This window comes from Oncorhynchus gorbuscha, linkage group LG10, assembly GCF_021184085.1.
Source record: "Oncorhynchus gorbuscha isolate QuinsamMale2020 ecotype Even-year linkage group LG10, OgorEven_v1.0, whole genome shotgun sequence".
Classification (NCBI taxonomy): domain Eukaryota; kingdom Metazoa; phylum Chordata; class Actinopteri; order Salmoniformes; family Salmonidae; genus Oncorhynchus; species Oncorhynchus gorbuscha.
In genome coordinates this window covers 8,305,707-8,449,561 of record NC_060182.1, presented here as the reverse complement: position 1 = coordinate 8,449,561, position 143,855 = coordinate 8,305,707, and the positions used below count along the sequence as shown (strand labels likewise).

General features: G+C 43.4%; 8 protein-coding genes across 10 annotated transcripts in view; 6 read left to right on the top strand and 2 right to left on the bottom strand.

Moving 5' to 3' along the window:
- LOC124045500 (myelin transcription factor 1-like) overlaps positions 1-42,918 on the bottom strand; it is a 167,327-nt gene extending 124,409 nt beyond the window's left edge. For both annotated transcript variants that reach the window (XM_046364831.1, XM_046364832.1), the window contains exons 1-2: positions 42,567-42,918; positions 40,639-40,748 (exon numbers count right to left, since the gene is read on the bottom strand). In XM_046364831.1, coding sequence (XP_046220787.1) covers positions 40,639-40,738 — 100 coding nt within the window. In that variant the 5' untranslated portion in view covers positions 40,739-40,748; positions 42,567-42,918. The remainder of the gene's footprint in view (positions 1-40,638; positions 40,749-42,566) is intronic.
- Positions 42,919-51,483: 8,565 nt separating this feature from the next.
- Positions 51,484-61,660, top strand: LOC124045509 (TBC1 domain family member 22B-like). Its single transcript, XM_046364844.1, has 12 exons — positions 51,484-51,758; positions 54,270-54,631; positions 54,823-54,990; positions 55,102-55,172; positions 56,119-56,247; positions 57,534-57,599; positions 57,768-57,882; positions 59,503-59,609; positions 59,774-59,849; positions 60,025-60,152; positions 60,650-60,745; positions 61,016-61,660. Exons 1-12 carry the CDS (start codon positions 51,703-51,705, stop codon positions 61,142-61,144), a joined length of 1,503 nt encoding a protein of 500 aa, XP_046220800.1. The 5' UTR covers positions 51,484-51,702; the 3' UTR covers positions 61,145-61,660.
- Positions 61,661-65,838: 4,178 nt separating this feature from the next.
- LOC124045506 (zinc finger protein 667-like) lies at positions 65,839-73,565 on the top strand. The gene is made up of 2 exons (XM_046364841.1): positions 65,839-66,000; positions 70,518-73,565. The coding sequence occupies exon 2, from the start codon at positions 70,533-70,535 to the stop codon at positions 72,078-72,080; it is 1,548 nt and encodes a 515-aa protein (XP_046220797.1). The 5' UTR covers positions 65,839-66,000; positions 70,518-70,532; the 3' UTR covers positions 72,081-73,565.
- A 539-nt stretch (positions 73,566-74,104) lies between these two features.
- Positions 74,105-80,185, top strand: snrpg (small nuclear ribonucleoprotein polypeptide G). Its single transcript, XM_046364830.1, has 4 exons — positions 74,105-74,233; positions 75,650-75,672; positions 79,731-79,855; positions 79,997-80,185. The coding sequence occupies exons 1-4, from the start codon at positions 74,202-74,204 to the stop codon at positions 80,045-80,047; spliced, it is 231 nt and encodes a 76-aa protein (XP_046220786.1). The 5' UTR covers positions 74,105-74,201; the 3' UTR covers positions 80,048-80,185.
- A 262-nt stretch (positions 80,186-80,447) lies between these two features.
- LOC124045498 (pyridoxal phosphate homeostasis protein-like) lies at positions 80,448-92,150 on the top strand. The gene is made up of 8 exons (XM_046364829.1): positions 80,448-81,042; positions 83,901-84,008; positions 88,303-88,338; positions 88,434-88,509; positions 88,689-88,829; positions 90,770-90,912; positions 91,014-91,112; positions 91,279-92,150. Exons 1-8 carry the CDS (start codon positions 80,953-80,955, stop codon positions 91,432-91,434), a joined length of 849 nt encoding a protein of 282 aa, XP_046220785.1. The 5' UTR covers positions 80,448-80,952; the 3' UTR covers positions 91,435-92,150.
- Positions 92,151-94,053: 1,903 nt separating this feature from the next.
- Positions 94,054-96,749, bottom strand: tmed4 (transmembrane p24 trafficking protein 4). Its single transcript, XM_046364828.1, has 5 exons — positions 96,529-96,749; positions 96,133-96,233; positions 95,692-95,817; positions 95,089-95,235; positions 94,054-94,434 (listed from the first exon to the last, which is right to left on the bottom strand). Exons 1-5 carry the CDS (start codon positions 96,665-96,667, stop codon positions 94,285-94,287), a joined length of 663 nt encoding a protein of 220 aa, XP_046220784.1. The 5' UTR covers positions 96,668-96,749; the 3' UTR covers positions 94,054-94,284.
- Positions 96,750-97,144: 395 nt separating this feature from the next.
- Positions 97,145-114,442, top strand: si:ch211-207e14.4 (interleukin-17 receptor D). 2 transcript variants are annotated; one of them, XM_046364826.1, is made up of 17 exons: positions 97,145-97,411; positions 97,543-97,626; positions 97,760-97,859; positions 98,187-98,277; positions 98,356-98,432; positions 100,920-101,727; positions 103,013-103,097; positions 106,513-106,671; positions 108,208-108,326; positions 108,606-108,729; positions 109,092-109,130; positions 109,251-109,411; positions 109,528-109,602; positions 109,726-109,792; positions 111,652-111,792; positions 111,924-112,093; positions 112,565-114,442. In XM_046364826.1, exons 6-17 carry the CDS (start codon positions 101,488-101,490, stop codon positions 113,099-113,101), a joined length of 1,917 nt encoding a protein of 638 aa, XP_046220782.1. In that variant the 5' UTR covers positions 97,145-97,411; positions 97,543-97,626; positions 97,760-97,859; positions 98,187-98,277; positions 98,356-98,432; positions 100,920-101,487; the 3' UTR covers positions 113,102-114,442. The 2 variants fall into 2 exon arrangements, with proteins under 2 accessions (XP_046220782.1, XP_046220783.1); XM_046364827.1 differs by having other exon boundaries at positions 97,145-97,429.
- Positions 114,443-115,237: 795 nt separating this feature from the next.
- Positions 115,238-136,779, top strand: LOC124045495 (SRSF protein kinase 1-like). Its single transcript, XM_046364824.1, has 15 exons — positions 115,238-115,340; positions 116,037-116,091; positions 119,133-119,269; positions 119,820-119,928; positions 120,137-120,224; positions 120,400-120,594; positions 120,965-121,130; positions 121,483-121,508; positions 121,650-121,893; positions 122,198-122,680; positions 123,319-123,419; positions 123,680-123,787; positions 124,373-124,442; positions 133,929-134,021; positions 134,324-136,779. Exons 1-15 carry the CDS (start codon positions 115,328-115,330, stop codon positions 134,509-134,511), a joined length of 2,076 nt encoding a protein of 691 aa, XP_046220780.1. The 5' UTR covers positions 115,238-115,327; the 3' UTR covers positions 134,512-136,779.
- Positions 136,780-143,855: the final 7,076 nt, after the last annotated feature.

Genomic DNA, 143,855 nt, shown 5'->3' with positions numbered 1-143,855 from the left:
AAACTGTCATCTCAGATTAAGAGTAAACCGTCCAGCTGTACCCAAACCAGAGTCCACTCACTCTCCTCAATAAGAGGTCTAAAAGCCGAAACATTTCAAATATATGTATTTCTCACTGACTATATTTAATATACGAACGGATACACCTATGTTGTTTTTGTGTGAATAACGTTAGTTTTGTGGATGTATTAGTTTGAGTGTTACGGAGTGGATGACACAAGGCTGGGAAAGCACGTGGAGTCTGCACGAGAGGACAGAATCAACGGTGCAAATTAATTTGGAGGGGCGAAATGAGAGCCGGCACTCGGCTACAGCCCGATTTCACAGCCACATCATTACGGTGAAGCAGCAACCCCCGCCCTCCCAGCCCTCGCCCTAATGCAGGGAGAGAGACGGCCAAGGTCACTCGCCCTGCGGCCTAATGGGAGATGACAGGTGAGAAGAGACGCTCCAGACTTTGCCCATTAAACTAACATTTTTTTAGGGTATGCATACACTTACTCTCTCACGCAAACACACACACACACACACACACACACACACACACACACACACACACACACACACACACACACACACACACACACACACACACACACACACACACACACACACACACACACACACACACACACACACACACACACACACACACATCCACTCATGACCTTCATGTACTTTGTCTAGGCATGAGCAGGTGTTGGAGATGTGCAGAGGGGTTGAGGGGATATAGCCTATGTGGATGTAGTGTCCAATTTGTCTATGTTTTAAGTGTCAAATAAATGAATGTGTGTTACTCTACAGATCTCCACATATCAGAGAATATCTGACAACTGGCTTCAAGCTTCAACTACTGATCAAGGGAATATGAATGAGGCATTGGTATTTCTGAAACAAAAGAGAAATAAACTGAGCGGACAAAGCATTGCCCTTAGAACAGCCTCAATTCGTTGGGGGCATGGACTCTACAATGTGTCAAAAGCTTTCAACAGGGATGCTGTCCCATGTTGACTCCAATGCTTCCCACAGTTGTGTCAAGTTGGCTGGATGAGTTTTGAGTGGTGGACCATTCTTGATACACACGGGAAAGTGTTGAGTGTGAAAAACACATAAACGTTGCAGTTCTTGAAGCACACAAACCGGTGAGCTTGGCACCTACTACCATACCCTGCTTAAAGGCACTTAAATATTTTGTGTTTCTCATTCACCCTTTGAATGGTACGCTTACACAATCCATGTCTCAATGGTGTCAAGGCATTAAAATCCTTCTTTAACCCGTCTCCTCCTCTTCATCTACACTAATTGAAGCGGATTTAACAGTGACAACAATAAGGGATCATAGATTTTCACCTGGTCAGTCTGTGTCATGGAAAGAGCAGGTGTTCCTAATGTTTTGTACACTCCATGTATATCGCCAATACACATTACTCTAATACACATTTTTTTTACAAAGAGTATTTGTTTGCTTTGCTATTTGATTACAAGGTATACCCATAAATAGCATAGACGACAGAATCAATTATGTTTGATTATCTATAACCTTGACCTGTAGAGAAAACAGAGCATTTAACATAACTATAGAAAACACCTGACAACCCTGCTCATGATGTTTCCTCACACACACACACTTTTTGAGGCCAGCCTAGAGGCTACGAGGAGGCAGTGAGGTCGATAATAGTCGTTCTGACACCGTTAAGACGTCATTTCTCAGAAACATAAATATCTTGCAGATGAAAGAAGAGCAAATAGCAGATCTTCTTTCCTCTCAAACTCGTCATTTAACTGAGCTTCCTGATCACTAACAGAATACAAGGGATGGTTTCTCTCAGCCTTCTCTCTCTCTCTCTCTCTCTCTCTCTCTCTCTCTCTCTCTCTCTCTCTCAGCTCTCTCTCTCTCCCTCGCTCAGCCTTCTCTCTCTCATCTCTCTCTCTCTCTCTCTCTCTCTCTCTCTCTCTCTCTCTCTCTCTCTATTTCTATTTCTCTCTCTCTCTCTCAGCTATCTCTCTCTCTGTGTCTCTCTCTCTCTCTCTCTCTCTCTCTCTCTCTCTCTCTCCCCCTCTCTAAGCTCTCTCTCTCTCCCCCCCCTCTCTCAGCTCTCTCTCTCTCCCTCGCTCAGCCTTCTCTCTCTCTCTCTCTCTCTCTCTCTCTCTCTGTTCATACAATAACAATACCTAGCACAGGAGGTTGGTGGCACTTTAATTTGGGGAGGACGGGGGCTCGTGGTAATGACTAGAGCGGAAATCAACCACATGGCTTCCATTCCATTCGCTCCGTTCTAGCCGTTACAATGAGCCGTCCTGCCGTCAACAGCCTCCACTGATACCCAGTAGGAAGTTTGCCCGGGGTCTTGACCATAATGAACTGGCTCTGCTCTACAACACGTTCTGTAACCCGGACACGCGGTTCAGAGACACGTTTCATTGGTATGTCATTATCTCCCGGACGGTCGGGGATGTTGCGTGCTGAATCAACAGCGGACGGGTTATCCCTTCGTATCAACCACATGATCTATCACATGATCTATCACATGATAGATCTATCACATGATCTATCACATGATCTATCACATGATCTATCACATGATCTATCACATGATCTATCACATGATCTATCACATGATCTATCACATGATCTATCACATGATCTATCACAAACTCTCTTTTTTTTGTGTCAGTCACAACATTTAACATGTTGTATTTCTAACGGGTGTTGATTTTTTTTTAGCGAAACGTAGAACTGACATTAACATGATAATTTTATTTTTTAATTTTACCTTTATTTTACTAGGCAAGTCAGTTAAGAACAAATTCTTATTTTCAATGACGGCCTAGGAACAGTGGGTTAACTGCCTGTTCAGGGGCAGAACGACAGATTTGTACCTTGTCAGCTCGGGGGTTTGAACTTGCAACCTTCCGGGTTACTAGTCCAACGCTCTAACCACTAGGCTACCCTGCCGCCCCTAATACGCAGTGTGCTAAATATCAATTATGAATGTTGTTCAAATGGCTACAACTGATTTTTTTCTTTGAAAACAACAACTATGCATGTCATGGAACATCACGCTACTATTCGTGTTAATGTCTCAGTCATTGTGCTGTTTGTGTTCAAACCTGTACATTGATCAGGACACAGTCTTCATTCAGCATCCTGACACTGTGAGAATTTGTGTTCTGTTCCGAGTGGCTTACTTTTAGAATTTCACAGAGTACAAATTACAATAACAAGTTATTAAATCACAATCATATTATAGCATGCGTGCATTTATATTTATATGTGTGCGTGTGTGTGTGTGTGTGTGTGTGTGTGTGTGTGTGTGTGTGTGTGTGTGTGTGTGTGTGTGTGTGTGTGTGTGTGTGTGTGTGTGTGTGTGTGTGTGTGTGTGTGTGTGTGTGTGTGTGTGTGTGTGTGTGTGTGTGTGTGTGTGTGTGTGTGTGTGTGTGTGTGTGTGTGTGTGTGTGTGTGTGTGTGTGTGTCGCTCTCAGATGGATTCGCCCTGGAAATCAACTTAATCATATCATTGAGAGATTATAATGGCTGTAGCATGCTCCTCAACCGACTAACAATCCCATTAACAAGGCTGTTGCTCTCTAAATACAAACTCTACATTCATCAAGTGATAATTTTGAGCAGAACATTTGATTGAAATCCTTGATGCAACACAGACAAGCATGCTATAGCAATATCAACAGATGTTCGATTGGCCCGAGACATGAAAACAAAGTGAAATGGAATGTATTAGTCTGAGATATAGTTCTACAGATGCTGTGTGAGGTCACGAACCACGGGATGACTCTCAGATCCAAAATGACTCACAGTTTCCTGTTTAAACAGTATATTTTAAGCTATTGTTATACTTAGTCCTGACTGTGGTATAAATGGCCATTTGACAGGCTTGAGTACTTCTTTCTTGCCCTCCAGCCTCTGTATCCCTCGTTCTTCCTCTCTCTCTTTATCTGTCTCTTCTCCACACATCAGTCTGCATCAGTTGTCCAGATGTCCTGAGCTTCATCATCTTCACATCCCTGACACCCTGCATCCCCTCCCCACCTATCTATGCTTGAATTCTAATCTACACCGGCTCTTTCAAGGCCAAAACGGCCAATGATGGAGCGCGGCTAGGGGGGTAAGGGGAGAGGGTAATAATAGGGGAGGGAGATGAAGGTTGGGGTTTTCAATTCCCATAATTTTTGGAAGGGTTATGGTAATTTTCTAATGTTATCCAAAATTAAATATGATTTAATGTAGATATGTTTTAAGTGTGTGAATGATTGTCTAACAAGAAGTTAAGACTGATCATTGATGTGCATGAAAAGAAAACAGGCAAATAATAATTGTAATTTTTATTGAACCTTTTTTTAACCAGACAAGTCAGGTAAGAACAAGTCCTATTAACAATGATGGCCTACCCCGGGCCAAACCCTACCCCGGGCCAAACCCTACCCCGGGCCAAACCCTACCCCGGGCCAAACCCTACCCCGGGAAAAAAGCCTACCCCGAGCCAAACCCTACCCCGGGCCAAACCCTACCCCGGGCCAAACCCTACCCCGGGCCTAACCCTACCCCGGGCCAAACCCTACCCCGGGCCAAACCCTACCCCGGGAAAAAAGCCTACCCCGAGCCAAACCCTACCCCGGGCCAAACCCTACCCCGGGCCAAACCCTACCCCGGGCCAAACCCTACCCCGGGCCAAACCCTACCCCGAGCCAAACCCTACCCCGGGCCAAACCCTACCCCGGGCCAAACCCTACCCCGGGCCAAACCCTACCCCGGGCCAAACCCTACCCCGAGCCAAACCCTACCCCGGGCCAAACCCTACCACGGGCCAAACCCTACCCCGGGCCAAACCCTACCCCGGGCCAAACCCTACCCCGAGCCAAACCCTACCCCGTGCCAAACCCTACCCCGGGCCAAACCCTACCCCGGGCCAAACCCTATCTATCTAATCTATCTATCCATTTATGTCTCTGTGTGCCTCCAGTATCCCACCACCTAAACTGATCAGCAACAGCACTTCCTGCTGTCTCCAGCCAGTCGATTTGAGAAGCCATATCAATTGTGCATCAAACACCAGATTGCTTTGACATTCTGCCTGACATTCAGGTAGCATAGCAACAAGACAACACAGTTATGAGCCTGGTGTGAGAATATAGATGCTTTTGAAAAGGTTGACATGTGAAGCTGCGGCTTGCCTCTTCTTTTCAACCGAGCTCAAGAATCTCATTTGAAATTTAAAGCACCTTTTTTTTTTGTATCTGAAAATATCTTTACAAGCTGTTTATAAACACATCCCAAAGGGAGAGAGTTACTATAGTTTCAGTCTAAGGTGACACACTACTGCTGCTTTCTTAGCTGAATGTAAATGACCATGGCAAGTATAATCAAACGGATTGCCAAATAGAAAGAGCACATAAAACATGAGCTGGTCAGAAGGGGTTATGTAAAGGCAGTTTTTCGACCGCCGAGCTAAATTCATAATTCATAAAGATGAAAGATGAATTCCACATGAGGGCATTCCTTCTTTGATTGGCACTCTCCATTAAAAATGCAATCCCAAAGAGACCATTTTTTTCCCCCCTTAACTCTTTCAAATATTACCAATACTACTCGCAGAACCACTTAGTCTATCTAATATTACTAACCAATTTGATTTAATTGTATTTATTAGGAACCCCATTAGCTGTTACACTCATGCAACTACTACTCTTCCTGGAGTTCAACACAAAACATAAAACATGACATAACGCAGAACATTAATAGACAAGAACAGCCCAAGGATCTCAACCATAATAATACAATACTAATAAAACTCTTACATCCACTAGGATCACTAGTACGCACACACACTCCAAAATAGCTGAATCCAGATCTTGTATCCACTAAACATGAAGTCATCAAAGTGGACTCTTGTTGTTCACTAATAAAACTAACAGTAACACTAAAAGCCCCAGTCGCCACAGAAACATGGCAGAAGGCAACTCTAGACTTTATCATTTACTGAATGATGCAATTAGCAACCATGGCTGTGCAGCTGTGGCCTGGCTGATTGTGTTTGAGCCGCGTCGAGTGGGCCTCTCTCTCTCTCTCTCTCTCTCTCTCTCTCTCTCTCTCTCTCTCTCTCTCTCTCTCTCTCTCTCTCTCTCTCTCTCTCTGGACATCCCCTGAGATGGAGGCAGAGATTCGAGACATAGAAAAAGCTCTGAAACAGAATAAAGACAACAACAAAAAACCTCCAAAGGATAAGGGTTGTTTGTTACATTGAAACAGAGACACAAAGTTTGTTTCTTGTTGTTTCTGTGTTTTATGACATGGGTCGGTTGTTATCTCATAATTGCAGATAGGAATTAAAAGGGACTCTTGACATGGATGGCCACATATCTTCTCCCCCTCCACTGTGACCCTCACCTCCCTCCACCGTGACCCTCACCCCCCTCCACCGTGACCCTCACCCCCCCCCCCACCACACTCCGCCTGCTCTCGCCCTAGAGATGCGACACCCCAACCTCTGAATGCCAACACTGTCAACACTGAACAGCAACACAGAGGTAAACCTATTAAAGCTCCTGAAAGCCCTCCTGTCTAAAGACAACAGCTAGCCCCCCCCCCCCCCCCCCCCCACTAGGCCCCTCACCAGTCCCCCCCCCCCACACACACACACACACACACACACACTAGGCCCCTTTCACCAGGCCCCCTCAGCGCACAGTTGGAGCAGCTAAAGTTTACAACAATGGCCGTGTGTAATTAGTGGAGCACTTATCAGTGACATTATGCTGTAGAGACGGAGGGGCAGAGACAAAGAGACAGGGCCCCGGAGCACTAACACAACCATATCTGTTCAGAGCCAATAAACAGGCAGAGCAGTACAGTGAGGGTGAGCAATGAGCTGGAGGGGAGAAAGCCAAGGAACTCCAGTAATGAGATGGGAGGGAGGGAAGTTTACTGCAATACAGCAGTCACAGATTCTTATTTAAGAATGTCATTAATGATTCACACTAACTTTATCTACTGTACATAAAGCATTCACTAGAACTGTATAGATTTGATCAAACAGTGTTATCAAATGTTACATTTTATGGGTGAGCTATGTATATACACTCGCGGACCTGGACCATACCGGTACCCCCCCCCCCCCCAAAATATAAATATCCCAATACTGATATTGTCCCAGGCCTAACACACAATATACATTGAGTTAATGTAAACACCAATAAACAGTCATTTATCCCAACAAATAAGTCTTACTAGAAAGTTATGCTAGGTTTGATCCTTATCATAGGATAATGTGGCATTCTCTAGCAGAGGGCTGTATCCACTTAAACTGCTTACATTTGACCATACATCACTGTATAGCTGAGTATGTCAAGAGGCAAGAGCAGGCAGTTAGTTTAAGTCTTTTCTCTAGGGTATAGCATAATAATAATAATATAATATCCATAATATCCATAATAATATATAATAGCCATTTAGCATATATTTTTATTCAAATAGACTTTTGCTCATGTATGCATACAGTTTAAGGGTGGCCCCAGGAATCAAACCCAGAATCCTGGCATTGCGAGCATCAAGCTTGTCACTAAGCTAAGGACCCTGGGACGGAACACCTCCCTCTGCAACTGGATCCTGGACTTCCTGATGGGCCGACCCCCCAGGTGGTGAGAGTAGGCAACAACACCTCCACTTCGCTGATCCTCAACACAGGGGCCCCTCAGGGGTGCGTGCTCAGCCCCCTCTTGTACTCCCTGTTCACCCATGTATTTGGCCACACACGACTTCAACTCCATCATCAAGTTTGCTGACGACACAACAGTGGTAGGCCTGGGTCAAGAGCTTCAAGTTCCTCGGTGTCCACATCACTGAGGGCTTAACACGGTCCCTCTCACACCAGAACTGTAGTCAACCGAGACATGGACTGTTCTCCATGCTCCCCGTCCAGGAGGCGGTACCGGTGCATCAAGACCAACAGACCCCCCAAACAACTTCTATCCCCTGGCCATAAGACTTAAATGGCTTAACAACTATTGCTCTCTCCCATAGACTATCCACACGGACTCTATGTCCATCCACAGGTCACTACTCACTCAGACACAACCTAAGCTGCTGCTAAAATAATTATTGATTAGCTGTATTACTCCATCACGCTGCTGTCCATTGATTATTGATTTCCATTACCATTAAGGTCTACCTGTAAAGTCTACAACTGTTGTATTTGGCACATGTATATATAATATATGCCATTTAGCAGACGCTTTTATCCAAAGCGACTTACAGTCATGTGTGCATACATTCTACGTATGGGTGGTCCCGGGGATCAAACCCACTACCCTGGCGTTACAAGCGCCATGCTCTACCAACAGAGCTACAGAAGGACCAATTACTTTGTTTCTCATCTGTTCCTGAATTTCTTTGGATCGCGGCATATCTTGCTTTTTGAGGTCTTTTGGCCTACTTCACTTTGTCAGACAGGTTCTATTTGATTTGATTAGTATATGACCATAAGTATTAATATAGTCCTACTACCAGACACTTTCACCCTGTTTACAGGTATATCCTACTACCATTGAATTTACAGGTATGTTGAATAAGGTACCTGACCTACCATTGAATAAGGTACTGGTACTGACCTGTATATACAACCAGTCCAGTGCCCCTGCATGTTGAATAAGGTACCGGTACTGACCTGTATATACAACCACTCCAGTGCCCCTGCATGTTGAATAAGGTACAGGTACTGACCTGTATATACAACCAGTCCAGTACCCCTGCATGTTGAATAAGGTACTGGTACTGACCTGTATATACAACCAGTCCAGTGCCCCTGCATGTTGAATAAGGTACTGAGACTGACCTGTATATACACTGCTCAAAAAAATAAAGGGAACACTAAAATAACATCCTAGATCTGAATGAATGAAATAATCTTATTAAATACTTTTTTCTTTACATAGTTGAATGTGCTGACAACAAAATCACACAAAAATTATCAATGCAAATCAAATTTATCAACCAATGGAGGTCTGGATTTGGACTCTCAAAATTAAAGTGGAAAACCACACTACAGGCGGATCCAACTTTGATGTAATGTCCTTAAAACAAGTCAAAATGAGACTCAGTAGTGTGTGTGGCCTCCACGTGCCTGTATGACCTAATGGCAGTCGGGCTACCTCTGGCGAGCACAACTGTTCTCTGGCAAATGCCAAACGTCCTGCACGGTGTTGGGCTGTAAGCACAACCCCCACCTGTGGACGTCGGCCCCTCATACCACCCTCAGGGAGTCTGTTTCTGACAGTTTGAGCAGACACATGCACATTTGTGGCCTGCTGGAGGTCATTTTTCAGGGCTCTGGCAGTGCTCCTCCTGCTCCTCCTTGCACAAAGGCGGAGGTAGCGGTCCTGCTGCTGGGTTGTTGCCCTCCTACGGCCTCCTCCACGTCTCCTGATGTACTGGCCTGTCTCCTGGTAGCGCCTCCATGCTCTGGACACTACGCTGACAGACACTGCAAACCTTCTTGCCACAGCTCGCATTGATGTGCCATCGTGGATGAGCTGCACTACCTGAGCCACTTGCGTGGGTTGTAGACTCCATCTCATGCTACCACTAGAGTGAAAGCACCGCCAGCATTCAAAAGTGACCAAAACATCAGCCAGGAAGCATAGGAACTGAAAAGTGGTCTGTGGTCACCACCTGCAGAATCACTCCTTTATTGGGGGTATCTTGTTAATTGCCTATAATTTCCACCTGTTGTCTATTCCATTTGCACGACAGCATGTGAAATTCATTGTCAATCAGTGTTGCTTCCTAAGTGGACAGTTTGATTTCACAGAAGTGTGATTGACTTGGAGTTACATTGTGTTGTTTAAGTGTTCCCTTTATTTTTTTGATCAGTGTACTTTTATTCACGTGTTTCTTTAACTCCTCGTAGTTCTTGTGTGTTTTTTATTCTTACTTTAATTATTTTTTCTACTTTCTATTACTATCTATATTGGTATCGGTGTATTGTTGGGAAACAGCTCTGACTGTAAGAATTTCACTGTACTGTTTTACACCTGTTGTATCCTGTGGCAAATAACTGTTTAAACTTTACACCACTAACTTTAAGCATCAGCTATCTGAGCAGCTCAGTGATCGCTGCAGCTGTACACAGCCCATCTGTAAACAGCCCATCCAATCTACCTACCTCATCCCCATACTGTTTTTTAAATGTACTTTTCTGCTCTTTTGCACACCAGTATTTCTACCTGCACATCATCATCTGCACATCTATCACTCCAGTGTTAATTTGCGAAATTGTAATTACTTCGCTACTATGGCCTATTTATTGCCTTACCTCCTCACACCATTATTCTAACCAAGAGGCATGGCTATCTCCCTCCCTGATATGATATTCTAACCAAGAGGCATGGCTATCTCCTCAATGACATGTTATTCTAACCAAGAGGCATGGCTATCTCCTCAATGACATGTTATTCTAACCAAGAGGCATGGCTATCTCCTCAATGACGTGTTATTCTAACCAAGAGGCATGGCTATCTCCTCAATGACATGTTATTCTAACCAAGAGGCATGGCTATCTCCTCAATGACATGATACTCAAACCAAGAGGCATGGCTATCTCCCTCCTTGATATGATGATCCATACTTTAACTTTGGAGAATTGTTAACTGATTGTTTGCTTGAAACAGGAAGTACTATAATTAATGGTTTCCCATCTGTAATGAAGTACTGTAATTAATGGCAACCCATCTGTAATGAAGTACTGTAAATAATGGAACTCCATCTGTAATGAAGTACGGTAATTAATGGCACTCCATCTGTAATGAAGTACTGTAAATAATGGATCCCATCTGTAATGAAGTACGGTAATTAATGGCACTCTGATCTACATCCCAGTCACCAAACTTTTGATTCCCCTGTGTTCTCCCATCCTCCCATCCACCCAGGCCCTGTGTCCAGACAGACTGCACAGAACAGACCTCTCTCCCTACTCCTCCCCCTCTCCCCCATCGCTCTCTAATCTGATCTAATTACAGACGTCACTCCTGGTCCAATCAGCAGGCAGGCTGTGATTAGCCCTATAACATATGGCATGGCAGTGAAACCCTGGGTTAGCCAGACCACTATCCAGATGTAGGATTTTAATTTGATCACCCTGTTGTTGCAGGAAATCTTCTGCACTGGAGGACATGCAAACTTGTAGTGTATTTAATTTAAAAGTCTTCTGAAGTTTGTAATTTCTACTTTAAAATGACAGACTTGATTTGTACTAGCTAAAAAGGTATCAACCCCACCAAAAATGTCCATGAACTATGATCCACACAATAATTCACGGTTCCTTTTGCGGCAAGATTATTTTCCTGCTCTGAGAAGCAGGTCAAATTAAGATCTCGCATCTGTACCTCACAGGGGAAATATATCCACGACATATTGTAGGGTGAGGCTGGAAACTTGGAACGAGGAGTGCTGCGTTGTGTTGCTTTGGTGCGTTGGTAACGATACAGATTACGGAACAAGAAACCAAAATGGAGAGGTGACTGACTGTAAGTCTTAACAGTCCCCAAGGAGAGACAGATACTAACCAAAGGAAAATAAAAAAGATCCGCTAGTAAACCAACACACAAACCTGAGGAGGCAGGGTAGCCTAGTGGTTAGAGCGTTGGACTAGTAACCAAAAGGTTGCAAGTTCAAATCCCAGAGCTGACAAAGTACAAATCTGTTATTCTGCCCCTGAACAGGCAGTTAACCCACTGTTCCTAGGCCGTCATTGAAAATAAGAATTTGTTCTTAACTGACTTGCCTATTTAAAAAAATGTGAATATAGACACGTAGAGTGAAAGGTGCTGTTCTACAGTAATACCACTAGACTCTTCTTCATTTGGTTGGAAACAGTGTAGTACAGTAATACCACTAGACTCGTCTTCATTTGGTTGGAAACAGTGTAGTACAGTAATACCACTAGACTCGTCTTCATTTGGTTGGAAACAGTGTAGTACAGTAATACCACTAGACTCGTCTTCATTTGGTTGGAAACAGTGTAGTACAGTAATACCACTAGACTCGTCTTCATTTGGTTGGAAACAGTGTAGTACAGTAATACCACTAGACTCGTCTTCATTTGGTTGGAAACAGTGTAGTACAGTAATACCACTAGACTCGTCTTCATTTGGTTGGAAACAGTGTAGTACAGTAATACCACTAGACTCGTCTTCATTTGGTTGGAAACAGTGTAGTACAGTAATACCACTAGACTCGTCTTCATTTGGTTGGAAACAGTGTAGTACAGTAATACCACTAGACTCGTCTTCATTTGGTTGGAAACAGTGTAGTACAGTAATACCACTAGACTCGTCTTCATTTGGTTGGAAACAGTGTAGTACAGTAATACCACTAGACTCGTCTTCATTTGGTTGGAAACAGTGTAGTACAGTAATACCACTAGACTCGTCTTCATTTGGTTGGAAACAGTGTAGTACAGTAATACCACTAGACTCGTCTTCATTTGGTTGGAAACAGTGTAGTACAGTAATACCACTAGACTCGTCTTCATTTGGTTGGAAACAGTGTAGTACAGTAATACCACTAGACTCGTCTTCATTTGGTTGGAAACAGTGTAGTACAGTAATACCACTAGACTCGTCTTCATTTGGTTGGAAACAGTGTAGTACATTAATACCACTAGACTCGTCTTCATTTGGTTGGAAACAGTGTAGTACAGTAATACCACTAGACTCGTCTTCATTTGGTTGGAAACAGTGTAGTACAGTAATACCACTAGACTCGTCTTCATTTGGTTGGAAACAGTGTAGTACAGTAATACCACTAGACTCGTCTTCATTTGGTTGGAAACAGTGTAGTACAGTAATACCACTAGACTCGTCTTCATTTGGTTGGAAACAGTGTAGTACAGTAATACCACTAGACTCGTCTTCATTTGGTTGGAAACAGTGTAGTACAGTAATACCACTAGACTCGTCTTCATTTGGTTGGAAACAGTGTAATACCACTAGACTCGTCTTCATTTGGTTGGAAACAGTGTAGTACAGTAATACCACTAGACTCGTCTTCATTTGGTTGGAAACAGTGTAGTACAGTAATACCACTAGACTCGTCTTCATTTGGTTGGAAACAGTGTAGTACAGTAATACCACTAGACTCGTCTTCATTTGGTTGGAAACAGTGTTTAATACCACTAGACTCGTTGGAAACAGTGTAGTACAGTAATACCACTAGACTCGTCTTCATTTGGTTGGAAACAGTGTAGTACAGTAATACCACTAGACAGTAATACCACTAGACTCGTCTTCATTTGGTTGGAAACAGTGTAGTACAGTAATACCACTAGACTCGTCTTCATTTGGTTGGATCTGGTTATTGACGGGTTGAAAGTGGTGGAGTGAAACAGATCTACTGCTACCTACTGCTGCCATTAGAGAGATGGGAGGAAGCATTTACAGTAAACACTAACAATTACACACACACCCTGTATGTACTCTTTATACATTAGAAACATCACTTACACACATGCTGTTCCCTGTACTCTCTATACATTAGAAACATCAATTACACACACACCCTGTACTCTTTATACATTAGAAACATCAATTACACACATGCTGTTCCGTGTACTCTCTATACATTAGAAACATCAATATCACAGACACAAAGAGCACTGAAAATACATCGGCCGTCTATAGACATCAACACATAAAGATAGTGATGGTTCCACCATTGCACAGCATGCACGCACACACACACAGGCAGACACGCACACACACACACACACACACACACACACACACACACACACACACACACACACACACACACACACACACACACACACACACACACACACACACACACACACACACACACACACACACACACACTCAAACAAAGCGCCTTTCCAAAATGAAGATGAAAGCCGTCTCATTTAAAACCCACTCCTCGTAGCCTCTTCAGAGATGAGATCACAATGGTGAGTGGAGGCCAAGGAAACTCTTCACCATGATGAGACCCTGGTGCTATCTGCATCCCTGGTGCTATCTACATCCCTGGTGCTATCTACATCCCTGGTGCTATCTTCATCCCTGGTGCTATCTGCATCCCTGGTGCTATCTACATCCCTGGTGCTATCTACATCCCTGGTGCTATCTGCATCCCTGGTGCTATCTACATCCCTGGTGCTATCTACATCCCTATCTACATCCCTGGTGCTATCTGCATCCCTGGTGCTATCTACATCCCTGGTGCATCTACATCCCTGGTGCTATCTACATCCCTGGTGCTATCTTCATCCCTGGTGCTATCTGCATCCCTGGTGCTATCTTCATCCCCGGTGCTATCTGCATCATCCCATCCCCGGTGCTATCTGCATCCCTGGTGCTCCATCCCTGGTGCTATCTGCATCCCCCTGGTGCTATCTGCATCCCTGGTGCTATCTTCATCCCCGGTGCTATCTACATCCCCGGTGCTATCTACATCCCCGGTGCTATCTGCATCCCTGGTGCTATCTGCATCCCTGGTGCTATCTACATCCCTGGTGCTATCTACATCCATGGTGCTATCTTCATCCCTGGTGCTATCTACATCCCTGGTGCTATCTACATCCCTGGTGCTATCTGCATCCCTGGTGCTATCTACATCCCTGGTGCTATCTGCATCCCTGGTGCTATCTGCATCCCTGGTGCTATCTACATCCCTGGTGCTATCTACATCCCTGGTGCTATCTACATCCCTGGTGCTATCTGCATCCCTGGTGCTATCTACATCCCTGGTGCTATCTACATCCCTGGTGCTATCTTCATCCCTGGTGCTATCTGCATCCCTGGTTCTATCTACATCCCCGGTGCTATCTGCATCCCTGGTGCTATCTACATCCCCGGTGCTATCTACATCCCTGGTGCTATCTGCATCCCTGGTGCTATCTACATCCCCGGTGCTATCTACATCCCTGGTGCTATCTACATCCCTGGTGCTATCTACATCCCTACACCAGGAAAACCTTCCCTACACCAGGGAAACCTTCCCTACACCAGGGAAACCTCAGTGCAAACCTCAGCAATGTTCCAACATCTAGTGGAAAGCCTTCCCAGAAGAGTGGAGGCTATTATGGCAACAGTGGAAGGGGGGGGGACAATCTCCATATTAAATATTTTGGAAAGAGATGTTTGACGAGCAAGTGTCCACATACTTTTGGTCATATAGTGTATATGGTGATAATGGTATTCCTGTATTCCTGACTCCCCTGCTTCTTTCTCTTTCTCTCATCCTCTTTGCCATCCTTTTGAAAAGGAAGGCACTACATTTAAATTACATAGGCAGTTTACAGTAAGAGTACACTGGGGAAATAGAAGGAGAGAGGGAAAGAGAAAAGATGAGGATGTGAAACAGATTTCTAGTAGATTGAAGGGGAGAGGAGAGAGAGAACGAGAGAGAGAGAAAGAGAGAGGGAGAGAGAGAGAGGGAGAGAGAAAGAGAGAGAGGCAGCGAGGGGGAGAGAGAGAAAGGGGGAGAGATGGTGAGAGGGAGAGAGAGAAAGAGAGAGAGAGAGAAAGTGAGAGAGACGGCAAGAGGGAGAGAGAGAAAGGGAGAAAGAAAGAGGGAGAGAAAGGGAGAGAGAAAGGGAGAGGGAGCGAGAGTGAGAGAAGGAGAGAGAGATAGAGGGTGAGAGAGAGCGAGAGAAAGAGAGAGAGGGGGAAAGGAAGAGAGAAAGAGAGAGAGAGAGAGAGAGAGAGAGAGAGAGAGAGAGAGAGAGAGAGAGAGAGAGAGAGAGAGAGAGAGAGAGAGAGAGAGAGAGAGAGAGAGAGAGAGAGAGAGAGAGAGAAAGCTCATTGTAATGCTCCTGTCCTTGATCTCTGAGTTCTATGTTGTTCTGTTGGGAGGAGAATATACATTTTTCATCATTTTGTTGGTGTGGGTTGCTTTTGTCCAAGTAAGGGCAATGGAAGTCAGAGGGCATTAGTTTCAGAGTGAGATGCCTTGTGAGCCACTCCTTATATGTGAAACATAAGCCGAGGCAATCCCAGAGTGCTCTTTGTCATCTCTGCAGCGGACGGAGGGCTAGTGCATGCAAATGGCCGCCCAACGCTACCCCTCCCTCCCTTTGTCCCACACTGCATTCACTTTATCTCTCAGTCAGAGGAGAGGTGCACTGTGTCATGTCTTTGGCTATGCCGGATTAAGTGATATGATATGCTATTCTATATAATAATTTCTCCGTAATTAATATTACCTGATTGAGCTAATCATGTAAATGTAATTAACTAGAGAGTCGTGGCATCACGTAAGAATATTTATAGAGCTGTTATCTTCCAAATAAACTTTTAAAGACCTAGTAATATTTTACATCAATAGCAATCAATATTAATCGTCCTCTTAATTCAGTCTCATCTGAAAGTTGTAAATTCTTGGTTATCTGCACAAACCCTGGCTAACAAGTTGAGTCAGCAATACAAAATTGGGTTTAATTATTTATTTACTAAATACCTAACTAATCATACAGAATTACACATACATATAATTAAATCATAACTTGATTACAAATTACGTCATAAAGGAAAACGTCCCTAACGGGCGGAACAGATTTGGCAGCTGGTTACACAAAAGAAAAGGGCTAGGTTTGAGTGAAAGAGCGGGAAGACTGAGGAACAAAGGGCGAAGCTGTGCTATCGTAAAGACAGTATCTTATGCATTCTAAATTACCGCCCATTTGGAAAAGGAAAATACAATAAATATATACTCTCAGCTGCGCTTCGGTAGGTTGGTGCTAGATGGAAGGCCGTGTTGCCAAACCGAGTCCTTTGAAGAATGTCTCTGGGTGTCAATTGGATAAGTTGTAGTAACGTCGTTGTGTGGTAGATGGGATACTCTGTCTGTTCCTTCCTAACCTGCATTTGCAGCTGCTGTTGCTAACTCAACGGCTAGGAGGTATCACTTCTGTAGTGAATAAGAGTTCAAAGTTCATACCATTCGCAACCAAATTGAATTTTTTTATAGCCCATGTCCCTTCACAGGGGCGAGCCACTGATTGAGCAGAGCCCTAACCTTATAAAAACCCAAATCTCACATTTTAGAAGCTAAAATCACATTTCATCCCACCACGAATAATTTCATATTCAAACATTTAAATTGAACAACAATTCCATATGAACCGATAACTCTGATGTGTAGACTTTCCACTGTAGAGTTTATGTCATCTTATCATTGATGAGAATGTCTCAGATGACAACCGAACTGACATCATATTCATTAAGTACCACCGCATATGTTCAATTGGTCAGATTACCAGAATATAGTTCATTTCCCCTTAACTGACTTGCCTAGTTAAATAAAGGTAAAATAAAAAATATAAAAAATAAAATAAATAATGTGATGAAATGATAATGTGATAAAGTGATAATGTGATAAAGTGATAATCTCGTCGACAAACTGTTTTTAAACTAAGCGTTCTCTCATGGAGCAGCTCGTGGTGTTGAACCGGGAGGAGTTCCTCTTAGCCTCAGAGTGGAGACACAGCTGCCTCTCTGTCTCAAGAGGGCCTTCTTCTGAGACACTGCGGCGTCCCGTCCACCCCCCTACCAACACTACTGGGACACAGACACACCATTATGCCTGTAAGCAGAATGGCAGGGATAAACACAAACACGCACACACACACACACACACACACACACACACACACACACACACACACACACACACACACACACACACACACACACACACACACACACACACACACACACACACACACACACACACACACACACACACACACACACACACACACACTAGCCCACAAGCGCATTAAAAAAACATCCTTTTTTTATGAATGGAAGAGCGGAAACAGGGAGTACAAGAGCCAAGTTTGTTTAGACGTCTCTGTGCGTTTCTGTGTCACTGATGGACAGAAACAAACGAGACATACAGTGAATAATTAATGATGCCAGTACACTGTCATTATGTAATGACGAGGCTCTTCTAATCTCTCCAACCTTTGTTGTTCCTCTTTATAACAGAGATGAAAGTGTCCGAAATTTTTTCCATCTGGCACATCGGTAAGAAGATAGAATGCTACATCCTGATCAAATCAAGTCCAAGTTTTAATCTTTGTGTACATAGTTTTGCAGATGTTATCGCAGGTACAGCGAAATGCTTATGTTTCTGGCTCCAACAGTGTAGCAATATCTAGCAATACAAGAACAATACACACATCATTCACAAGTCAAAAGAAAAAGACAGAGGGGGGGAGAGAAAGAAAGAACATGAAACCTGAAGGTCAGAACAGACAATTAACTTTCATCAACATGAAATACACACCGAAATAGCTGTTACTTGTGATTACAACACAAAAAGCCTCCCCATTGAACCATGGGCCATTTTTCTTTCAGACATTCCAGGTTTAATCTCTTCATGTGTTGGATCGACCTCTTCTAAAAGGACAGGAGAAAGCCATCCCCACACAGGGGACCATGATCCAGGGTTTAGGGCCCCACACAGGGGACCATGCTCCAGGGTTTAGGGCCCCACACAGGGGACCATGCTCCAGGGTTTAGGGCCCCACACAGGGGACCATGCTCCAGGGTTTAGGGCCCCACACAGGGGACCATGCTCCAGGGTTTAGGGCCCCACACAGGGGACCATGCTCCAGGGTTTAGGGCCTCACACAGGGGACCATGCTCCAGGGTTTAGGGCCCCACACAGGGGACCATGCTCCAGGGTTTAGGGCCCCACACAGGGGACCATGCTCCAGGGTTTAGGGCCCCACACAGGGGACCATGCTCCAGGGTTTAGGGCCCCACACAGGGGACCATGCTCCAGGGTTTAGGGCCTCACACAGGGGACCATGCTCCAGTGTTTAGGGCCCCACACAGGGGACCATGCTCCAGGGTTTAGGGCCCCACACAGGGGACCATGCTCCAGGGCTTAGGGCCACACACAGGGGACCATGCTCCAGGGTTTAGGGCCCCACACAGGGGCCCATGCTCCAGGGTTTAGGGCCCCACACAGGGGACCATGCTCCAGGGTTTAGGGCCCCACACAGGGGACCATGCTCCAGGCTCTTTAGGGCCCCACACAGGGGACCATGCTCCAGGGTTTAGGGCCCCACACAGGGGACCATGCTCCAGGGTTTAGGGCCCCACACAGGGGCCCATGCTCCAGGGTTTAGGGCCCCACACAGGGGACCATGCTCCAGGGTTTAGGGCCCCACACAGGGGACCATGCTCCAGGGTTTTTAGGGCCCCACACAGGGGACCATGCTCCAGGGTTTAGGGCCCCACACAGGGGACCATGCTCCAGGGTTTAGGGCCCCACACAGGGGCCAATGCTCCAGGGTTTAGGGCCCCACACAGGGGACCATGCTCCAGGGTTTAGGGCCCCACACAGGGGACCATGCTCCAGGGTTTAGGGCCCCACACAGGGGACCATGCTCCAGGGTTTTTAGGGCCCCACACAGGGGACCATGCTCCAGGGTTTAGGGCCCCACACAGGGGACCATGCTCCAGGGTTTAGGGCCCCACACAGGGGACCATGCTCCAGGGTTTAGGGCCCCACACAGGGGACCATGCTCCAGGGTTTAGGTCCCCACCACCCCGCATGTCTGGGTGCCGACCATGGGTAGACTAAAGCTCCTGGAGGACTTGGTGGGGGGGGGGGGGCTGCTCTGCCCTGCTGTACAGTATGTGGGTCACTCTGTGCTCCTTCTGCCCCTGTCTGTCTGTCTGTCTGAACCCACACTGCCTGGGGTTAATGAGGGATGACTCTCTCTCTCTCAAAGCAGTCAGCGGAGTATAAAGAGGACACACGGTCCTATAGGAGGAAACAGAAAGAGCAGACAGAAAAACACACACAAGCAGAAATACACAGCATTCAAAAGATTATACACACACCAGAAAGTCCTTTCTATCCCCCCCTCCCCCAAAAAAATGTCATTAGTACACCAATGTACATTACAGAACAGACAACTATTGTGCTTGGCGTATTGAGCAGTTAGAAGCTCACAACACACTAGCACTCCATTTAAAACAGCCTCGCAGGTCTCTGTGCTTGACGTGAATATCACACAGAAAATACTCTACCTGTGCAGAGCACATGTCCCTTTACCCCCCCCTGTCCCTTTACCCCCTGTCCCTTTACCCCCCCCCTGTCCCTTTACCCCCCCCCCCCCCCCCCCTGTCCCTTTACCCCCCCCCCCGTCTCCAAAGTGTCCTTTTCAGGTTGTAGTATAAAAAATAAAAATAAATTGTATACATCTTCTGTCGTTGTTGTTCTGAACCCACTGCACACAAGTCGTTGAATTCTCATCTATGCTCAGAACCCCAAAATTGCGGGTCTTGATTGTTGACCAATGACCAATCAGCAGCATTTGCGTGCGAAGGGGGCCAATCATATTCAGATTAGTGACCAGAAAGAACAATAGGATGCCTGGAGATTTGATGGATCATTTTCCTATTTTAGACCTAGTTTGATTGGCTACTGGCTATATGTCTAAAGATAGCTGTAACATCGCACTGCCTTCAATCCTATGGGATGTAGATGTAACATATTCTGGCTAATTTATTAGGATATTTGTGTGGAAGAACAGGGCTATCCAACTGGCAACGAGCACTCTGCAGGCAGGCTGCCCTCCAAACTGATAGCGCTTCCATCCAATCCTGCAACTTCCACTACAAATAGTTGAATTAGCTTGCTCTGGACTCCAGAGAAATGATACGATAGGCCTATATCCCTAGTTGATATTGGCTGCTAACATGAATGACTTTCAGCTCCAAATGCTGGTGCAAAACACAATTTATTTCAGTAGCCTATCTTGCATTTTGACAATGCATCACCGTTTATTGCTGTAATGACAGGCTACATTTGCACAGCGATTGTGCTCGCATGTTCGGGGTTGCAGGTTTTGGATCACTCGTTTTAAGGCGTCGGAGGTTAAAATGTTTTGGAAACCACTAGGATACTTAATCATGGTAACAAATCGAGTTGGCTTGGATATACAGTGAGCTCCATAGGTATTGGGACAGATTATTATTGATTATTATACATATTTTTGTTGTCTCTGTACTCCAGAACTTTGGATTTGAAATTATACAATGACTATGAGGTTAAAGGGCACACTGGCAGCTTTAATTTTGTATTTTCATCCATATCGTTTAGAGATGACCGTCACGACTTTCGCCGAAGTTGGTGCCTCTCCTTGTTCGGGCGGCGTTCGGCGGTCGTCGTCACAGGCGTTCACGCTGCCACCGATCCACGTTTCTTTTTCCATTTGTCATGTCTTGATTGTACACACCTGGTTCCTATTACGGTGCTATTATTTCCCTATTTAACCCTCTGGTTCTCATTATGTTTTATGTTTTGTGCTTGTTTGTTCCTGGTTTTGTGTTAGTTAGTCTTTTGTGTTCGGGTTTGTTATCCCTGTGTGGATTTATTGGCTGATTATTTTTGAGAGTTAAGTACGTTATTTTAACGTTATCCGTCCACACATCTGCACAACTGACACTTGACACTTTCCGTACAAGGTTCCCCCCTTTTTAAGGGACCAAAAGTATTGGGACAAATTCAAAATGTGAATAATGATGAGTGAGAAAGTTACAGAAGCACAAATATCATACCCCCAAGACATGCTAATCTCTCACCATGACAATAACAGGGGAGGTTAGCATTTTATATCATACCCCCAAGACATGCTAATCTCTCACCATTACAATAACAGGGGAGGTTAGCATTTTATATCATAACTCCAAGACATGCTAATCTCTTATCATGACAATAACAGGGGAGGTTAGCATTTTATATCATACCACCAAGACATGCTAATCTCTCATCATGACAATAACAGGGGAGGTTAGCATTTTATATCATACCCCCAAGACATGCTAATCTCTCACCAAGACATGCTTTTAATCATAACTCCAAGACATGCTAATCTCTTATCATGACAATAACAGGGGAGGTTAGCATTTTATATCATACCACCAAGACATGCTAATCTCTCATCATGACAATAACAGGGAGGTTAGCTTTTAATCATACCCCAAGACATGCTAATCTCTCATGACAATAACAGGGGAGGTTAGCATTTTATATCATACCCCCAAGACATGCTAATCTCTCACCATGACAATAACAGGGGAGGTTAGCATTTTATATCATACCCCCACGACATGCTAATCTCTCACCATGACAATAACAGGGGAGGTTAGCATTTTATATCATACCCCCAAGACATGCTAATCTCTCACCATGACAATAACAGGGGAGGTTAGCATTTTATATCATACCCCCACGACATGCTAATCTCTCACCATGACAATAACAGGGGAGGTTAGCATTTTATATCATGACATGCTAATCTCTCAGACAATAACAGGGAGGTTAGCATTTTATATCATACCCCCAAGACATGCTAATCTCTCATCATGACAATAACAGGGGAGGTTAGCATTTTATATCATACCCCCAAGACATGCTAATCTCTCATCATGACAATAACAGGGGAGGTTAGCATTTTGGGGGGTGGGGTATGATAATTGTGCTCCTCAAATTTTCTCACTCATCATTATTCGCGACTCATTCAGGATTATCCGTAATCATGGTAGCATCTACAGTAGTGCAGAAGTATTTAGAAACATATTATATTCTGATTTACAATAAAAGTGACTACAAAACGACACAATACATTATTTACCATTAATTTCTATTCGGTAGAAAATATTCTGAAACACAACCAAAACAAACAGCAAATAGCAAGTTTCTCGGGTCACAAGCTTGGTGTAATCATTGCATGCTAGGAATATGGGAACAAATACAAAACTTTCGTATACTTTAATACAAATACAGAATTATTCCCAATACGTTTGATCCCCTAAAAAATGGGGGGACTATGTTCAATAAGTGCTGTTATTTCTAAACGGTTCACCCGATACGGATGAAAATACCCTCAAAGTAAAGCTGACAGAATGCACGTTAACTTCATAGTCATTGTATCATTTTAAGGCTAAAAACAACAAAACATTTGTCACTGTCCCAATACTTTTCGAGCTCACTGTACGAACGGTAGGCTACAGTATTTCTTATCTTCTATTTTGAGTGGAATGGTGTTGGTCGTAGTTACTAAGTGCAGCATTTATTGCAGGTCTTGTAACAATGAGCTCAATGAGTCTGTCTTTTTTTGTATGACCACATACCACCCCCCCCCCAACCCCAAAAAAGGTCTGTGCATATGATTCCTAAAAACAGGGCCTTGTGGAACTGCCAAGTAGAGTTCAGGAGTCTTCAGCAGGTCCAATGTGTTTCATCTACTGATAAATACTACTGGGTCTGAGTGTTCATAGTGTATCTTGACAGGGACTGTGTGTGGGTGTGTGAAAGAATACTAGGATACTGTATGTTTGCGTATGCGTGCATGCTTGTGCACATGTGTGTGTATTGTGTGAGATTCCTTGCCAATAGTGTCACTTGTATGATAGTATATGGGCCGTTGCTCAGACAAACAGGAAGTATTCAGACAAACAAGAAGTATTCAGACAAACAGGAAGTATTCAGACAAACAGGAAGTATTCAGACAAACAGCAGAATGCATTCAGACAAACAGGATATATTCAGACACACAGGATGTATTCAGACAAACAGGAAGTATTCAGACAAACAAACAGGAAGTATTCAGACAAACAAATAGGAAGTATTCAGACAAACAGTAGAATATATTCAGACAAACTGGATGTATTCAGACAAACAGCAGAATGTATTCAGACAAACGGGATGTATTCAGACAAACTGGATGTATTCAGACACACAGAATGTATTCAGACAAACAGGAAGTATTCAGACAAACAAATAGGAAGTATTCAGACAAACAGTAGAATGTATTCAGACACACAGGATGTATTCAGACAAACAGGAAGTATTCAGACAAACAAACAGGAAGTATTCAGACAAACAAATAGGAAGTATTCAGACAAACAGTAGAATATATTCAGACAAACTGGATGTATTCAGACAAACAGCAGAATGTATTCAGACAAACAGAATATATTCAGACAAACAGGATGTATTTAGACACACAGAATGTATTCAGACACACAGGATGTATTCAGACAAACAGGATGTATTCAGACAAACAGGATGTATTCAGACAAACAGGATGTTTTCAGACAAATAGGATGTATGCAGACTGTCACGCCCTGACCTTAGATATCTCTGTTTTTCTATATATTTTGGTTAGGTCAGGGTGTGACTAGGGTGGGTACTCTAGTTTTTGAATGTCTAGTGTTTTTGTTTGTCTAGGGGTTTTTGTATGTCTATATTTGCCTGATATGGTTCCCAATCAGAGACAGCTGTTAATCGTTGTCTCTGATTGGGGATCATATTTAGGTAGCCATATTCCTCATTTGTGATGTGGGATGTTTAGTTGCCTGTCTGCACTAATTTGTATAGCTTCACGTTTCGTTCGTTGGTTTTGTTGATTTTGTTGTTTTTGTTAAGTGTTTCATTCATTAAAAGAGAATGTACGCATCACACGCTGCGCCTTGGTCTCACTCATACGACGATCGTGACACAGACAAACAGGATGTATTCAGTGTAGCAGAAGAATCCTGAAGTCTCACACGGAGAAAGGAGGGGGAGGGGCCTAACCAGACGGAGGGTCAAACACTAGCCACAGGCAAGAACAAAAAAACATTTCCTTCTGTTAAAGAAAGGGTGATGCTCCTTTCCAACTGATGATAATAGGAATATAGACAATGGCAAAGGTGATTTGATAAAACACCAAGATGGTTTACACGGAAAAGTCTACAGACACACAAGGAAAAATACACACAAAACATAATGAAACCTCTTTTCCGGAACTTGACATATGGTGCACACAATTTCCTTCTCAATTTCAGATCCAACTCCCACTGACATCCTCGTGTGCCGGGCAAATTGCCACTCACCCCCTCCCTCCCTTCCATTCACTCTTTCTGAAAGTCATCTGCTCGCTAAGCAGTAAGCAACATCTCGGCCCGCTCGCCGAAATGAGAGCGTACAAATGATTTGTGGCACGGCCGTCCCGATGGCAGCCGAGGAGAGGGGGGAGAGAGAAGAGGGAGATAATGTTTCTGCACCAGCCCATGATGATCATTTTCACAGCAAAATTGTTTCGGCATTGGCAAGTCCCACAATGCTCTGCAAGTAAAGAAGGGAAGTGAAAGAGGGTGCAAATGAGTGGGGGGAGAGAGAGAGGGGGAAAGGGGTGGTGAGAGAGAGAGAGAGAGAGAGAGAGAGAGAGAGAGAGAGGGAGAGGGGATGGAGGGAGAGAGAGAGAGAGGGGAAGTGGATGGAAGGGGATGGAGAGAGAGGGGAGAGGAGAGAGAGGGGATGGAGAGAGATAGAGGGGGAAGGGGATGGAGAGAGATAGGGGGGAAGGGGATGGAGAGAGAGAGAGAGAGAGGGATGGAGAGAGAGAAGGGGGGATGGATGGAGCGAGAGAGAGAGAGAGAGAAGGGGATGGAGAGAGAGAGGGGGAAGGGGATGGAGAGAGATAGAGGGGGAGGAGAGAGAGAGAGAGAGAGAGATGGAGAGAGAGAGAGATGGAGAGAGAGAGAGAGAGGAGAGAGAGGAAGGGGATGGAGGGAGAGGGGGAAGGGGATGGAGAGAGAGAGAGAGAGAGAGAGAAGGGGATGGAGAGAGATAGAGGGGGAAGGGGATGGAGAGAGAGGGGGAAGGGGATGGAGAGAGAGAGAGAGAGAGGGGAAGGGGATGGAGAGAGAGGGGGAAGGGGATGGAGAGAGAGAGAGAGAGAGAGAGAGGGAGAGAGGGGGGATGGAGAGAGAGGGGGGAAGGGGATGGAGAGAGAGAAAGGGGATGGAGAGAGAGAGAGAGAGGGGGATGGAAAGAGAGGGGGTGGGGATGGAGAGAGAGAAGGGGATGGAGAGAGAGAGAGAGAGAGAGAGAGAGAGAGAGAGAGAGGGGGATGGAAAGAGAGGGGTGGGGAGAGATAGAGGGGGAAGGGGATGGAGAGAGAGGGGGAAGGGGATGGAGAGAGAGAAGGGGATGGAGAGAGAGGGGGAAGGGGATGGAGAGAGAGAGAGAGAGGGGGATGGAGAGAGAGAGAGAGGGGGGTGGAAAGAGAGGAGGTGGGGAGAGAGAGGGGGAAGGGGATGGAGAGAGAGTGGGGATGGAGAGAGAGAAAGAGGGGGAAGATGATGGATAGAGAGAGGGGGATGGAGAAAGAGAAGTAGAGAAAGAGCACAGTGACCTTTTTCTGATCCAATCTCACTGATGAATCCTAATGAAGGATTTAATAAAATCACAGTTTACAATCTGCCTCTGCATCAAAGCGTGCAATCCAATTCAAAACAGTCCCATCTACATTTCCAATATCATCTCCAGCCCCCCCCCCACCCCCACCCCCACCCTCCACCCCCCACCCTCCACCCCCTCACAACCTGCAAAATAAACAAGTGGCTGTATGAGGCGGAGGTTCTCAAAATTGGCCTGACTGGATAGAGAGCGCCTGGCCCATTTGTTCCAGCTGCAGCCTAATGTCACAACTCGTCACATTCATTTGGTCTTTAATGAGTGTGCAGTCAACAAGGTACATACACGAGTAGAACACACTCACACACACTCCTAATCACACCCACCCACACACACACACACACACACACACTCCTAATCACACCCACACACACACACACACACACACACTCCTAATCACACACACACACACACACTCCTAATCACACCCACACACACACCACACACACACACACACACACACTCCTAATCACACACACACACACACACACACACACACACACACACACACACACACACACACACACACACACACACACACACACACACACACACACACACACACACACACACACACACACTCTCACACACACAGTGACCTTGACTTAATAAAGTTTACCTTACAGGTGGTAGTGACAGGTTATAGTGACAGGTGATAGTGACAGGTAATAGTGATGTAGTGACAGGTGATAGTGACAGGTGATAGTGACAGGTGATAGTGATGTAGTGACAGGTGATAGTGACAGGTGATAGTGACAGGTAGTAGTGACAGGTGGTAGTGACAGGCGGTAATGACAGGCGATAGTGACAGGTGGTAATGACAGGTGATAGTGACAGGTAGTAGCGGCAGGTGACAGTGACAGGTGATAGTGATGTAGTGACAGGTGATAGTGGCAGGTAGTAGTGACAGGCGATAGTGACAGGTGATAGTGACAGGTGATAGTGACAGGTGATAGTGACAGGTAGTACTGACGGGTAGTAGTGACAGTTGATAGTGACAGGTTATAGTGACGTAGTGACAGGTGGTAGTGACAGGTGATAGTGACAGGTGGTAGTGACAGGTGATAGTAACAGGTGGTAGTGACAGGTGATAGTGACATAGTGACATAGTGACAGGTGGTAGTGACAGGTGGTAATGACAGGTGATAGTGACGTTGTGACAGGTGGTAGTGACAGGTGATAGTGACATTGTGACAGGTGGTAGTGACATAGTGACAGGTGGTAGTGACAGGAGGTAATAACAGGTGATAGTGACGTAGTGACAGGTGATAGTGACAGGTGGTAATGACAGGTGATAGTGACAGGTAGTAGTGACAGGTAGTAGTGACAGGTGGTAGTGACAGGTGATAGTGGCAGATGGTAATGACAGGTGATAGTGATGTAGTGACAGGTGGTAATGACAGGTGATAGTGACATAGTCTGCTAAATTACTTAAATGTAAATGTAAATGTAGTGACAGGTGATAGTGACAGGTGATAGTGACAGGTGATAGTGACAGGTGATAATAACAGGTGATAGTGACGTAGTGACCGGTGGTAGTGACAGGTAGTAATGACAGGTGATAGTGACGTAGTGACAGGTGATAGTGACAGGTGATAGTGACATAGTGTTAGGTGGTAATGACAGGTGATAGTGACGTAGTGACAGGTGGTAGTGACAGGTGATAGTGATGTAGTGACAGGTGGTAGTGACAGGTGGTAGTGACAGGTGATAGTGACAGGTGATAGTGATGTAGTGACAGGTGGTAGTGGCAGGTGGTAGTGACAGGTGATAGTGATGTAGTGACAGGTGATAGTGATGTAGTGACAGGTGGTAGTGACAGGTGATAGTGACAGGTGATAGTGATGTAGTGACAGGTGGTAGTGACAGGTGGTAGTGACAGGTGATAGTGATGTAGTGACAGGTGGTAGTGACAGGTGGTAGTGACAGGTGATAGTGACAGGTGATAGTGACAGGTGGTAGTGACAGGTAGTAGTGACAGGTGGTAGAGACAGGTAGTAGTGACAGGTGATAGTGACAGGTGATAGTGACGTAGTGGCAGGTGTTAGTGACAGGTGGTAATTACAGGTGATAGTGACATAGTGACAGGTAGTAGTGACAGGTGGTAGTGACAGGTGATAGTGATAGGTGATAGTGACGTAATGACAGGTGATAGTGACGTAGTGACAGATGGTAGTGACATGTAGTAATGACAGGTGATAGTGACTTAGTGACAGGTGGTAGTGACAGGTGATAGTGACAGGTGGTAATGACATAGTGACAGGTGGTAGTGACGTAGTGACAGGTGGTAGTGACAGGAGGTAATGACAGGTGATAGTGACAGGTAGTAGTGACAGGTAGTAGTGACAGGTGGTAGTGACAGGTGATAGTGGCAGATGGTAATGACAGGTGATAGTGATGTAGTGACAGGTGGTAATGACAGGTGATAGTGACATAGTCTGCTAAATTACTTAAATGTAAATGTAAATGTAGTGACAGGTGATAGTGACAGGTGATAGTGACAGGTGATAGTGACAGGTGATAATAACAGGTGATAGTGACGTAGTGACCGGTGGTAGTGACAGCTAGTAATGACAGGTGATAGTGACGTAGTGACAGGTGATAGTGACAGGTGATAGTGACATAGTGTTAGGTGGTAATGACAGGTGATAGTGACGTAGTGACAGGTGGTAGTGACAGGTGATAGTGATGTAGTGACAGGTGGTAGTGACAGGTGGTAGTGACAGGTGATAGTGACAGGTGATAGTGATGTAGTGACAGGTGGTAGTGACAGGTGGTAGTGACAGGTGATAGTGATGTAGTGACAGGTGATAGTGATGTAGTGACAGGTGGTAGTGACAGGTGATAGTGACAGGTGATAGTGATGTAGTGACAGGTGGTAGTGACAGGTGGTAGTGACAGGTGATAGTGATGTAGTGACAGGTGGTAGTGACAGGTGGTAGTGACAGGTGATAGTGACAGGTGATAGTGACAGGTGGTAGTGACAGGTAGTAGTGACAGGTGGTAGAGACAGGTAGTAGTGACAGGTGATAGTGACAGGTGATAGTGACGTAGTGGCAGGTGTTAGTGACAGGTGGTAATTACAGGTGATAGTGACATAGTGACAGGTAGTAGTGACAGGTGGTAGTGACAGGTGATAGTGATAGGTGATAGTGACGTAATGACAGGTGATAGTGACGTAGTGACAGATGGTAGTGACATGTAGTAATGACAGGTGATAGTGACTTAGTGACAGGTGGTAGTGACAGGTGATAGTGACAGGTGGTAATGACATAGTGACAGGTGGTAGTGACGTAGTGACAGGTGATAGTGACGTAGTGACAGGTGGTAGTGACAGGTAGTAGAGACAGGCGATAGTGACAGGTGATAGTGACAGGTGATAGTGACAGGTGATAGTGACAGGCAGTACTGACAGGCAGTACTGACAGGTAGTAGTGACAGGTGATAGTGACAGGTTATAGTGACGTAGTGACAGGTGGTAGTGACAGGTGATAGTGACAGATGATAGTGACAGGTGGTAATGACAGGTGATAGTGACGTTGTGACAGGTGGTAGTGACAGGTGATAGTGACAGGTGATAGTGACATTGAGACAGGTGGTAGTGACGTAGTGACAGGTGGTAGTGACAGGAGGTAATGACAGGTGATAGTGACGTTGTTACAGGTGGTAGTGACAGGTGATAGTGACATGTGATAGTGACATAGTGACAGGAGGTAGCGACAGGTGGTAGTGACAGGTGATAGTGACAGGTGGTAGTGACAGGTGGTAATGAAAGGTGATAGTGACGTAGTGGCAGGTGGTAGTGACAGGTGATAGTGACAGGTGATAGTGACAGGTGGTAGTGACAGGTGATAGTGACAGGTGGTAGTGACAGGTGGTAGTGACAGGTGATAGTGACAAGTGATAGTAACGGGTGGTAGTGACGTAGTGACAGGTGATAGTGACGTAGTGACAGGTGGTAGTGACAGGAGGTAATGACAGGTGATAGTGACGTAGTGACAGGTGGTAGTGACAGGTGATAGTGACAGGTGATAGTGACATAGTGACATAGTGACAGGTGGTAGTGACAGGTGGTAATGAAAGGTGATAGTGACGTAGTGGCAGGTGGTAGTGACAGGTGGTAATGTCAGGTGACAGTGAGAGGTAGTAGTGACAGGTGATAGTGACATAGTGTTAGGTGGTAGTGACAGGTGATAGTGACAGGTGGTAATGACAGGTGATAGTGACGTAGTGACAGGTGGTAGTGACAGGTGATAGTGACGTAGTGACAGGTGGTAGTAACAGGTGGTAGTGACAGGTGATAGTGACAGGTGATAGTGACGTAGTGACAAGTGGTAGTGACAGGTAGTAGTGACAGGTGGTAGTGACAGGTGATAGTGACAGGTGGTAGTGACATATGATAGTGACAGGTGGTAGTGACAGGTGATAGTGACAGGTGATAGTGACGTAGTGACAGGTGTTAGTGACAGGTGGTAATGACAGGTGATAGTGACGTAGTGACAGGTGGTAGTGACAGGTAGTAATGACAGGTGGTAGTGACTTAGTGACAGGTGGTAGTGACAGGTGGTAGTGACAGGTGGTAGTGACAGGTGATAGTGACAGGTGATAGTGACGTAGTGACAGGTGTTAGTGACAGGTGGTAATGACAGGTGATAGTGACATAGTGACAGGTAGTAGTGACAGGTGGTAGTGACAGGTGATAGTGATAGGTGATGGTGACGTAGTGACACTTGGTAGTGACATAGTGACAGGTGGTAATGACAGGTAATAGTGACAGGTGGTAGTGACAGGTAGTAATGACAGGTGGTAGTGAATTAGTGACAGGTGGTAGTGACAGGTGGTAGTGACAGGTGATAGTGACGTAGTGACAGGTGGTAGTGACAGGTGACAGTGACAGGTGATAGTGACGTAGTGACAGGTGGTAGTGACGTAGTGTCAGGTGGTAATAACAGGTGATAGTGACAGGTGGTAATGACGTAGTGACATAGTGACAGGTGGTAGTGACAGGTGGTAATGAAAGGTGATAGTGACGTAGTGGCAGGTGGTAGTGACAGGTGGTAATGACAGGTGACAGTGACAGGTAGTAGTGACAGGTGATCATGACAGGTGATAGTGACAGGTGGTAGTGACAGGTGATAGTGACAAGTGATAGTAACGGGTGGTAGTGACGTAGTGACAGGTGATAGTGACGTAGTGACAGGTGGTAGTGACAGGAGGTAATGACAGGTGATAGTGATGTAGTGACAGGTGGTAGTGACAGGTGATAGTGACAGGTGATAGTGACATAGTGACAGGTGGTAGCGACAGGTGGTAGTGACAGGTGATAGTGACAGGTGATAGTGACATAGTGACAGGTGGTAGTGACAGGTGGTAATGACAGGTGACAGTGACAGGTAGTAGTGACAGGTGATCATGACAGGTGATAGTGACAGGTGATAGTGACGTAGTGGCAGGTGGTAGTGACAGGTGGTAATGACAGGTGATAGTGACAGGTAGTAGTGACAGGTAGTAGTGACAGGTGGTAGTGACAGGTGATAGTGGCAGGTGGTAATGACAGGTGATAGTGACAGGTGATAGTGACAGGTGATAATAACAGGTGATAGTGATGTAGTGACCGGTGGTAGTGACAGGTAGTAATGACAGGTGATAGTGACGTAGTGACAGGTGATAGTGACATAGTGTTAGATTGGTAGTGACAGGTGGTACTGACAGGTGGTAGTGACAGGTGATAGTGACAGGTGATAGTGACGTAGTGACAGGTGATAGTGACGTAGTGACAGGTGGTAGCGACAGGTGGTAGTGACAGGTGATAGTGACGTAGTGACAGGTGATAGTGACGTAGTGACAGGTGGTAGTGACAGGTGGTAGTGACAGGTGATAGTGACAGGTGGTAGTGACAGGTGATAGTGACAGGTGGTAGTGACAGGTGATAGTGACAGGTGATAGTGACAGGTGGTAGTGACAGGTGGTAGTGACAGGTGATAGTGACGTAGTGACAGGTGGTAGTGACAGGTGATAGTGACAGGTGATAGTGACAGGTGATAGTGACAGGTGGTAGTGACAGGTGGTAGTGACAGGTGGTAGTGACGTAGTGACAGGTGGTAGTGACGTAGTGACAGGTGGTAGTGACAGGTGATAGTGACAGGTGATAGTGACAGGTGGTAGTGACAGGTGGTAGTGACAGGTGGTACTGACAGGTGGTAGTGACAGGTTATTCATTCCATCTATATCAACGTTGTACACTACTTAACCTGGTTCTAACATAACACATAACTGTTTCAAAATCGAACAACATTATTAAGTCTATATGAAGCCAAATACATATGTTTCTCATAAATACACAGGTCATATGTGGACATCTGATCTGCATGTCCTTGGTCAGATGAATATCCATATGATATAAGTAGATGAGGAGATTTAAATATATCGTAGTTAGATGAGGAGATTTAAATATATATCGTAGATAGATGAGGAGATTTAGGTGATGTAGGTGGAGGAGGAGATTTAAATATATATCGTAGGTAGATGAGAAGGTTTAAATATATATCGTAGATAGATGAGGAGATTTAAATATATATCGTAGATAGATGAGGAGATTTAAATATATATCGTAGGTAGATGAGAAGGTTTAAATATATCGTAAGTATAGGAGGAGGTTTAAATATATCGTAAGTATAGGAGGAGGTTTAAATATATCGTAAGTATAGGAGGAGGTTTAAATATATCGTAAGTATAGGAGGAGGTTTAAATATATCGTAGATAGATGAGGAGGTTTAAATATATATCATAGATGGATGAGGAGGTTAAAATATATCGTAAGTATAGGAGGAGGTTTAAATATATCGTAAGTATAGGAGGTTTAAATCTATATCGTAAGTATAGGAGGAGGTTTAAATATATCGTAAGTATAGGAGGAGGATTAAATCTATATCGTAAGTATAGGAGGAGGTTTAAACATATCGTAAGTATAGGAGGAGGTTTAAATATATCGTAAGTATAGGAGGAGGTTTAAATATATCGTAAGTATAGGAGGAGGTTTAAATCTATATCGTAAGTATAGGAGGAGGTTTAAATATATATCGTAAGTATAGGAGGAGGTTTAAATATATCGTAAGTATAGGAGGAGGTTTAAATATATCGTAAGTATAGGAGGAGGTTTAAATCTATATCGTAAATATAGGAGGAGGTTTAAATATATCATAAGTATAGGAGGAGGTTTAAATATATATCGTAAGTATAGGAGGAGGTTTAAATATATCGTAAGTATAGGAGGAGGTTTAAATATATCGTAAGTATAGGAGGAGGTTTAAATCTATATCGTAAATATAGGAGGAGGTTTAAATATATCGTAAGTATAGGAGGAGGTTTAAATCTATATCGTAAGTATAGGAGGAGGTTTAAATATATCGTAAGTATAGGAGGAGGTTTAAATATATCGTAAGTATAGGAAGAGGTTTAAATATATAATTCATAGTGTTAGTTAAACCAGGAGAGAATTCAGAATGCAGCGTCGTGAAGACCTACAAATACTGTCGGTTTGTAATATCCCTCTCTTCAAAGACGAACACAAACGTGTTCATTCTTTGCAACAGGGACATCTGCTGGTGAAAGAGCACATGGAAACAAAGCACATGGCAACCAACAAATTAAAAATATATATATATATTTTAATGCAATAGATTTTCAAGCGCACTCTCAATGAATGAATCTTGGACAAACTGATTAGTGTTGCTTGTCATTATTTACACAGTGAATACATGGAAAGTAAAGGGAGTGAAATAACATTTTAAAGCATAAACCAACTCAAATAATAAACATGTTTATAGTAATAATATATTAGACAACAAACCAATAGTAATGACTACAGGTCATTTTATATACTTTAATTATTAGACAGAGCTATGGATGCAAGGACTGACTATTATGCTGCAATAGTGTGTGTCAGAGGGCGTGGGTCAGTTAAAGCTGGAGTATTTCTCCTGTCTTATCCGGTGTCCTGTGGGAATTTAAGTATTCTCTCACTCTCTCTCTCTCTCTCTCTCTCTCTCTCTCTCTCTCTCTCTCTCTCTCTCTCTCTCTCTCTCTCTCTCTCTCTCTCTCTCTCTCTCTCTCTCTCCCTCTTCTCTCGGAGGACCGGAGCCCTAGGACCATGCCTCAGGACTACCTGAGCTGATGACTCCTTGCTGTCCCCAGTCCACCTGGTCGTGCTGCTGCTCCCATTTCAACTGTTCTGCCCGCGGCTATGGAACCCTGACCTGTTCACCGGATGGGCTGTTTTCGACTCTCTCTCTCTACCACAGCTGTTGTCTCTAACTCTGAATGATCGGCTATGAAAAGCCAACTGACATTTACTCCTGAGGTGCTGACCTGTTGCACCCTCTACAACCACTGTCAATATTATTATTTGACCCTGCTGGTAATCTATGAACATTTGAACATCTTGGCCATGTACTCTTATAATCTCCTCCCGGCACAGCCAGAAGAGGACTGGCCACCCCTCATAGCCTGGTTCCTCTCTAGGTTTCTTCCTAGGTTCTGGCCTTTCCAGGGAGTTTTTCCTAGCCACCATGCTTCTACACCTGCATTGTTTTCTGCTTGGGGTTTTAGGCTGGGTTTCTGTATAAGGACTTTGTGACATCGGCTGATATAAAAAGGGCTTTATAAATACATTGGATTGATTGACCATCCATGATATCAACACTAGACAGAGCTATGGACACAAGGGCTGACCATCCATGATATCAACACTAGACAGAGCTATGGACAAAGGGCTGACCATTCATGATATCAACACTAGACAGAGCCATGGACACAAGGGCTGACCATCCATGATATCAACACTAGACAGAGCCATGGACACAAGGCCTGACCATCCATGATATCAACACTAGACAGAGCTATGGACAAAGGGCTGACCATTCATGATATCAACACTAGACAGAGCCATGGACACAAGGGCTGACCATTCATGATATCAACATTATCATTTTAACCATGTTTTGAGGCCATACGGTGTTCATTGAAATGTATAATGTTTACAAACATTGAAGTAAAACAAGCTTATATTTTGTGATATGATGGGGGTTTGACAGTTAAACTAAGCCTATGAGACATTTATATTGTAATTCTTCAAGAATCAATAGGTAAAATACTGTATCGTTCATTTATTAGTCCAAAAATGTATGTAGCAACTGCAGATGGCCCCTTTAAGATGGTTTGTGTTTCAAGGTTTGCTTAATATCACATTGTTGTTCACTGCATATTGTGTATATTTGTTCACTGTATATCACTGGATATTGTGTACTCTGGAAGTTAATTCCTCTGTCCATATTGTATAGATCTAAGGTTGCTTTAGGACCCATTGATAGGAAACAAGATAACTAAAGCCAGACTGCTGTAACTCTGAAAGTCTGTCATTTCTCACACTGATTATATTAAAAATGGTAATTACTTAGGCCCATATCAACTACATGTGTAAGTGAGAATGTGTGTGCCAGCATAACAATCAACATGAACCCAAGTGTGTTTTGAGGTGTGTGCGTGTGTGCGTGTGTGTGTGTGTGTGTGTGTGTGTGTGTGTGTGTGTGTGTGTGTGTGTGTGTGTGTGTGTGTGTGTGTGTGTGTGTGTGTGTGTGTGTGTGTGTGTGTGTGTGTGTGTGTGTGTGTGTGTGTGTGTGTGTGTGTGTGTGTGTGTGTGTGTGTGTGTGTGTGTGTGTGTGTGTGTGCGTGCGTGCGTGTGTGGTGAGTGAGTGTGTATTCATCCATAGAAGAGTTGTACAGAGTGTGGAATGACAGCTGTGCTACAAATCAGATCCCGTTTACTAGTGACAGAGTCATTACAGCCTGCTCATCTCATAAAGCACAATGCACATAGTCAACTACCAGCCCCCATCCACTCCCATAACTCAGTCTGCTGGACACACACACACACACACACACACACACACACACACACACACACACACACACACACACACACACACACACACACACACACACACACACACACACACACACACACACACACACACACACACACACCCAAAGCTATACCGAGTGTATCGATGGGATTGTGTGTGTGTGTGTGTGTGTGTGTGTGTGTGTGTGTGTGTGTGTGTGTGTGTGTGTGTGTGTGTGTGTGTGTGTGTGTGTGTGTGTGTGTGTGTGTGTGTGTGTGTGTGTGTGTGTGTGTGTGTGTGTGTGTGTGTGTGTGTGTGTGTGTGTCAGTGGGTGCCTGTTTGCTTGTAGATGCATGACAAGTAGGTCACAAACCATAGCAGTAACAATGGATATTTGTTAAAAGCAGAGAAGCAGTAAATATTTTCACGCCTCGAGTCATTTATAGTTTACGATAAGTGCAAACCACAAAAACACACTGCTTTCCATTCCCTTTTCGTGACACTTCAACTAAGGCTTCTCCTCTCAATTAATAATTCCTGTCCTCTTCCTCTCAGTTCTCATAGTACATACTGATAGGGGACTATACAACATACTCTACACTACAGGGTAAACAACCTTCCATTCTGTCTGTCCTAACCCTGTGTGTCATAATAACCAGGACAGTACATACAGTGGCTTGCGAAAGTATTCACCCCCCTTGGCATTTTTTCGTATTTTGTTGCCTTACAACCTGTAATTAAATTTGATTTTTGGGTGGTTTGTATCATTTGATTTACACACCATGCCTACCACATTGAAGATGCAAAATATTTTTTATTGTGATACGAACATGAAATAAGACAACAACAAAAAAACGGAAAACTTTGTAGAGCCACCTTTTGCAGCAATTACATCTGCAAGTCTCTTGGGGTATGTCTCTATAAGCTTGTCACATCTAGCCACTGGGATTTTTGCCCATTATTCAAAACAAAACTGCTCCTTCAAGCTGGATGGGTTCCACTGATGTACAGAAATCTTTAAGTCATACCACAGATTCTCAATTGGATTGAGGTCTGGGCTTTGACTAGACCATTCCAAGACATTTAAATGTTTCCCCTTAAACCCCCTGAGTGTTGCTTTAGCAGCATGCTTAGGGTAATTGTCCTGCTGGAAGGTGAACCTCCGTCCCAGTCTCAAATCTCTGGAAGACTGAAACAGGTTTCCCTCAATAATTTCCCTGTATTTAGCGACATCCATCATTCCTTCAATTCTGACCAATTTCCCAGTCCCTGCCAATGAAAAACATCCCACAGCATCATGCTGCCACCAACATGCTTCACTGTGGGGATGGTGTTTTCGGGGTGATGAGAGGTGTTGGGTTTGCACCAGACATAGCATTTTCCTTGATGGCCAAAAAGCTACATTTTAGTCTCATCTGACCAGAATACATTATTCCATATGGGGAGTCTCCCACATGCCTTTTGGCGAACACCAAACATGTTTGCTTATTTTTTTCAGGCCACTCTTCCGTTTAACCCAGCTCTGTGGAGTGTACGGCTTAAAGTGGTCCTATAGACAGATACTCTAATAATTTCACTTCACCAATTTTGATTATTTTGTGTATGTCCATTACATGAAATCCAAATAAAAATCTATTTAAATTACAGGTTGTAATGCAACAAAAATAGGAAAACACGAAAGGGGGTGAATACTTTTACAAGGCACTGTAGAGTACAATACCACAGGGGGACCTGAGCCTTGGTCATCATCGACCCTCCGCCAACACACACACACGCACGCACGCACGCACGCACACACACACGCACGCACGCACACACACACACACACACACGCACGCTCGCACGCACACACACGCACGCACGCACTCGCACGCACACACACACACACACACACGCACACGCACACGCACGCACGCACACACGCACGCACGCGCACACACACACACACACACACACACACACACACACACACACACACACACACACACACACACACACACACACACATTGATTTATGCAGCGTGAGAGAGAATGCCATCCAAGGGCACTGAGTTGCGAAGCACCACTCACTACCTTCAACCTGATCTGGAGTCAGTCAGACACCTAAAGTCACCAACACAGTGAACTCACAGCTGGAGCTGACCAGGGGAATTCACCTCGCTATATGTAACAGTAGTTTTGGGATACCATCTTATCTATACGTAATTTATTTTCAGCCCAAATGGAAACGGAACAAGCAAACACGCGTCAGCAGCACACAATATGTTCTCTCTCTCTAATACCAGTAATGATGTTATTCATGACTGTAGGCAAAAAGGCCTCTGAGATGATCCTGTCCTCTTTAGTCATCTTGTCCTTTAGATTCATCCTGTCCTTTAGATTCATCCTGTCCTTTACAGTCATCCTGTCCTTTAGAGTCATCCTGTCCTTTACAGTCATCCTGTCCTCTTTAGTCATCCTGTCCTCTATAGTCATCCTGTCCTTTAGAGTCATCCTGTCCTCTAGAGTCATCCTGTCCTCTTTAGTCATCCTGTCCTTTAGAGTCATCCTGTCCTTTAGAGTCATCCTGTCCTTTAGATTCATCCTGTCCTTTAGATTCATCCTGTCCTTTAGAGTCATCCTGTTCTCTAGTCATCCTGTCCTCTATGTCCTCTATAGTCATCCTGTCCTTTAGATTCATCCTGTCCTCTATAGTCATCCTGTCCTTTAGATTCACCCTGTCCTTTAGAGTCATCCTGTCCTCTATAGTCATCCTGTTCTCTATAGTCATCCTGTCCTTTAGATTCATCCTGTCCTTTAGATTCATCCTGTCCTTTAGAGTCATCCTGTTCTCTATAGTCATCCTGTCCTCTATAGTCATCCTGTCCTTTAGATTCACCCTGTCCTTTAGAGTCATCCTGTCCTCTTTAGTCATCCTGTCCTTTAGATTCATCCTGTCCTTTAGAGTCATCCTGTCCTCTTAGATTCATCCTGTCCTCTATAGTCATCCTGTCCTTTAGATTCATCCTGTCCTTTAGAGTCATCCTGTCCTCTATTAGTCATACCTGTCCCTGTCCTTTAGTCATCCTGTCCTTTAGAGTCATCCTGTTCTCTAGTCATCCTGTCCTCTATGTCCTCTATAGTCATCCTGTCCTTTAGATTCATCCTGTCCTTTAGATTCATCCTGTCCTTTAGAGTCATCCTGTTCTCTAGTCATCCTGTCCTCTATGTTCTCTATAGTTATCCTGTCCTTTAGATTCATCCTGTCCTCTATAGTCATCCTGTCCTTTAGATTCACCCTGTCCTTTAGAGTCATCCTGTCCTTTATAGTCATCCTGTCCTTTAGATTCATCCTGTCCTCTAGTCATCCTGTCCTTTAGATTCATCCTGTCCTTTAGAGTCATCCTGTCCTCTAGAGTCCTTTATCCTGTCATCTCTATATAGTCATCCTGTCCTCATCCTGTCCTCTATAGTCCTCTCCTTTAGATTCATCCTGTCCTCTATAGTCATCCTGTCCTTTAGAGTCATCCTGTCCTCTATAGTCATCCTGTCCTTTAGATTCATCCTGTCCTTTAGAGTCATCCTGTCCTCTATAGTCATCCTGTCCTTTATTCATCCTGTCCTTTAGAGTCATCCTGTCCTTTATAGTCATCCTGTCCTTTTAGTCATCCTGTCCTTTAGATTCATCCTGTCCTCTATAGTCATCCTGTCCTCTATAGTCATCCTGTCCTCATCCTGTCCTTTAGAGTCATCCTGTCCTCTTTAGTCATCCTGTCCTTTAGAGTCATCCTGTCCTTTAGAGTCATCCTGTCCTTTAGAGTCATCCTGTCCTCTAGAGTCATCCTGTCCTCTTTAGTCATCCTGTCCTTTAGATTCATCCTGTCCTTTAGATTCATCCTGTCCTTTAGATTCATCCTGTCCTTTAGATTCATCCTGTCCTTTAGTCATCCTGTCCTTTAGAGTCATCCTGTCCTTTATAGTCATCCTGTCCTGTCAAATCTTGTACATTTAAAACAATTTTAAAAGTTATTTAGGAGACGCTCTAATCCAGAGCAATTAGGGTTAGGTGCATTGCTCGAAGGCATTGCTCAGATTTTTCACCTTGTCGGCTACTGGAATCAAACCAGCGATCTTTCAATTACTGGCCCAATGCTCCTAACTGCTAGGCTACCTGCCAGCCTATACCAGTGTCATACTGTAAACACATAAAAGGCAATGTCTTATATAAATAATGTTAGAGAATAGGAAAATTGGACAGATGAGTCAACTAATTTCCACCCACAGAAATAATACTTATATTTGACACACACACATACAAGAAGTGGTCAATACTGTAATATTGAAGAGTTTAATTATATATATATTTTTTACATTTGGGGTTTTAGCTCTTCATCAGGAGAAACCTATTACCTTACAATCCTTATTGTTGGGTATGTTTACAGTACATCAGCACAAGGATCCTACCTTTCTCTGAGAATTCACAGACCTCCATGACCTTGGCTGAGTCTCTCTGTAGTGTTACAGCTGCCACCATAACCTCTAAATCAGACCACTGACCCGGCATCACCGACCTCCTGATGAGAAGACACGCAAAGTTACGCTGCCTCTTCAATAAACAGTATCTTAAATAAGACTTATCCTATCCTAGGTAAACCCCACCTCTTTAAGGAATACCTAGGATAGGATAAGTAATCCCTCTCACCCCCCCTTTAAGATTTAGATGCACTATTGTAAAGTGACTGTTCCACTGGATGCCATAAGGTGAATGCACCAATTTATAAGTCGCTCTGGATAAGAGCGTCTGCTGAAATGACTTAAATGTAATGATGTAAATGTAGTCTTCTCGGCACTATCCCCCTGCCACACGACAAAGAAACTGCACTTTTATTTTACGACTAGCACTAACTTTTGCTTATGACTTCTTTATTGAGGAGAAATGTCCTTACTACGACTGTGATCTGTGGTTGTCTCACCCAGCTAGCTTAAGATGAATGCACGAACTGTACAAGGTTCTGGATAAGAGCGTCTGCTAAATGACTATAAATGAACAAATGTAACCATTTAACTGTACTGTTCACAACACCCAACACTGCCACTAATGTGAGTTCTCTGTTTAAAAACAAAGCTTTCACTTTCTCATACCAACAAAATAACCTGAAAACATCTGACAGTGCCCCCTTCGCCCCAAAAAAATACATTACACTTACAGTAAATCTTGTTGAAGTTTAGCATTAAATGTTAACCGAATGATGTGTCTGTAACTAGATTTCTTTTTTAAAATGTAACCTTTTGATAAAAAGCTTACCTCAGCTGCAAAAAGGAGTTAAAAAGTGATTTCCTCACTCTTTCTTTACAGTAAACTATTGCTTACAACATGCAGTGTAGTGGCCTAACAGGACAGAAGAAGAAAACGTTCCTATTTCCTGAAAGAATGCTGTCGGAGTGGTTTTGTTGCTACTTAACTATTCATGAAGAAAAAGTCTCAATGCTTTTCTTTCAGAGGGGAGCGCGAGAGTAAAACAAGGGGGTCACACAAACCCAAATATGTCTGGGGGCTGTAAAGCTCTCCTCAAAGAAAAAAATATATACAGAATGCACCTCTTTATGGAAGACCAAACACTCCACTTAAACAAATCCCATCGCAAGTCCCAGGGTTTGTCCAAAGTCCACAACCCTGGCTGAACTACACAATACAATGTGCCATTTAGCAACAGCTGGTACTGTATAGATTTAGTCTCTAAACCGCAAAATACAATTTGAAAGAACACATCTTGGTTGTGATTCTGTGACATTTATGTAACTTTGAAATGCTTACAAAGGCCTGATTGTTCATATTATATTATACACGTCGGCCTAAATATGTTCTCATAATATGGTAAAATGTCACAGACCTTAAAAAATAATAAGCATGAGTAATATGTCCTCATATTCTCCCAAGACCGTTATAACACATATTCCTGTATCCCTCTGAAGTTCAAACTGACTTCGTGTGGAGCCTCATTCTGCCTCAGGCATCATTAACAGTCTCTCATTTCAGAAAACAGAGTTACTTATTGTCATGTCTTGTGACATTCTTCCCAACCATGTTTTTGTTAATCAAGTTAACCCATGCCAAAAGAAAAGAGGGAAAGAGATCACAAGACCTGTTTGAGAGAGAGAGAAAAAAAAAAAGTTTCTGAAAGTTTTCTAAAAGTTGACCCTGTTCATTTACATTGAGAGTAGGCTACTGAGTCAGGCAGAGGCACAGTCAAGAACGAAGTTAGTCTGAGAAGGATACATAAATTACCCTAAAACACACATGACAAACACATTACACTACTCTTCTCACTGTGTCCGATAAATAACCAGTTATTACAGAAAACATAATACAGTAGGTAGTAAAAACAGTCTACCTGCATTTTGCCAGTTGAAGCCCGTCAACAGAAGAAAGGAAAGAAGAGGAAGATTGCAGTGATTTCCCTAAGCAACCAGACAGAGGAGTCTACCTGACATTTCCCTAAGCAAACAGACGGAGGAGTCTACCTGACATTCAAATATAAGGTGATGTCGAAAGACCAGCTTATTTATGTATGCACAATTCTCATTTCCCTACATTTACATATAAAAGAGCATTGTAATTTACATGTTTTGTGAAAGCCATTGAGAAACATCATGCTGTATTAAAGGAAATGGAATTAACAATAGCCTAATAACTGTGAGTAACACTAATCTACACACTATTTACTTTCACTGGCTTACACTGCTATGATCTCAGAGCAAACAAAATGAAGTGTGTGACGACTGAGCTACCCAAGCCAAAACAAAATCTACAAACGATTTGCCATATCAACAATCTACAGTAAATATAGTGGTTCATCCGGTTTCTAGAAAGCTCACAGCTACTCACCATCAGTAAATGTCTGCCCTCTTGTGGTAATAAGAACACAATGCAGAACCTGGAAATGGGGAACCAGGTCAATAAATGAGTGTGTTTTTTGCTTTGTAATAATCAAAGTCAATGCAACTGATGCTCAGTGTTTCCCCTATATTCATTTAGCAGCGGAGTCCCACTGCTGTAGAATAATATCATGTAATTTATTTTTTAGATAATACAGTACTAGTCAAAAGTTTGGACACCGTTTTATTTATTTTTCATTTTACTATTTTCTATGTTGTAGAATAATAGTGAAGACATCAAAACTATGAAATAACACATATGGAATCATGTAGTAACTTTTTTTTAAAGTGTTAAACACATCAAAATATATTTTGGATTTTATATTCTTCAGAGGTAGACACCCTTTGCCTTGATGACGGCGTTGCACACTCTTGGCATTCTCTCAACCAGCTTCATGAGGTAGCCACCTGGGAGACATTTCAAATAACAGGTGTGTCTTGTTAAAAGTTCCTATGTGGAATTTCTTTCCTTCTTAATGCGTTTGAGCCAATCAGTTGTGTTGTGTTAAGGTAGTGTTGATATACAGAAGATAGTCCTATTTGGTATAAGACCAAGTCTATATTATGACAAGAACAGCTCAAATAAGCAAAGAGAAACGACAGTCCATCATTACTTTAAAACGTCAAGGTCAGTCAATCGGGAAAATCTCAAGAACTTTGAAAGTTTCTTCAAAAACATCAAGCGTTATGATGAAACTGGCTCTCATGAGGACCACCACAGGAAAGGAAGACCCAGAAGTACCTCTGCTGCAGAGGATAAATACATTAGAGTTACCAGCCTCAGAAATTGCAGCCCAAATAAATTCTTCACAGAGTTCAAATAACAGACACATCTCAACATCAACTGTTCAGAGGAGACTGCGTGAATCAGGCCTTCATGGTCAAATTGCTGCAAAGAAACCATCACTAAACAACACCATGATAAGAAGATACTTGCTTGGGCCAAGAAACACAAGCAATGGACATTAGACAGGTGGAAATCTGTCCTTTTGTCTGATGAGTCCAAATTTGAGATTTTTGGTTCCAACCACCGTGAGACGCAGAGTAGGTGAATGGATGATCTCCGCATGTGTGGTTCCCACCGTGAAGCATGGAGGAGGAGGTGTGTTGGTGTGGGGTTGCTTGGCTGGTGACATTGTCTGTGATTTATTAAGAATTCAAGGCACACTTAACCAGCATGGCTTCCACAGTATTCTGCAGGGATACACCATTCCATCTGGTTTGCACAAAGTGGGACTATCATTTGTTTTTCAACAGGACAATGACCCAACACACTTCCAGGCTGTGTAAGGGCTATATGACCAAGAAGGAGAGTGGAGTGCTGCATCAGATGATGTGGCCTCCTCAATCACTGGACTGCAGTCGAAGGAAAATCTGCCAACAAGTGCTCAGTACATGTGAGAACTTCTTAAAGACTGTTGGAAAAGCATTCCAGGTAAAGCTGGTTGAGAGAATGCCAATAGTGTGCAAAGCTGTCATCAAGGCAGACGGTGGCTACTTTGAAGAATCTCAAATATAAAATATATTGTTTCCTACATGATTCCATATGTGTCATATTTTTGATGTCTTCACTGTTATTCTAGAATGTAGAAAAAAAGTCAAAAACAAAGAAAAACCCTGGAATGAGTAGGTGTGTCCAAACTGTTGACTGGCACTGTATATATTTGTGCCAAGACACACTTTTAAATGGATAGTCGTTGGCTCAATGACAGCTAGCATGTCATTGCGCTATCACTAGTAACAATGCACCCCCCTACCCCACCCTAGCTGGCACAGCTAAAAAGGCATCAAATCTGTGTGTTTTTTTTACCCTTGCCCCCACTGCTGAAAAAACTTCTAGGGGAAAGACTGATGCTGTTTTGTTTCTGTTTGGAAAAATAACACCGTCCCTTACAAAGTAATAACCATTTAGCATAAAGCATCATCTCATTAGTGATATATCTAGATGCAATAGCCTTGTATATCTATCAATTTCACAATCTAACTTACCAAATCTGACCAAAAACAAATCTGATAAACCTTTTTAGACTTCAGCAGAATGTGGCAATGTATGATGTAATCACTTCCGTGTGAGCTATATCTGATCTACACCTACACAGTGGGCCTAGCAGATTAGCAGATCATAGAGTCATTAGCCTACTCTTTACAGGTTATAATCCCAAACTGTGTACAGTATGAATGGATGGTAAGACCTATGGACAGATTCAAACATGATGTTGTCAAAAAATGCATTGTTGATAACTGGCCGAGGGTAGGCCTCAGTAGGCTTGCTCGTTTAATATTATTATACAGTAATAATAACATAGCCAAATGTTTGTTTCCCCCTTTATCTAAACTGTTGCATGTTTAAGCAGTAAGGCCCGAGGAGGCGTGGTATATGGCCAATATACCACGTCTAATGGATGTTCTTATGCGTGACGCAACGCATAAGTGCCTGGATCTTAGCCGTGGTATATTGGCCATGTACTATAAACCCCCCGAGGCACCTTATTGCTATTATAAACTGGCTACCAATGTAATTAGAGCAGTAAAAAATACATGTTTTGTCATACCCGTGGTATACGTGTCATGTTTGTCATTCATTGTCATGTCTTGTCCCTGTGCTCCCCATGCTATTCGTTTCCCTCTGCTGGTCTTGTTTGGTTCTTTCCCCTCCTTCTATCCCTCTCTCTCCCCCTCCCTCTCTCACTCTCTCGCTCTCTCTTCTCTCTGTCGTTCCGTTCCTGCTCCCAGCTGTTCCTATTCCCCTAATCATCACTTAGTCTTCCCACACCTGTTCCCGATCCTTTCCCCTGATTAGAGTCCCTATTTATTCCTTTGTGATCCGTTCCTGTCCCGTCGGTTCCTTGTATTGTATTCACCATGCTGTGATTGCGTTTCGCCCTGTCCTGTCGTGTTTTTGCCGTGATTGTGTATCACCCTGTCCTGTCGTGTTTTGTGCCTTCATCAGATGCTGCGTGTGAGCAGGTGTCTCAGTCGACTACGGCCTGCGCCTACCCGAAGCGACCTGCAGTCTGTGGCCGCTTCTCCAGTTGTTTCCCTCTACAAGTCTAGAGGATTTCTGTTATTCCGTTTTGGACTTTAATAAACTCTGTTTCTGTTAAGTCGCTTTTGGGTCCTCTTTCACCTGCATGACAGAAGGAACCGACCAAGGAATGGACCCAGCGACTTCAGACGCTCGTTACACTGCCGTCGAGATCCAAGGAGCCATGCTCGGCAGACACGAGCAGGAATTGTCTGCTGCTCGTCATGCCGTGGAGAACCTGGCTGCTCAGGTTTCCGACCTCTCTGGACAGTTCCAGAGTCTACGTCTCGTGCCACCTGTTACTTCCTGGCCTGCCGAGCCTCCAGAACCTAGGGTTAATAACCCACCTTGCTACTCCGGGCAGCCCACTGAGTGCCGCTCCTTTCTCACGCAGTGTGAGATTGTGTTCTCTCTCCAACCCAACACATACTCTAGAGAGAGAGCTCGGGTTGCTTACGTCATTTCACTCCTTACTGGCCGGGCTCGAGAATGGGGCACAGCTATCTGGGAGGCAAGGGCTGATTGCTCTAACGTATTCCAGAACTTTAAAGAGGAGATGATTCGGGTTTTTGACCGTTCAGTTTTTGGTGGGGAGGCTTCTAGGGTCCTGGCTTCCTTATGCCAAGGTGAACGGTCCATAACGGATTATTCCATTGAGTTTCGCACTCTTGCTGCCTCTAGTGAGTGGAACGAGCCGGCGCTGCTCGCTCGTTTTCTGGAGGGACTCCACGCAGTGGTTAAGGATGAGATTCTCTCCCGGGAGGTTCCTTCAGATGTGGACTCTTTGATTGCTCTCGCCATCCGCATAGAACGACGGGTAGATCTTCGTCACCGGGCTCGTGGAAGAGAGCTCGCATCAACGGTGTTTCCCTGCTCCGCATCGCAACCATCTCCCCCCTCTGGCTTTGAGACTGAGCCCATGCAGCTGGGAGGGATTCGCATCTCGAATAAGGAGAGGGAACGGAGGATCACCAACCGCCTGTGCCTCTATTGCGGAGTTGCTGGACATTTTGTTAATTCTTGTCCAGTAAAAGCCAGAGCTCATCTGTAAGCGGAGGGCTACAGGTGAGCGCAACTACTCAAGTCTCTCCATCAAAGTCCTGTACTACTTTGTCGGTCCACCTACGCTGGACCGGTTCGGGTGCTACATGTAGTGCCTTGATAGACTCTGGGGCTGAGGGTTGTTTCTTGGACGAAGCATGGGTTCGGAAACATGACATTCCTTTCAGAGAGTTAGATAAGCCTACGCCCATGTTCGCCTTAGATGGTAGTCATCTTCCCAGTATCAGATTTGAGACACTACCTTTAACCCTCACAGTATCTGGTAACCACAGTGAGACTATTTCTTTTTGATTTTCCGTTCACCGTTTACACCTGTTGTTTTGGGTCATCCCTGGCTAGTATGTCATAATCCTTCTATTAATTGGTCTAGTAATTCTATCCTATCCTGGAACGTTTCTTGTCATGTGAAGTGTTTAATGTCTGCCATCCCTCCCGTTTCTTCTGTCCCTACTTCTCAGGAGGAACCTGGCGATTTGACAGGAGTGCCGGAGGAATATCATGATCTGCGCACGGTCTTCAGTCGGTCCCGAGCCAACTCCCTTCCTCCTCACCGGTCGTATGATTGTAGTATTGATCTCCTTCCGGGGACCACTCCTCCTCGAGGTAGACTATACTCTCTGTCGGCTCCCGAACGTAAGGCTCTCGAGGATTATTTGTCTGTGTCTCTTGACGCCGGTACCATAGTGCCTTCTTCCTCTCCGGCCGGGGCGGGGTTCTTTTTGTTAAGAAGAAGGACGGTACTCTGCGCCCTGCGTGGATTATCGAGGGCTGAATGACATAACGGTTAAGAATCGTTATCCGCTTCCCCCTTATGTCATCAGCCTTCGAGAAGCCAGGTGCTTTACTAAGTTGGACCTTCGTAACGCTTACCATCTCGTGCGCATCAGAGAGGGGGACGAGTGGAAAACGGCGTTTAACACTCCGTTAGGGCATTTTGAGTACCGGGTTCTGCCGTTCGGTCTCGCCAATGCGCCAGCTGTTTTTCAGGCATTAGTTAATGATGTTCTGAGAGACATGCTGAACATTTTTGTTTTTGTCTATCTTGACGATATCCTGATTTTTTCTCCGTCACTCGAGATTCATGTTCAGCACGTTCGAACAGCGCCTTTTAGAGAATTGTCTCTACGTAAAGGCTGAGAAGTGCTCTTTTCATGTCTCCTCCGTTACTTTTCTCGGTTCCGTTATTTCCGCTGAAGGCATTCAGATGGATTCCGCTAAGGTCCAAGCTGTCAGTGATTGGCCCGTTCCAAGGTCACGTGTCGAGTTGCAGCGCTTTTTAGGTTTCGCTAATTTCTATCGGCGTTTCATTCGTAATTTCGGTCAAGTTGCTGCCCCTCTCACAGCTCTTACTTCTGTCAAGACGTGTTTTAAGTGGTCCGGTTCCGCCCAGGGAGCTTTTGATCTTCTAAAAGAACGTTTACGTCCGCTCCTATCCTCGTTACTCCTGACGTCACTAGACAATTCATTGTCGAGGTTGACGCTTCAGAGGTAGGCGTGGGAGCCATTCTATCCCAGCGCTTCCAGTCTGACGATAAGGTTCATCCTTGCGCTTATTTTTCTCATCGCCTGTCGCCATCTGAGCGCAACTATGATGTGGGTAACCGTGAACTGCTCGCCATCCGCTTAGCCCTAGGCGAATGGCGACAGTGGTTGGAGGGGGCATTTTGTCGTTTGGACAGACCATAAGAACCTTGAGTACATCCGTTCTGCCAAACGACTTAATGCCCGTCAAGCTTTGGGCGTTGTTTTTCGCTCGTTTCTTTGTGATTTCTTACCGTCCGGGTAGCAAGAACACCAAGCCTGATGCCTTATCCCGTCTGTTTAGTTCTTCTGTGGCTTCTACTGATCCCGAGGGGATTCTTCCTTATGGGCGTGTTGTCGGGTTAACAGTCTGGGGAATTGAAAGACAGGTTAAAAGCACTCACGCACACTGCGTCTCCTAGTAACCTCCTTTTCGTTCCTGTTTCCACTCGTCTGGCTGTTCTTCAGTGGGCTCACTCTGCCAAGTTAGCGGGTCATCCCGGTGTTCGAGGCACTCTTGCGTCTATTCGCCAGCGCTTTTGGTGGCCGACTCAGGAGCGTGACACGCGCCGTTTCGTGGCTGCTTGTTCGGACTGCGCGCAGACTAAGTCGGGTAACTCTCCTCCTGCCGGTCGTCTCAGACCGCTCCCATTCCTTCTCGACCATGGTCTCACATTGCCTTAGACTTCATTACCGGTCTGCCTTTGTCTGCGGGGAAGACTGTGATTCTGACGGTTGTCGATAGGTTCTCTAAGGCGGCACATTTCATTCCCCTCGCTAAACTTCCTTCCGCTAAGGAGACGGCACAAATCATTATTGAGAATGTATTCAGAATTCATGGCCTCCCGTTAGACGCCGTTTCAGACAGAGGCCCGCAATTCACGTCACAGTTTTGGAGGGAGTTCTGTCGTTTGATTGGTGCGTCCGTCAGTCTCTCTTCCGGGTTTCATCCCCAGTCTAACGGTCAAGCAGAGAGGGCCAATCAGACGATTGGTCGCATACGCAGCCTTTCTTTCAGAAACCCTGCGTCTTGGGCAGAACAGCTCCCCTGGGCAGAATACGCTCACAATTCGCTTCCTTCGTCTGCTACCGGGTTATCTCCGTTTCAGAGTAGTCTGGGTTACCAGCCTCCTCTGTTCTCATCCCAGCTTGCCGAGTCCAGCGTTCCCTCCGCTCAAGCGTTTGTCCAACGTTGTGAGCGCACCTGGAGGAGGGTGAGGTCTGCACTTTGCCGTTACAGGGCACAGACGGTGAGAGCCGCCAATAAACGCAGGATTAAGAGTCCAAGGTATTGTTGCGGCCAGAGAGTGTGGCACTCGCAACCTTCCTCTTACGACAGCTTCTCGTAAGTTGACTCCGCGGTTCATTGGTCCGTTCCGTGTCTCCCAGGTCGTCAATCCTGTCGCTGTGCGACACATCTTCGTCGCGTCCATCCTGTCTTCCATGTCTCCTGTGTTAAGCCCTTTCTTCGCACCCCCGTTCGTCTTCCCTCCCCCCCCCCGTCCTTGTCGAGAGCGCACCTATTTACAAGGTACATAAGATTATGGACATGCGTTCTCGGGGACGGGGTCACCAATACCTAGTGGATTGGGAGGGTTACGGTCCTGAGGAGAGGAGTTGGGTTCCGTCTCGGGACGTGCTGGACCGTTCGCTCATCGATGATTTCCTCCGTTGCCGCCAGGATTCCTCCTCGAGTGCGCCAGGAGGCGCTCGGTGAGTGGGGGTACTGTCATGTTTGTCATTCATTGTCATGTCTTGTCCCTGTGCTCCCCATGCTATTCGTTTCCCTCTGCTGGTCTTGTTTGGTTCTTTCCTCCTTCTATCCCTCTCTCTCCCCTCCCTCTCTCACTCTCTCGCTCTCTCTTCTCTCTGTCGTTCCGTTCCTGCTCCCAGCTGTTCCTATTCCCCTAATCATCACTTAGTCTTCCCACACCTGTTCCCGATCCTTTCCCCTGATTAGAGTCCCTATTTATTCCTTTGTGATCCGTTCCTGTCCCGTCGGTTCCTTGTATTGTATTCACCATGCTGTGATTGCGTTTCGCCCTGTCCTGTCGTGTTTTTGCCGTGATTGTGTATCACCCTGTCCTGTCGTGTTTTGTGCCTTCATCAGATGCTGCGTGTGAGCAGGTGTCTCAGTCGACTACGGCCTGCGCCTACCCGAAGCGACCTGCAGTCTGTGGCCGCTTCTCCAGTTGTTTCCCCTCTACAAGTCTAGAGGATTTCTGTTATTCCGTTTTGGACTTTAATAAACTCTGTTTCTGTTAAGTCGCTTTTGGGTCCTCTTTCACCTGCATGACAATACGGTCTGATATACTGCGTCTGTCAGCCAATCAGCATTCAGGGCTCAAACCACCCAGCTTATAATATAATTTAAAAACTGGGTGGTTCGAGGACCTGAATGCTGATTGGCTGAAAGCTGTGGTATACCAGGGGTATGCCAAAACATTTATTGTTACTTTTCTAATTAAGTTGCTAACCAGTTTATAATAGCAATATGGTACCTCGGGGGTTTGTGGTATATGGCTAATGTACCACAGCTAAGGGCTGTATGCAGGCACTCAGAGTTGCATTGTGACAAAGAACAGCCCTTAGCCGTGGTATATTGGCCATATACCACACCTCCTCCGGCCTTATTACTTAATTATAACATGATGGAAGACGCGTGTTCAGAGAAGGTTGACTTTCTTTCGCTATCTATAGTATTCCTATTGGTAAGTGTCTATGCACCTGTTAGACCCGTCCGCCAATCACACGTCCATATTAATGTACTCCAAGATGGCGACCTCCACCGTTCTGTATTATACGGTATCGGCAATTGCAACAAAAGGACATTATTGACACACGTCAAAACTTTTACTGTTGGTTGCTGCAAAGACAAGCCGGTTTAGTATATCGAATCTGAAACGCTAAAATCTTCTCCAATGCTTTGTACATTTGTAGAACTGCGCGCCGTGTTAGACTGAGGGGATTTGCATTAACCGAGCATGGCCACCGACAACATAATTCCTTTCTGGAGGAAAAGCGCGAAGGTTCCAGGAAGGTATGTTTCAGTTCTCCCTCTCGGTAATAATGAATAATCTTTCGTGATTTTTTAAAGATTATAAATGTGTATTCTGATAATGAGTTAAATCTGTATTTTAGTGGGCATCGTAGCGTTGGTTTTGCGTAATTACAGTGTCATTAAATGTTAATAAAAACACATGCTTAACCTTGTTTGATAGATAGCTAGTTTATGAAGCAGTTGTGCGCAGGTTATCATTTTTCACCATGAATATTGTTCTGGGGGCCGCTCTGCAGAGTGGTCACTAGCTAGCACAGCCACAAAGTCATACAATCGTATTTTAAACCTATTTTAAACCTAACCACACTGCTAAACCTAATAACTAACCCTAACCTTAAATTAAGTCCAAAAGGCTATTTTCTTGTTTTCATACATTTTTACAGTATAGCCAATTTAGACTTTGCAGCTGTTCTATGGGGGAATCGCTCAGTTCTGCCTCCAGGACAAGACTCATGACAATAAACAATAAACATAAACCTTCCCTTTAGGCAATACGGAAGTGGTGGTCTTTGTTGCACATTGGAGCTCATGAGGTAATCTTCATGCCTTTGTCTTGGCTACCATATGTCCACACAACATGTCAGGTGGTCTGTAATGGGTGAATGTTGTCATCTAGGATAAGCAGGAAAGACTGAGAAAATACTTCAGAAACGTCCCCAATACAGTATTACCAAATAGATTGGCATATGGCCTTTCTTGTGGAACCTCTTTATGGCTGGGAAAATTGACAGAAATGGACACAATGTGTCTCATCTCTGGAGGCAGGTGCCAAGGTAATGTGAGTGGTCTCTAAGGATTGGGTGTTGTCTTTGGTGGAAGCCACAATGCAAACACCAGGGCCAAGAACAGGAAGTAACATTTTTCCCCAATCCCTGACAGAACAAGCTATGTTAATAAGCTGTTATGAGATACCAACCAGACAGGGTTATTGCCATTGTACAAATGAATAGTCTACTAAAAGGTTAGTAGATCATGTCGATATCCTACAATATCCTCCTAAGACCCAGCTGATGAGCCACTTTACTACAACATGAGCTATTATTGTCTTAAAGAGGCAATCTGCAGTTGTTACACACACATATATATATATATATATAGATTTTTAATATTTTTTTATTTTATTCTTATTATTATTATTTTTTTTAAAACTTATACTGTATAGCATTCAAATGTATGTAAATGGGGGGGGGGTGTTGGACTGTGTGTTGCAGCTCTCAGGTCTTGTAGCATCATCAGATCGGTGGTGAGTAGATACTCTCCATGGGGTGTCCACTAAGGCTCTCGCCTCACGTCACATAATGTGTTACAGCTGTACTCCTACTGTACCGTTTTCCAAAACCCGAAGAGAATAGGTTCATATTTGGGGGGGGGGGGGGGTAAGAAAAAATGAAGTCCTCTGTCTGCCCATAGTGGTTGCTCTGGGGAGTCTATGCTTTATGAACCTGGCAAATTCATAATGAGTCCGCTATAATGGCCAACATTGTCAATGAAAACATGAAAAGAGGCCTCAGTGAGCCCACGTGCTCCCAGTGAAGTGCTGCTAGGCCACTGCTCTTTCTCCTCTACAGTATACAGCCAGTTTATGGAGCACAGCATCCTCCCCTTGACCCCAGAATCCACCCGCAGAGATTCTTCTTCACCCTTCATTCAGCATTTAAAAAAATGTTTTATTTCTATTTGTATGCTTACTTTAGATCGTGGATGTTCGTGTCTATATTGCCAAAAGCCCTTGAACATGTGTGGATGAGAATGGCACTGTTGGTTTGATTGTGCCACGTTAACGCTTCCAAACACACCGACAACATCATTGCATTTTTGTTGTTTGTTCGTACACCAGAATTACATTCATTTCCAATGAAACGCTGCGTTTGCCTTGCAGCATTGCGCGTTGCAGAGGCAGTTGCAGTGCGCGTTCGGTGTGGTGCACACACACACACACACACACACACACACACACACACACACACACACACACACACACACACACACACACACACACACACACACACACACACACACACACACACACACACACACACACACACACACACACACACACACACACACACACACACACACACACACACACACACACACACACACACACACACACACACACACACACACACACACACACACAATGGATTTATCGAACTCGGTGTGCAGTCAAACTGTCCACTGTAGACGGGTAGCAGGAGGTGAACGTTGGAACTTGTGTTGTAGACACATCCAGATGATGCTGCGTACTGTTGTGCATAACGACGCCATCGGTGTGTTTTGAAGCGTAACACATCGGTCTTTCTTTTTACGCTATTTGTTTTGTTGTTGGCCTTTTTTATGCCATTTGGTCAGCTGTTCCTTTTTATATTGTATGTTGTCAATGCATCGTCCTGTCTTTACCATGAGAGTGCTGCAGCTACTCAATGGTATCTTCATTGTATCAGTGACATGTAGATTACATTTTTTTCCTCCCCCTTTTTCTCTCTGCAGGTTTCCTAAAGACACTCCCAAGGGAAACAATCTCAAGTCTAAAAAAGCATCCAGTTTCCACGAATTTGCCCGTAGCACCAACGACGCCTGGGACATTGACGACGAGGACGATGAGGACTTGTTAGCTCCCATTCACCCCTCATCTCTCCCGTCCACCCTGCACTCCGTGCACCAGGTGCCTCCTCTTCCTTTACAACAACCCAGTGACACCACCAGGGAGCCAGACACGGGGCCTGCAGACCGGCTGGCTCCCCCAACAGCAGAGGGCTGTCTTCAGCAGGAGGAGGACACAGACTGTGGACAGATCAATGGCAGAGTGGTGGTGAAGTCCAGCAGTGAGGCCCAGCTCAACACCAGTACAGGTGATGTGGACACTGGACACTAAAGTCATGGGTGGGGTGTATTTTAGGAAACATGTCTTGCATTTATTGTTCATGTCCCATGTGGATGTATTAAAGATACTTCTCATTATCAACTAAAAACTGATATTGTTGATAGTCTGCTCTCTGCGACTTGTCCCATCATCCTCCACTCTGGGTCTCTTCCTCCACAGTGCGCTCCACCCTGCAGAAGCAACAGTCTCTCCCAGTTCGTCCTATCATCCCGTTAGTCGCCAGAATCTCTGACCAAAATTCCTCGGGGGCCCCAATCATGACAGTGCGAGACAAGAGCCGATTGGACAAATTCAAATACCTTCTGTCCTGTCCTAACACCGACCTTGGTGAGAATAAACTGCACCTTATAGATTGAAATAACTAATACAAGGCCAATGTTGTGTTTACAATGTATGTACTGTATTCTCATTCTATCTCCTGGTCCTTGTGATCCACAGAGGAGCTCCGGAAGCACAGCTGGTCAGGTATTCCACGAGAAGTGAGGCCCATTACATGGAGGCTCCTCTCTGTAAGTACCATGATGACCTTTGACTCGCTCTCTATAAGTACCATGATGACCTTTGACTTCCCTCTGTATGTACCATGATGACCTTTGACTTGCTCTCTGTAAGTACCATGATGACCTTTGACTTGCACTCTATAAGTACCATGATGACCTTTGACTTCCCTCTGTATGTACCATGATGACCTTTGACTTCCCTCTGTATGTACCATGATGACCTTTGACTTGCTCTCTGTAAGTACCATGATGACCTTTGACTAGGCAGAAGATCACACACAAGGAGTATGACGATTGACCCCCCCCACACCTTTTGCCCTCAGAGCAGTCTCAATTTGTCAGGGCATGGACTCTACAATGCGTCGAAAGCGTTCCACAGAGATGCTGGCCCATGTTGACTCCAATGCTTCACACAGTTGTGTCAAGTTGGCTGGATGTACCTTAAGGAGTGGACCATTTTTGATACTCATGGGAAACTGTTGAGCGTGAAAAACCCAGCAGCGTTGCAGTTCTTGACACGAACCGGTGCACCTGCCACCTACTACCATACCCAAAGGCAGTTAAACCTTTTGTGTTGCCCACTCACCCTCTGAATGGCACACAGACACAATCCATGTCTCAAGTCTTATAAATCCTTATTTTACCTGTCTCCTCCCCTTCATCTACACTGATTGAAGTGGATTTAACAAGAGACATCAATAAACGATCAAAGCTTTCACCTGGTCAGTCTGTGTCATGGAAAGAGCAGGTGTTCTTAATGTTTTGTACACTAAGTGTATTATATATGACAACTGCACACACATTGGGTATTTGTTGAGATACGATCTACATAATCTTGACTGTAGTATTGACCCTTGACTCGTATCACTCTTCTACCCTGTTCCGGTACTGTTCACATCTTCAAGAGAATATCCTCTTTTCTTCTCTTTCATTGTCGTCCTCTCTGTCATGGCAGGGTTACCTCCCAGCCAACATGGAGCGCAGAGATCTGGTGCTGAAGAGGAAGAGAGACGAGTACTTTGGCTTCATTGAACAGTATTACCACTCCAGGACAGACGAAACTTACAAAGACACATATAGACAGGTAATACACGAGTCATCAAAGCACGAAATCCTAACAACCAATGCTACCCACTCTGGTGAGTCAGTGTTTAAGTAGAATATGCCTACTGTAGTGAGTCCTTGTTTAAGTAGCCCCGCCTACTGTAGTGAGTCAGTGTTTAAGTAGCCTCGCCTACTGTAGTGAGTCAGTGTTTAAGTAGAATAATCCTACTGTAGTGAGTCCTTGTTTAAGTAGCCCCGCCTACTGTAGTGAGTCAGTGTTTAAGTAGAATAATCCTACTGTAGTGAGTCAGTGTTTAAGTAGAATATGTCTACTGTAGTGAGTCAGTGTTTAAGTAGAATATGTCTACTGTAGTGAGTCAGTGTTTAAGTAGCCATGTCTACTGTTGTGAGTCAGTGTTTAAGTAGCCCTGCCTACTGTAGTGAGTCAGTTTTTAAGTAGAATATGTCTACTGTAGTGAGTCAGTGTTTAAGTAGCCCTGTCTACTGTAATGAGTCAGTGTTTAAGTAGCCCTGTCTACTGTAGTGAGTCAGTGTTTAAGTAGCCCTGTCTACTGTAGTGAGTCAGGGTTTAAGTAGCCCTGCCTACTGTAGTGAGTCAGTGTTTAAGTAGCCCTTTCTACTGTAGTGAGTCAGGGTTTAAGTAGCCCTGCCTACTGTAGTGAGTCAGTGTTTAAGTAGCCCTGTCTACTGTAGTGAGTCAGTGTTTAAGTAGAATATGTCTACTGTAGTGAGTCAGTGTTTAAGTAGAATATGTCTACTGTGTTTAAGTAGCCCTGTCTACTGTAGTGAGTCAGTGTTTAAGTAGCCCTGTCTACTGTAGTGAGTCAGTGTTTAAGTATCCCTGTCTACTGTAGTGAGTCAGTGTTTAAGTAGCCCTGCCTACTGTAGTGAGTCAGTGTTTAAGTAGCCCTGTCTACTGTAGTGAGTCAGTGTTTAAGTAGAATATGTCTACTGTAGTGAGTCAGTGTTTAAGTAGCCCTGTCTACTGTAGTGAGTCAGTGTTTAAGTAGCCCTGTCTACTGTAGTGAGTCAGTGTTTAAGTAGAATATGTCTACTGTAGTGAGTCAGTGTTTAAGTATCCCTGTCTACTGTAGTGAGTCAGTGTTTTAAGTAGCCCTGTCTACTGTAGTGAGTCAGTGTTTAAGTAGAATATGTCTACTGTAGTGAGTCAGTGTTTAAGTAGCCCTGTCTACTGTAGTGAGTCAGTGTTTAAGTAGCCCTGTCTACTGTAGTGAGTCAGTGTTTAAGTAGCCCTGTCTACTGTAGTGAGTCAGTGTTTAAGTAGCCCGTGCTTTGTTTCCACAGATCCACATCGATATTCCGAGGACAAACCCACTAATTCCACTTTTCCAGCAGCCCACTGTGCAAGAGGTGAGCTTCTCTCTCTCAGGTCTTCATACTAGTTGCCTGGCTTGGATGGACAGTCTGCCAATTCCACGTTTTGATATTCTGGAGAGAAGTTTTGTTACAACGTAATAGACATGACATTTAACTTTGCATTGAATCCTGTCCTGTCTGTGCCTTCATGTGTTCAATCAGGTGTTTGAGAGGATCCTCTTTATCTGGGCTATCCGCCATCCAGCCAGCGGCTACGTCCAGGGAATCAATGACTTGGTCACTCCATTCTTTGTTGTCTTCCTCTCCGAATTTGTTGGTATGTTTGGCTGGAGGATAAGGATTTTTTGTATGGTTTGATACATTTTTTGTAAGGGCAAATCAAGTCTTGACATTTTAAAGTGGAAATTACAAACTTTAGAAGCTATTTTAACCCACGTATACACTACAAGTTTGCAATTTCCTCCTGTGCAGTAAACAATTTTCAGCAACAAAAGCGATCAAATTAAGATCCTATACCTGTACAGGAGGACGGGCTCAGTGTAATGGCTGGCATGGAATAAATTAAATGGTAACACATCAAACCTATAGAAACCATGTGTCATTTATTCCATTCCAGCCATTACAATGTGCCTGTCCTCTTATAGCTCTTCCCAAGAGCCTCCTCTGGTGGGGGTCATAGATTTCTGTCCAACCAGATGAGGCTTGTCCATATGAAAGGAAAATTACCTCTGAATCCTCTTGACAGGGTGTCCAATTATCTTGTTTATATTACATACAGAAGGATTAAAGCATACATTTTTCCTGTCTGTTTATTGGTCAGCATTTACAAACCAGTCGGCATCCCTTAGTGCACATGTCAAACTCAAATATATCTCTTTTTTTATCAAACCACCCGTGGGGCGAATTTAATTGGGTTTGAGTAATACTTTTTCTTTGTATCCCTCCCGGGAAAACGGTCTCAATCGACATTGAAATGACTAAAACCAAATGGAAACTGTAGAAATGATAATGGAGCTACATTTACAGTCTCTTCACTCTGTCCAGCTTCCTAACAGTCATCTATAGTCTCTTCACTCTGTCCAGATAGATAAGAGTCATCTATAGTCTCTTCACTCTGTCCAGATAGATAACAGTCATCTATAGTCTCTTCACTCTGTCCAGCTTCCTAACAGTCATCTATAGTCTCTTCACTCTGTCCAGATAGATAACAGTCATCTATAGTGTCTTCACTCTGTCCTGCTTCCTAACAGTCATCTACTGTACACTCTCTTCACTCTGTCCAGATAGATAACAGTCATCTATAGTCTCTTCACTCTGTCCTGCTTCCTAACAGTCATCTACTGTACACTCTCTTCACTCTGTCCAGATAGATAACAGTCATCTATAGTTCCTAACAGTCATCTATAGTCTCTTCACTCTGTCCAGATAGATAACAGTCATCTATAGTGTCTTCACTCTGTCCTGCTTCCTAACAGTCATCTACTGTACACTCTCTTCACTCTGTCCAGATAGATAACAGTCATCTATAGTCTCTTCACTCTGTCCAGATAGATAACAGTCATCTATAGTCTCTTCACCTCTGTCATCTATAGTCTCTTCACTCTGTCCAGATAGATAACAGTCATCTATAGTCTCTTCACTCTGTCCAGCTTCCTAACAGTCATCTACTGTACACTCTCTTCACTCTGTCCAGATAAGTCATCGAAACGAAAGCTAGGCAGTCAGGGAGCATCGAAAATGCCAAAACTCTTCTTCTTTTTTTTTTTGCACATTTTTACGGCAAGAAAAAATGATCATCTTTAAGTGCGGCCCCCAGGACCTCGGTGAAGACCGAATACGGCCCGCAGAGAAATGAGTGACACCCCTGCCTCAGTGAACTGGAAGTAGGGTTGTGTTTCGCTGACCGTGCACTGATCGTTTGGGTTTACATCCACAGAGGAGGATGTGGAGAATTTTGACGTAGCTTCCCTGCCTCTTAACACCCAGAGGAACATTGAGGCAGACAGTTTCTGGTGCATGACCAAGCTGCTGGACGGAATACAGGTTAGTAATGTTAGTCAGTTATATTTCTGTGTCTGCTCTTATGGTCTTCATTCTGACCCACTGTTGTCTCCAGCAGCAACCCCACACCCTCCCCCTCCCCTTTACAATCACAAATAAAATCCTCCTGGTGACGTGTTGTTGATATTGTTGTTTAATCTGTGCAGGACAACTACACTTTTGCTCAGCCAGGGATTCAGAACAATGTGAAAGCTTTGGAAGAATTGGTCAGCAGAATCGATGGTGAGATATGATCTCCTCATGTTGTTACCGCGTATCTGAGGTGAGATCTTACCTTTTAATTCATATGAAAGTAGATCTCCGGTCTCCCATCATTTTCAGATGGCCTCAGGGTCCGTTTTCATCCTCTCTGTGTTTTCTCTACTCGCTGTGTGACTGTGTCCTTTTTCTCTCACAGAGGACATACACAACTACTTTAAGAGGTATGAGGTGGAGTACCTGCAGTTTGCTTTTCGCTGGATGAACAACCTGCTGATGAGAGAGCTGCCTTTACGCTGCACCATACGCCTCTGGGACACCTATCAGGTGACACACACACACACACACACACACACACACACACACACACACACACACACACACACACACACACACACACACACACACACACACACACACACACACACACACACACACACACACACCTATCAGGTGACACACACACACACACACACACACACACACACACACACACACACACACACACACACACACACACACACACACACACACACACACACACACACACACACACACACACAACACACACACAAACACACACAAACACACAAACACACACAAACACAAACACACACACAAACACACACACAAACACACACACAAACACACACACAAACACACACACACAAACACACACACACACACAAACACACACACACACACACACACACATAGATAGATATTTGCATTGAAACTTTGTGTTTAGTTTTGAATGTCTGAGTGATTTACAGAGATGATGTGTACGTGTTCTACACATGCTGACCTGTCGTGTATCCCTGCAGGCTGAACAAGAGGGCTTCTCCCACTTCCACCTCTACGTCTGTGCTGCTTTCCTGATCGAGTGGCGCAAAGAGATCCTCTCCATGGTCGATTTTCAGGTACAATTAATTCTATCCTTTCTTGAGATTTGTTTGAGTGAACAATACTCGAGTACTTTCTATTTGAAAATGTGTACATTTTTTTTTGTATGACCTGACCCCTCCAGTGAAAAAGCTCTCATTAAAAACAGATCTGCATATTTCGGTGTTCATGACACTGCAGATTGTGACTGAGGCCCACCAGGGTTTATTTACATTTATTTACACACTTCCACCCACCCGGTTCCAAACATGATATTAATGTCATCAAATGTCTCTTTGGCTTTCCAGGGTCTTCTCATGTTACTCCAGAACCTTCCCACAATCCACTGGGGGAATGAGGAAGTGGGCCTTCTCCTGGCTGAAGCGTACAGACTCAAGTACATGTTCGCTGACGCGCCCAATCACTACAGGAGATAGGCTTCTATGCAATGGTGTAAAACAGATTCTGATATACTGTTAGGAGGAATGTAAGGTTTCCTTCCTCTCTTTGATATGACTGGCTGACATATAGCTTGCACACAGGTACAGAATCATTTGCTCAAAATAGGAACCCTCAAACCCTATTTCTACTATAGTTTTCTTGCAGGTTCTCTCTGTTAAGACTTTTATTGGCAAGTTACATTCCACTGACACTGCAGCGTATTATCTCCGAGCCACTGGCTTAGACATCTCAATAGCAGTCTGTTACAATTCATGCGGTAGGCATCGAGTAGGTTCTGGACATACAACACAGCTAATACCTCAACTGACTAGGTATCCCCCTTTCCCTTCAACCTTACTCCTATTAGCCATAACCTTATGTGAGTTCTGGTATTGACGCTCTATACTGTTCTGGTATTGGAACTCTATACTATTCTGGTATTGGAACTCTATACTGTTCTGGTATTAGAACGCTACACTGTTCTGGTATTAGAACTCTATACTATTCTGGTATTGGAACTCTATACTGTTCTGGTATTAGAACTCTATACTGTTCTGGTATTAGAACTCTATACTGTTCTGGTATTAGAACTCTATACTGTTCTGGTATTGGAACTCTACACTGTTCTGGTATTAGAACTCTATACTGTTCTGGTATTGGAACTCTACACTGTTCTGGTATTAGAACTCTATACTGTTCTGGTATTAGAACTCTATACTGTTCTGGTATTAGAACTCTACACTGTTCTGGTATTGGAACTCTATACTGTTCTGGTATTAGAACTATATACTGTTCTGGTATTAGAACTCTATACTGTTCTGGTATTGGAACTCTATACTGTTCTGGTATTAGAACTCTATACTGTTCTGGTATTAGAACTATATACTGTTCTGGTATTAGAACTCTATACTGTTCTGGTATTAGAACTATATACTGTTCTGGTATTGGAACTCTATACTGTTCTGGTATTGGAACTCTATACTGTTCTGGTATTAGAACTATATACTGTTCTGGTATTAGAACTCTATACTGTTCTGGTATTGGAACTCTATACTGTTCTGGTATTAGAACTCTATACTGTTCTGGTATTAGAACTCTATACTGTTCTGGTATTGAACTCTATACTGTTCTGGTATTAGAACTATATACTGTTCTGGTATTAGAACTCTATACTGTTCTGGTATTAGAACTCTATACTGTTCTGGTATTGAACTCTATACTGTTCTGGTATTGGGACTCTATACTGTTCTGGTATTGGAGCTCTACACTGTTCTGGTATGGGAACTCTATACTGTTCTGGTATGGGAACTCTATACTGTTCTGGTATTAGAACTCTACACTGTTCTGGTATTGAAACTCTACACTGTTCTGGTATTGGAACTCTATACTGTTCTGGTATTGGAACTCTATACTGTTCTGGTATTAGAACTCTATACTGTTCTGGTATTGGAACTCTACACTGTTCTGGTATTGAACTCTATACTATTCTGGTATGGGAACTCTACACTGTTCTGGTATTGCAACTCTATACTGTTCTGGTATTGGAACTCTATACTGTTCTGGTATTGGAACTCTATGCTGTTCTGGTATTGCATCTCTATGCTGTTCTGGTATTGAACTCTATACTGTTCTGGTATTGAACTCTATACTGTTCTGGTATCGGAGCTCTATGCTGTTCTGGTATTTCAGCTCTATGCTATTCTGGTATTGGAGCTCTATGCTGTTCTGGTATTGGAGCTCTATGCTGTTCTGGTATTGCAGCTCTATGCTGTTCTGTTATTGGAGCTCTATGCTGTTCTGGTATTGCAGCTCTATGCTATTCTGGTATTGGAGCTCTATGCTGTTCTGGTATTGCAGCTCTTTACTATACTGCATAAATTAATGATATTTTAATCCAGAGGGGATAAATACTTGGCCATCGGTTTATGGTCGTTTAAATTCAAATGCATACTGGCATTAATCAGTATTGGTTGTCTCAGACGTTTTAACATATACTTGAAAGAACTCTGAATGGATGATGAATGTTTAAGTGATCATCGTTCAAGTTTCAGAGAGAATATATTTTGAGTTATTTCGATTTTTATCTAACAAGAGTTTTGTGGTTAGAAGCTAGTCCGTATATTTGACCACTTTGTCCACCACTTGTTCCCTTTGTGGCTATATTGAGTCCAGTAAAAGGCCAGTCTGAATATCGACTGAACAAATTGTTCAATGTAGTACAACGTGATACAATGAGGTGTCACAGCTGTTACTAATAGCCACTCTGTAGACCAGGGAAAAGGTACTTTATTTCAGGGCTTATCTATAGTGGTGCCATATTGAATCACAAGGCCTCAATGTGAATAGGGTGAGAATGGGGACCGTGTGTTTTTAGATGGTGTATTATTTTTAACACTTTGAGCTACATTTTCAGATCATCTGTATCTTAGGTTATGTTTATTTCAACTGATTACTAGCTATTTCGCTTTGCAATTCTCAGGCTTGATTTTTCACATTCAGATTAGTCACACTTTCTTTTTAGATTATTTGAAACTGTGGCACATATGAACGTTGCTAAATTGTTTCAAAATGAAGTTGTTCATTTGAAACTGATGAGACCTTCAAGTAATGTACATTTAAGAGTATCTGACACCTTACCAAATGTATATTTTGTATGTTTGCGGTGTCCATAACATGCGCTGAAGATTTTGCCTTGTTTATTTCCTCTTTCTGAATATATATATACAAAGCAACCAGTGCAATCTAAATGAACAATCTGCAACACGATGTAATGACCATCCAGGAAGCTCTTCAGAAAGGAGAGAATAATGACTGTTGTACTTCCCTGTCTGTTGTTTGCAACAGCATCTACTCTTATTTAGTATGGTTAAACACTTGTCTGTAAACTTTAATAATATAGAAGTGGAAATTGTGTATATTAAGAATTCAAATGTTAAGATTTGTTTTTCAGTAAATGAATGTGTTTTGACTTGCCTCTGAGGGTTGTCTGCTAATGCTGATGTTGATATTCAAAGGCAACTTTTAGTAGCCCTCCCGAGTCCCTACAGTTACTTGATCTGTTGGAAACTGTGATATCAACACAGCTGTATTTCAAGTCTGTAATGATGCCTTTGTTATAAGCATTTGTAATGCACTTTGACTAGCATAGAAAACTGAAATGTTATCATTTGCCCTGTTTTGTTTGTACAGCATTTGTGTTTCAATTTAAATATTGGGGTTATGTAGTAGCTTACCTGCTCTGACCTCACTTAGGGGACGTAAAGCAGGAAGAGTAATTACATTTAAACAATGGAATGTGAATATTTATGCTCTTATTTTACCAACCTTCATAACCATTTCTCTGCTATGGTACGAAAGGTTTGACAATCATTATTTAGATTTGTATAATTCTTGTATTGGCATTGAGGTTCAAGTTTGTGAAATTGACATGTGGATATGGCATTGAACAATATAGAGTAAATTTGTTTTGTCAGGTTTTAGTGACCCTATGACAACCTAAAAAAAATTTTTTAAACTGAAGTTGGGGTTTTTAATCATCAGTACTAGGACAGTGACCTTGGTGGTATTAGACCTGTAATGATATGAATTAACTTCATGATACTGAGGAAACAGAAGTGCCATAACTTCCGTACCAGTATTATTCTCATTTTGGTTTTCAAAGATCACCATGTAGTTCAATTAGGATTTTTCTGCAATTTAAATCATTCTACTTTTAATTTCTGCATTGTTCCCAGTGGACATTATACCATGTGTTATCAATTCAGGGGTTTTTGTAGAGCAAATTCAGACTAATGTTCGTTGTTGGCATTTTCAAATATATAATGATTACTTTGTGTATTTGAATATTTACCTTTCAGCCTTAAAAGTAAACTATGCTCTGTCCTCATGTGTTTATTTGCTCCCAAAAATGTATGACTTTATTTAAATTGAATTCATTCTACATTTGTATCATTCAATCCATGTCCCGTGTTGTTTTAGAGTCATTCAAAGGTCTCACTGCATTTAGGTTTTAAAAACAAGGTGTACAGTAACGTAACCTGAATTCATTGTCTAAAATTAATCTGTAGTCATTCGGTTTTCATTTTCTTATCTTCAATGCCAAACTATTTGGCCAATAATGTTTTCAATTCAGTTCAATGCTTCTGTAGTCAATACTGGTTTTAGCCGCCTTAAATGGAGGAAATATTACAGTAATCTGCTGTACATAAATGTTTTGTTTACATTAAAGGATTGCTACCCTTTGTTTTGACTGAGTCATGGTGTTGTGCATAAGAGGGGTCGTGGGAGAGGATGCATACCTCACCTCATTGAAATGCATGTGATAAACTCAGATGGATGGAGGTAAAGTGAGCAGACTTTTTTTTGTTGTTGCACATTGATGCCCACATTGATTTCCACATAGAGAGCAGAGTTGATTTGAATTGCCATGCTAAATCTGATCATTTACACTTTGCAACACTTTGAATGTCCATACTACATCTGGTGTTTTTATATACTCTCTGGATAAATCTAATACTTAAAATATTTTATTGTGCACTTCATTCTCTAATCATAAACCATGGGGTTCAACTCTACCATTATTACCAACTTTCCTGAAGCCATTTGTGTTCTTGAATGCCTCATTGGTCGAAAAGAAAGTACCAGAATGCAAAGTTTTGTAGTCCTACCAAAGCTCAAAAGTACACAAACAACTTGGCTTCACTTTGGAACACATGGCTACGGTGCTGCACGGAAATGAAAACAACGTTTTGGTATCCAAGTATTTATCTTAAAAAAAAATTAAAAATGACTTCCATTAAACTTGTTGGAAACTGATATGTCGCCAATATTCAGATTTGTTTGACCAAAAAAGGTAGGCTAATTGCGTTGCATGTTTTAACATTCTGCCTTGTTTTAGCTAGCTAGTTAGCCGACTAAACTCCACAATGTCGATGGCTAACCGTAACATTAAGTGTGAACGTCACTAAATGTTTTTTTTTTTAACTACTGATTTGAGCACCCAAAGATCAGCCCGCAATTACGAATAACACAATATCGTGTTTAATTGTCGGCTATTCTTTGTGTGCTCAAATCAGTAGTTTAAAAAAAAAACGTGTGTGTGTGTATACAAACGTAAAATCGTGGAGTTGAGGTTAATAGCCTTGTTAACGCGATTTCCTGCATAATGTTTCATTCGATTTGCTTTATTAATTACCACGTTATCACTGCACGTAGCCTGTTATTGTTGTTGTTGCTATACAGGCGGTAAAGCTTTTCAGTCGTTTAGAAATGGGGAAATGCCTACACTCACCTACCACACAGTCCACCATTACATTACACAGAAGTCATTGGACGAAGGCGTTTTGTTAATAAGAGCCCTGATCTGAACATTAAAACGCATCGCGGTTTTGGAAACATACGGCCCTTATCTTTTCATGGCAGGGAGAAATATTTTTTATTTTTTTATTTTTTAACTAAAGGTTAAATTGATAAAACACCATTTTTATAGGATTCCGACACGGGTTATATTTCCATGTTATATAGCACGTGTTTACAGAAAACGGACTGAAGATAGTGGACTACCTGGGCTAATTGTAACTACCTGCGTCTCCGAACACCTGTGTTATCAGAATAGGTTCTTCACAAATGTGTTACTGACAAATGCTGTCGGCTGCAAAGGTGTTAAAACAGTGTACAAGTAGTGTGCATTTTGCGTTTGTGAAATTATTTTGATAGGATATGAAAGTAGAGGGATTATGTTTCTAGAGCCGTACCGCAATTGACAATCAATTCACATTTAGATGAAGTATTTGGCTGTTTTGGCATTGAGTACATTTGCCTTTATAACAAAACATGGAATGGTCTTACACTATAAGGAGTAATGTTTAGGCTCCTTTAGTCTATCATTGGGCTACCACCCAGCTAGCCACATTTGCAGTGGCTGCTGGGATTCCATTTTTTTTAACCTTTGTCAGTAGCTTTACAACAAGTTATTGCTCACTTATATCCTTGAATCATATCTCAGTGGAAAGCTTAGATACACATTTCCAGAATGTTTATGTCAACAGAAATGTAACCGTTTGATCTCTAGAGAACATGTCAAAATCACCTGTATAAAAATGCCTTTAAATACGGAAACCCTGATTCATTTTAAACTTTTGTTTGACAATTGGTTCTAACTTCTGAAATGATATAATATAACGAACTTTGAAAGCATCAGCTAAAAATAATTGTTTAAAAATCGCCCATATTGTGACATGTAAAATGGTGGATGCTTAGCCATAGAATTCCATGTAATGGGGCAGCTATATTTTTGAATTTCAACTTTGGTGACAGAGGCACCAAATTGCGCACACAGCTAGAACAGGGGTTTAAAAAGGATTTGTACATATCGGGCCATCACAGAATTCACCCATTAACTTCCCCTTAATCCCACAGAATCCTTTTCCCAATATGGCTGCCAAACAACTCAATTGGGATCTTATTGGATAATTTCACATGGCGATACCTGTATGAAATATAATTGTAGTATGTACAGAAATATCTTAATGTTCATATAGTGATGTAGAATACACAACCACATGAGCCAGGTGTGCCGGATTATGTAAAGTTGTCAAATTATTCACAGAATTTGTTTTTTTCTTTGAGGAATGTAAACCATTCGATTGCAATGTACAGTAGTAAAATCCAGTGTTGGGCCTGTTGAGGCCAATTACATTACTTTTAGTATTGTAGTAACAGACCAATCTGCTATGCCCCCATAGTAAGAACACATTGTCATTTAGACTAACCAGGTGTAATGGTTTGCTGCTTTTACAATCCCATGACCCTATTGGCATTACTGTGGAATCTTAACATTGTAATGTATGCAGCAAGGTTCTCGTCCTCTGCTTTTTTGGGCACATTCTTACCAGAATTCTGTGAATAATTTAACATCCATATATATACACAGTGGGGAGAACAAGTATGAGACACTGCTGATTTTGCAGGTTTTTCCTACTTACAAAGCATGTAGAGGTCTGGAATTTTTATCATAGGTACACTTCAACTGTGAGAGACTGAATCTAAAACAAATCCAGAAAATCACATTGTATGATTTAAGTAATTAATTTGCATTTTATTGCATGACATAAGTATTTCATACATCAGAAAAGCAGAAGTTAATATTTGGTACAGAAACCTTTGTTTGCAATTACAGAGATTATACGTTTCCTGTAGTTCTTGACCAGGTTTGCACACACTGCAGCAGGGATTTTAGCCCACTCCTCCATACAGACCTTCTCCAGGTCCTTCAGGTTCGGGGGCTGTCGCAGGGCAATACGGACTTTCAGCTCTCTCCAAAGATGTTCTATTGGGTTCAGGTCTGGAGTTTGGCTAGACCACTCCAGGACCTTGAGATGCTTCTTACGGAGCCACTCCTTAGTTGCCCTAGCTGTGTGTTTCGGGTTGTTGTCATGCTGGAAGACCCAGCCACGACCCATCTTCAATGCTCTTACTGAGGGAAGGTGGTTGTTGGCCAAGATCTCGTGATACATGGCCCCATCCATCCTCCCCTCAATACGGTGCAGTCGTCCTGTCCCCTTTACAGAAAAGCATCCCCAAAGAATGATGTTTCCACCTCCATGCTTCACGGTTGGGATGGTGTTCTTGGGGGTTGTACTCATCCTTCTTCCTCCAAACACAGCGAGTGGAGTTTAGACTAAAAAGCTCTATTTTTGTCTCATCAGACTACATGACCTTCTCCCATTCCTCCTCTGGATCATCCAGATGGTCATTAGCAAACTTCAGACGGGCCTGGAAATGCGCTGGCTTGAGCAGGGGGACCTTGCGTGCGCTGCAGGATTTTAATCCATGACGGCGTAGTGTGTTACTAATGGGTTTCTTTGAGACTGTGGGCCCAGCTCTCTTCAGGTCATTGACCAGGTCCTGCCATGTAGTTCTGGGCTGATTCCTCACCTTCCTCATGATCATTGATGCCCCATGAGGTGAGATCTTGCATGGCGCCCCAGACCGAGGGTGATTGACCGTCATCTTGAACTTCTTCCATTTTCTAATAATTGTGCCAACAGTTGTTGCCTTCTCAGCAAGCTGCTTGCCTATTGTCCTGTAGCCCATCACAGCCTTGTGCAGGTCTACAATTTTATCCCTGATGTCCTTACACAGCTCACTGGTCTTGGCCATTGTGGAGAGGTTGGAGTCTGTTTGATTGAGTGTGTGGACAGGTGTCTTTTATACAAACAGGTGCAGTTAATACAGGTAATGAGTGGAGAACAGGAAGGCTTCTTAAAGAAAAACTAACAGGTCTGTGAGAGACAGAATCCTTACTGGTTTGTAGGTGATCAAATACTTATGTCATGCAAGAAAATGCAAATGAATTACTTTAAAATCATACAATGTGATTTTCTGGATTTTTGTTTTAGATACCATCTCTCACAGTTGAAGTGTACCTATGATAAAAAATTACAGACCTCTACATGCATTGTAAGTAGGAATACACTGCCGATTTTGCAGGTTTCAAATACTTGTTCTCCCCACTGTGTGGGGCTCCCGAGTGGTGCAGCGGTCCAAGGCACTGCATCTCAGTGGCATCACTACAGACCCTGGTTCGATTCCAGGCTGTATCACAACCGGCCGTGATTGGGAGTCCCATAGGGCGTCGCACAATTTGCACAGCATGGTTAGGGTTTGGCCGGGGTAGGCCGTCATTGTAAATTAGAATTTGTTCTTAACTGACTTGCCTAGTTCAATTTAAAAAAATATATATGGCACACCTGGCTCATGTGGTTGTGTATTGTGGTCGCTATGGACATTTTAAGATATTTCTGTGCTAACTACAATTATATTTCATACAGGTATCACCATGTGAAAGCCAATAAGACCCCATTGAGTTATTTGGCAGCCATATTTCATAAAATAACATTGTTTGTCATATGGGGAAAATATAAGTGGATGGAGGGATGAAAGAAAGAAAGAATGCTAGCACACGCATTTTCCAACTATGGGACATAAACCTTGAAAAAAAATCCCTATGAGACAACATCGGTCCAAGTGAGTCTGACGGCCCAAATTTGGGGGTCTGGCTCATGGACTATCATTGGTAGCTACGCGTCAAGGTGGAATATACCATTTAGCAAATGCTTTTATCCAGAACCATTTAGTCACGCATGCATAGATTTTACGTATGGGTGGTCCCGCGATTTGAACCAACTATCCTGTTGCAATAGCAGCTGAGCTACAGAGAGGGTGACAGATATACAGCCTGTCTCTGCAGCCAACCATTAGTGCTATAAAAAGAGAGACCAGGGAAATGTTTTGTAGGCTATAGCTAAGTTTTCCCTTATCAGGATGATGAACATGTCTAATAGACTGTCCTCTGTACCTCCCAAATAGGGGCCTTGGTTGAAGATGGATGCAGTTCCCTGCAGTTGGAACACAACAAGAGTTCAGGAGTCGTTTGCTCGGACTAAGCCTGCCTCAGACACTCTAACAAAGCTGGCAAAACTTGTTGCACAAAAGCAAGATAGTCAAAGCCAAAACCAACTACTGCCTGATGTGTGCCCGTGTGTGTGCGCACAGTGCAGCCAGGGATTCTCTGACATGGCTGAGTTATTGCACCACCAGCAGGGAGAACATGCCTTACGTAAGTGTCATTGCTGCCTTTCCTGTGGCAAAGAGTTTTCTCTCCTATCCTCTTTGCAGTTGCACAAGTGCAGTCGTGATGCTGCTCCTTGTCAGGTCTGTTGTGGTAAAACCCAGCTAGATGCTCCATGCAGTGCATGCAAGGCTTCAACCTCAGACTCTCAGAGTGTCCGGGATAAGTCCCGTTATCACCAGTCCCACCATCATGATAGCAGATCATATGGCTGTGCTCCGTGTGGTAAAAGCTTTAGCCAAAAGCAATCTCTGCTTCGCCATCAGCAGGCTGGCTGTAGTAAATCTGCCACGCGAACTTCAAAAGTTGTCAGCCCTCCCGCGGACTCTCCCTCGCCTGAATCTGCCAAGTTGGACTCTTCTCCCCCTGACTCTCCCTCGCCTGAATCTGCCAAGTTGGACTCTTCTCCCCCAACTGATGCCACTAGTGCCCCAGATCCCGACAGGCCAAGTCAATGCCTACTTTGTGCCAAGAGGTTTCGCTCAGGGGCTGGCCTTGCATGCCATCAGCGATCCACCCATCGGAAGGAGTGGATCATCTCCAAGTATCCTCTACTAAAAGGAGGATGCACAAATGGGGTTCATATATTATCGAAGCAGATGGCTGGGCCACCCCAACCAAAAAGAAGAGGCAGAAAGAGCCAGCTCCTCTCCTGTCGTTCCTGTGACAGGGTCTTCCTAAGCACTGCCAAGCTGTACTTGCACAGACAAGAGTCCCACAGCAGAGAGAAGGATATCAGAAGAGATCCAAGGCCGCTGATTAACAAGCGGAGGAAAAGAGAGACTTACCCGTGTGACGTTTGTGGTAAAGTGTTCTTGCACCATTTGTCACTTAAAGCACACGTCAAGAATCATAGTCGAGAACCACCAAGCCATGTTCAGCAGGTTGGGAAAGCAGCCAAGGACACCAAGTTAGGTGAGAAGACGCCAAAAAAGCCTAAAGGCAACATATCACGGAAGGTGGGAGGAAAATTGGTCAAGGCTAGCAGAGTGAGACCAAAGAAAATTCCCATGAAAGAGGAAGAGGAAGAGGGAGAGTTTCCTTGCCCGTCTTGTGCTGAGGTGTTTTCTTTTCAGTCTGCTCTGAAGGAGCATGAGGAGCTGCATCAGCCTACAGGGAGTATGAGACACTGCAGCGTGTGCAGTCAGGGCATGGGTATCTCTAAGAAGCCTCGGGCCAAGCTTCGGAGGGCCTACCATTGTGTTCCCTGCCTGAAGGCTTTTGTAACACTGGACACTTTCTTACAACATTGCCAAGATCACCTCGTTGACAGTGGCGATGAGGAAGGGAGCAATTTATGACCCTGACAGCAAAATGTGAGATGATGTACTCTTCCTTTTTTTGTTTTTTTAACAAGCTGTACTGAGTCCTTAAGAGAATATCATGTGTCCGTGTACATTTAAAAATCTGTTTAGACCACTGTTTAGACCACCAGAATAGCTGTTTGAATGTAATTCATATCAACGTGCGATTCAAGTTGCAACAAAACATTTTTTTTTTTGTGTGTGTGCTGTCTGATAACATTTATTTTGTGACTGACTAACAGTGGTACGCTGTGAAAGCAGTACAGAAACAGTCTTACTAGGCCTAAATCCTCTTGATCCTAAATCCTCTTGATCCTAAATCCTCTTCATTTAGACCTTTTATATTCCTTTACAAATGTTGTATCGGATCCAACCATCCATTTGTCATTATGGTTCAACTTAAATGAATATACGCAATAACTCATTTAGTATTGTTGCTGCAGCAGTTTTTTTTAAAATCTCAATATCAAATCATTTCTGGTTAACAATACCTTACTGTGTTATTTGTTTTCAATTCAAATGGTCAAAATGGAACAAAAATAGCTTCTTAGCAAAGAGCAATTTCTCAAGCAAGAATTTAGCTAGGACTGTCTGGAAGTGGTCTGAGTGGGGAGGGGAAAACTGAACGCTGTTATTGGGATTGAGGTTTGGAACTCTTTCTTATTTGCTATTAATTAATCTACCCTACACAAATTTACTCCATGACACCAAAACTGACATTTCAGGACGTCTTTCCAAACAGCTCTTACACTAAAAGGGCATTATCATAATTTTCATAATTTCACAGTATTATTCCAACCTCACAGTGTGGAAAGAGACACAGAGTATAACAAACACTATGAACTCCTTTCCTGATAGAGATGCCCCTCTCCTTTTGCCCTCAGAACAGCCTCAATTCGTCAGGCCATGGACTCTAAACAAAAAAACATTGAACTTTTAGATTTTTTTTTTTTTGGTACAGGAAAACTTTTTTTTAACATTTTATTGTTTAACTCTTGATGACATTGGACTTGTGTGACACTGATTTAGCGTTAATTTACTAATTATTTATCTCTGTCCGTCTGTCTGTCTGTGTGTGATGCATACTCATGGAGCCAGTTAAGACAATGTGACGTAATGTGACGTAATATAACATGGATATTATGCAAAACAAGCAGTGATTGCAACCTTGCTGCTACTGTTGGTTTAGAAATGAGTTTACCAGGTTATCCATTTATTTTCTGCAGTTTAGTAAACCAAAAACAGAAGAAAATAAGGCTTAAAGGGAGACCTTGTGCTTCAACACTCTCTTAGTTGTTGTGGAAATAGACCCACTATGCTGTTTTACTTTCTGCGTCTATTTTTGCATATTTTTTAAAGAAAGTCATGTTTTATTTAGGGAAAAAAAAGGTTTTTAAGTTTCTACTTCTGGAAAGTGCCTTTTGTGTCCCGAGTTAGCAACCTTGTCTTAGAAAATACCTCATTAAAAGTATTCTCCCATGATGTTTTGTGTTGACTCCATTAATCTTGTTACAGAAAACAACAACATTGCTATATTATTAAATTGACACAATACTGTCTATATATACACGATATCCATTACAACATAAGAAAGGATCTTGGGCATGAAGAGTTGTTCACATGCCTCACTGCCCTGCATTGTAAAATGGAATTTGTTGATTTACGTGGCACGTTTTTACACTGCCCTCAATCAATAAATAATTCAGATTTATAGAGAGTGAGAAATGTTATGTGGCAAAGTAAATAGGAATAACTTTTCAAACAACTTTTATGTCAAGGTAGTTCTGCAATTTATATAAAGAGAGAACTCCTCAATGATCTACTCCCATACAGTAGAGCAGCGACGTGCTTGCTTATGTTAGAGGAAGTTTGCATGAGGTTATTTGAAGTACAGAGTTAGGTAGGAGGATTTAGAAATGTGGAACTAATGTTGTAAACCGCAATTGACCACACACTCCAGCACAGTAGGTGACGGCATGCACCTTAAACGTTAGTTAGCGGAACGCCATTATTTCGTAGAAGAAGAATTACGTTTCCGGTTCCGGTCGTTGCGCATGCTTTCTTTTTTTCACAAAAGGAAGTCTCACGAGCTGAAGGACCTCAACAAAAAGAAGAAACATGAGTAAAGCACACCCACCAGAGTTGAAAAAGTGAGTTATTAAAACAAACAAAAAATACATATTCATAGTTGGTTTTCGACCCAGTCTAATTTCTAAGATTTCGCTGTTTATTTTAGATAATGTGGCGAGCAAGCTAACGTAGGTAGCTACGCGCTAGCACAAAGCTACCGGTAGTCGGCAACTAGTTAACACTGTTGTGGCTAGTAAAATGGCTAGCTAACGTTCGTTATTGAAAGATACGGTTAAATTACTAAACCATGCATTCATTGGCATTTAATTGATGTACGAATATCAATAAGTGTCAGTATTATGAACGGCTAAACGACAACGAGTTGCCTCTGCGCTCTTGTCGTATTAAAATGTTAGAATGGAGAACTGTGTGATCCCCTAAGTTATACTGACTTTCGGTATCAACAGCCAATCTAGTTGGGTCTTGGAAGCCATTGTGAGCATTTACATTTAAGTCATTTAGCAGACGCTCTTATCCAGAGCGACTTACAAATTGGTTCATTCACCTTATGACATCCAGTGGAACGGCCACTTTACAATAGTGCATCTAAATCTTTTAAGGGGGGTGAGAAGGATTACTTTATCATATCCTAGGTATTCCTTAAAGAGGTGGGGTTTCAGGTGTCTCCGGAAGGTGGTGATTGACTCCGCTGTCCTGGTGTCATGAGGGAGTTTGTTCCACCATTGGGGGGCCAGAGCAGCGAACAGTTTTGACTGGGCTGAGCGGGAACTGTACTTCCTCAGTGGTAGGGAGGCGAGCAGGCCAGAGGTGGATGAACGCAGTGCCCTTGTTTGGGTGTAGGGCCTGATCAGAGCCTGGAGGTACTGAGGTGCCGTTCCCCTCACAGCTCCGTAGGCAAGCACCATGGTCTTGTAGCGGATGCGAGCTTCAACTGGAAGCCAGTGGAGAGAGCGGAGGAGCGGGGTGACGTGAGAGAACTTGGGAAGGTTGAACACCAGACGGGCTGCGGCGTTCTGGATGAGTTGTAGGGGTTTAATGGCACAGGCAGGGAGCCCAGCCAACAGCGAGTTGCAGTAATCCAGACGGGAGATGACAAGTGCCTGGATTAGGACCTGCGCCGCTTCCTGTGTGAGGCAGGGTCGTACTCAGCTTTGATTGGTCAATCATGACCCGATGTCGCGGAGTATTTGAATAATGTTTAGTTTATTCCATTTTTTTACTCAAAGGTTCCCCAGCCCACTTCGCGTTCTTTATTGAAAATTAATGGCATTTCCGTTTTCATCGTTCCCAACGTGCTATATGGATCTCTTGTGTAAAAATGTTTTATTTTAAAAACGTTTGATGCTTTAGCGAAAAACAAGTTATTGTCCAGCTTCTAGTGAAAATCAGAGCCAAACCGTCTCTGGTGTAGCCATACAATCGGTGGCGTTGCGATCTCTTATTAGCAACTAATAATATTTTTTTCCCCATTTCAGATTCATGGACAAGAAGCTTTCGTGTGAGTACCGATTCCGAGTGTTTATGGTTCTGCTGAGTTGAACGGACACACTTCATCTCTTTGCTTGCAGAGTTGAGACTAATGTTGACAAACCCAATTAGAGCTGGGTCAAATAGCCTTAAAATCATATCTAGATTATGGGCAGCTCACAAGAGACACTGGACACCTGCTTGTCGAACATCTCATTCCAACATCACAGGCATTAATAAAGAGTTTCCCCCCCCCCCCTTTAGTTGCTACAACAGCCTCCAATCATCTACTAAATGTTGGAACATTGCTGTGTGGACTTTCTTCCATTTAGACACGAGCATTAGTGAGGTCTGTTCCTGATGTTGGGCAATAATAGGTGTTCCAATGTAAATGTAAATCCCAAAGTTGTTAGCTGGGGCAGAGATCAGTGCACTGTTCAGGTCAGTGAAGTTCGTCCACACTCATCTTGACAAACTATTTCTGTATGGACCTCTCATTGTCATGCAGAAACAGGAAATGGCCTTCCCCAAACAGTGGCCACAAAGTTGGAAGCACAGAATCGCCTAAAATGTATGCTGTAGCGTTACGATTTAACTTCCTTGGAACTCATTTTAAAATGTTTTTATTTAACCTTTATTTAAATGGGCAAGTCAGTTAAGAACAAATTCTTATTTTCAATGGCGGCCTAGGAACAGTGGGTTAACTGCCTCATCCAGGGGCAGAACAACAGATTTTTACCTTGTCAGCTTGGGGATTCGATCTAGCAACCTTTCGGTTACTGGCCCGATGCTCTAGGATACCTTGGCTCTAGGCTACCTGTCGCCCTACTAAGGGGCTTAGCCCGAACCATGAAAAACATCCCAGACCATTATACCGCCTCCACCAAACTTTACAGTTGGCACTATGCATTGGGGCAGGTAGCGTTCTCCTGGCATCCCCCAAACTCATCACTCCAGGGAACGTGTTTCCACTGCTCCAGAGTCCAATGGCGGTGACCTTTACACCATTCCAGCCGACGCTTGGCATTGCGCATGGTGATCACAGGGTTGTGTGCGGCTGCTCTGCCATGGAAACCCATTTCATTAAGCTCCCGTCCAACAGTTTGTGACGACATTGCTTCTAGCGGCGGTTTGGAACTTTGTAGTGAGTGTTGCAACTGAGGACATATGATTTTTACGCGCTTCAGCGGTCCGTTCTGTGTGGCCTACCGCTTCACAGCTGAGCCGTTGTTGCTCCCGAGTGGCGTGGCGGTTTAAGGCACTGCATCTCAGTGCTAGAGGCGTCACTACTGACCCTGGTTCAATTCCAGGCTGTATCACAACTGGCCGTGATTGGGAGTCCCATAGGGCGGTGCACAACTGGCCCAGCGTCGTCCAGGTTATGGTTTGGCCGAGGTAGGCTGTCATGGTAAATAAAAATGTGCTCTTAACTGACTTGCCTTGTTAAATAAACGTTTCCACTTCACAATAACAGCACTTACAGTTGACCGGGGCATCTCTAGCAGGGCATAAATCTCATTAACTTACTCTTTGGGAAGGTGGCATCCTATGAAGGTGCCACGTTGAAAGTCACTGAGCTCTTCAGTAAAGCCATTCTACTGTCAATGTTTGTCTATAGAGATTGCATGGCTGTGTGTTCGTTTTTATACACCTGTCAGCAACGGGCTTTGCTGAAATAGCCAAATCCGCTGATTTTGAAGCAGTGTCCACATAGTTTTGTATATGTATTGTATCTACATAATACATAATTGTTGCATTAGCTTTCAGAAATCTGCATTTTCAAAATGCAGGCCTTTAAAAATATATATATTTTAATGAAATGTTATATAAAGTCAATAGTGTTGCCAACAATTGAGTGATAAGGGGCGAGCAACTATAGTTTTTCTAAACAACACTAGTGCAACACATTGAGAAGAGTATTTTCATCAGATGACAACAGAAGTGCATCTCTGTTTTGCCTAGCAGCTATACAGGAGGAAATTGGCTTACAATCAAAGTCTCCTGCCAATTCAATGTTCCCTCTAAGCTGCGCGCGCTCCCCCGCCAATTCAATTTTCCCTCTAACCTACGCTGGGCTGCCTGGCATTAGAAATAGCATCCTGCGCAGAGAAGCACAAGATTGAACTCCTCAACATTCTAGAGTTTTCTCCGTTAACACTATCAGCGTTTCCCTTTACTGTGGGTTATTGTGATCAATTCAGTGCAATATTAGCCACTTTTAAATGCAGCCTAACAAAAAAAACTGCATGAGATTTTGTTGTAGGCACAATGGATTGGAGTATGCAACTAGACCATTGCCAAATATGGATCTGTGCCGTTCACTTTGAACTGGACTGTGTTTACACCATGAGCGGTTGTGAGTAGATGCGCTTATTTTGAGATCAAAGCGAGAGCTGTATGTAGCCACGTGTGCACATTTGTTCATATCCTTTGCTAGTGGTGAGTTATTAGCCCAGTTATAGATAATATCTAGTCGGCAATGGAGGAGTGATTGCATCTTACAAAAGCACAAAACATGTACATTTCTAGACATCTTCAAAAAGCGAGACTCTTCCTAGAACTGACCGTGCGGCCAAACTGAGCAATCGTGGGAGAAGGGCCTTGATCAGGGAGGTGACAAAGAACCCAATGGTCACTCTGACAGAGGTCCAGAGTTCCTCTGTGGAGATGGGAGAAACTTTCAGAAGGACAACCATCTCTGCAGCATTCCACCGATCAGGTCTTCATGGTAGAGTGGCTTTGGGACAAGTCTCTGAATGTCCTTGAGTTGCCCAGCCAGAGCCTAGACTTGAACCCGAGCCAACATCTCCAGGAGAGTCCTGAAAATAGCTGACTGAGCTTGAGAGGATCTGTAGAGAAGACTGGGAGAAACTCTCCAAATACAGTTGTTCAGGCTATAATTGCTGCCCACGGTGCTTCAACAAAATATTGAGTAAAGTGTCTGAATACTTTTTTGCTTTTTCATTATGGCCTATTGTGTGTAGATTCATGGGGGGGGGGGTCATAGAATCAATTTTAGAATATGGCTATAACATAACAAAATGTGAAAAAAGTAAAGGGGCTTGAATACTTTACAAATGCAATATATATCAACCAGCCCTAAACCCAATTGACATTTTCTTGGCCATATAACTTGTTGGACTGAAATGAAAAGTGGGTCCAACTTGTCTTATTGCAGGGATCATCAACTAGATTCAGATTAGGTTGTATTTATTTTCTTTTTCTTGAGCGGATGTTGGAGGTGGGCTGGAATGCAATAAGGCACGAGGGGTGTGGTATATGGCTGTTCTTAAGACACAATGCAACTCGGAGTGCCTGGATACAGCCTTTAGCTGTGGTATATTGGCCATATACCACATAACCTCTGAAATTCGTTATTGCTATTATAAACTCGTAACCAACTGAACCAAGGTTCTCTTTTTCAGAGTACAAACTCTCAAGCTTTAAACCAAGTTTATTCTGCCCTGAGGGTCAACACAGCTGTATTAGACAAAGACATGGTTTCATCCATGGTAGTATACATACCTCACCCTGGGTGGAGTCTCGTTATCGCCAAACATTGCATCAGTATTGCCTGTCAGGGAGTTGAGTGATCTGGTCCTTAAAACGGTTCCTCCCCTTATCTGTACTGCCACGTGACTGTTTTCCCTGCACTCAGCCCCTCCCAAGCTTCATTATGGTACCCCTCATGTGTCTTTTATAACTAATAATTATTAAAGCTCAAAAACCAAACCTATCACAATATAATTAGAGCAGTTAAAATAAATGTTTTGTCATACCCGTTGTATAGTCTGTCAGCCAATCAGCATTGACCTCAAGCCACCCAGTTTATAATTACAAATAATTTGTAGACTGCAAGAAGCCCAACACATATGTTTGACAAAAAAAAAATCATTTCAAACCTTGCTTACATTGGTATACAATAACGTGTCTCTCTATGCTTTTACAGATTTCTTATTAAAATCACTCGAGCTCATTTCCTGGTGTTTTTACAGTCTTGTGTATATGAAACCGCCCGCGTAGCCAGTTTGGGGAACCCTGCCGTACTGCTTCAACTGTTCTTACAGTTACACGTGTTTCTCCCTCCAGTGAAGCTGAACGGTGGCAGGCAGGTCCAAGGAGTCCTGCGAGGATTTGACCCCTTCATGAACTTGGTGATGGATGATTGCTTGGAAATGGCACCTGGGGGAATACAGAACACCATAGGCATGGTGGTCAGTACCCAACAGTGTTGTTAACTACACTATCTCTGGGGACAGACACATTGTGCTTTTATTCTCAATGTTATCACATACCTAGTTTTTTTCTTCAAGTAAATATATATGTGTATTTTTTTCTTCTTCACGGGTCTGTAGGTAATCAGAGGAAACAGTATCATCATGTTGGAGGCCCTTGAGAGAGTATGAGGAGTTGGGATGGCAGAATCGTCTTCAAGAAAGTGGATTAATGGACCTTTTCTATCTGGATACATTTACAGATGTTTAATTTGGAAATGTTTTGAATTGTGAAATCTTGTGAATAAACTTGGATATTTGTTTTCTTTATTTTTGTGTAATTCTGTTTTTAGCCCTACATGTTTCAAGCACTTGATTGATTATTCTTGACAATGTGTGCATACATAGGCGTTTATCAGAAGTTATATTTAAAAAGACATTGCGCGAACGCTAGTTGACAACTTTCTTCAAACTGCACGCAGAGACATAAAAATGGTACCCACCAATAAGAGCTAATTTACTCGAACCGAGCCTGACATTCTACATTGGGTTAGGGCTGGGTAGGGAAAGTATTATATTTTAGGGTATGGACAGCTCTGCTACCACCAAATGAATTACCAACATTTTGATACTGAGCCATTCGCTGCTCTACAGTCATATCTGACTAAGATCATGAGTGTCAGAAGGGCTTCAACCTCGTCAAATATAAAACGAGAGATTATTACACAGAAAAATAACGTTCCTTGCGTTTTGTCGAAGTTTAGTGACGAGAAGTAGCTAAATGCTCTCATGCCTCGTCATTGAGCAGAGCGGAGCCAGTTTTGCAATATGGATACTCAGCCGCCATGAGCAGTGACCGGTGCAGCTAATGGATTTACTAACGGAGTAGATTTATATCTGGTTTCGTGCGAGTCTCATAGTTCAAACACCCAGCTAGATAGTGTGCACTAGATTGAATTGATGCGGAATGGTTTATCAATAGACAACACAAGGCGTCGCCCACTCACCTCCACACAAGCGTTCTATAATATAGAAAGGACTTTTATTTTGACAGGTTGATAACGTTGCTGTTGCTGCACGGTCGGTGGATTGAGGGTATGTGGAAAGTAGGAATGTCGGAGGAGGTTGGAAAAGCGTTACAAGCTGTGGTAGACAGGGTAAATCAAGCCGCCGCACGTCGACCCAAGGTAAATCCAGTTCAACATTATCTTGGGAAGAACCGGTGTATGTACTTTAGATTGTCATGTCGTGAGAAATTGTATTTTCATTTAAGTGTCGAGGGTCGGTGGACCTGTTATGCAAGGAAAACCACCAACCTTTGAATTGAGAAAGCACACCAGAACATTCACATCACATTTTGATACGTGCTGATTATTTTACTGCAAACTATTTAAAGGCGCGCACTGCATGCAACCCGTTTGCGCGTGGAGGGTTCTAGAGGGTCTGCTGCTTTTATAATTTTGATTTAAACGTTAACAATGTTTTGTAAACGTTGCAAAACATTTCTTCATTCAACTTCCGTTCACTCCTGATCGTAAGGAATGACCGTTTTGATTGGTTCAGTTGAGACCATCCCACCACCATTCGAAAACAGTAGGTATACTAGAAGTTGATAGACTCCTTCCAAAATTAAAATTGATGTATCAGACCACACATACACATAAATTAGATGGAGCAACTGTCAATTCCAGCCAGGGTTAATTAAATTCATCAGGCAAATTCACTGCTGCACAATTTTAGTATTTTTTTTTTAATTTCACCTTTTATTTAACCAGGTTGACTTTGTTGAGAACAAGTTCTCATTTACAACTGTGACCTGGCCAAGATAAAGCAGTGCAGCACAAACAACACAGTTACACATGGAATAGTCAAACATACAGTATATATACAGTGTGTGCAAATGAGGTAGGATACTGGAGGTGAGGCAATAAATAGGCCATAGTGGTGAAATAATTACAATATAGCAATTAAACACTGGAGTGATAGATGTGCAGAAGATGAGTGTTAAAGTAGAGATAAGGGGGTGCAAAGGAACAAAAATAAATAAATAGGTATCAGTATGGGGATGAGGTAGTTGGATGGGCTGTTTACAGATGGGCTATGTACAGGTGCAGTGATCTGTGAGTTGCTCTGACAGCTGGTGCTTAAAGCTAGTGAGGGAGAGATCCTGCTTCAGTGGTTTTTACAGTTCGCTCCAGTCATTGGCAGCAGAGAACTGGAAGGAAAGACGACCGAAGGAGGAATTGGCTTTGGGGGTGACAAGTGAAATATACCTGCTGGAGCTCGTGCTGCTATGGTGACCAGTGAGCTGAGATAAGGCGGGGCTTTACTTAGCAAAGACTTAAAGATGACCTGGAGCCAGTGGGTTTGGCGACAAATATGAAGCGAGGGCCAGCCAACGAGAGCATACAGGTTGCAGTGGTGGGTAGTATATGGGGCTTTGGTGACAAAACGGATGGCACTGTGATAGACTGCATCCAATTTACTGAGTAGGGTGTTGGAGCCTATTTTGTAAATGACATCGCCGAAGTCAAAGATCGATAGGTTAGTCAGTATTAGTGAAGGATGCTTTGTTGTGAAATAGGAAGCTGATTCGAGATTTAATTTTGGATTGGCGATGCTTAATGTGAGTCTGGAAGGAGAGTTTACAGTTTAACCAGACACCTAGGTATTTGTAGTTGTCCACATATTCCACAAGTCAGAACCGTCCAGAGTAGTGATGCTGGTCGGGTGGGCAGGTGTGGGCAGTGATTGGTTAAAGAGCATGCATTTAGTTTTACTTGTATTTAAGAGCAGTTGGAGGCCACAGAAGGAGAGTTGTATGGCATTGAAGCTCGTCTGGAGGTCAGTTAACATAGTGTCCAAAGAAAGGCCAGAAGTATACAGGATGGTGTCGACTGCGTAGAGGTGGATCAGAGAATCACCAGCAGCAAGAGCGACATCATTAATGTATACAGAGAAAAGAGTCAGCCCGAGGATTGAACCCTGTGGCACCCCCATAGAGACTGCCAGAGGTCCGGACAACAGGCCCTCCGATTCACTGAACTCTGTCTGAGAAGTAGTTGGTGAACCAGGTGAGGCAGTCATTTGAGAAACCAAGGCTGTTGAGTCTGCCGATGTCAATCACCGCATTCTCAGAGTCGAATGCCTTGGCCAGGTCGATGAATACAGCTGCACAGTATTGTCTCTTATCGATGCCGGTTATGATATCGTTTAGGACCTTGAGCGTGGCTGAGGTGCAGCCATGACCAGCTCAGAAACCAGATTTCATAGCGGAGAAGGTACGGTGGGATTCGAAATGGTCGGTGATCTGTTTAACTTGGCTTTCGAAGACCTTAGAAAGGCAGAGTAGGATAGATATAGGACTGTATCAGTTTGGGTCTAGAGTATCTCCCCCTTTTGGAAGAGGGGGGTGACCGTGGCAACTTTCCAATGTTTGGGGATCTCAGATGATACGAAAGAGAGGTTGAACAGGCTAGTAACAGGGGTTGCAACAATGTTGGTTGCAGCAATTTTGGCATGCTTGTTTAAGATGGTGAGGAAAGCACTTTTAAAGAATAACCAGGTATCCTCTACTGACGGAATGAGGTCAATGTCCTTCCAGGATATGCGGGCCAGGTTGATTAGAAAGGCCTGCTCGCTGAAGTGTTTATAAAAATATATATACCTGGGACACGTCAAGACGAGGACAAAAAGACGTCTGACTGCTACGCCATCTTGGACAAACAATGAAACACAATACAGTGTAGACCGACAAAGACGACCCTTTCAGATTCCTGTCATCTTGATTGTAAGGAAATGCCAGCATGCTAAAATAAGTGCATTTGGACAGCATATCTTGGTTGTGTTCAGGAAGGCACAATGTTTTACACGTTACCAGTACAGCTAACACAATATAGTTTTCTACATGACCGAGGCATTCCTGTTCTGTATTGTCCCCCAATATGTCTTCCTGAATGAGCCTCAGATGTCGGCTGGGTTCATATAACACATTTATTTGCAATATATTTTTTTCCTTTTGTTTCCCTCTGCTCTCCCACCCAAGACGTTGCCCGCGGTGCCGCCCCGCCTGGTAGCTGTAAGTAAGACGAAACCACCTGACATGGTGATCGAGGCGTACCGAAAAGGACATCGCAACTTTGGTGAAAACTATGTGAGTGTTATACTGAGTATTATACACTGGTCCTCTAGCTTAGTTAGTAGAACATGGTCCTCTGTAGTTCAGTCAGTAGAACATGGTCCTCTGTAGTTCAGTTAGTAGAACATGGTCCTCTGTAGTTCAGTTAGTAGAACATGGTCCTCTGTAGTTCAGTTAGTAGAACATGGTCCTCTGTAGTTCAGTTAGTAGAACATGGTCCTCTGTAGTTCAGTTAGTAGAACATGGTCCTCTGTAGTTCAGTTAGTAGAACATGGTCCTCTGTAGTTCAGTTAGTAGAACATGGTCCTCTGTAGTTCAGTTAGTAGAACATGGTCCTTTGTAGTTCAGTTAGTAGAACATGGTCCTCTGTAGTTCAGTTAGTAGAACATGGTCCTCTGTAGTTCAGTTTGTAGAACATGGTCCTCTGTAGTTAGTAGAACACGGTCCTCTGTAGTTCAGTCAGTAGAACATGGTCCTCTGTAGTTCAGTCAGTAGAACATGGTCCTCTGTAGTTCAGTCAGTAGAACATGGTCCTCTGTATTTCAGTTAGTAGAACATGGTCCTCTGTAGTTCAGTCAGTAGAACATGGTCCTCTGTATTTCAGTTAGGAGAACATGGTCCTCTGTAGTTCAGTCAGTAGAACATGGTCCTCTGTAGTTCAGTTAGTAGAACATGGTCCTCTGTAGTTCAGTTAGTAGAACATGGTCCTCTGTAGTTCAGTTAGTAGAACATGGTCCTCTGTAGTTCAGTTAGTAGAACATGGTCCTCTGTAGTTCAGTTAGTAGAACATGGTCCTCTGTAGTTCAGTTAGTAGAACATGGTCCTCTGTAGTTCAGTTAGTAGAACATGGTCCTCTGTAGTTCAGTTAGTAGAACATGGTCCTCTGTAGTTCAGTTAGTAGAACATGGTCCTCTGTAGTTCAGTTAGTAGAACATGGTCCTTTGTAGTTCAGTTAGTAGAACATGGTCCTCTGTAGTTCAGTTAGTAGAACATGGTCCTCTGTAGTTCAGTTTGTAGAACATGGTCCTCTGTAGTTAGTAGAACACGGTCCTCTGTAGTTCAGTCAGTAGAACATGGTCCTCTGTAGTTCAGTCAGTAGAACATGGTCCTCTGTAGTTCAGTCAGTAGAACATGGTCCTCTGTATTTCAGTTAGTAGAACATGGTCCTCTGTAGTTCAGTCAGTAGAACATGGTCCTCTGTATTTCAGTTAGGAGAACATGGTCCTCTGTAGTTCAGTCAGTAGAACATGGTCCTCTGTAGTTAGTAGAACACGGTCCTCTGTAGTTCAGTCAGTAGAACATGGTCCTCTGTAGTTCAGTCAGTAGAACATGGTCCTCTGTAGTTCAGTCAGTAGAACATGGTCCTCTGTATTTCAGTTAGTAGAACATGGTCCTCTGTAGTTCAGTCAGTAGAACATGGTCCTCTGTAGTTCAGTCAGTAGAACATGGTCCTCTGTATTTCAGTTAGTAGAACATGGTCCTCTGTAGTTCAGTCAGTAGAACATGGTCCTCTGTATTTCAGTTAGGAGAACATGGTCCTCTGTAGTTCAGTTTGTAGAACATGGTCCTCTGTAGTTAGTAGAACACAGTCCTCTGTAGTTCAGTCAGTAGAACATGGTCCTCTGTAGTTCAGTCAGTAGAACATGGTCCTCTGTAGTTCAGTCAGTAGAACATGGTCCTCTGTATTTCAGTTAGTAGAACATGGTCCTCTGTAGTTCAGTCAGTAGAACATGGTCCTCTGTATTTCAGTTAGGAGAACATGGTCCTCTGTAGTTCAGTCAGTAGAACATGGTCCTCTGTAGTTCAGTTAGGAGAACATGGTCCTCTGTAGTTCAGTTAGGAGAACATGGTCCTCTGTAGTTCAGTTAATAGAACATGGTCCTTTGTAGTTCCGTTAGTAGAACATGGTCCTCTGTAGTTCAGTTAGGAGAACATGGTCCTCTGTAGTTCAGTCAGTAGAACATGGTCCTCTGTAGTTCAGTTAGTAGAACATGGTCCTCTGTAGTTCAGTTAGTAGAACATGGTCCTCTGTAGTTCAGTTAGGAGAACATGGTCCTCTGTAGTTCAGTTAGGAGAACATGGTCCTCTGTAGTTCAGTCAGTAGAACATGGTCCTCTGTAGTTCAGTCAGTAGAACATGGTCCTCTGTAGTTCAGTCAGTAGAACATGGTTCTCTGTAGTTCAGTCAGTAGAACATGGTCCTCTGTAGTTCAGTCAGTAGAACATGGTCCTCTGTAATTCAGTCAGTAGAACATGGTCCTCTGTAGTTCAGTCAGTAGAACATGGTCCTCTGTAGTTCAGTCAGTAGAACATGGTCCTCTGTAGTTCAGTCAGTAGAACATGGTCCTCTGTAGTTCAGTCAGTAGAACATGGTCCTCTGTAGTTCAGTCAGTAGAACATGGTCCTCTGTAGTTCAGTTAGTAGAACATGGTCCTCTGTAGATCAGTTAGTAGAACATGGTCCTCTGTAGTTCAGTCAGTAGAACATGGTCCTCTGTAGTTCAGTTAGTAGAACATGGTCCTCTGTAGTTCAGTTAGTAGAACATGGTCCTCTGTAGTTAAAATCAAATGTATTTATATAGCCCCTCGTACATCAGCTGATATCTCAGTGCTGTACAGAAACCCAGCCTAAAACCCCAAACAGCAAGCAATGCAGGTGTAGAAGCACGGTGGCTCAGAAAACTCCCTAGAAAGGCCAAAACCTAGGAAGAAACCTAGAGAGGAACCAGGCTTTGTGGGGTGGCCAGTCCTCTTCTGGCTGTGCCAGGTGGAGATTATAACAGAACTTGGCCTAAATGTTCATATATGACCAGCATGGTCAAATAATAATAATCACAGGCAGAACAGTTGAAACTGGAGCAGCAGCACGGCCAGGTGGACTGGGGACAGCAAGGAGTCATTATGCCCGGTAGTCCTGAGGCATGGTCCTAGGGCTCAGGTCCTCCGAGAGAGAGAATTAGAGAGAGCATACTTAAATTCACACAGGACACCGGATAGGACAGGAGAAGTACTCCAGATATAACAAACTGACCCTAGCCCCCCGACACAAACTCCTGCAGCATAAATACTGGAGGCTGAGACAGGAGGGGTCAGGAGACACTGTGGCCCCATCCGATGACACCCCCGGACAGGGCCAAACAGGAAGGCTATAGTTCAGTTAGTAGAACATGGACCTCTGTAGTTCGTAGAACATGGTCCTCTGTAGCTCAGTTTGTAGAACATGGTCCTCTGTAGTTCAGCTAGTAGGACATGGTCCTCTGTAGTTCAGCTAGTAGGACACGGTCCTCTGTAGTTCAGTTAGTAGAACACAGTCCTCTGTAGTTCAGTTAGTAGGACATGGTCCTCTGTAGTTCAGCAAATAGAGCATGGTCCTCTGTAGTTCAGTTACAGATCCATACAGCTATGGATGCTTTCATCCATCGACACCACACTTCTGCAACACTTTCCCGAGTTACGCTTACACACAGGTGGTCGGTGGATGCTTCATAGCTAATTAGCACAGGTGGTTGCCTCTTGTCTTCCCTCCTTTTTCCATAAACAAACACTGTCACATGGATATATGGTTGTTTGGGAACATTAACCCTATCATGGTGTGTATCAATGTAACCTTTTCTTGTTTTTTAGAAAGTAAATTGTTGATTTGAACGATAAAATCCTTATGCTTCCAAAACCATACCGCTTGCGACCCGTGTTAATTTTCAGATTGAGTGTCGGGGGCTCCGAAACAAAAATCCCCCCTACAGAAGACTTCTTTGTCCAATGAGAGTTGTGTGATGTAATGGAACTGAGAGTTGGGATCAAAGTCCTCTGTAGCTCAGTCGGTTGAGAATGTTGCTTTGTAATGCCAGGATGGTGGTTTTGATTCCCGGGACCACCTGTACGTATAATCAATGCACGCATGATAGTGAATCGCTTTGGATAATAAAAATCGGATAAATTGCATACGTTATATACAGTGGGGAGAACAAGCATGTGATACACTGCAGATTTTGCAGGTTTTCCTACTTACACAACATGTAGAGGTCTGTAATTTTTTATCGTAGGTACACTTCAACTGTGAGAGACGGAATCTAGGTTCCGTCTCTCACAGTTGAAGTGATAAATATAGCTTTCCTATGATAAAAATTACAGACCTCTACATGCTTTGTAAGTAGGAAAACCTGCAAAATCAGGCAGTGTATCAAATACTTGTTCTCCCCGCTGTGCATGATGGGAACATGATGTACAGTTCCACATAAAACCTTTATTAGTAGTGTGAAGACATTTGCGGCTTGACTTTTTATTTTTGTCCCTTTCACCTCTCACTTTTAGGTGAATGAACTTGTGGATAAAGCTTCAAATCCTCAGGTGTGTTGAAAGGTTTAAGTCATATTATTCTTTACCATATGTAATGTGTCTATCCAGCAACCGATAAAAAAATATATATTTCTGTCCTAACCTAGATTTTAGAATCTTGCCCAGATATCGAGTGGCATTTCATTGGCCATTTACAGAAGAATAATGTCAACAAACTTTTGGGTAAGTAGAATGTCCCTGCCCCGACGTGCAACATTCTATGCCTCCATATCTCTAAAGCTTTTAACATCAACTTGCATGTCTTCCTATACCCAGCGGTCCTAGTCAAAAAGAAAGCTTTTTTCGAACACCATTCTGTAGTAGCCTTTAGTAACACTGGTATATCTTAACTCTGCCCACAGGTGTACCAAACCTGTCCATGGTGGAGACAGTGGACTCTGTCAAGTTGGCCGACAAGGTAAACAGCTCCTGGCTGCGGTTGAGAACAGCTAGTACGCAGACGTTAAAGATCATGGTTCAGATCAACACCAGTGGGGAGGAAAGTAAGTGTTCACACCAGGGGTTGGAACCCCAACATTTTTTTTCCCCAAATCGTTTTGTTCTGAACAGAACCATCATTGTTTTGTTGTTGTTACGTTACACTGTCCCGACCAGAAAAATAAGGTTCTGAACCGGTTCGAACCGCTAAAAAAGTACCACTTTATATCTTTCCTTTCTGTTCCTTTTTAAACCTCTGAAATATACATTTATTTTTACATTAAGCTCGTTATTAAATTACCAATCAGTGCGGATAGAGCAGCTTTCTGTGGAGTGGCTAAGCGATTTAATCTGCATAGGAAGTCCGTTATGAGCAAATTTTGCAGCGAAATCATGGTTTAATCCTATTGAAAGACAAACACACACTGTGCTGCCAGTCACCGTGTAGGGAGGCACGAGATGCATCAGGAATGTTGAGGATGGAGGAAGCTTGCCTTGAAGTGCTGGGCATCTTGTTATGACATGCATTATTGGAATTAGGCCCGCAGAGTTATAGCTACGGAGCAGTGGCTTCTTTGAAGGAACTTTGAATGTCTTTGAACTACCGAGTTGATTTAACGTTGGACCAGAGCTAGCTAGCTAACAAGCTTGTGTGTGCAGAGCGGCACCAGAATTTAAAATAAAACATTTACCTTTTTTTTGTAGTTAAGAAATCCAATGTGAAACATGGTAACTATAGTATCAAATAGCATTGAAAAAGTCAATTCATTCTTCTCTAATTTAACATCTCTCCCTAATTTCTGAATGACACTTTGTCAGTAGGCTACAGTAACCTATGTTTACATGGGGAGGGGCAGGTAGCATATACACCGACCGACTGGAAAAGATTTCCAACTGGCAGGCAGATGCTGGAATAAGTTTCTGTTTTGACAGAAATTAATTGATAATTAATTGATAACGCCTTTGTTGCGTTTTTTTTGTGGGACTGGAATAAAATGCTTGGAACGTGAAATTACGTTACTAATCGGTTCCCATGCTTTTAAAATTATGGTTCTGTTCCGGAACAGCATAGCTCACTTTCGTTTTCGGATCGGGTTCTGTTCCTCAAATAATTTTGTTATTTTCTGGTTTTTGGTTCTGTTTCATGAACCGGTTTCAACCCTTGGTTCACACACACGCAGGTTGGTATTTATTGAGGTGACTCATGTACTGGAGGAAGCACTGCAGAGGTCACTAGCTGGCACATCCGCAATGTCATAAAATCTGCTTTTTAAATTTAATCCAAACCCTGACCATAAAATAAGACCAAAAAGCTCATTTTTGTTTTTAATATTTTATCCAACATATATATCTAGACAATTTTGACTTTGCAGCTGGCCCATCTAGTAGAAATCACTCAGTTCTGTCTCAAGGGCAACAATCATGAAGTCAACCTGATTCACAGACAGATTCAACTACTGTTCCACACGGTGTACAAAACATTAAGAACACCATCCGAATATTGAGTCCCCCGCCCCCATTATGCCCTCAGAAGAGCCTCAATCCGTCGGGGCAGGGACTCTACAAGGTGTTGAACGCGTTCCACAGGGATGCTGGCCCATGTTGACTCCAATGCTTCCCACAGTTGTTAAGTTGTCCGAATGTCCTTTGGGTGGTGGACCATTCTTTATACACACGGGAAATTGTTGAGTGTGAAAAACCCAGCAGCGTTGCAGTTCTTGACACAAACTGGTGCGTCTGTACCTACTACCATAACCAAAGGCAGTTACACTTTTATTCTTGCCCATTCACCCTCTGAATGGCACACAGACACAATCCACGTCTCAAGGCTTAAATATCCTTCTTTAACCTATCTCCTCCCCTTCATCTACACTGATTTGAAGTGGATTTAACAATTGACATCAATAAGGGATTATAGCTTTCACCTGGATTGGCCTTGGTCAGTCAAAGTCATGGAAATAGCAGGTGTTCTTAATGTTTTGTACACTGTGTACATTACCTCTAGGTAAACATGGACTGCCTCCTGGTGAGACCGTGACCACAGTGAAACACATTTTATCCAAATGCTCTGCCCTACACTTCTCCGGACTCATGACCATTGGTCGCTATGGTTACGACCTAGCTGATGGCCCTAACCCGGATTTTCAGGTATTTGACTGTTATGATTACCCTAATGTTTTATGTTAAGGCTTTTGGTAAACATCTATAGGTGTGTGTGTGTGTTAAGTCTGCTGCGCATCACCAACCAGGCTTTGCTGAGTCGGCGACAGGAAGTGTGTGCCAGTCTACAGCTGCCGCTTGAAAATGTGGAGCTTAGTATGGGCATGTCCACTGACTTCGAACACGCGGTAAATTCCACTGTTCCAGCCTTCTTAATGGCTAATACAATATGTTCTTAACATACTGAATTATCAAATATTGATTAGTCTACCCATTTGCAACTCGAATGCTCATGCTGTTTGTATAAGTTATAACCTTCTGAGGTATATCTCCTCTTCCATTTCCTCCTTTTAGATTGAGGTGGGTTCAACCAACGTGCGAGTGGGTAGTACTATTTTTGGTAACAGGGATTATCCCAACACTCCCACTCCCAGTCCAGAGAGAAAGTCAAAGGTTCCTACAGAAGAGGCAGCTAAGAAGATGGAGCGTCTCACTGTGACAGAACAGTGATGTTTCTCCTCCCTACACTCACAACAGGCTGAAAAGGATTTAGTATTTTATGAGATTGTCTGGGGGGGGGAAAACAACAGCAGGTTTCCACAGTATGTCTTTATGATGTCTTTGGTTGATGTAGTAGTTTTCTACAGAGCCCATTCATTTATTTGAGCATTTTGGGATGACGTTCGATCTTTTAAGTTGACATTAGACATAGATTCTCATTAATCAATTGATGCTATAGGATATAAGAAGTTCCCTACCTCACATCTTGATCTTGTGCCAACCCTAGATTCAATAGATACCGTTTTACACCATTACGGAAATCGAGATAATTTGGAGAGTCAAGCAGAGGTCGGCTCTCTCGACTCCCCCTTATCATGACGTATGGTATGAGTCAATTAAATTGTTTTGTATGATGTCAGATATTTGATGTTTTTATAATTGATAAACCAAATTAGGAAACGGCAGGTAAGAAATGATTCATACCATATGTTTACATTGCCACTATCTCATTTTGTGTGATGTCAGTGATTCTTCTGGTCTGAATTATTATTTGTTGGTGCAGTAAAAATATTTAAGAATGAACCTATGCAAAGAGGAAATAGTTTTAGTTTGTTTCTGTTATGAGATCTTCTATCCTATAGTTATTATGGAACAATAATGCTGTAGTTACCATCAATGTAAAACTAAATTCATAACTAAGGATGATAATAAACACATTCAGTGAATTGTATTGCAAAACATTCACTTAAACAAGATACAGGGTTAAATTGATACTGAGGAAGGTGACAAGCAATAAAATATTTATTGAAAATAACTGTTCAGGGAATGCTACATAAACAGACCACAGATGGGAATCACACATCCTGTTCACGGAATGCTACATAAACAGACCACAGATGGGAATCACACATCCTGTTCAGGGAATGCTACATAAACAGACCACAGATGGGATCACACATCCTGTTCAGGGAATGCTACATAAACAGACCACAGATGGGATCACACATCCTGTTCAGGGAATGCTACATAAACAGACCACAGATGGGATCACACATCCTGTTCAGGGAATGCTACATAAACAGACCACAGATGGGAATCACACATCCTGTTCAGGGAATGCTACATAAACAGATGGGAATCAAAAACTTTTTCCATTTTTATTGAGTACATTGAAATGACAGCCAACCAAAAGTAAACAACCTTAATAATGACAAATTAAAACCTTGTGACTTTATCCCTTGTCATAACACTACAGTAGTTGTATTCACATCTTACTGATATCTAGCTTGTAACCTAAACCCTTGTTCAGTTCTGAATAACTCCAGGGTATTTTATCATGGGCATTCATTTCCACAACATTCAAATTGAATCTGCACCTAATTTAATTAGTTGGTCTTTAAAAAATATTTTTTTTAAACGGGGCTGTTTGGACCTCTGGAAATATAAATGATGTCATATTTTCTGGAATGATACTGCTCTTCAACAGAAGGTAAGGTTGTGGATGCCATTCTACTTGTGAACTGGTGTTTGGGCACGAACAGGTTAGTCATTAAGATATCCCAATTATTATCTACGTTACAATCATGTTAGTAGACTAAAACACAATATAGTCCAAATAAATACAAGTGTTTTAAACCAAAAGTATACAGTTTTCAGAAAGACCCAGATCTACAAAATACTAGTAATGTGGATCTGACTGCTTAGTTCAAAGTGACACAAAAATGTAATGTTTACTTTTGCCACTGCTTATATGTACAGTCCAACAAAGTTTTATACAACAACTACACAGCAGTAGACCTAATACAACAAAATGGACACAGGTGCTGCTTACTCCTTAACACAATAATTAAAATCACTGAATAATAATGGACAATACACAAAACGCACCGGATGGCATCAATTCATTTGCTTCCCAGGGTTAAAAAGGGCAATCTGCAGTCGTTACATTTTTAGATTTACAAATTAATATGTACCCATTGATTCTTGAATAACTTACAAATGCCTCATGAGCTTAGTTCAACTGTTGTACCTCATCATCAGAACCTAAAATAAAATCTTGTTTTACTTCATTGTTTATAAACAAAGTAAATGTAAACAATTTTGATCTCAAAGTTGGTCAGTCCTTGAATTTATAGCTTTGACTAAAAATGTGAGTGTGGTTAAATTTCTCCAGCCCTATCCTTCAGCTGCAGATTGCCCATTTAAAAGGGCAACTCCACCACTTCTCAACCTCATTTATCTCCAGCATAATACCATTGTTGACATATGTGAAATGGCACATTGGTTTATTTAAAAAATTAAGTGAAGTTCTACCTGATGCCATTAAAAGTTAACACTTTAAAAACTGATTTTCAAATAGACCACACATCTGTTTGAAAATCAGTTTTTAAAGTGTTAACTTTTAATGGCATCAGGTAGAACTTCACTTAATTTTTTAAATAAACCAATCTGTGACATGGGGAGCAAGAAAATAATTGCAGGTTTGGAAAATCCCTTTTTACTTCTAATCCACAGAGAAGCATTTTTTTTTAGGACCTTATCAATTTAACCACAAAATGAGCTGGTTTCACATATGTACTCTGAGGTTGCGCAGTAGTGGAACTGTCTTTTTAAGCCTATAATTGCAGGTTTGGAAAATCCCTTTTTACTTCTAATCCACAGAGAAGCATTTTTTTTTTAGGACCTTATCAATTTAACCACAAATGAGCTGGTTTCACATATGTACACTTGAGGTTAAAAGTGGCGGAATTGCCCTTTTTAAGCATCTACTAAATCACATCAACACCTTGTCTCTCTGCCAGTCAGCTCTGTATGGGTGTGATGACTGTCTTAAACTCAATCAGTGATGGCCTGACAGCATTACACCAACTTCTTGGCCTCAAAGAAGCTCTTGAGGTGCTTCATCTGCCAGATGCCAGTGACGATGAGAATAAGCGTCTGAGCTATCGACCACCAAAGCACACGCTGGTTGGTGCTCTCACTTGTCATGCGGAACCGCTCCTCACGATACTGTTAAACGAGATACACAGACAGTCACGAGAACATTGAAAGATAAGGGGAAGTCCTCACGATACTGTTAAACGAGATACACAGACAGTCACGAGAACATTGAGAGACAAGAGACACAGACAGTCACGAGAACATTTGAGGGAAGTCCTCACGATACTGTTAAACGAGATACACAGACAGTCACGAGAACATTGAGAGACAAGGGGAAGTCCTCACGATACTGTTAAAAGAGATACACAGACAGTCACGAGAACATTGAAAGACAAGGGGAAGTCCTCACGATACTGTTAAAAGAGATACACAGACAGTCACGAGAACATTGAAAGACAAGGGGAAGTCCTCACGATACTGTTAAGATACACAGACAGTCACGAGAACATTGAAAGACAAGGGGAAGTCCTCACGATACTGTTAAAAGACACAGACAGTCACGAGAACATTGAAAGACAAGGGGAAGTCCTCACGATACTGTTAAAACACAGACAGTCACGAGAACATTGAAAGACAAGGGGAAGTCCTCACGATACTGTTAAAACACAGACATTCCACAACATGGATTTGTATGGCATGTTTAAATACATTTCAAGATTTTATTATCACATATGTTGTAGCTTAGTCTACATTTTTGAGTTGAATAACTATCTGTCAACTCACCCGCTGATAGTTTTGCTCTTTCTGGATTTGTTCTACTTGGTCCAGTAATTGTCGAGCTCTCAATTGCAGCTCTGTGAGCTTGTCTTTTGCTGCGATTTCAGGGTAGTTGTTGGTATGCTCACCAACCTGAATATCCAGGTGGACTCTCTGTAAGACACAACACAAGGTTATAATGACAGACTTGTGTATGTGTGTCGTTCAGAGGGTGAATGGGCAAAAAAAAAGGTGTAAGTGCCTTCGAAACAGGGTGTGGTAGTCGGTACCAGGCGCACCGGTTTGAGAGTGTCAAGAACTGCAACGCTGCTGGGTTTTTCACGCTCAACCGTTTCCTCGTGTGTATCAAGAATGGTCCACCACCTTAACGACATCCTGCCAACTTGACACAACTATGGGAAGCATTGGAGTCAACGTGGGCCAGCATCCCTGTGGAACGCTTTCAACACCTTGTAGAGTCCATGCCCCCAACGAATTGAGGCTGGTAATTCTTAATGTTTTGTATACCCAGTGTTTTTACTACTTTGTGGCAGGTTATTTTGTTGTGAGCAGAATATTTTTATTTTTCTCAACAACCCATTCTGTATGAGCAACACATCCCACTCATACCAGTTTGCCACCAGCAAACAGGGCCATCTTGGTGGAGTTGGAGTGCAGGCAGATTTGATGCTCGCCTGGGGTATGGGATGTGAAGGTGAACCGTCCATCTGACCCATACTGACGAGACAGGATGATCTAGAATAAGAAGGGTTTGGAGAGAAACAGAGACATGCCAATGAAATATACGCGGAGGCATTGTGTGCATGTAGATGTAATATTTAGATTTGTCTTGTGTATATGTATTGAGTGATGCAAAATGAATTGCCTCATTGAGGTCATTCAAGTTCTCTGAATATACAAACTCTAGTGACTGTACACATTTGAGAGTGTGGTAACTTTTATTTCTAATCTCTCATTGAATTGACAATGTAAATTACGCAAAATTGTTGTTCTGGGTTAACCTGAGATTACATTACGTCTAATGTCTTTTCTCAATGATGAACAACTGACCTTAGTATCTGGATCCTTGATCTCCACATGCATTCCAAGGCCAGGTGTGGCTGGGAGGAACGATCCGGTCTGCTTGTCCCACAGCTGGGTCCTGTATTTCCCTATTAGAGAGGTGACATGTGTCAAATAAAATAATCTTATGAAAGCTATTCCTCATATCCTCAATAGATGGCCTACTCCATCTCAAATAACAATACACTGCACTGGCTCTCACCACATATGAAATCTTCTCATATTTTGTAGCTAGCTCGAAAACTCTTTATTTATTAATACCCATGTGATAGATATTTTTCCTCCATGCATATGCACTAACTGACTGAGTAAAAAATAGCCTATGAGCCAGAAGCAGCTAGATACCTAGCTAGCTAACGCTAAAACCATAGCTAGCTAACTTACCAATAACCATAGTTTCATCTGGAATTTCCTCTATAAAGCATTTTTTCTCCGTCTCCCCAATGTGAAAATAGAGAGCGTAACTTGGAGAGAGCCAAGCAAATAATATGATAATTCCGGCGCCGGGTACAGTGAGCATCATGTCAACACAGCTTTGTTGTCACCATCAGCAGAGTCAGCGCAGTTAGATGCTCGTTGATGTTCGCGAACAAACGACTCTTTTTTTTTTTAAACGGATCTCTTTTGTGAAATTGGGAACCGACCCGCATCGGTGAAAGAGCCGTTCATTTGGTTCCCTGATTTGCATACTGCTACTACTGCCTTTTTGAGCTCAAATCAAACGTTTTTCTGTAGATAATAAAACATAATGATCCAAAAATAGGATGAATCCTCACTGCAGAAACAATAAATAGTGGGGAGAGGGCGTCAATCTGATCCGTTTGGGAGACAAATGAGCCGACTCTTTTACGTGAACGGAGCCGATTGAGCCGGCTCACTAAAAAGAGTCCGAATGCCCATCACAAGTAGACGCAATTAGCTGCTGCTGTACTTTTATTTTGAAACCCCGTCGGAAGTGTTTTAATTATTTTTACAGGATCACACACTACCCAGAATGCACTTCGTCGAGACAGATCTTGGTGGCGTTATGATGTGGGGGTATCTCGGCATCTACAATTGCATTTTGCTGTGGGACCTTATAAAACGATGTTTGGATGTTGTAAAGACAATTTGTCTGTGGCATTTAGCTACTTGTTTTCTGATTCAAAGATATGGCTTAGTTAGTACAAAGATGCAGAAAGCGAGGCTGGAAGAGCCATGCAGCTGATTTTCTTTTTTAAAGCGTGAAAGAGAACAACTTTCACAGCTAAAGGAGAAACTTGCTCATGTCAGTCAACTTGTTAACGTTAGTTAGCTAAGTAACGTTATTATTCTTGCATATTCAATGCTTTCCAGTTACTGAAAGCCTTCAACATGACCTATTTCCACCCCTCTTAACCATCTGAATGTGTCCTGCAGGACAACATGGTCAAGTCCAACATCAATAAAAGTTCAAAGCTCAATTATGATGCGGTGGAAGCAGAGCTGAAATCCAGCACTGTGGTAAGTATTGTAGCTAGAAGTTAAGAAAAATAATATTCTTGTATGTCAGGCACATCTTTATTACTAGAATGAATGTTTCAATACGTGATTGTGAAGAGCGCAATCTTACTGCAATCGTGTGTTACCTTGTCAGGTCTAGTGACACTCAATGATATGAAGGCCAGGCAGGAGGCTCTTGTGAAAGAAAGAGAAAAGCAACTGGCCAAGAAAGAGCAAACAAAGGAGTTGATGCTGTGAGTTACTGTATTCCCTGAGTTACTGTATTCCCCGAGTTACTCTATTCCCTGAGTTACTGTATTCCCCAAGTTACTCTATTCCCTGAGTTACTGTATTCCCCAAGTTACTCTATTCCCTGAGTTACTGTATTCCCCAAGTTACTGTATTCCCTGAGTTACTGTATTCCCTGAGTTACTCTATTCCCTGAGTTACTCTATTCCCTGAGTTACCTTATTCACTCCCACTTGTCTGTTATGATCTCTCAGTGACTCATGATTATGTACGAAGTCTTCTGTCGAAAGCTGTTGTCAGTATCTCGTCTCTGCACTCCTGTCTACCACCAGGACGCTGGAGAAGAAGAGAAAGGGTGCCAGTTTCTTTTAATCCTGAAGAGGAGGAGGAAGAGGACTCTGAGTGGTGTTAATAATAAATCAGGTGCTTATATCCACAATACTTATGTATATTATTATTGTCTAAGAACAATCAATTAATACAGACTTTTATCTTATAAAGATTTCCCTGCCAAGAAAAACTAGGTAGCGAAGAACCCAGATGTGGACACCAGTTTCCTGCCAGAACGGAACAGAGAGGTGAGGCTTATGCATATACGAGCCACTCTCGTCTCGTTCTTAGGGTTGAGCCATGAACACTGACCTTAACCGAGGCAAGTGAGGCCTGCTGTTCTTTTAGATGTTGTTGTGGGTTCTTTTGTGACCTCTTGGATGAGTCGTCGCTGTGCTCTTGGGGTAATTTTGGTTGCCCCGGCCACCCCTGGGAAGGTTCACCACTGTTCCACATGTTTTCCACTTGTGGATAATGTCTCTCACCGTGGTTGGCTGGAGTCCCAAAGCTTTAGAAATGGCTTTGTAACCCTTTCCAGACTGATAGATGTCAAATAAATAAATAATAATAAATAATATGCCATTTAGCAGACGCTTTTATCCAAAGCGACTTACAGTCATGTGTGCATACATTCTACGTATGGGTGGTCCCGGGAATCGAACCCACTACCCTGGCGTTACAAGCGCCATGCTCTACCAACTGAGCTACAGAAGGACCAATTACTTTGTTTCTCATCTGTTCCTGAATTTCTTTGGATCGCGGCATATCTTGCTTTTTGAGGTCTTTTGGCCTACTTCACTTTGTCAGACAGGTTCTATTTAAGTGATTTCTTGATTTAACCTCTTGCTCCTACCTGACACGCAGGCGTCCCATCTAGACATCTGGAAATGCAAATGCGCTACGCTAAATGCTAATAGCACTCGTTAAAACTCAAACGTTCATTAAAATACACATGCAGGGTATTGAATTAAAGCTACACTCGTTGTGAATCCAGGCAACAAGTCAGATTTTTAAAATGCTTTTCGGCGAAAGCATGAGAAACTATTATCTGATAGCATGTAACACCCCAAAAGACCCGCAGGGGACGTAAACAAAATAATTAGCATAGTCGGCGCTACACAAAACGCACAAATAAAATATAAAACATTCATTACCTTTGACCATCTTCTTTGTTGGCACTCCTAGATGTCCCATAAACACTATTGGGGCTTTTTTTTTAAATTAAATCGGTCCATATATAGCCTAGATATCGATCTATGAAGACTGTGATCAATGAAAAAAATAGCGTTTTATAACGTAACGTCATTTAAAAAAAATATTTTAAAAAAGTTGACGATAAACTTTCACAAAACACTTCGAAATACTTTTGTAATGCAACTTTAGGTATTAGTAAACGTTAATAAGCGATCAAATTGATCACAAGGCGATGTATATTCTATAGCTGTACGTCTGGAAATAATGTCCGGGTAAATCTCAACCAAAATATCCGGTCGGAGACCTGCGCTGCCTTGTTTCTGTTTGACCAAGAAACAAATAGTAGGCAAATGACAAGACTGTTGACATCGTGTGGAAGCTGTAGGTATTGCAACCTCAGCCCCATTTAATTTGGTTCACGTTTAACAATTGGTTGAAGTGGCGCATGGATATATTTTCCCATTTTCAATGATCAGATTTTCCTGCACTTTTCGATGAAACGCACGTTCTGTGATAGTTACAGCCGTGATTTAACCAGTTTTATAAACATCTGAGTGTTTTCTATCCACACATACTAATCATATGCATATTTTTATTTATTTTATTTTACCTTTATTTAACCAGGCAAGTCAGTTAAGAACACATTCTTATTTTCAATGACGGCCTGGGAATAGTGGGTTAACTGCCTGTTCAGGGGCAGAACGACAGATTTGTACCTTGTCAGCTCGGTTACTAGTCCAACGCTCTAATCACTAGGCTACCCTACCGCTCTAACCACTAGGCTACCCTGGCATGAGTAGCATGGTGCTGAAATGTTGCGCGATTTTTAACAGATTGTTCGAAAAAGTAGGGGGTAGGAGTAACAGGTTAACAGGTCTGGCAGTAATCAGGCCTGGATGTGGCTAGTGAAATTCCCAAAAATGTGATAAACCACATTAAATTCATGATTTAACAATTACTTTGTCACAGGGCCATGAAGGTTCGGATAGCTTTTGTCCCCTTAATAATTAAAATGATCACTTAACTGCATTTTTTTTGTAATATTAAAATGTGTTTGATGATGTGAAACACTTAAGTGTGACAAATGTGGAAAAAAAAATAGAAATCAGGAAGGGGGCAAATACTTTTTCACAGCGCTGTATGTGATTGGTATCGTAGGTTTTTATTTACGGCTCTCTGGCTGTTTCTGTTTTCTGTTTTGTCTCTCATTTTCTCACACGCCCAAATTAATAATCAAAGGAATGTTACATCAATTGCTAGATAGATTATTATCATGCGTAGTGGCTCATGATTTATGGCCGTTTTCAAACCGCAACAACAGGATTGTTTCATAGGTATGCTCCACATGACGACGAATGGGTGTCAGTTCTTTAAAGTGCGGCATGCATGGGCCTGTTCACTTTCAGTTGTTAGTTCATAAAACATGTCAGAAATGTCTGAGGCAACTCCAAAATAGGCCTCTTAATAATTCTAGTAGGTAAAAAATTGAACTGAAGTTGGGAGGCTGATCTTAAAATGTGCAATAATTTCTTGTCTTTCAGATCCGGTGAAAATATTGCCTTCAGGATCATTCTGGACCCAGATTTTATTTTCATGTTTAACTATTAATGTATTGTCAGATGCATTCTCCTTTCAGATGAATACATTGCATTAACTTTAAAACATTAGCTTACTCTTCATTGTTACTCCTCTACCTTTTTAAATTTAAATTCCCCAAAGTGTTGTTGCCTAAATCATGAAACCATAGTGATCTCTTCACCAATAACATAACAGTCCTGTTGAAGAAATATTCCCATTTGAATTCCTATGAAAATGTGATCCTATTTTTTTTATACAAATAAACCTACACTTGGATGCTGTCCACTTTGTTGATATAAATGAGATAATATCAACTTGATTTATTTATATTATTTAAAAAATATATATTTTAATTTGTCCTTGTTGTTTTTAAGTGTCATGAATGAGAATATGGTTTGGTTGGCTCTTGGAGACTAAACAGTTAAAGCAGGTGCCTGTGTTTTTCTTTGCCCTTTAGCTTCAAGATACCACACCCTTGTTTCCTTCTCTCTCACGCACTCACCCCGATGTGTCAACTTCATAGCGTTCTCCATGCTGTACATACAAGGACACGACACACCTATTGTTTTGCAGAAAACGGATATACAGTCCGATTGGGAGATGTTTGAGTCCAAGTGCTTTGCTTTTGGGCACTGCTATGTGTGCTTTGGCAGCATGCGGAGATCCAAGCTCATCTTGCTCCAGGTCCTGACTCTGAGTCAGTACCTCTGGGCCCAGGAGGACCTAACAGCCATCTCGCCACAGGACTGCAGTCTGGAATGTGTCCTGCAGGTAAGCCTCCACACACATGAATTAAGCCTCTGCCCACTACCTAACTTTCTATATCTTTCACAAAATATTTGGCTAATTTTCACTGCTATTGTTGGAATACTGAAGGGTAGGAATCAGACTGGGTTATTAAGAAAGGGGGATACCTAGTCAGTTGTACAAATTAATATTCAACTGAAATGTGTCTTCCGCACCTGTGAATCAGAGAGGTGAGGGGGGGCTGTCATAATCGACATCCAGGTTTTCGGGGAATGGTGGGTTAACTGCCTTGCTCTCAGGGGCAGAACGACAGATTGCCACCTTTCAGTTACTGGCCCAACGCTCTAACCAATAGACTACGACTTCTACCAACAAAGTTGATTTGATTTGAGGAAATAATCTGGCAGCTGCAAAGTTTCCTGCACCTCAGATGAGAAATACTGAAAGGTAAAATGATTTGTTTCCTGCACCTCAGATGAGGAATACTGAAAGGTAAAATGCTTTGTTTTCTGCACCTAAGATGAGAAATACTGAAAGATAAAATGCTTTGATTTCTGCACCTCAGATGAGAAATACTGAAAGATAAAATGCTTTGTTTTCTGCACCTCAGATGAGAAATACTGAAAGGTAAAATGCTTTGTTTTCTGCCGCTACACACTTATATTACAAATTGTGTTGTCAAGAGTTCTTGACAAACCTGATATGTCCTGTTTACTACATGCATAATATGCATTTTCTGGTTACATTTTTTTTTTTTTATAATCTAAAATATTACAAAGGTAACTGAGCAGCGAAGGCCTGTGACATGCAGGATAAAAAAAAGGGCTAAATTAAGGACAACATCTTTAAATGGACTACAGAAGTACAAAATTATTATTCCCAGTAAATGGTCAACTGTAGAGTAGATTTAAAGTAGTACAGTGATTGATCGTGTGAAGTTTTGCCCTAGTACAGTATGTACATTTCTCCCATCTGACTTAAGAAGTGATATGCCACTAACAAGCAGACCCTTCATCCAAAGTGATTTAGAGCCATGCATGCAAAGGTAGTAGGCAAGATGGAGGCCTTTAAACCTACCTAGTTTACTACCCACCTGACAAGTGAGAGCCTGGGCTCTCTGGCTGTTTCTGTTTTCTCTCTCATGTTCTCCAGCTGTGTGTTGTCTCTTAGACTAGCAATGACTCCTGAGCACACAGCCAAAAGGAAAAGAAAGGATGGCTCCTCCCCGTATCCACCACTGTGTTTACCTATTCACGGTGTCACGTACAAGTCCTTTATGCATACCCTGTCCTCTCACACACCGTCTTAGGGGGGTCCAGGATGTGTATACTGCAGAATCAGCAGAGAAGACGTTGGAAGAACCCTAGGCGTTTCCTCTGTCGAGGCATTTGGAAGTAAGTGTGTTTGACTAGTCTGACTAAACAGGTTCTCATCCTACAGAAATGATTCACATCTCCTTTACTTTTTTTTACCACATTTTGTTGTTACAGCCTGAATTTAAAATGGATTAAATTGAGATGTTGTGTCACTGATCTATACACAAAACCCCATAATGTCACAGTGGAACATTTTTGAGAAATTAATAAAAAACTTGAGTCAAATATTCAAACCTTTTGTCGTGGTAAGCCTATATAAGTTCAAGAGTAAAAATGTGTTAAAATAGCTAAATATGTTGCAAAGACTCATTCCGTGCTCAATAATAGTTGGTTAACATTAATTTTGAATGAACTACCCCATCTTTGTACCCCCACACACACGTTTATCTCTAATGTCCCGCAATCGAGTAGTGAATATCAAGCACAAAGGCCGGGGAGGTTTTCCAATACCTTTGGAGGTTACTGATTTGTAGATGGGTACAACAATCAGATGCTTAATATCTCTTTTACCATGGTGAGTTATTAATTAGGCTTTGGATGATGTAACAATACATCCAGTCATGACAAGGATACAGGAATCCTTCCTAACTCAGTTGCCGGAGAGGAAAGAAACTGCTCAGGGATTTCACCATTAAGTCAATGGTGCTTTTAAACACGTTACATAGTTTAATGCTTGTGATATGAGAACTTAGGATGGATCAACAACATTGTCGTTACTCTTCAATACTAACCTAAATGACAGTGAAAATAAGGAAGCCTGTTCAGATTAAAAAATGCATCCTGTTTGCAACAAGGCACTTAAGTAATAATGCAAACCATTTGGCTAAGAAATGAACTTTTTGCCTTGAATACAAAGTGTTATGTTTGCCGCAAATACAACACATCAATGAATATCTCTCCAGATATTTTCAAGCAGTGTGGTGGCTGCATCATGTTATGGGTATACTTGTCATCGGCAAGGACTAGGGAGTTTTAGAGGATAAAAAGAACCGGAATACAGCTATAAGCACAGACAAAATCCCAGAGGAAAACCTGATTCAGTCTGCTTTCCAACAGTCAATAAGAGACAAATTCACCTTTCAGCAGGACAATAACCTAAAACACAAGGCCAAATCTACACTGGAGTTGCTTTCCAAGACGACATAGGAACATTCTAAGTGGCCTAGTTACAGTTTTGAATTAAATCGTTTTGAAAATCTATGGAAAGACTTGAAAATGGCTGTCTAGCAATTATCAACAACTTGACAGAGCTTGAATAAGTTTTAAAAAGATTGGACAAATATTGTACAATCTAGAGACTTACCCAAAAAAGACTTGAAGAATCATTCATGTAGATGCTAGCATGATTACAGATAAACATGAATTAATTGTGAATAATAATAATGATGAGTGAGAAGGTTAGAGGCATAAATATCATGCTTCCCACAGTTGTGTCCAGTTGGCTGGATGTCCTTTTGGGTGGTGGACAATTCTTGATACACACAGGAAACGGTTGAGTGTGGAAAAACTCAGCAGCATTACAGTTCTTGACACAAACAATTGTGCCTGGAACCTACAACCATACCCCTTTCAAAGGCACTCATATTTGTGTGTCTTTCCCATTCATCCTCTGAGTGGCACATATGGAATCCATGTCTAAATTCTTTCAAGGTTTAAAAATTGTAGCCTGTCTCCCCTTCATCTACACTGATTTTAAGTGTATTTAACAGGCGGCATCAATAAGAGATCATAGCTTTCACCTGATCAGTCTGTCATGGAAAGTGCAGGTGTTCTTAATGTTTTGTATACTCAGTGTATACAGTACATTCAGAAGGTATTCAGACCCCTTCTCTTTTTCCACATTTTGTTACATTAGTCTTATTTTAAAGTGGATTAAATGTTTTTCATCGTTAATCTACACACAATACCTCGTAATGACAAAGTGAAAACAGGTTTTTACAAATGATTGCAAATGTATTAAAAACAGAAATACCTTATTTACATAAGTATTCAGACCCTTTGCTATGAGATTTAATTGAGCTCAGGTGGATCATGTTTCCATTGATCATCCTTGATGTTTCTACAACTTGATTGGAGTCCATCTGTGATAAATTCAATTGGTCGGACATGATTTGGAAAGACGCACACCTCTCAGTATAGGATCCCACAGTTGACAGTGCATGTCAGAGCAAGTAATGAGGTCACGGGAATTGTTCGTAGAGCTCCGAGACAGGATTGTGTCGAGGCAGAGATCTGGGGAAGGGTACTAAAACATTTCTGCAGCATTGAAGGTCTCCAAGAATACAGTGACCTCCATTCTTAAATGGAAGAAGTTTGGAACCATCAAGACTCTTCCTAGAACTGACCGCGTGGCCAAACTGAGCAATCGGGGGAGAAGAGCCTTGGTCAGGGAGGTGACCAAGAACTCGATGGTCACTCTGACAGAGCTCCAGAGTTCCTCTGTGGAGATGGGAGAACCTTCCAGAAGGACAACCATCTCTGCAGCACTCCACCAATCAGGCCTTTATGGTATAGTGGCCAGACGGAAGCCACTCCTCAGTAAAAGGCACATGATAGCCTGCTTGGAGTTTGCCAAAAGGCACAGACGGACTCTCAGACAATGAGAAACAAGATTCTCTGGTCTGATGAAACCAAGACTGAACTCTTTGGCCTGAATGCCAGGACAACGACCCTAAGCACACAGCCAAGACAATGCAGGAGTGGCTTCGGGACAGGTCTCTGAATGTCCAATCAAACAACTCTGGAGAGACCTGAAAATAGCTGTGCAGTGATGCTCCCCATCCAACCTGACAGAGCTTGAGAGGATCTGCAGAGAAGAATGTGAGAAACTCCCCAAATACAAGTGTGCCAAGCTTGTCATACTCAAGAAGACTCAAGGCTGTAATCTCTGCCAAAGGTGCTTCAACAAAGTACAGAGTAAAAGTGTCTGAATAGTTACACTACCGTTTGGGGTCACTTAGAAATGAATTTGTTTTTTAAAGAAAAGCATTAAAATAACAACAAATTGATCAGAAATACAGTGTAGACATTGTTAATGTTGTAAATGTCTATTGCCCTTACAGTGAAATACTTACAAGCCCTTAACTAACAATGCAGTTTTAAGAAAAATAACTTGTGTAAAAAATAACTGAGTTAAAAAATAAAAGTAACAAATAATTAAAGAGCAGCAGTAAAATAACAGTAGCGAGACTATAAACAGGGGGTACCGGTACAGTCAATATACGGGGGCACCGGTTAGTCGAGGTAATTGAGGTAATATGTACATGTAGGTAGAGTTAGTCAAGTGGTCTGGAAGTTTTCAAATGCACTGAGTGTGTGTGTGTATATATATCTATCTCACTGTATAATAAACACTGATTTAAAATACAGCAGTGTGTTCCATGTTAATCATTATTATTATTATTATTATTATTATCATCATGAATTTCCCCAGGTTGTGTTCCGTGGCCATGTTTTGTCTATCTGGGTGGACAGAGCTCTGATGTGTGCCAGCATTATGTCCATGCTCCACACGATGTGACTGTAGAGTTCGTAGCTGATGAGAACACTAAATATGACACTGTCGTTGTCTCCTGGCATCCCAGCCAGTTTGGTAAGATACAAACCCTTTCCTGTAATCATCAGTCGTCTACTGTAGATCCAATGTAGTGGGCATTTATAATGTGGTTGTTTGTGATGTCACTCAAATGGAATATGAATTCATTGAATGAAAAGGTACAGGCCTAGATGGCATCAATCTGAATATACAGTAATAATGGTGACTGTCATTGTGTATTGCCATAAAAATTACATTCATGTTACTGAATAGTATTGCCATGCATTCCTGTGTATGTTAGTTGACTCACTCTCTACTGTGTATGTTAGTTGACTCACTCTACTGTGTATGTTAGTTGACTCGCTCTCTACTGTGTATGTTAGTTGACTCACTCTCTACTGTGTATGTTAGTTGACTCACTCTCTACTGTGTATGTTAGTTGACTCACTCTCTACTGTGTATGTTAGTTGACTCACTCTCTACTGTGTATGTTAGTTGACTCACTCTCTACTGTGTATGTTAGTTGACTCACTCTCTACTGTGTATGTTAGTTGACTCACTCTCTACTGTGTATGTTAGTTGACTCACTCTACTGTGTATGTTAGTTCACTCACTCTACTGTGTATGTTAGTTGACTCGCTCTTTACTGTGTATGTTAATTGACTCGCTCTCTACTGTGTATGTTAGTTGACTCGCTCTCTACTGTGTATGTTAGTTGACTCGCTCTCTACTGTGTATGTTAGTTGACTCGCTCTCTACTGTGTATGTTAGTTGACTCACTCTCTACTGTGTATGTTAGTTGACTCACTCTTTACTGTGTATGTTAGTTGACTCACTCTCTACTGTGTATGTTAGTTGACTCACTCTACTGTGTATGTTAGTTGACTCACTCTCTACTGTGTATGTTAGTTGACTCACTCTCTACTGTGTATGTTAGTTGACTCACTCTCTACTGTGTATGTTAGTTGACTCACTCTCTACTGTGTATGTTAGTTGACTCACTCTCTACTGTGTATGTTAGTTGACTCACTCTCTACTGTTAATGTTAGTTCACTCACTCTCTACTGTGTATGTTAGTTGACTCACTCTCTACTGTGTATGTTAGTTGACTCACTCTCTACTGTGTATGTTAGTTCACTCACTCTCTACTGTGTATGTTAGTTGACTCACTCTCTACTGTGTATGTTAGTTGACTCACTCTCTACTGTGTATGTTAGTTGACTCACTCTTTACTGTGTATGTTAGTTGACTCACTCTCTACTGTGTATGTTAGTTGACTCACTCTCTACTGTGTATGTTAGTTGACTCACTCTCTACTGTGTATGTTAGTTGACTCACTCTCTACTGTGTATGTTAGTTGACTCACTCTCTACTGTGTATGTTAGGTCACTCACTCTCTACTGTGTATGTTAGTTGACTCACTCTCTACTGTGTATGTTAGGTCACTCACTCTCTACTGTGTATGTTAGGTCACTCACTCTCTACTGTGTATGTTAGGTCACTCACTCTCTACTGTGTATGTTAGTTGACTCACTCTACTGTGTATGTTAGTTGACTCACTCCTTACTGGCCTTGTCCCTGTGTTTGTTCCAGGGATCTCCTTCCTCAGAGGGTTTCAGGTCTCCCTTCAGGCCTTGGGAGGATCTCATATGGCCTGTCAGCTTTTTCTCTTTCAAATCAATATTTCTCTCTCTGCCTCACATGCCCAAACGGTAGGACACTTTACTAAAATGACACCATTGCTCAAAATTTGTCATAATCTTTTTGTTTAAAAACACATATATGGAAAACGGTGGATAAAACCCAGTACAACCTCAATGCCAAGTTCTTATAGAAGTTTTCTATACTATTTTCTTTTTTCGTTGAAAGGGATGCTACTGTAAAGTGAAACTGTTTTAAAGTCAGAATATGAGACGTAATTGGACCAGTAAAGCAGGGTTTGTCTTGTCAAGGTTGCCAACATGTTTAATAGGCTTTATTGGGTGTTGTAGGTGTACCAGTCGGACGCCTTCGCCCGTCTAACCCTGGGGGCCCAGTATGCTGTCACTGTGATGGCCCTGCCAGTTCCTGAGTTGTGGGATAAATTCTATCACAGCACAATGTTCTCCACACGCAGTAAATCTTCCTTCTCAATATACAGTACCACATCCAATGGAACACGAGAACACTGTTCACTAAACACTGTTTGCTTCATCTATGACAAATGTTTTTTTATTTTTGTAAATTTACAATCAAACGTAATCCAGTCAAAAAAAAAACAAGTGGTCCTTCTGTAGCTCAGTTGGTAGAGCATGGCGCTTGTAACGCCAGGGTAGTGGGTTCGATCCCCGGGACCACCCATATGTTGAATGTATGCACACATGACTGTAAGTCGCTTTGGATAAAAGCGTCTGCTAAATGGCATATATTTTTTTATATATATACATATATTTAAGTGAATGTATTGTAAACGTGTGAATTCCCTTGCTGTTTTGCAGCATGCCCGGAGAAAAACGGACTTGAACATTGCAAGAAAGGTGAGAAATAAAACTCTGCTGCGTTTGTTTACAATCTTATGAACCTCTCTCTGGTACCGCATTGGTTCATTTAGTTTGTAAACGTTGGTTGTTGTTGTTGTTGTTTGTTTTCTGTTATAGATTGGTACCCAAAACATATAGAAGTTCAGCAGGAAGAGCATGACGTTATTGTGACGTTCAACCTTGCTCCCCCACATTTTGGAATCAACCGTTACTTCTCATTATGTTATGGAGAGGGGCGGCGCGGGGGAGGTGGCCTGAAGAGATACATCATTAAACCTGTGAGTGAGAGCTTTTGATCCAACTATTTTACACGTCTACGTGGAGAATGATTTACTGTCATTCATTAGTCTGCCGTGTATAAAGATTTCTACCTTTCTATTGTTCCTTTCTGTAGAACTCCACAAAAAACAGGACTCACCACAGTTATCATCTCCAAGGCCTGATGGTAGGGTTCAACTACACGTGTGAGGTGAGTCATTCAAAATGTTACACAACTCATACTCTATACAAACACAACTAATAGCCCCAGCCGATATTTCCATAAATCACTCCTCTTTTTTATTGATTTATTATTATTATTTTTTAATCACAGATCGCAGTTGACGAGGTCGACGCTGTAAGAAAAACATTCAATGTTCAAGTGATGCAGATGAAGCAAGGTATGTTCCAATCAATACCAACATTTATACAAGTTATACACATTCTTGTAGATGTTTTTTTGCTGTGTACTTAAGCGTAGGTATGAGAGATTTTTTTTGATTGGTTTATTTCATTTCCGTGTCATACACAGATTGGTTTATTTTATTTCTGTGTCATACACCGATTGGTTTATTTTATTTCTGTGTCATACACCGATTGGTTTATTTTATTTCTGTGTCATACACCGATTGGTTTATTTTATTTCTGTGTCATACACTGATTGGTTTATTTTATTTCCATGTCATACACCAATTGCTATGGTCTTCAATACATTGCTTCTTTAAGTACTTGCGCACAAAACTAAATGATATGCAGAATGAATCATAAAGTATGGCCATAAATCACCTTGTCATATTATGCAAACAATACACTTCTCCTTCTCCCCCTAGGCTTTGAAAAGAAATTGGGCAATGTCAAAAACTCCCTTTCTGAAAATGAGAAACAGTGTAGTGTGTATAACAGTATAGAGCATATCTAGCTATTTATACTGAACAAAAATATAATCACAGTATGTAAACTGTTGGTCCCATGTTTGATGACCCAGAAATGTTCCATACGCAGAAAACAAAGAAGCTTATTTCTCTAAAAGAAAATGCTGAAAATGTGTTTACATCCCTGTTAGTGAGCATTTTACAAGATAATCCATCCACCTGACAGGTGTGCCATATCAAGAAGCTGATTAAAGAGCATGATCATTACACAGGTGCACCTTGTGCTGGGGACAATAAAATGCCACTCTAAAATGTGCTGTTTTGTCACATAATATAATGACACAGATGTCTCAGGTTTTGAGGGAGCGTGCAATTGGAACGCTGAATGCAGGAATGTCCACCAGAGCTGTTGCCAGAGAATTGAATGTTAATTTCTCTACCATAAGCCACCTCCATTGTTGTTTTAGAAAATTTGACGGTATGTCCAACCAGCCTCACAACCGCACACCCTATGTAACCACGCCAGCCCAGCACCTCCACATCTGGCTTCTTCACCTGCGGGATTGTCTGAGACCAGTTACCTGGACAGCTGATGAAACTGCAGCTTTGCACAACCAAAATATTTCTGCACAAACTTTCAGAAACCGTCTCAGGGAAGGTCATCTGCGTGCTTGTCGTCCTCTTCAGGGCAGGCTGGAGAAGTGTGCTCTTCATGAATGAATCCCGGTTTCAACTGTACCAGGCAACTAACACAATTTAATTTTATATATGGCAATTTGAATGCACAGAGATACCGTAACGAGATCCCGAGGCCCATTGTCGTGCCGTTCATCCACCGCCATCACCTCATGTTTCAGCATGATGATACACGGTCCCATGTCGCAAGGATCTGTACACAATTCCTGGAAGCTGAAAATGTCCAAGTTCTTCCATGGCCTGCATTCTCACCAGACATGTCACAGTTTGAGCATGTTTGGGGTGCTCTGGGTCGATGTGTACGACAGCGTGTTCCAGTACCCGCCAATATCCAGCAACTTTGCAGAGCCGTTGAAAATGAGTGGTGCAACATTCCACAGGCGACAATCAACAGCCTGATCGACTCTATGCGAAGGAAATGTGTTTGCAATGCACGAGGCAAATGTTGGTCACACCAGATACTGACTGGTTTTCTGATCCACACCAATACTGTTTTTTTTTTTAAAGGTATCTATGACCAACAGATGCATATCTGTATTCCCAGTCATGTAAAATCCACGGATTAGGGTTTAATAATTTAATTTTCATTGACTATTTTCCTTATGAACTGTAACTCTGTAAAATCTTTGAAATTGTTGCCTGTTGTGTTTATATTTTGGTTCAGTGTATATAGTCTACCTTGCTCCCCTCAGACCCACCTCCCATTGCCACTCCATCCCTGACCCTGCTGCTCCCTGTTGGCGTTGCCCTGGCAGCCATGTTAGTGGTGTTATTACTGGCTGTCGTCTGGAAGAATCACAGGCAGATTAGGAGGAAGACGGAAATAAATCCAGGTCGGCATTTTTACATTTCACTAACGATACCAATGCTTTCTTTACATGTGCTTGTCAGACATACAAACGTTTTCCTCTAACAAGAACATGGTAATTATTATTATTATTATTTTTTTTTTTGTGGTTTTCAGAAATAATCGAGCAACATCATGACAAGAAAGGGAACGAGGAACATGTGTCACTGACCAGCAGGTTAACTCCGCCTCGATTACTGATTTGCTACAGCAGCGATGACGGCCACGCCCATGTCCGAGCTGTAATGCAGCTAGCAGTCTTCCTGCAGCAGCACATGGCAACACAGGTAACACTGGGAGGAAAATATCAGTACGACAGAACGCCGTGCAACGTTTAATTCAACACAAACGGTTCTGTTACTGAACGACCAGTTGAAGAATGTTGTGATTATAGTGGCCCGGAGAGTGATTGTGTGTGCCATGTTGGACGTGATTTCAAATGGTCACATCCATATTGATCAAGCCACCCCTTGCCACACCCACCAAACAGGAGCAAACGTTCCTCAAAGGCTGTTGGAAGAATGGTACACATTGTTTTGGCGGGAAACGTTATTTTATTTCAAACCGTTATGAAACAGCAATCTTTGAACCCGAATGGAATGCACCCCTGCCCCGGTCTGTGTTAAATAAATAGAAAATAAAAAATGATTGGTTGAAATTGCATTTTAAATGGACAAATGTAAATGTTATTTATAATATATTATATTATTTGTATTATTATCATTATGATATTATTTGTTGTTGCATTGTCGCGCCAGGTATTTCTGGACCTGTGGGATTCTCTAAGCTTGGCAGAGGAGGGGATCATGGGATGGCACTGCAGGAGGATCCAGGAGAGTGACTTTGTTCTGGTCATCTGTTCCCGGGGACTACAGAGGCGGCCAACGGAGAGAGATGCGGGGGAAAGCAGAAGCACCGCTGCAGCCGTAGTATCCCTGATGGGAGAAGAGCTTGGCCGTGCCAAAGCCCAGGGGAGAGACATCTCCAAGTACATGGCTGCTATATTTGAGTACTCTGAGGAGAAGGACATCCCTGCCGAGCTAGGGTTTGTGTCACGCTACACCCTAACTAGAGACTTGCCTCTGCTCTTCTCCCACATCCATGGTGTGGCCCTACATAAGCCCGGGAAGTATCTGAGAATAGAACACATTACAGAGGAGGGTTACACCAAACTGCCAGCCGGTGCTGCTCTACAATGGTCTATATATGAAGCTGGCATGGCATTGACTAATCATCAGGAATCATGTGATGAATGGGGAGGTAAATCTCAAGACAATCATGTGGAATGTGTGTGAGCATCCCAGTTGGGCCCTGCACTGCAAACTCCGGGGCAATTGACATATGACGACTGTATTACCAGTATTATTAAAGCACTTCTTTACAAAGTGATCCTCGATGGGGAACTATTCTGTGACTACTGAGCCGCGATAAGCTTTTAAAAATGGCCTTGCTTATACAATACGTTAGGAGGAATATATTATTGGTGTGTTATGTGTGCTGTGGTTAGGGTTGGCCATGGGCTATGGCGGATCATTTTAGATTCCCTACAAATAATCTGGGAATAACATCAGACACAATCTATACATTTTCATTAGATGTTTTGGGAATTACCACACTAACATATCACACAAGCAAACCCCTGAGGCTATCCATATCTCTTACACCGCTGACGTAGATGGAAAATGATTTTTGAAATGGGGAAATATAGGCTGAAGAAATTCTGATTGTGAACATGTTTGATGCCATGCGATTTTAATGAACTAAATATAAAATCCAGATGTATTTTCTTCTAGTACTGATAATATTTATTTACATGAATTATATTTATGTAGAATGCTATAGTCTGAACAGCCGCTAGTGGTCGCAGTTTTACCTGTCTATTGACGGTCTCACAATCTGCATGCTAGGATATAAACGAAGAGATAGTTAATATTCTAATTTGACTGTCATTTCATTGTCCAGAAAAAAATATGTGAATCAAATTAATATAGTTTTTATTTTCAATAGGTTACATTTTATGTTATTTCATATGTTATTTAAATGAAGAATGCTGCGGAATGGGAAACAGGATTTTGATTGCCTTGACAGATGAATAGGTTTTCTCATCTCCGTTCTGCTAGCAGCAGGAAGTTATGCTGTACCTTTTTTTTCCTCTCAAAATAAGAGTCCCCCTGCAAAGACACTAAACATTAGGAAAATCGATTTTCGAAGCACTCTAGTGCAGTGAAACGTGTTGCACAGCGTTGCAACAATCTTGGAAAAATAGATATATCAGCATTATTATTTTCAAGGTTTACACAAATACTGGTATATTCAACTCTATTTAAATAGAGGGGTATGAAGTGCTCCTGGATGTGTATGAGAGTCCCCCTCAAAACCGGTTAGTAGAGACCCCACTGAGTATTTTACCATCAAGCTTTGTTGTTGTTGCTATAGTCCAATGTGTAATACGCCGTATTCAATGGCGACTCGTCATTCGGCCCCACCTGTTTTGAAACCCACATTTTTTGCAAAAAAAACAAATGTTTGGGGGGCTTGCATGTTATTTAGACATTAATGTGTCACATCAGTTTGCAAACAATGTAAAAACATTTTGTTAATATATAATTGAGTTAATAAAGCCGCACACAACCTTGGTCTCTTGTTTATTTTCTTGAGTAAGGCAGATCCTAAATTCAGGTGTTTCAGTCTAGCTCAGTGCTTTCTGTGGTGGTAGGTCGGGCCAGCAGAAAATAGTAGCATTGCGCCGTGATTCGCTCACTATTCTGTCATTCATTGGGGACCTTATGCAATCGCCTTGCTTCAGTCCTTTAGTAATGGTAGACAATCCAAAATTTCAGCCTTTTGGGTCCTACCATAGAGTTATATTACAAGTGCCCTTCCAAGAAGGCTCAAGGTCATTGGCCACAGAAATGAAGTCAAATCACGTTATATTTACAGTAGCTTTGATTGGACTGATCATGTCAACATCGTACTTTCATTTAGCTAGCAGTCATCATCGTGAATCAAGTCTACTAAGCAAATCCTTTTTAATCCTTGTCATATGAAGATAAATAATAAATAGAAAATATAGATATAACTAGTAGTTACTGGCGGAGAGGTTTGGAATTCTTTGTTATTTGTCTATTAACCAATTTATCACGTCAATGTCACCATGTAAAGATGAAACTCCCACCCATGTAAACCTGCTGATTTAGAAGGCGCTGTGTAGATTGTATTTTCAACCAGCAACTACTGTATCAGCAAATAGCACTGAACTTTTTCAAACTTTTACAGTATTAGTTTTATCAGCTGCTGTAGAATTAGACATAAAACAAAGGAAAAACGTATTTTGACTGCACTGGGCCTTAACATAAAAAATAAAAAAAGTTGGATAAAATAATTTTTTAAAAGTCAGTTATTGACGTTGCAATGTTGAAACGCGGGCTTTTAATCTGAAGGTTTCATCATTGCCATACCAGCGTGACGTCATCGTTTGTGCTGCTGGCAGAACGAACGTCTCTGAAACTACCAGATCCAACATGGAGAGAAAAGGTAATCTTCATAAAGACACAAAATACAAACGTTTAATCAGTTGTGTGTTAACATATAATTTACAAATGTCAATGGATGTCGTTTAAAAAAAAAAAAGTGACAGTTCATTATATCGACAATCTTTATGTACGAAGTGTTTTGTGGAACTGCATCTCTTGCTAAGCTGAACGCATTGGCTCAGCTAGCTACCTTTTCTACTAACTAATTAGCACCGTCAACCTGACCCTACAATCATGTCTAACTGCTTCTATTTCATGTGCTTTTCATGGAAAAAAAAGTAATTGAGTAAACGTGGAGGGAATAAATGCAATATTTATACGACAGATCTTCAGTGAGCGTTGGTGCCAAACATCTCAGTGGCTCTTCCTGTTTTTAAAAAGAGGACCTTACTGAATATTTTCAATCACTATCTTCACTTATGTAAAAATACGAACCAGAATTTAATTTCATTCTGTTTTCTGCGACAATGACTAACAAATGTTTGCTAACGTTAGCTAGCTAATCATTTATTTGAGCTTTCAAATGTCTTTGGCTAACTAACGTTAGCCAGCTAGCACACAACGTTCAACCCAGATGAAGAAACATATAGCTCCTAAAATACGGGTTCACCAGAAATGGGATAGTTAAGTTAGCTAGACATTTGAATAAATGTGTTTTTTTAAAAATACAAAAAAAATAATAATTTGCATTTTACAGTTCTAGCACTTCAAGCACGGAAGAAGAGGGCGAAAGCAAAGAAGTCGAGCAAGAAGTGAGTAATTGTGTAGTAGTACTGTTAAGCATGTCTCGCTACATTTTGACACGGGACATGTTTAGTTTGACCCAATAAGCATTGAATCACGTTTCCACTGGGTCCTGAAAGAGGACTGACTGTGGTCCGGCATGTCGACGAGAGCCACAATTTACTACCAGACTTCACTTGCGGCAGATGTCGTGATGTCGTGTATTTGTAGTTTAAAAAAATAAATAAATTGTCAGTTGTCCTGTCAAACTCAAGTACATCCGTTTTCTACCACATATCATAAACAGCAAGTTAATTCTTTATTTAGGAATGAAACTATATGAGATGTTGTATGAAAAATGCAATGAATGTTTTTTTGTTGTTGTTGTGAAGTTTCGTGAAAAGACTTTAGATGGCACCTGTCCCTCGTTTCCATAGCAGCAGTTAATTGGTTGGCTTTTGAGTGTGTCTGGTTTTATTCTCTGTAGTCAGGAATGCAGCATATCTGGAAATGTAATGAGCTAATAACGTCAATATTTACACGGTGACACAAACTTGCCATCACATCAGTGTATGGTATCGTGTGAGTGTGACCACGACACGTCTAAGGTAGATATGGACATCTGAATGCATAAAGCAGGGCTACTCCTGGGGCGACGAAGCACTTCTGGGTTTTGTTTCCATCGGCTTGTTAATTTGCACACAGTTCATTGGTGTCCTAGGCCTACACTAAAATCAGTCCCTAAGTAGGAGGCGAGATTGAAAGCTGGCAGAAGTGTAACTGGCCTCGGGGGGCCTGATTTTTGAGTAGCACCTACACAAAGTTTAGTACAAATATAGGTGACACTTGGGCCTGCCCTGAACAAAAATATACCTGAAAAAAAATTCTATAACACCCATTTTCAATATTCTGAATGATGTTGAGTATTTTAGTTAATGTTCCTGTGGAAGAGATTGAGATCTTTGTGGTTTACCCAACAACAGCCAAGCCAACCCACACTATGCCAGCATACATCCTTTCTGTAGGCCCGATATTATGTAATGCCTAGCTGTTGTGCTGCTATTTAGAGCAGCAGGAGAACGATGAAGTCCTCAGCACGGGCCAGCTGAAGCATAACGTTATGGATAAGGGAAAACGCCCTGCCCTTGAAGTTGTTATTAGTTTGTCAGTTCCTCCTTTTGCTGACCTAAACAATGCTAAATCATTCATAAATCACGTTTTTAACATTACATAAGCAAAATGACTCCAGTGAATGTTGTCCTTCAAAACGATGGATTCGCACACATCATATGTGTGAACGTTGTTTTATAGAGGATTATGCAATAGGTGGGTCTAATCCTGAATGCTGATTGGTTAAAACCGCATTCCAGCTGGTGTCTAGTCCACAAATTACAACCGGCTAAATTTATGGCGTTGTAATGCCTATCTGACTGCGCAATCCACTGTCTCATCAGTCCAGCCAGGCAATTTATAAACTTGATCTCTAGATTAAAAATCATCTAAATTAACATTTTAGTTGTCAACAGCAGAGATTTGTATAAACCTTGCTGTCTGTCTGACATTTGCAACATTGTTTCAATATTCAAATTCGATCTCCGGTTGTCCCACAGTAATAATCTTGTTGGGATGAGACATTTAGGTAGGCAGCTTTTGTCAGCCAGCCATCAATCAGCATCATTTTTATGGATATATTCAAAGAACTATCAATGGAAAACAGGTCAAATTAAATAAAGTGTAGCTAGTTTGCTTTCCCGCTTCAGTTTGAAGTGATTGTGTTATCTGTGTTGTTGACTAGCTCCTCTGAACAACAGTATCTTGACTAGAGAGCACATTTTCTACGCCAGGCTAGCTCATTGTTACGGATGTATCCAAATAAATGTCACTAGCAAACAGCTTATGCAAATGCACTGCTTTACTGTTATTCTGGCTGCACTTTTTCACGTGACTAAGTTAGCCAACTATGGCTATCTAGCAATGCAAGGGATAAGGTCGTTGCCAGCCAGTATGGCAATGGAATATTTAGAACAAACGACTGGGTCGCATCGCGTCTCTGGCAACCAAACCGATAGAATGAACGACCAGCCGGCTTGGGTAACGATTTGTGTTGGAACTTTATATTGTGGAAGGATGAATTGGTATGAATATATTTATCAAAATGTTTTTAATGAAAATATGTAAATATTTGTTTAAATATTTGCATATGTAAGTCATAATGTCCTCAAAGCTGGTGTTTGGGGGATATATCAACATCCCCCTCACATCTGATTGGTTTGAAGGGCATTCTAGAGCGTGCACTTTTGAAAGCAAAAGCTGAATTGAAAACATTATTGGCGTTGTTGAATTCAATTTTCATAATGGCAAGCTATAGGACTGATGGTTTGGTTAGCTAAACTAGCAAATATGTTGGTTTGGTTACCAAGGCAACTACGGTAGCTGTATCTAGTTAAACGTTCTAAGCTACTTCAGTGGATGTTGAACACATTTCTAGACGCAAATGTGTTAAAGTTATAGCCATGGTATAAAAGGCATAATCACCTCGGTGCTCTATGCGTTCTCTAGAAAATAATGCAACTCAGTGGAATATCGTTCATTATTTTCCATAGAACGCCTAGCCCCCCCCCCCCCACACACACACACACACACTGATTATCCCTTACAGTTAGTGGGCTGTCACTCTACTGTGAGATGTCGTGAATGGAAAGGGTGACATCTTGTATTAAATGTTTGTATTAAATGCCATGCAAGTATCACTCGTTTCTTGGAAAATGTCACGTTTTCTCTGGAAAGATGGTTCTAGAATGTAGATCTGATACTGTGCTGTTATACAACAACGTATCATCTTAGTGCCATTAGTAATATACATTAGTAGGTCTTCCAGAAATACCGGAATGTTTTGTCATGTACTATTTTCTGTGACTGAAAATATATTATTGAAACGAGTTCCACTAGTGATTTTTAAGGAAAGCGGGAAAAGTTGAACACTGAACAGTATTGGTAAATATTGTCACAGGCTGTGCCAAGTGCTCAGGAAGAAGGTCTCTAACCATTGTTATGCATGTCCTCCATCCAGACAGACAGCCCACCCCAGGGGTGCAGCACCCCAGCAGCAGCCCCAGCCAGAGGCCTCTCCCCAGGAACCAGATGAGCCTGAGGAGATCTTAGGCTCTGATGATGAGGAGCAGGAGGATCCCAATGACTACTGCAAGGGTGAGGGGATGAACTGCGGCGAGGGTGAGGGGATGGACTGCGGCGAGGGTGAGGGGATGGACTACTGCAAGGGTGAGGGGATGGACTGCGGCGAGGGTGAGGGGATGGACTGCGGCGAGGGTGAGGGGATGGACTGCGGCGAGGGTGAGGGGATGAACTGCGGCGAGGGTGAGGGGATGGACTGCGGCGAGGGTGAGGGGATGATGAAGTGCCCCAGCTAGTCTTTAGGGAGTTCCTGCGGTGTCTGCTTTCTTTCTGAGTTCTGGCTGTGTCGATAGAACTGACCAGAAAGTTACGTTCTTTCCTAATATGTGAAACTTGCCACTGGTTTCAGACAGAGCCAAGAGTTTAAAGTTGGCAAAGTCAACCAACTCATTGTATGACTTTTTAAAAGTATAATGTTATTTCATTATTAGGCCTCTCTACTTATAATACATTAACTTGGGAGTCAACAATAGTCTACATGCTTATTTAGGTTATTTTGGACTTTAGGGCTGAGCCAATGACTCGCTTGAATGATGTTCTCTATCTCCCTCTGCTGCGTGTCTAGGTGGCTACCACCATGTAAAGATAGGAGACCTGTTCAATGGGAGGTACCATGTGATCAGGAAGCTGGGCTGGGGACACTTCTCCACTGTGTGGCTGGCTTGGGACATTCAGTAAGATCACTTCTCATATCATTGTCTGTGAAGGCCTGAGACTGCATCACACTAGATTCTGATCAACACATCTTCACAATACCAGAAGCAGTATTTGTTAAATCAACTTTTTTGTTGTTGTTGCTGAAATAATCCTATATTGCATCGAATCAAACATACATTGTCTTCTGTGTCAGCTTGACTGACTGACTGACTGTTTGTTTTGTAGGGTGAAGAGGTTTGTGGCTATGAAAGTGGTGAAGAGTGCAGAGCATTACACAGAGACGGCTGTAGATGAGATCAAACTGCTCAGATCTGTGAGTATGAACTTGGTCAATCATACTCACCAGCATGACGTCAAGCCTGATATTTTCATCTGTAAAAATGCTACCTTTTCTTCCTTGTCCCTTTGTTCACCTTTTCCTTTCAGACATTTTGTTCTGATAAAAAATATATATATATTTCCTGTTTTTTTGTGTGTGTGTTTCGTAGGTGAGAAACACAGACCCTGACGATCCCAAGAGGGAGATGGTGGTTCAGCTACTGGATGACTTCAAGATCTCCGGTGTCAACGGGACTCATGTGTGCATGGTGTTTGAGGTGCTGGGGCACCACCTACTGAAGTGGATCATCAAGTCCAACTACCAGGGCCTTCCTCTGCCCTGCGTCAAGACCATCATACGACAGGTAATACCACAGGACGTAGTCCTCCATACCGTGGCTATCCAAACCCAATCCTAGACCTTGTTACGGATCAGGATTGGGGTCAGTTCCATATCAATTCAGCAAGCGAACGAAGATTCCTTATTTCCTCCATTGAAAAGCAATGAATTGAAATTGAATTGGCACCAACCCTGCTACTGATCCTTCACCTCATTGACCTTGTAAAGATTCATTTTAAAACGATTCAGTCCAATTATTTTGAATGTCTTATCTACTTATCTACTTAAACTATCACATGACCTCTGCCTGAAGGGGAATTGTCATCATTCTAAATAAGAATTTGTTCTTAACTGACTTGCCTAGTTAAATAAATTAATTGGGGCCCATTGTGCAGGTTCTCCAGGGGTTGGACTACCTTCACACCAAGTGTGAGATCATCCACACTGACATCAAGCCAGAGAACATCCTGTTGACGGTGAATGAGCCTTACGTGAGGAGGCTGGCAGCAGAGGCTACAGAGTGGCAGAAAGCAGGGGCTCCCCCTCCCTCAGGGTCCGCAGGTAAGGGTTAAGTCCATGCACCCCACATAAGCACCGCACAGATGCCGACAGAAAGACAACAGCACTCGTGCAAAAGTTCCCCAAAATATGGTACTTCGGTGTACAGAAGTGTGTTTATTATTATTATTATTATTATTATTATTGTTATTATTATTATTATTGTTATTATTATTATTATTATTATTATTGTTATTATTATTATTATTATTGTTATTATTATTATTGTTATTATTATTATTATTGTTATTATTATTATTATTATTGTTATTATTATTATTATTATTATTATTGTTATTGTTATTATTATTATTATTATTATTATTATGTTGATGTGGCTCTGCTCTGTTTTCAGTCAGCACAGCTCCAGCTCCAAAAGTAGTAAGTCTCCCCTTTTCACTCATTGCCTTTTTCTTACCATTTCAGCCATTCAGTATTACTGTGCTACTGCAACCACAACCAGTAGCTATTGTATTTAGTAAACCCTGTTTGACGTCTGTCCTGCTTCCGCCTCCTCTCCAGACGACCAAAATGTCCAAGAACAAGAAGAAGAAGTTAAAGAAGAAGCAGAAGCGTCAGGCGGAGCTGTTGGAGAAGTGCATTCTGGATCTGGAGGAGATGGAGAAGGCTCCGGAGAGGGAGGAGGAGGAGGAGGAGGATGATGAAGAGGATCCGGAGTCTCCCGTATCTCCCAAGCAGCAGCGGCCATATTGTGCTCCTCTCGGACAAGTCTCCTTACAGGAAGTAGCCAGCCAAGACACAGCAGGTGACTTTCTGTAATTCAATTCAATACTACTTTGTCACTCAAGGGGACGTTAGTATTTTTCAATCATGGGCCTGGAGATCCACACTGGGCTATACAGGCTTTTTGCTCAGCAGTGATGCACCTGATTCAAGTAATCTACTAATTATCAAGCCCTTGATTAGTTGAACCAGCTGAGCTGGGACACAAGCCTGCACACCCAGTTGGGTCTCCCAGATTAGGATTAAGAACACAGAATTAGACTAATTAGAAGGGAACTACTAGTCCAGCCTCCACTAGATCTAGTGTTATTTTCTCATTTACCCAGGATGCATTGTGGGTGCGGAGTTGACGTGCTTAGGACCAGAAGGGATAATAACAGACGCAGAAGTGAACTGTAACGGCCTTCATCCTGAGGCAGAGGACAATGAAACGGAGGAGAGGAAGGCACAGTGGAGAGAGCAAGACCAACACAACGGTAACTTAGACCAATCAGGGGATTGTCCTCTTCTTCAGGAGTCTCCACCACCTCAACCCGTGTATAACGGCCTGGTGTCCCCGGATACCCCAGAGAGTGAGGAGGGGAGTGGAGCACTGACCAGGAAGGAGGCTGAAATAAAGACTAAAGCATCCGAGACCGAGACGAAAAGCTTTGGCGGCCTGGAGGAGCAGAAGAATCAGGAAAGGAGTCAAGTGGAAGTCACAGAGGAGGCGCAGGGCAGGAGTCGTGGAGAGGAGGCCGCCGAGGAGGCGCTGGAGAACGTCCAGTATGGAGGAGAACAGGAGAGTCTGAAGGATGGTGAGAAGACGGGTATCAAAAATCACATATCTGTATATTTAAACGAGCAGATTTTGGATTATTATGCTAATTAGATGTTGGTGTGGGCGTCGACTAGTACAGTACGTTGTTGTATTCCTTCTTTATTTGACGGTCAGATCAGTGTTGTAATGGTTACTGAGTTTCTCTCTCTCCCCCTCTCTGTCTGTCTGTCTGTCTGTCTGTCTGTCTGTCTGTCTGTCTGTCTGTCTGTCTCTGTCTCTGTCTCTGTCTCTGTCTCTGTCTCTGTCTCTGTCTCTGTCTCTGTCTCTGTCTCTGTCTCTGTCTCTGTCTCTGTCTCTGTCTCTCTCTGTCTCTGTCTCTGTCTCTGTCTCTGTCTGTCTCTGTCTCTCTCTCTCCCCCTCTCTCTTTCGCTCTCTCTCTTTCTCTCTCTCTTTCTCTGTCTGTCTGTCTCCCTCTCTCTCTGTCTGTCTCCCTCTCTCTGTCTCTCTCCTCTCTCTCTGTCTCTCTCCTCTCTCTCTGTCTCTCTCCTTCCTCTCTCTCTGTCTCTCTCCTTCCTCTCTCTCTGTCTCTCGTCTTCCTCTCTCTCTGTCTCTCGTCTTCCTCTCTCTGTCTCTCTCCTCTCTCTCGTCTCTCTCCTCTCTCTGTCTCTCCTCTCTCTCTGTCTCTAGCCAAATTAGCAGCGGGGAACCTCCTGGTGAACCCTCTGGAGCCAGTCAACGCAGACAGACTGAAGGTCAAGATAGCAGACCTGGGCAACGCCTGCTGGCTGGTGAGTATCTGTGTGCAGATGACCTAAGGGATTTCCTGCTTAAATCCCTGTCATTCATGTCGCCTACCTGCTTGCTTGAGTTTGCCAATGGAATAACCCCCCCACCCCCCCCAGAAAATCAGACCTCCACGCCAGCTGCCGCTCAATCAAATGTGGATTTTTTAAATTTTTTAATGTTTTAAACACTGCTTGAGCCCAGTTCTGCAATAGCACTCTCATTGACCTGGCTCCCCCTTTGCCCCTTTCCCTCTACTCCGCAGCACAAGCACTTTACGGAAGACATCCAAACGAGACAGTACCGTTCTCTAGAGGTGCTCATAGGCTCTGGCTACAACACACCAGCTGACATATGGAGTACAGCCTGCATGGTAAGACGGGACAACAACACACTTTACAGTCAAATAAAACCACATTTTTAAAACCAGTAAATAAACAGAAAGTAGGAGACATTCATTTAGTCATTTCCTTGCTGTAATTGGATGCGGTCTTGGATGGATTGCGACGCTACGACGGACTAGAATTCCCTTTTTACTAGCCATGTGAATTTCCCCACTTGGGATAATTAAGCAATAAGGCGTGAGGGGGTGTGGTATATGGCCAATATACCACGGCTATTGGCTGTTCTTACGTACGACGCAACGCGGAGTGCCTGGATACATTGGCCATATACCACAAACCGCTGAGGAGCCTTATTGCTATTATAAACTGGTTCCCAATGTAATTAGAACAGTAAAAATAAATATTTTGTCATACCTGTGCTATACGGTCTGATATACCACGGCTGTCAGCCAGTCAGATAATTGACTCTGATGGAAGAAAGAGGGACATCTGTACAAGAAGGAGATCCTATTTATAATGGCTTTCCAAGATCTTCCTCCCTACACGTACACTGTCTGCTTCCTGCCATTAGGCTGTCTGTGTTTTGTTGTTGTTTATTGTGTCCTTCTCTGCAGGCGTTTGAGCTGGCTACTGGGGACTACTTGTTTGAGCCTCATTCCGGGGAAGATTACTCCAGGGACGAAGGTAGTTATGCAGCCGAATATTAATCTGCTTGATTTGAATAGATGTTTAGTAGTCTAATTTTAGAAGTTTTCCTCTGTGCTAATCTTACATACCCGATTCGAATAATTAGCTGGCTTATCAGCTGAATCTGGTTATTTACAACTGGGGTTGGAGTGTAAACCTACAGGAGGGTATCTCTCCAGGAACAGGGTTGGAGAGCCCTGGTGTGAACCTACAGGAGGGTAGCTCTCCAGGAACAGGGTTGGAGTGTAAACCTACAGGAGGGTATCTCTCCAGGAACAGGGTTGGAGAGCCCTGGTGTGAACCTACAGGAGGGTAGCTCTCCAGGAACAGGGTTGGAGTGTAAACCTACAGGAGGGTATCTCTCCAGGAACAGGGTTGGAGAGCCCTGGTGTGAACCTACAGGAGGGTAGCTCTCAAGGAACAGGGTTGGAGTGTAAACCTACAGGAGGGTATCTCTCCAGGAACAGAGTTGGAGTGTAAACCTACAGGAGGGTATCTCTCCAGGAACAGGGTTGGAGAGCCCTGGTGTGAACCTACAGGAGGGTAGCTCTCAAGGAACAGGGTTGGAGTGTAAACCTACAGGAGGGTATCTCTCCAGGAACAGGGTTGGAGAGCCCTGGTGTGAACCTACAGGAGGGTAGCTCTCAAGGAACACGGTTGGAGTGTAAACCTACAGGAGGGTAGCTCTCCAGGAGCAGGGTTGAAGAGCCCTGGTGTGAACCTACAGGAGGGTAGCTCTCCAGGAGCAGGGTTGGAGAGCCCTGGTGTGAACCTATAGGAGGGTAGCTCTCCAGGAGCAGGGTTGAAGAGCCCCGGTGTGAACCTACAGGAGGGTAGCTCTCCAGGAGCAGGGTTGAAGAGCCCTGGTGTGAACCTACAGGAGGGTAGCTCTCCAGGAACAGGGTTGAAGAGCCCCGGTGTGAACCTAAAGGAGGGTAGCTCTCCAGGAACAGGGTTGAAGAGCCCTGGTGTGAACCTACAGGAGGGTAGCTCTCCAGGAACAGGGTTGAAGAGCCCTGGTGTGAACCTACAGGAGGGTAGCTCTCCAGGAACAGGGTTGAAGAGCCCTGGTGTGAACCTACAGGAGGGTAGCTCTCCAGGAACAGGGTTGAAGAGCACTGGTGTGAACCTATAGGAGGGTAGCTCTCCAGGAACAGGGTTGAAGAGCCCTGGTGTGAACCTAAAGGAGGGTAGCTCTCCAGGAACAGGGTTGAAGAGCCCTGGTGTGAACCTAAAGGAGGGTAGCTCTCCAGGAACAGGGTTGAAGAGCCCTGGTGTGAACCTACAGGAGGGTAGCTCTCCAGGAACAGGGTTGAAGAGCCCTGGTCTACAGAGAAGAGGTGTTTTGGATTCTTGGCATTAACCGTTTGCATACTGTGAAATGCCTTCCGAAATATTAATAGGTTTTCATTCAGTCTCTTCTTGTCACTTTGGGATTTTACTTGGTCCTAAATATTCATAAATGCATTAATGATTTAAAAACCAAGAGTTATACATTATGCAGTGGGTGGTGAGTACAATACTGTGCAATGCATTTCATGGTACAATATTGATTAGTAGTCTAGTTGACAGTAAAGACTACAGTGATTTTTGTCATTGGTTTAATAGCCATCTGGTCACATTGTTTTAGCATGTGTCAGCTAGCCTGGGTCTGTTCATTACTGTAGCCAGCTGGTCACATTGTTTTAGCATGTTTCAGCTAGCCTGGGTCTGTTCATTACTGTATCCAGCTGGTCACATTGTTTTAGCATGTGTCAGCTAGCCTGGGCCTGTTCATTACTGTAGCCAGCTGGTCACATTGTTTTAGCATGTGTCAGCTAGCCTGGGCCTGTTCATTACTGTAGCCAGCTGGTCACATTGTTTTAGCATGTGTCAGCTAGCCTGGGCCTGTTCATTACTGTAGCCAGCTGGTCACATTGTTTTAGCATGTGTCAGCTAGCCTGGGCCTGTTCATTACTGTAGCCAGCTGGTCACATTGTTTTAGCATGTGTCAGCTAGCCTGGGCCTGTTCATTACTGTAGCCAGCTGGTCACATTGTTTTAGCATGTGTCAGCTAGCCTGGGCCTGTTCATTACTGTAGCCAGCTGGTCACATTGTTTTAGCATGTGTCAGCTAGCCTGGGCCTGTTCATTACTGTAGCCAGCTGGTCACATTGTTTTAGCATGTGTCAGCTAGCCTGGGCCTGTTCATTACTGTAGCCAGCTGGTCACATTGTTTTAGCATGTGTCAGCTAGCCTGGGTCTGTTCATTACTGTAGCCAGCTGGTCACATTGTTTTAGCATGTGTCAGCTAGCCTGGGTCTGTTCATTACTGTATCCAGCTGGTCACATTGTTTTAGCATGTGTCAGCTAGCCTGGGCCTGTTCATTACTGTAGCCAGCTGGTCACATTGTTTTAGCATGTGTCAGCTAGCCTGGGCCTGTTCATTACTGTAGCCAGCTGGTCACATTGTTTTAGCATGTGTCAGCTAGCCTGGGTCTGTTCATTACTGTAGCCAGCTGGTCACATTGTTTTAGCATGTGTCAGCTAGCCTGGGTCTGTTCATTACTGTAGCCAGCTGGTCACATTGTTTTAGCATGTGTCAGCTAGCCTGGGCCTGTTCATTACTGTAGCCAGCTGGTCACATTGTTTTAGCATGTGTCAGCTAGCCTGGGCCTGTTCATTACTGTAGCCAGCTGGTCACATTGTTTTAGCATGTGTCAGCTAGCCTGGGCCTGTTCATTACTGTAGCCAGCTGGTCACATTGTTTTAGCATGTGTCAGCTAGCCTGGGCCTGTTCATTACTGTATCCAGCTGGTCACATTGTTTTAGCATGTGTCAGCTAGCCTGGGCCTGTTCATTACTGTAGCCAGCTGGTCACATTGTTTTAGCATGTGTCAGCTAGCCTGGGCCTGTTCATTACTGTAGCCAGCTGGTCACATTGTTTTAGCATGTGTCAGCTAGCCTGGGCCTGTTCATTACTGTAGCCAGCTGGTCACATTGTTTTAGCATGTGTCAGCTAGCCTGGGCCTGTTCATTACTGTAGCCAGCTGGTCACATTGTTTTAGCATGTGTCAGCTAGCCTGGGCCTGTTCATTACTGTAGCCAGCTGGTCACATTGTTTTAGCATGTGTCAGCTAGCCTGGGTCTGTTCATTACTGTAGCCAGCTGGTCACATTGTTTTAGCCTGGGTCTGTTCATTACTGTAGCCAGCTGGTCACATTGTTTTAGCCTGGGTCTGTTCATCACTGTAGCCAGCTGGTCACATTGTTTTTAGCATGTGTCAGCTAGCCTGGGTCTGTTCATTACTGTATCCAGCTGGTCACATTGTTTTAGCATGTTTCAGCTAGCCTGGGTCTGTTCATTACTGTATCCAGCTGGTCACATTGTTTTAGCATGTGTCAGCTAGCCTGGGCCTGTTCATTACTGTAGCCAGCTGGTCACATTGTTTTAGCCTGGGCCTGTTCATTACTGTAGCCAGCTGGTCACATTGTTTTAGCCTGGGCCTGTTCATTACTGTATCCAGCTGGTCACATTGTTTTAGCATGTGTCAGCTAGCCTGGGCCTGTTCATTACTGTAGCCAGCTGGTCACATTGTTTTAGCCTGGGCCTGTTCATTACTGTAGCCAGCTGGTCACATTGTTTTAGCCTGGGCCTGTTCATTACTGTAGCCAGCTGGTCACATTGTCATACCATGTGTTTGATAGGAGAGATGAAGTTGTTGACTATAGAACGTTGTGTATGTCAGCTATAGTCAAATCCTAAAGGGACAGTTTCCCATATTATTTTAAAGCCTTGACTTGGACTGGAAAGTAATGTTCAGATTTGACATTGAAAGTGTTTATTTTGTTGTTGTTTTTTATAGTCCAAAGGAAACCTGCTACCTGTTATTATGAACCTTTCCACCCCTCTTTTACAGCTTCTCTGCTATGTAATAACCTGCTGTGTGTTTATTGGACATTATTGTTATGAGTAAATCTATGATCATGTGATGTTGAGTACCTACCTGCAATCCTGTGTTTATTTTCCCCCTCGTGACAACTGGAGCTATATTTCTGTCAACACTGCACATCCTCTCAAGTTTCCCACGCCCTCTACTCTTCTGCCTTCTCCTTCTCCTTCTCCTCCTCCTCCCCACGCCCTCTACTCTTCTGCCTTCTCCTTCTCCTCCTCCTCCCCACGCCCTCTACTCATCTGCCTTCTCCTCCTCCTCCCCACGCCCTCTACTCTTCTGCCTTCTCCTCCTCCTTCTCCTCCTCCTCCCCACGCCCTCTACTCTTCTGCCTTCTCCTCCTCCTTCTCCTCCTCCTCCCCCCACGCCCTCTACTCATCTGCCTTCTCCTCCTCCTCCCCACGCCCTCTACTCTTCTGCCTTCTCCTCCTCCTTCTCCTCCTCCCCACGCCCTCTACTCATCTGCCTTCTCCTCCTCCTCCCCACGCCCTCTACTCATCTGCCTTCTCCTCCTCCTCCCCACGCCCTCTACTCTTCTGCCTTCTCCTCCTCCTTCTCCTCCTCCTCCCCACGCCCTCTACTCTTCTGCCTTCTCCTCCTCCTTCTCCTCCTCCTCCCCACGCCCTCTACTCATCTGCCTTCTCCTCCTCCTCCCCACGCCCTCTACTCTTCTGCCTTCTCCTCCTCCTCCTTCTCCTCCTCCTCCCCACGCCCTCTACTCTTCTGCCTTCTCCTCCTCCTTCTCCTCCTCCTCCCCACGCCCTCTACTCTTCTGCCTTCTCCTCCTCCTCCCCACGCCCTCTACTCTTCTGCCTTCTCCTCCTCCTCCCCACGCCCTCTACTCTTCTGCCTTCTCCTCCTCCTCCCCCCCGCCCTCTACTCTTCTGCCTTCTCCTCCTCCTCCCCACGCCCTCTACTCTTCTGCCTTCTCCTCCTCCCCACGCCCTCTACTCTTCTGCCTTCTCCTCCTCCCCACGCCCTCTACTCTTCTGCCTTCTCCTCCTCCTCCCCACGCCCTCTACTCTTCTGCCTTCTCCTCCCCACGCCCTCTACTCTTCTGCCTTCTCCTCCCCACGCCCTCTACTCTTCTGCCTTCTCCTCCTCCTTCTCCTCCTCCTCCCCACGCCCTCTACTCTTCTGCCTTCTCCTCCTCCTTCTCCTCCTCCTCCCCACGCCCTCTACTCTTCTGCCTTCTCCTCCTCCCCACGCCCTCTACTCTTCTGCCTTCTCCTCCTTCTCCTCCCCACGCCCTCTACTCATCTGCCTTCTCCTCCTTCTCCTCCCCACGCCCTCTACTCTTCTGCCTTCTCCTCCTCCTCCCCACGCCCTCTACTCTTCTGCCTTCTCCTCCTCCTCCCCACGCCCTCTACTCTTCTGCCTTCTCCTCCTCCCCACGCCCTCTACTCATCTGCCTTCTCCTTCTCCTCCCCACGCCCTCTACTCTTCTGCCTTCTCCTTCTCCTCCCCACGCCCTCTACTCTTCTGCCTTCTCCTCCTCCTCCCCACGCCCTCTACTCTTCTGCCTTCTCCTTCTCCTCCCCACGCCCTCTACTCATCTGCCTCCTCCTTCTCCTCCCCACGCCCTCTACTCATCTGCCTTCTCCTCCTCCTCCCCACGCCCTCTACTCTTCTGCCTTCTCCTCCTCCTCCCCACGCCCTCTACTCTTCTGCCTTCTCCTCCTCCTCCCCACGCCCTCTACTCTTCTGCCTTCTCCTCCTCCTCCCCACGCCCTCTACTCTTCTGCCTTCTCCTCCTCCTCCCCCCACGCCCTCTACTCTTCTGCCTTCTCCTTCTCCTCCCCACGCCCTCTACTCTTCTGCCTTCTCCTCCTCCTCCCCACGCCCTCTACTCTTCTGCCTTCTCCTCCTCCTCCCCAGCCCTCTACTCTTCTGCCTTCTCCTCCTCCTCCCCACGCCCTCTACTCTTCTGCCTTCTCCTCCTCCTCCCCACGCCCTCTACTCTTCTGCCTTCTCCTTCTCCTCCCCACGCCCTCTACTCTTCTGCCTTCTCCTCCCCCTCCCCACGCCCTCTACTCTTCTGCCTTCTCCTCCTCCTCCCCACGCCCTCTACTCATCTGCCTTCTCCTTCCCTCCCCACGCCCTCTACTCTTCTGCCTTCTCCTCCTCCTCCCCACGCCCTCTACTCTTCTGCCTTCTCCTCCTCCTCCCCACGCCCTCTACTCTTCTGCCTTCTCCTCCTCCTCCCCACGCCCTCTACTCTTCTGCCTTCTCCTCCTCCTCCCCACGCCCTCTACTCTTCTGCCTTCTCCTTCTCCTCCCCACGCCCTCTACTCTTCTGCCTTCTCCTCCTCCTCCCCCCCACGCCCTCTACTCTTCTGCCTTCTCCTCCTCCTCCCCACGCCCTCTACTCTTCTGCCTTCTCCTCCTCCTCCCCACGCCCTCTACTCTTCTGCCTTCTCCTCCTCCTCCCCACGCCCTCTACTCTTCTGCCGTCTCCTCCTCCTCCCCACGCCCTCTACTCTTCTGCCTCCTCCTCCCCACGCCCTCTACTCTTCTGCCTTCTCCTCCTCCTCCCCACGCCCTCTACTCATCTGCCTCCTCCTTCTCCTCCTCCTCCACACGCCCTCTACTCATCTGCCTCCTCCTTCTCCTCCTCCTCCCCATGCCCTCTACTCATCTGCCTTCTCCTCCTCCTCCCCATGCCCTCTACTCATCTGCCTCCTCCTTCTCCTCCTCCTCCTCCTCTCCATGCCCTCTACTCATCTGCCTCCTCCCCACGCCCTCTACTCATCTGCCTCCTCCTCTGCTAGGCTTTTTGCTCAGACTTGCGTATGTTGAGTAACTTTAAATAAAAATAAATCAATTTGGCATAAGCTTGATTTGATTCAGTGGCACGTTAGGTATTTGCAGAGGTAGGTGGAAGCTAGCCCAGGGCTTACTGTCATAAGCTACAACTCTCCATCTGCTGCGGCCACGTGTTGACTACTCACACCTTGAACCTGAACACCTAGTTATAGATTGGCCCGACGTTGTGCGTGTGGACACCTATTACTCTACTTGTGAGTACCAGAAGTCCTTACAAGAATCATAAATAAGCTCTAAAATGTAGAAGTTGAGGACAGTCCTCACTGTTTTTAAAGGCTATTATAGGGTTAGGTTTAGTGAAAATAGGATTTTGAATGTCAAGTATAGTAAGACATAGGTCTGTGTGAGTTGATCTGAGGATCTTCTAACCCCATGTCCATTCTTTATCTTACTGGCTTGTAATGTCTGCGTGTAGCAGACATTGTCTTCCTTCTGCTTTGTGACTTCAGTCTACTGAAACTAGTTTCTGCCGTAGAGATAAATGTACAGAGGTGATGGTGTTAAATGGATTATCGCTATGGTTTCTGACAGCTATATATAATAATAATAATAATATATGCCATTTAGCAAACGCTTTTATCCAAAGCGACTTACAGTCATGTGTGCATACATTCTACGTATGGGTGGTCCCGGGGATCGAACCCTCTACCCTGGCGTTACAAGCGCCATGCTCTACCAAATGAGCTACAGAAGGACAGCTCTGTTCCAAAGACCGAAGGTGTTCAGTTGGTAAAGACACTGTGGTTGTCGTCTACATGTGCTTCATGTCATACTACCTTCTCATTGTCTTAATAGTGTTTTTATTTAAGCTTTTACTTAACGAGGCAAGTCATTGAAGAACAAGTTATTTACACCGGACCAAGCTGGGCCGATTGTGTGCCGCCCTATGGGACTCAATCTCGGCCAGTTGTGATGCAGCCTGGAATCGAACCAGGGCGCCTCTAGCGCTGAGATGCAGTGCCTTAGACCGCCTCGCCACTCAGGAGCTGAAATATGCTGCCGCTTGGCTCTGTTCTGCTTCTTTCTTCCTCTCTGCTTCCTCCTGGCTTTCTCTCTTCCTCCACTTATGTCTCTATCTCTCTTTTATGTATATATATATATATCTGATTTATTAAGTTGTTGGGGAGTTCCCCAGTTCTATGCACAGAGTGGGAAATTCTCCCAGGAATGGTTCACCAGAAGCGGTACTGTGTGTCTGTGGCCAGCACTGGGGGGTGTGGGGAGGTAGAGCAGGCAAGGTCCTCTGACAGCGGTACTGTGTGGGGAGGTAGAGCAGGCAAGGTCCTCTGACAGTGGTACTGTGTGGGGAGGTAGAGCAGGCAAGGTCCTCTGACAGCGGTACTGTGTGGGGAGGTAGAGCAGGCAAGGTCCTCTGACAGTGGTACTGTGTGGGGAGGTAGAGCAGGCAAGGTCCTCTTGACAGCGGTAGTGGTACTGTGTGGGGAGGTAGAGCAGGCAAGGTCCTCTGGCAGCGGTACTGTGTGGGGAGGTAGAGCAGGCAAGGTCCTCTGACAGCGGTAGTGGTACTGTGTGGGGAGGTAGAGCAGGCAAGGTCCTCTGGCAGCGGTACTGTGTGGGGAGGTAGAGCAGGCAAGGTCCTCTGACAGTGGTACTGTGTGGGGAGGTAGAGCAGGCAAGGTCCTCTGACAGCGGTAGCGGTACTGTGTGGGGAGGTAGAGCAGGCAAGGTCCTCTGACAGCGGTACTGTGTGGGGAGGTAGAGCAGGCAAGGTCCTCTGACAGCGGTACTGTGTGGGGAGGTAGAGCAGGCAAGGTCCTCTGACAGCGGTACTGTGTGGGGAGGTAGAGCAGGCAAGGTCCTCTGACAGCTGTGTGTGGGGAGGTAGAGCAGGCAAGGTCCTCTGGCAGCGGTACTGTGTGGGGAGGTAGAGCAGGCAAGGTCCTCTGACAGTGGTACTGTGTGGGGAGGTAGAGCAGGCAAGGTCCTCTGACAGCAGTGCTGTGTGGGGAGGTAGAGCAGGAAGGTCCTCTGGCAGCGGTGCTGTGTGGGGAGGTAGAGCAGGCAAGGTCCTCTGACAGCAGTGCTGTGTGGGGAGGTAGAGCTCCTCTGACAGCAGTGCTGTGGGGGAGTAGAGCAGGCAAGGTCCTCTGACAGCAGTGCTGTGTGGGGAGGTAGAGCAGGCAAGGTCCTCTGGCAGCGGTACTGTGTGGGGAGGTAGAGCAGGCAAGGTCCTCTGACAGCAGTGCTGTGTGGGGAGGTAGAGCAGGCAAGGTCCTCTGACAGCAGTGCTGTGTGGGGAGGTAGAGCAGGCAAGGTCCTCTGGCAGCGGTACTGTGTGGGGAGGTAGAGCAGGCAAGGTCCTCTGACAGCAGTGCTGTGTGGGGAGGTAGAGCAGGCAAGGTCCTCTGACAGCAGTGCTGTGTGGGGAGGTAGAGCAGGCAAGGTCCTCTGACAGCACCAGGAGACCCAACTACTACATTCCAAATGTCGACACTTGTATACTACGTAGACTCAGAACCACTTTAAATCCAGTCTCTGTCATGTGAAGGTGTTCTCTACTTAGTTTTAGGCAGCGCTCTTTGTACTGTTTGACAGGTAGTTATAGAGATTGTACACCCCCAAAATAAAAGGTTGGGTTCCTCAGTGCTGTCAGACTGACCCCTTCACCCTCACCCAGGGTGGGCTTGTGACTGACTGGCACACCAAGTCTGACTGTTTGTCCTCTTCTCTTCCCCCGGTCTCTTTCCTCTCGTTGTGTCTGTGCAGACCATATCGCATTGATCATCGAGCTGCTGGGGCAAGTCCCACACAAACTCGTAACAGCTGGGAGATATTCCAAGGATTTCTTCACCAAGAAAGGTAAAGAAACGTGGTTATGTAAAGGTTTTTAAATGACCTTTCTCTCCTTTGTTGTAAATCTATGCGTGTATTTAATAATGCCAAAGTTTTTTGGGGTTGGATTTTCTTGTATGCTGTAATTTAAAGGAAAGCTTTTAGTAACAGTCTTGTGTGTGTGTGTGTGTGTGTGATGGTGGTGAGTCTTGTCGTGTGCTGTGGTGACGTGAAACCCTGTGGCTGGCTGGCTGGCTGACTGCTGTCTCTCTCTCTCTGTCTAATCGTTCTATGTGTCTCTGAGGCTGACTTTCTCTTCTCTTTCCTAGGGGACCTGAAGCACATCACCAAGCTGAAGCCGTGGGGGCTACTAGAGGTGCTGCAGGATAAGTACGAGTGGTCCAAAGAGGAGGCTGATTGTTTTGCTGACTTCCTCCTCCCCATGCTGGAGCTGGTACCAGAGAAGAGGGCCACGGCTGCAGACTGCCTGCGCCACCCCTGGATCGCCCCCCAGTGACGGCCCCCCAGTACTGCAATGCAAAACACCTAGGGCCTGTTCAGTCGGCAAACGTTTTTGAATGTTGCAGCTAATTCGAATGACTGGAGCTGACTTAACTCATTCTTCTACTTGTCATTGAGGCATGTTTGTTCTCCGTTAAGGAGTTCTATCCGAACGTTCCATAACGTTTTGCCCTGCTGAATGCGGCCCGGCCTGGTTTGCCCCTGATGAAACCTTCCAACCACTGTAATGTAAAACCCTGGGGCTATGTTCAGGAGTATGTAACCTCCAGTAAGCCCAACTCCGGTCCTCCAGTAAGCCCAACTCCGGTCCTCCAGTAAGCCCAACTCCGGTCCTCCAGTGAGCCCAACTCCGGTCCTCCAGTAAGCCCTACAGCAGCCATTTGTTGTAGACCTGGACAAACACACCTGATACAGCTCATTGAGGACCTGATGAATAGTTGAATCAGGTGTGCTTATCTGAGAATGTGTACTGTTGTGGAGTTAGGAAATACTGTGGGAAATGACTCCAAATGTGAAAGTAGCGTTTCACATCCCTGAATTACATCCCTAGATGTATACTCTCTTGTGGAGGCATCTGGCTACTGGGGTGCAAATTAAACCTCTTACAAGAGACTTGTTGCAACAGATCACTTTCCAATTGGATCATCTGAGATGGCTATTTATTTTGGGTTTGTATTCTTCCATTTTGTTCTTATTGTCATCATCAAGGACTCTTTGTCTTTTAAAAAAAATATTTGTTTCTCCTTTTTTCTTTCCTTTTGTACTGATGTTTAAGAAGCCAGTAGACAACACTGACCATAAACCAATCATTTTGATGGTCCATAAGTCTGTGCTCTGTACACTTCTCACCCATGTACACTATATATGCAAAGTATGTGGACACCCCTTCAAAATTAGTGGATTTGGCTATTTCAGCCACACCTGATGCTGACATGTGTATAAAATTGAGCATGCAGCCATGCAATCTCCATAGACAAACATTGGCAGTAGATTGAATGGCCCTACTGAAGAGCTCAGTGACTTTCAACATGGCACCGTCATAGGATGCCATCTTTCCAAAAAGTCATTTTGACAAATTTCTGCCCTGCTAGAGCTGCCACGATCAGCTGTAAAATGCTGTTGTTGTGGAAACGTCTTGGAGCAACAACGGCTCAGCCGCAAAGTGGTAGGCCACACAAACTCACAGAACGGGACCACCGAGTACTGAAGCACGTTTAAAATCATTTCCTTGGTTGCAACACTCACTACCGAGTTCCAAACTAGCAACGTCAACTCCATATTAATAGTTTTGGAATGAGATGTTTGTTGGGTAGGTGTCCACATACTTTTGGGTATGTAGTGTAAGATAACTTGTGATTCCCACCACCACCTGCTTTGTTCTACCCCAGCACAAGACCTGGAGCAGAACACGATCAAGGAAGGAACTGTAGTCACTAGTGCCCACCACCATCTTGCTTTGTTCTACCCCAGCACAAGACCTGGAGCAGAACACGATCAAGGAACTGTAGTCACTAGTGCCCACCACCATCTTGCTTTGTTCTACCCCAGCACAAGACCTGGAGCAGAACACGATCAAGGAAGGAACTGTAGTCACTAGTGCCCACCACCATCTTGCTTTGTTCTACCCCAGCACAAGACCTGGAGCAGAACACGATCAAGGAACTGTAGTCACTAGTGCCCACCACCATCTTGCTTTGTTCTACCCCAGCACAAGACCTGGAGCAGAACACGATCAAGGAACTGTCGTCACTAGTGCCCACCACCATCTTGCTTTGTTCTACCCCAGCACAAGACCTGGAGCAGAACACGATCAAGGAACTGTAGTCACTAGTGCCCTCCACCACTTTTCTTTGTCATATAACTTGATACCACTTGATTTTTCCTCTGGTAAAGGCTAAGAGTACTAATGTGTTACATCTTCACCCATAAGGCATTTTGTTTTGTATTAGAAAGTTGCACATGGGGCGAACGAACATGAACAAACGTGTAGGTTGCACTCTCTCTTTTTCTGACTGAACCATTTCTAGTTCTCCACAGGAAATTCATTTAGAGGACTGTCTAGCTGTTCGGATCAGTAAAATCCACACCACCTTGTTTGTACAGAATATGTTATTGTTCTACCTTGTCATTGATTCATTCTCATCGGATAAGAGACTGGTTTTCTCATGGTTTGTGGGTTTCATTAAGTAATATAATGTTCATAAGAGCCCCCCCCCCCATCCAAAATGAGACATTTTGAAAAATAAAATTGTGTGTGTGTATATACCTGTACCAAAGAGTTGTTCTGTATGTTACAGCCATGTAGAGTTAACGAATCCTAGGTTGTGTCCGAAATGGCACCCGCTTCCCTTTACGGTGTATTCGGAAAGTACTCAGACCCCTTCACTTTTTCCACATTTTATATTACAGCCTTATTCTAAAAATGGATTCAATTTGATTTTTTTTTCCCTCATCAATCTACACACAATACCCCATATTGACAAAGCGAAAGTAGGTTTTTAGTTTAATTTAAAATAAATGTGAACTTTTCTATCACATTTTACATAAGTGTTCAGACCCTTTTCAGTACTTTGTTGAAGCACCTTTGGCAGTGATTACAGCTTTGAGTCCTCTTGGGTATGACGCTACAAGCTTGGCACACCTGTATTTGGGGAGTTTCTTCTCTGCAGATCCTCTCTAGCTCTGTCAGGTTGGATGGGGAGTGTTGCTGCACAGCTATTTTCAAGTCTCGATAGAGATGTTAGAGAAGCTACTCTTGCGTTGTCTTGGCTGTGTACTTAGGGTTGTTGTCCTTGCATTCTGGCCAAATAGTTCAATCTTGGTTTCATCAGACCAGAGAATCTTGTCTCTCATGGTCTGAGAGTCCTTTCGGTGCCTTTTGGCAAACTCCAAGCAGGCTATCATGTGCCTTTTTACTGAGGAGTTGCTTCCATCTGGCCACTTCCATGAAGTCTTGATTGGTGGTGCTGTCGAGATGGCTGTCCTTCTGGAAGATTCTCCCATCTCCACTGAGGAGCTCTGTCAGAGTGTTGGTCACCTCCCTGACCAAGGCCCTTCTCCCCTGATTGCTCAGTTTGCCAGGGCGGCCAGCTCTAGGAAGTGTTGGTAGTTCCAAACTTCTTCCATTTTAAGAATGATGGAGGACACTGTGTTCTTGGGGACAACATTTTTTGGTACCCTTCCCCAGATCTGTGCCTCAACACAATCCTGTCTCGGAGCTCTACGGACAATTCCTTCGACCTCATGGCTTGGTTTTTGCTCTGACATCCACTGTTAACTGTTTGACCTTATATAGACAGGTGTGTGCCTTTCCAAATCATGTCCAATCAATTGATTTTACTACAGGAGGACTCCAATCAAGTTGTAGAAACATCTCAAGGATGATCAATGTAAACGGGATGCACCTGAGCTCAATTTTGAGTCTAATAGCAAAGGGTATGAATACTTATGCAAATAAGGCATTTCAGTTTTATTTTTTAATACATTTGCAAAAAATGTCTAAACCTGTTTTTTCTTCATTATTATGGGGGATTGTGTGTAGATGAGGAAAAATATTTAATACATTTTAGAATAAGGCTGTAACGTAACAAAAATGCATCTGCAGAGAAGAATGGAAGAAACTCCCCAAATGTTTTATTTTTTAATTTCACCTTTATTTAACCAGGTAGGCTAGTTGAGAACAAGTTCTCATTTGCAACTGCGACCTGGCCAAGATAAAGCATAGCAGTGTGAACAGACAACACAGTTACACATGGAGTAAACTATTAACAAGTCAATAACATAGTAGAAAAAAGGGGGAGTCTATATACAATGTGTGCAAAAGGCATGAGGAGGTAGGCGAATAATTACTGAATTATTTAATCCATTTTAGAATAAGGTGCCAGGAGGGGGACAATTGAATCCATTTTAGAACAAGGTGCCAGGGGGGGACTATTTAATCCATTTTAGAATAAGGTGCCAGGAGGGAGGGGGGATATTTAATCAATTTTAGAATAAGGTGCCAGGAGGGAGGGAGGGGCTACTATTTAATCCATTTTAGAATAAGGTGCCAGGAGGGAGGGGGGCTACTATTTAATCCATTTTAGAATAAGGTGCCAGGAGGGAGGGAGGGGGGGACAATTGAATCCATTTTAGAATAAGGTGCCAGGAGGGAGGGGGGGGGACTATTTAATCAATTTTAGAATAAGGTGCCAGGAGGGAGGGGGGATACTTAATCCATTTTAGAATAAGGTGCCGGGGGGGGGGGGACTATTTAATCCATTTTAAAATAAGGTGCCAGGAGGGAGGGGGGGACTATTTAATCAATTTTAGAATAAGGTGCCAGGAGGGAGGGGGGATACTTAATCCATTTTAGAATAAGGTGCCGGGGGGGGGGGGGACTATTTAATCCATTTTAGAATAAGGTGCCAACGTGACAAAATGTGGGAAAAGTCAAGGGGTCAGAATACTTTCCAAATGCACTGTGTATAGTGCACTACATGGGAAGTAGGGTGTCATTTGGAACGGACCCTACTATGTCTTAGCGAAAAATGATTTCGCTGGTTAGTGAAGTTTTAGTAACGCATTCGGGAAGAAGCGTGCAAAGAGCTTTTGTACGCTTGTCCATCAGCTGTTAAATGGCACCGTCTCCTAGAGGTCAAGAGTTTGATATCACACCATTTTTCTTACATGAATGTCACTTTTGATTTTGTCTTGCCTTCACGGGGTGAAACCCACTTGGTCATTGGGTAAATATATATTATTTTCTGGATCTACTTACATGTACCTATCTCGTTATTACATGAATAGAGATACTTTGTTTTGTTGTACCCAGCATGCACCGCGATGGTCATGTGAGGTGAAATGTGTATTTTTGGGATGTGAGCACTCAGTTTGTTTTGACCTGACGAAGATCTGTTTTGGATCGAAGCGTTGTCCATAAAGACGTGAATTGGGAGCGTTAACAGTGTGCGGGCGTTCTTCTTCTGTACCAGTCATCTTTTATGAGCCCAGCGCCTATGTTTTTAAGTTACATTTACATTTAAGTCATTTAGCAGACGCTCTTATCCAGAGCGACTTACAAATTGGTGCATTCACCTTATGACATCCAGTGGAACAGCCACTTTACAATAGTGCATCTAAATCTTTTAAGGGGGTGGGGGGTAGAAGGATTACTTTATCCTATCCTAGGTATTCCTTAAAGTGGTGGGGTTTCAGGTGTCTCCGGAAGGTGGTGATTGACTCCGCTGTCCTGGCGTCGTGAGGGAGTTTGTTCCACCATTGGGGGGGCCAGAGCAGCGAACAGTTTTGACTGGGCTGAGCGGGAACTGTACTTCCTCAGTGGTAGGGAGGCGAGCAGGCCAGAGGTGGATGAACGCAGTGCCCTTAAGTATGTGCGTATGAACATAAAATAAAAATGACTATTGATGATTATACAGTTATATTGTATACAGAAAACATTGCTAATGATCAACATGATGAAGTAAAACTGCATTCAATTACCAAGGCTCGAAAAAGAGGGGAAAAAACACAAAAACAAGGGTCCCAATGGATACAGTAATGTCCAATCAACTGTCCTCTAGCATAATGAGAAATAAAACTGTCCTCTAGCATAATGAGTAATAAAACTGTCCTCTAGCATAATGAGTAATAAAACTGTCCTCTAGCATAATGAGTAATAAAACTGTCCTCTAGCATAATGAGAAATAAAACTGTCCTCTAGCATAATGAGTAATAAAACTGTCCTCTAGCATAATGAGTAATAAAACTGTCCTCTAGCATAATGAGTAATAAAACTGTCCTCTAGCATAATGAGTAATAAAACTGTCCTCTAGCATAATGAGTAATAAAACTGTCCTCTAGCATAATGAGAAATAAAACTGTCCTCTAGCATAATGAGAAATCAAATCAAATTTATTTATATAGCCCTTCGTACATCAGCTGATATCTCAAAGTGCTGTACAGAAACCCAGCCTAAAACCCCAAACAGCAAACAATGCAGGTGTAAAAGCACGGTGGCTAGGAAAAACTCCCTAGAAAGGCCAAAACCTAGGAAGAAACCTAGAGAGGAACCGGGCTATGTGGGGTGGCCAGTCCTCTTCTGGCTGTGCCGGGTAGAGATTATAACAGAACATGACCAAGATGTTCAAATGTTCATAAATGACCAGCATGGTCAAATAATAATAAGGCAGAACAGTTGAAACTGGAGCAGCAGCACAGTCAGGTGGACTGGGGACAGCAAGGAGCCATCATGTCAGGTAGTCCTGGGGCACGGTCCTAGGGCTCAGGTCCTCAGTTGAAACTGGAGCAGGAGCATGGCCAGGTGGACTGGGGACAGCAAGGAGTCCTCATGTCAGGTAGTCCTGGGACATGGTCCTAGGGCCCAGGCCAGTTGAAACTGGAGCAGCAGCATGGCCAGGTGGACTGGGGACAGCAAGGAGTCATCATGTCAGGTAGTACTGGGGCATGGTTCTAGGGCTCAGGTCCTCCGAGAGAGAGAAAGAAAGAGAGAAGGAGAGAATTAGAGAACGCACACTTAGATTTACACAGGACACCGAATAGGACAGGAGAAGTACTCCAGATAAACAAACTGACCCTAGCCCCCCGACACATAAACTACTGCAGCATAAATACTGGAGGCTGAGACAGGAGGGGTCAGGAGACACTGTGGCCCCATCCGAGGACACCCCCGGACAGGGCCAAACAGGAAGGATATAACCCCACCCACTTTGCCAAAGCACAGCCCCCACACCACTAGAGGGAAGTCTTCAACCACCAACTAAACAATAAAACTGTCCTCTAGCATAATGAGTAATAAAACTGTCCTCTAGCATAATGAGTAATAAAACTGTCCTCTAGCATAATGAGTAATAAAACTGTCCTCTAGCATAATGAGTAATACAACTGTCCTCTAGCATAATGAGTAATACAACTGTCCTCTAGCATAAAGTATTGACTTTGGGCGGCTGAGTAGTTACGCACATTAAAGTTTTCATTTGTTTTGTCTTGTTTCGCAAGAAAACAATATTTTGCATCTTCAAAGTGGTAGGCATGTGGTGTAAATCAAATGATACAATCCCTGCAAAAATCTATTTTAATTCAAGTTTGTAGGGCAACAAAATAGGAAAAATTCCAAGGGGGGTGAATACACTGTAGGTGTCAGAATCTGGACTGAAACAGAATCCGTTTGGGCTGGAATCCACAGTGATGTTGTCATCTAGTGAGGGCTGGAATCCACAGTGATGTTGTCATCTAGTGAGGGCTGGAATCCACAGTGATGTTATCTAGTGAGGGCTGGAATCCACAGTGATGTTGTCATCTAGTGAGGGCTGGAATCCACAGTGATGTTGTCATCGAGTGAGGGCTGGAATCCACAGTGATGTTGTCATCTAGTGAGGGCTGGAATCCACAGTGATGTTGTCATCGAGTGAGGGCTGGAATCCACAGTGATGTTGTCATCGAGTGAGGCCTGGAATCCACAGTGATGATGTCATCTAGTGAGGGCTGGAATCCACAGTGATGTTGTCATCTAGTGAGGGCTGGAATCCACAGTGATGTCATCGAGTGAGGGCTGGAATCCACAGTGATGTTGTCATCTAGTGAGGGCTGGAATCCACAGTGATGTTGTCATTGAGTGAGGGCTGGAATCCACAGTGATGTTGTTATCGAGTGAGGCCTGGAATCCACAGTGATGTTGTCATCGAGTGAGGCCTGGAATCCACAGTGATGTTGTCATCGAGTGAGGGCTGGAATCCACAGTGATGTTGTCATCTAGTGAGGGCTGGAGTCCACAGTGATGTTGTTATCGAGTGAGGCCTGGAATCCACAGTGATGTTGTCATCGAGTGAGGCCTGGAATCCACAGTGATGTTGTCGTCGAGTGAGGCCTGGAATCCACAGTGATGTTGTCATCGAGTGAGGGCTGGAGTCCACAGTGTTGTTGTCGTCATCAAGTGAGGGCTGGAATCCACAGTGACGTTGTCATCGAGTGACAATAGCACTGAACTCATGCCACATCTGAAACAGGAGAGATTTCACTTTGGGGTCACAGACTGGACAGGGTAGGTTGGTCATCTCACCTCTCCTGGACAACAGGGATGACAACTTCAGTCACTGGGGGTTACAGCCAGGGGCCTGTATGACTGTTCATGAGCTAAGGTTGCCTAGAGGAAGGACAGCAAGGGCATTTTGAAACGGCCTCTAGGTCAGCACCTAGCTATACATGTTGGCTCAGCAAACATGGGATGCTACACATTAAAATGTGCAGGTTAGTTAGGCTAGATTCTTACAATCTCACCTGATGCAAACTGAATCCACTCACAGATCTTGTTAACACTCCCGGTGTTAAAACCAGAACAGAGTGAAACAGACCATACAGCACACAGCAGCATGGAGGTACCAACGGAGAAGAGGGCTGTTCTAAAGGGAGGGATGTGAAGTTCAGATAACTTCCTTTATGAAGAAGGAGGGAAAGGGGATGAGGGGAAGGAGAAGTAGAAGGGGGAGGATGATCAGCACTTACTGTGAGTCACTGTCTGATAGAGTTTCTCTTCACTGCCATCTCGTTTTCAGTCTCCCTTTGGTCGTCTGCCAGACAATTCCAAGCATCCAGATTAATTTGTCATATGAAGTTATAACTGAATGAAAATTAACGTCACACTTATGTCCACAAAACAAATCCTTCCTAATTCAAGTCCCCATCTATTGAGAGCTGAGGTTGTTCCCACTGGGTACACACTGCTTGAATCAATGTTGATTCCATGTCATTTCAATTAAATTACTTTGAACCAAGGTGGAAAAGGGGGTTGAATTTACCTCTGTACCCAGTGGGTTCTCTCTGCTTTTCTTTGGCTTGTCCTGAAGTCTGTGAGAAAATCAATGTTCTGCTGGATCTGGACAGCAGCTCAACATTTCAGAACCAAGGACAGCGCGCCTTCACAAAGATGGTGGATAAATGAAGATGTCTTTCTCAGGCAGTTTACCATTTTTAAAAAACAACAACACCGTTCCTGTCTCTTTAAGCTTTGTCAAAATGGACTTTTCATAGCAGGTTTAGGAGAAGTTACGCAGCAGGTTAGGGTAATTAGGTTAAGGTTAGGAAAAGGGTTAGGGTTAGCTAAAATGTAAAGGAGTCCAAGAAATTTGACTTAGCTTGGGAAGAAATCTTATACAATGTCTGACTGATCTGTTCACTTCCCATAAAAGAGGATATGCATTCATGGGTTGCACCTCTGTCACGTCGTTACCATTGTTATCAATGTTCTACAGATGCCGCAGCATATTGATGTCCGACTTAGGGTTAGTGCTTAGTCTTTCTGAACAGGGGCTAATGACTGTTTAATCAATGTTGTCAAGTTTACTT

Bases quoted from the DNA above. Each gene is read 5' to 3' on its own strand.
- LOC124045509 (XM_046364844.1), top strand. From the start codon at position 51,703: ATGGCCACCGACAACATAATTCCTTTCTGGAGGAAAAGCGCGAAGGTT. The intron at 55,173-56,118 runs GTAAGTACCATG...CTGTCATGGCAG, and splicing joins TTACATGGAGGCTCCTCTCT to GGTTACCTCCCAGCCAACAT. The intron at 56,248-57,533 runs GTAATACACGAG...TTGTTTCCACAG, and splicing joins ACAAAGACACATATAGACAG to ATCCACATCGATATTCCGAG.
- LOC124045506 (XM_046364841.1), top strand. From the start codon at position 70,533: ATGGATGCAGTTCCCTGCAGTTGGAACACAACAAGAGTTCAGGAGTCG.
- snrpg (XM_046364830.1), top strand. From the start codon at position 74,202: ATGAGTAAAGCACACCCACCAGAGTTGAAAAA. The intron at 74,234-75,649 runs GTGAGTTATTAA...TCCCCATTTCAG, and splicing joins CACCCACCAGAGTTGAAAAA to ATTCATGGACAAGAAGCTTT. The intron at 75,673-79,730 runs GTGAGTACCGAT...TTCTCCCTCCAG, and splicing joins CATGGACAAGAAGCTTTCGT to TGAAGCTGAACGGTGGCAGG.
- LOC124045498 (XM_046364829.1), top strand. From the start codon at position 80,953: ATGTGGAAAGTAGGAATGTCGGAGGAGGTTGGAAAAGCGTTACAAGCT. The intron at 81,043-83,900 runs GTAAATCCAGTT...CTCCCACCCAAG, and splicing joins CCGCCGCACGTCGACCCAAG to ACGTTGCCCGCGGTGCCGCC. The intron at 91,113-91,278 runs GTAAATTCCACT...TCCTCCTTTTAG, and splicing joins CCACTGACTTCGAACACGCG to ATTGAGGTGGGTTCAACCAA.
- tmed4 (XM_046364828.1), bottom strand. From the start codon at position 96,667: ATGATGCTCACTGTACCCGGCGCCGGAATTATCATATTATTTGCTTGG. The intron at 96,234-96,528 runs GTAAGTTAGCTA...CCTCTCTAATAG, and splicing joins AGATGAAACTATGGTTATTG to GGAAATACAGGACCCAGCTG. The intron at 94,435-95,088 runs GTGAGTTGACAG...CTCGTTTAACAG, and splicing joins AAGAGCAAAACTATCAGCGG to TATCGTGAGGAGCGGTTCCG.
- si:ch211-207e14.4 (XM_046364826.1), top strand. From the start codon at position 101,488: ATGCTGTACATACAAGGACACGACACACCTATTGTTTTGCAGAAAACG. The intron at 109,412-109,527 runs GTGAGTGAGAGC...TCCTTTCTGTAG, and splicing joins AGAGATACATCATTAAACCT to AACTCCACAAAAAACAGGAC. The intron at 112,094-112,564 runs GTAACACTGGGA...TTGTCGCGCCAG, and splicing joins AGCAGCACATGGCAACACAG to GTATTTCTGGACCTGTGGGA.
- LOC124045495 (XM_046364824.1), top strand. The intron at 119,270-119,819 runs GTGAGGGGATGA...CTGCGTGTCTAG, and splicing joins TCCCAATGACTACTGCAAGG to GTGGCTACCACCATGTAAAG. The intron at 123,788-124,372 runs GTAAGACGGGAC...CCTTCTCTGCAG, and splicing joins TATGGAGTACAGCCTGCATG to GCGTTTGAGCTGGCTACTGG.